The sequence below is a fragment of the Anarhichas minor genome, unplaced genomic scaffold, assembly GCF_050575085.1.
Source record: "Anarhichas minor isolate MPS153535 unplaced genomic scaffold, ASM5057508v1 ptg000073l, whole genome shotgun sequence".
NCBI lineage: Eukaryota > Metazoa > Chordata > Actinopteri > Perciformes > Anarhichadidae > Anarhichas > Anarhichas minor.
Genome location: NW_027466519.1, coordinates 8,130,371 through 8,235,413, shown reverse-complemented (window position 1 = coordinate 8,235,413; position 105,043 = coordinate 8,130,371). Strand labels below are relative to the sequence as shown.

General features: G+C 41.0%; 4 protein-coding genes and 1 long non-coding RNA gene across 8 annotated transcripts; 4 read left to right on the top strand and 1 right to left on the bottom strand.

The window, feature by feature from the left end:
• Positions 1-26,264: 26,264 nt before the first annotated feature.
• Positions 26,265-34,580, top strand: nr5a1b (nuclear receptor subfamily 5, group A, member 1b). Its single transcript, XM_076079741.1, has 6 exons — positions 26,265-26,366; positions 26,476-26,617; positions 29,662-30,281; positions 31,884-32,003; positions 33,432-33,579; positions 34,327-34,580. The coding sequence occupies exons 1-6, from the start codon at positions 26,265-26,267 to the stop codon at positions 34,578-34,580; spliced, it is 1,386 nt and encodes a 461-aa protein (XP_075935856.1).
• Positions 34,581-37,579: 2,999 nt separating this feature from the next.
• LOC142935403 (uncharacterized) lies at positions 37,580-40,086 on the top strand. Of its 2 annotated transcripts, XR_012947854.1 has the most exons (5): positions 37,580-37,888; positions 38,053-38,137; positions 38,754-38,834; positions 39,362-39,562; positions 39,839-40,086. It is a non-coding gene; the product is annotated as an uncharacterized LOC142935403 (long non-coding RNA). The 2 variants fall into 2 exon arrangements; XR_012947853.1 differs by lacking the exon at positions 37,580-37,888 and having other exon boundaries at positions 37,899-38,137.
• A 4,030-nt stretch (positions 40,087-44,116) lies between these two features.
• On the top strand, positions 44,117-52,372 carry psmb7 (proteasome 20S subunit beta 7). Of its 2 annotated transcripts, XM_076079444.1 has the most exons (9): positions 44,182-44,265; positions 44,978-45,029; positions 45,428-45,521; positions 47,594-47,691; positions 48,394-48,534; positions 48,950-49,065; positions 49,334-49,392; positions 49,514-49,665; positions 52,173-52,372. In XM_076079444.1, the coding sequence occupies exons 2-9, from the start codon at positions 45,013-45,015 to the stop codon at positions 52,276-52,278; spliced, it is 783 nt and encodes a 260-aa protein (XP_075935559.1). In that variant the 5' UTR covers positions 44,182-44,265; positions 44,978-45,012; the 3' UTR covers positions 52,279-52,372. The 2 variants fall into 2 exon arrangements, with proteins under 2 accessions (XP_075935558.1, XP_075935559.1); XM_076079443.1 differs by lacking the exon at positions 44,978-45,029 and having other exon boundaries at positions 44,117-44,265.
• Positions 52,373-53,753: 1,381 nt separating this feature from the next.
• nek6 (NIMA-related kinase 6) lies at positions 53,754-74,779 on the bottom strand. Its single transcript, XM_076079442.1, has 11 exons — positions 74,672-74,779; positions 67,654-67,790; positions 65,418-65,518; positions 63,788-63,928; positions 61,678-61,740; positions 61,361-61,471; positions 60,188-60,296; positions 59,754-59,861; positions 59,410-59,504; positions 55,620-55,733; positions 53,754-55,255 (listed from the first exon to the last, which is right to left on the bottom strand). The coding sequence occupies exons 3-11, from the start codon at positions 65,493-65,495 to the stop codon at positions 55,145-55,147; spliced, it is 930 nt and encodes a 309-aa protein (XP_075935557.1). The 5' UTR covers positions 65,496-65,518; positions 67,654-67,790; positions 74,672-74,779; the 3' UTR covers positions 53,754-55,144.
• A 3,977-nt stretch (positions 74,780-78,756) lies between these two features.
• On the top strand, positions 78,757-104,460 carry dennd1a (DENN/MADD domain containing 1A). Of its 2 annotated transcripts, XM_076079413.1 has the most exons (24): positions 78,757-78,912; positions 82,150-82,214; positions 83,883-83,926; positions 84,321-84,370; positions 86,551-86,670; positions 86,932-87,001; positions 88,051-88,131; positions 88,429-88,482; positions 89,433-89,543; positions 91,153-91,253; positions 91,760-91,805; positions 91,903-92,004; positions 92,105-92,230; positions 93,871-93,972; positions 94,050-94,137; positions 94,560-94,600; positions 95,861-95,932; positions 96,025-96,081; positions 96,355-96,504; positions 97,522-97,586; positions 99,017-99,154; positions 100,744-100,990; positions 101,394-102,439; positions 103,731-104,460. In XM_076079413.1, the coding sequence occupies exons 1-24, from the start codon at positions 78,896-78,898 to the stop codon at positions 103,759-103,761; spliced, it is 3,024 nt and encodes a 1,007-aa protein (XP_075935528.1). In that variant the 5' UTR covers positions 78,757-78,895; the 3' UTR covers positions 103,762-104,460. The 2 variants fall into 2 exon arrangements, with proteins under 2 accessions (XP_075935528.1, XP_075935529.1); XM_076079414.1 differs by lacking the exon at positions 99,017-99,154.
• Positions 104,461-105,043: the final 583 nt, after the last annotated feature.

Genomic DNA, 105,043 nt, shown 5'->3' with positions numbered 1-105,043 from the left:
TTGCATTGTTTAGTGATTGTGTAAATTACTATTGCTTTGCTATTTATTTTTCCATTGAGATCATGTGGACATTGTCAAGAGGGCATTTTAGATTTGCTAACTTATCAAAAGTGTTGGTTCTTAAAATTAAAATAAAAAATGCATTCTCTTGAATTCTTGTCGTCTTTTGTTGAATTACATGGGAAACGGTCAATGAACAATGGCAGGACAATTCTAAGATCGGCGGTTCGATCCCCAGCTCTTTCAGTCCGCATGTCCTTGGGCAATATACTGAAACCCAAATTGCTCCCAAAGGCCTCGGCATCGGTGTGTGAGTGTGCGTGAATTGGCATTAGTTTAGATCCTGATGGGCAGGTGGCACCTTGTAGGGCAGCCTCTGCGTGTGAATGTGTGAATGTTGACATATAGTCCATCTATTTAGAAAGGTACGTACAAGAAAGAAGAATTTAAATCAAAAGAAGAATTTAGGTAAAAATGTTGCATATTCCATGCTACAATGTATCCTCAAATGATGATATACAACATCTTACAAAGAGTTATTATATTCAACTGCATAGTATGTGAATTGTGTGTATGCCAGAAATGCCCGGATGTATCGTAGATTAGCAAGAACTTCTGAGTGTGCTTACTGGGCATAAAACAGGCCCAAAAAAGCATTCTGGCACTTCAGACTGTTCAATGGAGGACAATAATTGTGTGTACATATATAATATATATATATATATACACACAATTATTGTCTTGTACAATGATAGTGAATAAACGTGGAGCTACTCAGGACCCAGGGCGTTACGGTACAGTTAAGAGGAAAAACACAGGAGATCACATATGTAACGTACTCTAGAGACAATATTTAACACTGAAATACTTAATAATTCAGAAGCACTATAAAAAAGTTAATAATGCTTTATAATCTCATTGTAGCACTGTTTAGTTATAAAAACTTATAAATGTTTATCATGCTTTATAACAATAATCAAAACAAAGGCATGAATATTATTATTTGCAACTATAATAGTGTACTATAGTTGTAATACAACTATAGTACACTATTATAGTTGTAATACAACTATAGTAGACATCGTTGTAATACATTATAATCTATAGTAATGCATTATAATCACAGTAATAATACAAGTGCTAATTGTTTGCTTTAATTAAAGAAAAAAATATTCCAATTACTATAGTAATTCATTAATATTATTAATATTATTGCAACAACACACAAAACATTGTAAAATACATTTATACTTTATTGAAAACAATGACCGCTTACACTAACTTATAAACAAATTATAATGCAATATAACAGTAATAATAATTAAATATAAAAATATTATAATGTATTATAACTATGGGAATTATAATACACTGTGATACTTGCAAAAAAAGTCAGTGAGTGACCAGCAATTATAAAGTATTATATAATACCTCATAAGTCATTATGAGCTGCTTTATAAGGTGTTATGATTATTGTTATAAAGCATCATGAATATTTATGAGTGCTTATAACTATAATTATAAGCAGATTATAACGCATTATAACTATGTTTATGATGCGTCATAGACAAGGGCGTCATATAAAGTGTTACCAATAATTAAAATTTTCCTTTAAAGAAATACTAATAAACATACTGAGGGTAAGAGGTATTGCTGATTTAATTTGTTATAAACAATTTTCATTCAACGGCAGCGCCGACCGGTGACGTCGGGATCGATACGGTGATGTGATGCAGACGTATCGTTTGAGTGTATTTCAGTGTGCTGCTAATGCCATACTTTTTGTTCATTTAGTATGCATCACATGCTAATTGAGTATGCACTAGTGCGCAGAACGTTAGTATACGAGTTTGAACGCACTATGACAAGTCTGCATTAGCTTCACCACTCACATGTTGTGGTTACTACTTGGGGTAGACCAACAATAGAATCCTCAAGCCAAATAATCCTGATGTCATAATGTAATTTGAGGGAAGCTTCCCACGAGCTGGATGTAATGGAACGCGTAGTAAGCAGAAAAGGTAGATGAGACGGAGAATGGCAGAGATAAACGACAAGGAGGGAGAGACTCAAAGAGTGGAAAGAGGGAGGAGAAAAAAAGAGGTGAAGAATTCACAGGATTCAGTAGGTGAGAGTTTTTGCCCGAGGTGTGCAACACTGTGTGAGGCAACACCTGGCTGGCTCTTCAATCATCCTGACAGCAGATCAGCTCGACATTTGCGCTTCGCCTCGTTTCTCCCAAACCTACGCCGAGATCTATCTTGATAAGCAGCTGCTTTTTCTCAGAACTGGTTGTTCTTTTCTTATTTGTTCCCCTCCCATATACTGCACCCTGAAGGAGGAGTGCTCTCCATTACTCATCAGTCCCTTCTCCTTTCTCTTGCTCTCCTTTCTCTCCCCTGAGGCAGCAAATAGATTATTATGCTGACCCTAACTAACCCTACGGATGCCGTAACGCTCAAAGGCCTTTACACATCGGGTGCGTTTTTTCCGTGCTCTTCGCACGCCAATATATTTTTTGTCATGAGTACTTTCACACAGGAAGTAAATATGACGCGACAGAAAAATGAAGATGATTTATTTGACCTTACACCCATAAATAAAGGCCTATGCATTGTTGTTATTGTATGATGTTTAGATAAGAAATATGTATTATTTAGTTATGTTACTATTCTAACTGATTGTACCCCAAAATAACTCACAGAAGGCCCCCGAAGAAATTAAAAATATGCAACTCTTGTATATGGCTTACTAACATAATTTGAGTTGCAATGGAAGAGTGGCGCTGTTCCTGTGTGTCTGTTCAAAGTTTGTTAATATCAAACGCGTTGCGTTTCAAAATTTCACCAAATTCCACAAAGCACTCCCTTAGATCCCCAGTAGTATGACCGCCAAGTCTAAAGTAGATCAGATGAGATGCGAAGAACACACAGACAGACTCACAGACATATTCCCTGCTTTATAGTTAGCTTATCATTTTAAAAGTAAAAGTTATAATTTTAGGATTAGAACTTTTTAAGTGTCTAATATTTTGTCCATCTTTGATGCACATTTATATGGAAAAGAAACAACATCAGAAGCACCTTTCAATGAATTGCAGTTCAATATAACACCACAATAAGTGAATAATCACCTTTCTGTCAACAAGGATCTCAGAGTTTTATTAAAGGACTTTTGTATTGTATTACAATGTAAGTAAGTCTCATATTTCCGGTTACATTAGCATGCAGTGCAAAGTTATTGGGACCATGTGACCTCCATATATATATAGAGGAGAAGGGGTTCTAAATGACACTAAGGGCTGTAAAAATAACTGGTGCAAATTGGGGTTGTGGAATGAGAACAATGTCTTGAAATGCAAATATGTGGTCTTTGCATTTTTCACATTTCCCCATCAGGACATGGTTTAGAGAGGAGAAACAACTGACATCCAGCAGTAGTTGTGGAAAGTCTGTGTGGAGGTTGAAGGTTTGGATAACATTTAACAATACTATTTAAACAATCTGTAATTGCTGTTTTACTCTTTTCCACTTGAAGTTCATTGTTTGGGGACGTTATGGGGTACAAGATCTAATGGTCTATAAGATTTAAACGCTGGTGTTTTGTTTGTAAATCTGTGAAAAAACCTCCATGAGATATTCAAGTTTGTGTACAACTACAAGCTTTAGAATCATTTCTAAATATCATTTTACAAGTGCAACATCTTATTGATTATTTATTTGACCTCATAACTAACACATCAACCCTTGTTGACCAAAGTTATAGCTGCATCGACCTAACTTTACACTAAATCTAAATCTTATTGTCTAAACTCTGACCCTCGGCCTAATCCTTTGGTTTCCTCCCTTATGGACCCTGGAGACATTTGATCCCTAAACTAATAGTATACACACGCACACCCGCAGGTACGCACTACTTCCATCAGCCCAGACAGGTTCTGCAAACCGTCACACCTCAGATTTGAATCCAGTAATCCCTGCAGTGGGATTTCCCTTCTGGAGTTCATACCTGGCAAGTGCACATGCACTATCGTCACTAAAAAAGTACATGTAGTTCTCCTACCTCTCGACCTGGTTTCATGACTGACAGACGGCAACAATATTTACCCACCGCGCAACAAATCCCTTCCTCCTCTGTATGAGCTGTGAGTGAGCATGAGTGGAATAACTCCCATTTGTTCCGCTCCGACAAGCTGCTGGATGAAAGACAAACAGCTGCCTCTTTGCCAAACAATTGATCATAAAAAAATGATGCATATACACGGCAGCACACAAAGACAGCTCATGGTTTGAGTTCAGTCAGGTGGAAGGTACAGAGGGAGACAGATGTCAGTGGCTTTCTGCACGATGAAACCTGCCGCCCAACAACGTTTGGCCTCGGTGTTACTGGCAAACATTTCTCAGGTGACTCAGAGGCCAAGGTGACAAAACGTGCTCACAGCACTCCTTTCATCAGACAGATCATAGGAGGAAGTAACATGTATCTTAAGTAACGTATCTTAAGTATTTCTCAAAACAAACTGAAAATGTCATAATTCTATTATGTTTTACATGGTTTTTCACCTTATGGGCTCTGACTGGGGCTCTTTTGATTTTGTATTTTTGTTGCTTATTCTTCTGAACAAACATTTTTATTGCCTGAACCTAACCATTTCACACCGTTAATCAAGCGTCAGTTTGTGTTTCTGCAAGTGTTACTATGTTAATATAAAACATTAATAACACTTATTTGGTTCAGGAACGTCGATGTGGAACATTTCCTGTGATTTACAGAAACGTACAATAGCAACATCCTTTTTTCTTATAACTGGGTTGCAAAATCACAACAGCAGTTTTCTCATGACACTTTTCATTAACAGCAGGCCAACGCCACAATCTTTAATTAACAGAGACCCAACATTTCCCCATGAGCAAACATTAAGGCGACGGCGGCATGGAAGAACTCCTCTTTAACAGGAAGAAACCTCAAACAGAACCAGACTCTGAGTGGGCGGCCATCTGCTTTGACCTTGGGTTTCATAGAAATGATAATAACAACTTCAAAAATAATACAAATATGACTAATAATAATATTATTAGTAGCAGTGGGTGTCAAGAAGAACCACGGCAACAAGGCAGTCATGATCCATGATCCAGGCGCAACCATGTTCAACCATAATCCATGGAAACCTGCAAGATGAGAAAGCACAAAAACTCAAGGGAAGATGCCAAGTTAGTAACATGCATTAATGGAACATAAATGCATATAGATGGAGAGGAGCTCAGTGTAAGGCCACAATCACGCTGAGATGTGCCGCTAGATAGGAGTTGCCAGAAAAAACATTGTTTTCATATGGTACTGGTATACTTGGCGTGCATCGCGCATTGCGTTTTTCTCAATGTCACACTTGGCCAGAAAACCAATCAAATCAAGCAAGAGGCAGGCTGTGCTACTTTGCTACTTCCTTTCTGTTTTGATGCCGGCAGATTTAACAGTGGGACAATGGCAAGTGAAGATGAGAGGTTGATATCAGCAGTGTGATGAGCTAGGGGCTGGTCCAAGTGTTGTCAAAAGAGGAAAGACTACTCTTAAAAGTGGAGAGGGTGTCTGCCACCCTGACTAAATATGGGAACTGGTTCCACAGGAGACGTGCTTAATAGCTGAAGGCCCTGGCTCCCATTATACTTTTGGAGACTCTAGGAAACACAAGTAAACCTGCATTCTGGGAGCACAGTGTTCCAGTTGGATAAAAGGGTACCATGAGCTCTTTAGGATAGGATGGAGCCTTACCATTAAGGTCTTTGTAGATGAGAAGGAGGATTTTAAATTCTACTCTGGATTTATAGGTTAAGGTCATTAGCCAGTGCTGAAAAGCAAATATGGGAGAAATATGATCCTATTTCCTTGTCAGTACATGTGCTGCAGCATTCTGGATCAACTGGAGATTATTTAGAGACTTATTGGAGCAGTCTGATAATAAGGAGTTGCAATAGACCAGCCTGGAGGTGACAAATGCATGGACTAGTTTTTCTGCATGTTTTTGAGACAGGATGTGCCTGATTTTTGAAATGTTGTGTAATTGAAAGAAGGCAGTCCTTGAAGTGTGTTTCATGTGGGACACAAAGGATACATCCTGATCACAGAGCACTCAGACATTCCTTACAGTGGTGATGGAGGTTAGGGCAATGCAATACAAGGTAAATATATCTTATAGATAGTGTTTGGGGCCTAGTACAATACCTTCCATTTTGTCTGGGTTTAGCATAACAAACAACAAAATTGCTGGTCATCCAGTTTTGTTTTTTTTGTCTTTAAGGCATGCTAGTTTAGCTAAATGTTTCATCTGGCTTGATCGATAGATATAATTGGGTGTCATCTGCAAAACAATGATAGTTTATGGCATGTTTCCTAATAAAATGGCTTTATAGAGGCATGTATATGGTGAGTGGAATTGGTCCAAGCACAAAAAAAACTTTGTGGAACTCTGTGACTAACTTTGATGTGTGTGGAGGATTCATGTACAAACAAAGATCCATCTGATAAAAAATACTTAAACCAGCTTTGTTAGGTTCCTTTAATGCCAATTACATGTTCCAATCTGTGATGTGATGGTAAACTCTGTCAAATGCAGCATTAAGATCTAACACGACAAGTACAGAGTACAGAGACAAGTCCTTTGTCTGATCCAATGAGAAGGTCATTCATGACTCTGTGCTATGATGCACTCTAAACCCTGACTGAAAAACCTAAAAGAAACAAATCTTATGTAGAAAGTTATACAACTGATTTCTCAAGGATCTTAGCGAGGAAGGGAATGTAAGAAATAGATATATAGTTGGCTAAAACATCTGGATCATAAACAAAACCTTTATTACCTTGATGTAACATTTTAGATTTTCTTAAATTATTTTTTGATTGATAGACAATGTTTCTTTCAGTGTACGGTCCTTCATTCTATCCTAAGTGTCAACATATAAAACTATAATATTCAGTTGTTGGAGCACATAAAAAAAGTTCATCTTAGTTGGATGTCAGGCTGAGATATAGATCAAGTGAATGTTGGAGAGTTTTTAAAAACAAACATACGGCTGCATGTTGCAGTGAAGAATCAGGTGAGATTTGATTGTTAAACATGAGTGAAGGCTGCTTTGCCTCTTCCACGTCTGTAGAGTTGATCTCACTTACAGGAATTCTAATCTTCACACATGCCACATTCTTGGCGCTCTGCTTTAAATATGAGATAAATAGTGAGTGTCTGTTGCTAGAGGCCCCCTGGGCTCCGCTCTGGGTCCGCTGCACTGAGCTGTGAGACAGCCTCTGACAATGCACCGTTTCTCCGAGTCTTATCCGAGGGCAATCTGACATCACAGGTGTGAGCGAACAGAGCAGTTAAACGCAGGTACGATACAACTCTCCACCCTGGGGACAAGTGGGCTGTCTAAAGCAGACCTGCTATTGGCTGGCCTTGAGACAGTGGCCTTGGTCTCCGCAGATCTGGAAACACACTCACTTTCTGCTCAGCTCTGTAACCTGTTGCCCTCAGTCACATTACCGCACCTTGGAGAAATACACTGATTGAGTCTGTGTCTCAGACAGATGAATAGCAGCCAGAGGGCAGGTAGTTGTGCACACTCTTCATGTTTGATGGTTTTCACCCCCTCTTTTAAACCAGTGCTGCACTTGAAATTTCTTGTTGGACTCCTTTTACCTTTCTGTTTAGCAGTGTTCACAAAATGGTAGACTTCAAAAATAGCCCGACTGCATTCTCTATTACTGTGTGTAAATCTCACTTGTCCTATTCTTTCCCCACATTTTAGTTAACATTTCAGCCACTCATTCATGCTGGACAGCGCCCACTGCTTTAGTTGAAAACATAAAAAATAAACTAATATGATCAACAGAATGCAAAGAGGTTACAGTGTTGGCATTATATCAAAGACGTCTATGTATTGTGTTGCAGAGATAACTACTGAAATTAGCATGCTAATTAGCTAGCACTGGCCCGTCCTGTCTTGTAATATCACTTGTACCTGGAGTGACGATAGTGAGTCACCATAAAATCCAGTCTGTCCTCAGTCCAACATAAGGGGACGAAGAAGTAGAGCTGCACAGAGGGCCTGTCAACAATGAAATCCCTCGTCCGTGTGCGTTTTGATAATTTGTTTATTGGTTTGAATTCAAAGTGGCAGAAATTAGAAAACTCCTACTACTACCACCACGCCTCGTCCTCGACCCCGTCAGGCGGCTGCTTTGCCGGGAGTAGAGCGTGTGTCAGCTCTGGAAGGCGGACGGCTCTTTGGTATAAATTCAGTCAGAGCAAAACCAAGCACCAAGGCTCTGATTCCAGGAGCTGCTGCCCCGGCTGCTGTTACACAACTTAGACCGGGCGCTCCACCAGCCCGCTTTGAATCCCGGCGCTGGAGTTTTTTGACGGCCAAATCTGAGTCACCACAGCCGCTAACAGAAGCTCGTCTCCAGGAGCCGCAGCACACTTTCATCCCGGCGAGGCTGTGATGCTCACGTTCTCCTTGAGGGGACACCTCTCAAACCATAATAACTTCAAGTCATACAAACAGAAATCTGAAGAAATCAGTTTTATTTTTGAATGACTTTAATGGCTGTGTATCAGAACGTTATTTTGTAAAGCATACATTTCTGAAGCAATACAAAGTACTATATGAACCTAATATTTGAGTATAGTGCGGTCATGGCCCCATTCTACAGTCTGTCATTGCATGAGGCCCCTGTGGCCCTCTTGTGGCCTGTAACATGAGTTGTTTCCCTGACTTATGACGCTGATTTGTTTATTTTTTTACTAAGAGCTCCTTCTCTGCTGAGATTATTTGAAGCTATGGACTCATTTTAGGCCTGAACTTGCACTGAAACCTAAGCTCCCGCTGCCAGACATTATTCATTAATAACAGCAGGCTCCTGATGACATCAGCAGCACACAGGGAAAAAGAGCCCTGTCATAAACATTAAAGATGGCTGACACCTGTCTGCAGCTACATAAGCAGCGTGCTCGAGTACCAGGAGTATATATGAAAGGCTTGTCCTTCTGTCACCTATGGGCTTCAGGTGAGTCTGAAAGACGTTTGTCACCAGCCGGCACCGAGACGCAGACTGGTGGTTTATACCATGTAAATTGACATTATTTTTTTCATGTATTCCTTAGCAACCAGGTCCACATTTAGAGCCCCAACTAATGCTGAAATACTAAAGCACTCATAATGAGGTATGGGTGCAGTTGAAAAAGGTTTAGGTATAAAAAAAGCATACAAAACTTCAAGAATGTTCGACAATAAAGTGTTCTCTTGATGCAATGCCCTTGGTCTGCAGGCCTGGTGAAGACAGGGGGCATAAGCCTGCCATTGGCTGCCTATTTCAGCTGGAATTCTCCTCCTTTTCCGCTATCTGCGCTACATATTTTGCAAGGGCCCTGTCGCTGCATCACAGGCTCAGTGCTGCCCAACAGGATTGTGATTAGTTAAAAAAAATACAGCAAGCCAGAGAGTTTTTTTTCTCCTTTACCCAGAATGCTAATGTATGGAGACCGACCTTTCTGTAGCGCTGACACGGGTAGGTAGGGCTATGGGAGATTACACCGCCACCAACCTGCTTTCTAGTTTCAAAACAGTGACACTCAAGTCCTCAGGGCAGGTACGTGAATGTATTACAAACAATAGTATAATAGGTGTCAGCCATGTCTGTGTCTCTGTTCGTTTCTGACACAATGCCATTGATAGTTCCCTTCCCAAGGATGGATGGACGGCCTTTTAAATTGTATATCACCAATATATCAAATTATTGTGTGCAATATGAAAGGTGTCACGCATAGTGAGGAAGCCAAAGATAATTATCACCCACTCTGCAGTTGGGGGGGGGGGGGCAGGGTTTGGTACAGTCTCAATCTCTGTTCACATCAACCTCCTGCAGCAGCATACAGCTATTTTCAGTGGAAAAGCTCTGATGAACCCACTGTACACTACCTGTCCAGAAGAGAGAGACCAAAACAGAGGTACAAGGAGAGTAAATATTAGACTTACATTTATCAGATGGACGGACACAAACACCACCCCTAATACTCTGTCCACTCTTTGCTAACACATTCTCAATGATACTATTTCAGTGTTGTCAGCTTGTTCTGCATTTTGTGATGATTCATTTGATGCTGCTAAAGGTACCAAACCTTTTTCTTCTCTGCTCCACAGCACCCACAAGTATCACAAGTAACATTTCTGTCTTCAACACATTTCTTGTAAATAACATAACACCTGTATATTTTCTTTTTTTTTTAATTGTTTTGCATTGACCATTCATGGTTACGAGGTTTGACCACATTTTAAAGTGATTGTTATTTATAAAGGGAGAAGTGAGGGCAAGTGATTGATGATAAACAACGTTTTTGACAGTCAAACAACCCTAACTGTAATTTGGTTTCCAAACAATTTATTATATTATTAACAGAATATCCAATTACAGAAAATTGGTAGTGAACATATTTAAGAAATGTTTAATATGAATATTCTCTCTAATGTGTGGATGGAAAATGCAAACTACCCCATGTTGTTCATATTCAATCTTACTTTCTTGCAGTCGTGTAACACGGTTGACAGCAGTTCAGTAAGCTTCAGCATTTACTGTTCATTCAATCGCTGCTCATGTGAGGAGGTACTTAAAGCTTTTTAATGATACAGTTATGTGTCATGCTGCTTTATGAAAGCTTTCTCAAAGACCAACGTGATTTCTCTCTTCTCATAAGAAGGTTGAATCCCCGGGCGGTCCCGCGGCTCCAGCGTTAAATTTGCTGTATTGATTGGTTTGTTATTAGTTGGGGAATAAGTACGGAGCTCTCGAGGAGGAAAGGTTTTCTTATCAACATGAAAGCTTAGTAGACTGAAACATGTTCCCTGTAAAAAGATGGTACTTGTAACTGATGAAGTCAACATTGATATTCTTACAAAACTTGAATTAACAGACTTTTGTTAAAAATCGTTTTTAGGATTTTATCATGATTGATGATGGAATGTAAATTTGAACAATTACTTTTTCATCATCAGCAAATTATTATGCTACTAGCCGTGTTTGTCAGTCCAAACAACACTTCATTGTCACTGCCATTACCATGACATTTATGGGACGTATGGATATTCATATCTAAGGATTATTGTCACCCTGTGACCTTTATTCTAGCATCACCATTATCCCCAAATGCCCTGAGTGTTGGGATATTCAGTGAAAAATTACAATGATTTTTCCAAACAAAAGACTGATTGTTGCATCCAAACAGGCCTCCTGATTCAAGAAAAACATGGCCGCTGCAGTTTCTGCAAGTTCTTTATGCTTAATCAAAGCTCAGAAAATGCTTCAAGTAATAAGAGAAGAAAAACACTGTGTGAGAAAAATTAAATGATCTGCTGATTATTCCTCAATATCTGTACCAAAAAAAAAAAAAAAAAACGGTCAAAACTACAAACTATATTTTTTAAATCAACTCTTTACCGGGATTTCTGTGTCGTTTAAATTGTATCCATTTTTCAAAAATTCAATAAATTAAAATACCAGAAACTGATTGACTGAATAAAGCTTGCATGTTCAACCCTATCACCAGCCAATAACATTAGCATCAGGATTACATTCAATGGCAAAACGTAAGACATTAAATCAACATTTCTAAAGCTCTTTCTTTCTATATAGATAGATTGTGATCATGGCAAAAAAAAAAAGAATGGTTATAAATGAACGTTTAGGGTTAGGGTAGAGCTAAGTGCTCTAGCTGCCTACTGGTACTGGTCATGGTATAAAATCTTCTAATATGAACTTGCAAGATAGAGATAAATGGTCTTTTGGTACTGATTAAAGGCAGGTGAAAACATATTTGATCCAAAAATGTTACTGTGATCGCTTCATCCTTTTCCAATTTTGTCTTTGGCTGAAACATTAAAGTGGATCAGGAGGTTACTGTCATGGTTGTCAATTCTCTACAAATCAATCCTGTACCCATGGTACCCGTTGTATGACAGAAAATCTACTTTTTGAGCCATCAGCTTTGGCTTTCACGTTGTCTTGTATGAATGTGATGAGTATCTGACACTATATAATGCCTGAACTATCACAGATCATCCAAGGTACTCTGACTCCAAACAAAAAGACACAACCCAGAGGATATTTAAACATAGGAACAAATGGTGAAAGTTGGATTGCACTGTGCTCCTCAGTCTAAATACACATGGTTCATATTTTCTCCTCTAAAACCAACTTAGGTGCTTCTCAAACAGAGTGCTTCAGTGCGGAAATCCCAAGTTAGATACACAGGGAGATAAATGGGACCTTGTCCCCCAGACAAACTCAGCTTCTTATTAAAGCATTATGGACGTGTTCGCAGTGGATGCTTACGCAGGCTGCTCGGGGCAAACATTTTGCCTTTGAAATGAAAATATTACAAAACAGAGCTGAGGGAACATGCCACCTGTTCATTCAGAGAGGTAAAGAAAATGGGGATTGATTTGTGTTACAACAATTAAAAACACAGTTATTTTTGTATGTGTCCCATTGTACAGTCTTAACCAACCAATGCAATTTGCTTATGAACCTGTTAAAATGTATTAGTTGGATAAGGAATGACAGCCCATCCATCTTTCCAACAGTTTGGCTCAGTCCAGGAGATCTTGAAAACTAGTTTGCTATTAAATTGGATATGTACATATTCATGATCCCCAGAGGACAATTCGTAATGATTTTTGTATTTTCTTTTTTCATTCTTGACCTTCCTTCGCTGTCTGGCAAAAGTAACTTTTTGAACAGGACTTGGTCCATAACAATGTAATGTATGTTAATAAACTAAAAGACATGAAATTTGCTGTGGTGACACACAGGTCAGCTTTAGCCCTAGCTGCAGGCGCACATGTACACAATAAATAGTCCAATATATCCAACAACTTATCATGACATTTATTGAGGACTTTCATTCTCCCCAGAGGATGAGCCCTTTTCATTTTAGAAAAATTCAAGTTAGCTATATTCATCTTGCCAATAATTGGAAAAGGCAAAGCTAAGGTTGATATTGACTGAAGGCTAAGACAAGAGGTTTATTATTATAAAGGTGGTGATCCTCTTGATCTTTATGACCATAGACACTTTTTCAGGTGTTAAAGTTGGATCTGGTAGGTGGAGGAACCCTAACGGCCAACAGGGTTGGCGACACGCTGGGGCCACATGCGATTTTTATACCAAATATATAGCTGTTACACACCACCACTCCAAAGGTTTGGTTCTACAAAATACTATTAATAGATATAATAATAAACACAGGAATACTCATTCAGTGTTAACGTATGTTTTATTTATCACTGCCCACAAATACTTACAATGTTTTCCTCCCCAGACTTAATATTACAGGTCACTCAGTAATACAGTAATATCCCCCCATGGTCAGAAGGGAAAAAGGCCGTGGTGTGACGTTACTTTCTGATTTCTTTAATGACTATCTCAATGGCATCAGCTGGTAGGAAGTGTTGGGAATAACATAGCCTCAAAAAGGGGGCACCATTATGTTGGGAACGTAAAGGAGCGTGTTTGGGTTATCAGCATCTAAGAAACTAAATTCTTGACATCAATAGAATTATTAATATCAGTAACAATTATTAATGATTATTAATAATAACGGGGCACCACCCTGCGAACAGGGACCAATAACCAAACGATAAAACTAAGTCTCATAATTAGTGTTCACTCGCAATGTCAATAGTCTGAGTACTATTACACATTCAGAGTGAAAGTGAAGGTTTAAGTTCGAGCACAGACCACATATACAGCTATTATCACAATACACATGCACAAAGTAATCACAGACAGCTGCTCTTTAAAATATAACAGAGTTTATTACGTTCTAATACTAATGATCTAGTCAACTAATATCTAAACTAACAACTATACATTCATGAGCACGCTATCTAAAATCAACAGACGATTGAAAAGAGGGGGGGGAGTGTGTGTGTGTGTGTGTGTGTGTGTGTGTGTGTGTGTGTGTGTGTGTGTGTGTGTGCGTAAGGGGGAGGAGCGAGGGAACAGCTCAGCGACGTATGACGTAGTTGGGACGTGGTGACGTCTCTCATGCGTGAGACTCAAAAATGGCGGATAGCCAACAGGAGACCTGGCGTCTATACGTGCCGGTAGCCGTTTAGCACGTAGCTACATTAGCTCAAAGCTATATATGTGTGTGTGTGTGTGGATTAGTAAAAGAGAAGGGAAAGGAACAAAACAAAATGAAATAAAACAAAAGATTAAGATCCTCTGCGCCGCGCGGGAGTACGGAAGATTGCTCTCTCAGCCAGGGGAGCAAGAACCGCGACTCTTTGTCTCAGCCGGCGGTTTTGACCTCCTGAACTGATGAGAAGCAACTTCGACCTCACGAGGCAGCTATCTCAACACAGATCACGGCAGCATGAAATACACTAGCTTCTCCACAACCCCAACGATCTCAGCGACCGTTAGTGCCGGCGATTATTAAGCATACACCACGTTATAAAAATGAACAGTACTTTAAGCACACAAACAAGATAAAATAAACACAAATTAACTTTCTCTAACTCTGCCCAGACTCTATTTTTGATATGGTTGATCACTATCTCCTCCTTGACAAACTTTGTGCGACTGATCTTTTAAAACATTCCCTACTTTGTTTCATATCTTCACCACAGACGTCAGTGTGTGAGGGGAGTCAGTAAGACTTTATGATCATAGAAAAGGGTGTACCTAAAGGTTCTCTAGGGTCGCTGTTTTCTATATTTATAAATTATCTCCCACAAATCTGTTCTGATTGTCATATTAACTATATGCAGATGATACAGTGATTTGTTCTTCCAAGCCTGACATCTCACAAATTCATTATACATTACAGCCTGATCTTGAAGCCTCTCAAAAATAGTTTTCTTCTAACAAACTTCTAGTGAATCAGAAGAAATCTTACAGCACCATATATTCTAACTCCCAACTCCTCTTTGGCATCGGAGATCGACAAACTACCCCCTGAACGAAACTGGGTGACATGCCTTTAATTTTAGAACCCCCTATATCTATCTATCTATCTATCTGTCTGTCTGTCTCTCTCTCTCTCTCTCTCTCTCTCTCTCTCTCTCTCTCTGTCTGTCTGTCTATTAGAGCTATTTCCTCGTCCCTGAGGCTTTTGTGTAAACTTCAGTGTAAATGAATAAACCCAGACCAGACCCAGAGGCAGATCTTTTTGAACGTTATCAACCCAACATATAACTGTCTCTGGATTACAACAAGGAGAACATACATTTTTTAGATCTTAAAATCTTAAAAAAAGATAAAGGGACTTAACATACATCTATATTTAGACAGAAACACCAGACTACATGCCAGAAGCTTCCATCCCAAGTGGCTCAGAGAGAATGTGTGCCTTATGGCCAGTTCCAATGACTGTAGAGAATTTGAGTTTGAGGCCAAATCCAAGGAAATGGTGACATGCTTTTAGGAATGGGGATATAGAAAGACTTCTCTACAGAAAAAAATACACCAGAGCTAAACATCTGATCAGACGAAGTACAAATGAATACAAAGAAATGCCCCCAAACAAACAAAAGATAGTTACGATATACAGTAGAAAAGCAGAGAACATCAAACAGATTAGAAAAAGGAATTGGTGTATTATTGAGAGTGATGATATACTCAGTCAGATCCTCCCTAAACCACCATTAAACAGTTTTAGGAGTTGCCTGACTACAAGACAAACTATTACACAGCCATCAACAACCTAACACCCAACGAACTTGGTTGGGTCCAAAACCCAGCGTAACCATTGTAACCAGTGCACAAATGTAAACCAGACCAAAATATTTATGGATTTTACATCCCAGAAGGAGTTCACAATTAATCATTTCATTACTTGTAAAACCTCTTTTGTGATCTCTAGGCTAGAATGTACACGTTGCCATGTTTTCAAATAAAGGCATTTACTGGACAGGCTGGCAGAACACAAATATGCTATTCGCACAGGGAGTGTAAACTACCCTATGGCTATACACCATCTGGACTTCCAGAACAGTAACCCATCCACAATACACTACAAGCCTTGGGCATTGACCATATACAGACGGCTGACGGACTGAGGGATTTTGAAAGCAGCTATAGCAGCCGGACACGTTAAAATACAGGACAATAAAACAAGCACAGACTCAAATATATTTAAAATAGTATGTTGGTCAACAACAACAAAATTACAGTGTGCTCCCCAACTGATTCAAGTGTTCTGCATGTGCAATAAGTAGAGTTGTAAAGTCTGAAAGCACCGTGCGTGAATTATCTCCTGTATCGCTCCTTTACACAGCGGGGATGAATAATCATCCCATCTTCCATATGATGACAAATGATCTACAAATTAAAACACAGGCCTTTTGTGAACATTTACTTGTATATGTATATCTATTGGCTTTTGTGTTGTGTTACCATAGCCATTGTTCGTATTTACTATGTTGCTCTTTTATTCATAATTATGAATATTGTATATATGCACAGACACACACACACACGCCTTTTTTTACAGACAAAAGCACCTGCATAAATAATCACAACCCTTCCTCAATATACAGTACATGTCCTTTATAAGTGTATATAAACTTTGACCTCAACTGCATGTATCCTAAGATAACACAACAGGCCTCATCCTTTATACTGTAGAACCTTTATACGTACGTACAGTGACTGTGCATGGGCTGAAGCAACAAGCTGAGATTCCTCCTGTCTTTGCACATGGATCACACACATACACTAAGGGATCTGATGAGTGAGACAGGAATACAGATGAAAAGATGTGGTCATTCCAAACAGGTGGGAATACTTTCTTGTTTAATAAAAAGATGATTAGTTTGGGTTGTCTGTTCTGTATCTCTGTTACCCTCTGTTAAGTCATATGTGACAGAACAGTATTACTCCGACTGTACGGCACCCATTCCATAACTTTAAATCTAGCCATAACGGTGGCTAAACAACTGGGAGACATTGAAAAGGCCATGGTTAAATATTAGATTAGTACCATGCTGGTTGCAGCAGCATACTTTCTGCTTACATTCCGTGGTCAAACAGATGGAGGAGAGCGTTCACCTCTGTCTGTAGCCACTGCCAGTAAAGAAAGCTTGGATACACTTTCTGCAGGAACCCTGAGCAGCCTGGCTACCTCAGCTTCTGCCAGAAGTGCCTGCAGTCACCTTGAGCTCCTGGATCATGCAAAGCTGCCCCATATCCCAGCAGATGCTCCGGCCGCCTGTGAACTGCATCCAGATGCTCAAGCTCTCAGCTTTCCTATCAGGATCCACACTGGAAGGACCAAAAGTTCAAACATCTACTGCTGCCTGATCTTCTTGGTATCCTCACTATTCCTGCTTTTATGAACCTCTTAGAAGTCTGACTATGGGGTTAACACCACATAAGAGTTTTGGAACAACAAGTAAATAGTAACTGTTACAAGTAACAAATGCGTACTTGTAACGGTTATCATAAGAGTTCACGTAGTGCTGCTATGTCTTTAAATCGTGTTTGTTTGGCACGGCTGTAACGGGGTGTTTAGAATTTAGTCAAAGTAAAAGTACGTAAATCATTTGGAGTTGGAAAAGCAAACATTTGGACATCGCAAGGGGGTCTACGACACTGTCGTCGCCAACGAAATGACAGATTTGTTTAAATGCTTAAAACCACCTATGTTTACCTTTTTCTGACAAGTAACTTGCAAATTATGACAGCTGTCTCTTGGAATCAGAAGTAGAAGCAGCTTGATTTTGTTTTAGCACCGCAACACTTTTTAGAGATAGTGTTCATTTTGTCTATAAAATTGTGAAAGAAAGTATTCATCAACAACCTTTGAACCAGATGTTGACAAAACAAAACTGACTTTGTTGAAAATGACAAACGTGACTTTATCTCCATGAAATATCTGAAAGATAGAGGTGATTGGAATTTAAAGAAAACAGTCATGTCATGTCATCCAAATCTCCTTCTTGTCATTGGACGGCTGCATATTTCTCTTCACAGCTAAATAAATTGGATAACCTCGTGCTTAAGACAAGCTTGCTTAATATGGAGTGTTAGACATGCTATTCATGCTAAAGTGTGCACAGTATAATTGTTTAATTGTCAGATCTTGTTGAATTTGAATTGCTCCGTGCAGAAAATATTACAAATATTCTCTTTCCAAATCTGTGTAATAGCAGTGTAAAAACTTATCATAATGATACATATTCTCATATACTCCTTCTCAAAACCAGTTAATTCTACGCCCTGTTATGAATTCATACCAAAAAACCAACAACATAACCTAGCGGCAGCTTTACACGAATACAACTGGGCCAAATTACTCTCATATATGAACCCTGAGAGTGGTGGTGATCTGTTTAACAGGTCAGTCAAAGAGATTATGGCCCCTTTCATCAGTGGAGGGAGAAATAAGGTGAAGAAGGGTAACTCTCTACCATGGGTGAATGAGGAATGTAGAGTGCTCATGTCTGCTAGAGACATACTGTTGAAACAGTCGCTGAAGACCGGCCTGGGTACCGACAGATTACAATTTACAACGAGCAGAAATAAAGTTACTCAGACGTTACGCAAGGCTAAAGCCAACTTTTTCCTGGAAATCATCGCAAATGCACAAGGTAACGGTAAAATTATCTGGCAAAACATTAACAAATTGGTTGGCCGTCAATGCAAACAGGACAAGGAACTAGAGCTCTCTATAAATAACTTTCTAGTGAGGGATCCCATCACTCTGGCTACTAGTCTAAACCACTTTTTTTTGGAGTCAGTGGATGAGATAGCCAAGCTCTTCTCCTCTCCTGAATGTAATGAGAGCCCGGTCAACTCTATCCAATCTGTCTTCAAGATCACTGAAATAACTGACTCAGAGGTAGCCAAGCTCATTAGTGGTATGAGAAGCTTTAAAGCCAAGGATGTCTTTGGCTTTAACGCCAACTTCTTTAAAGAACATAAGGACTCCTTGGTCCAACCCGTAACTCATCTGGTTAACCTATCCCTTAAACATGCAGTGGTCCCCTCAGCCTGGAAGGTGACGGTGGTAACCCCAATCTTCAAGTCTGGGAAAAAATCTGACATGTCTAACTACAGACCAATCTGCATCTTACCGATAATATCAAAAATAGCAGAGAAATTGGTTGCCCAACTTCTTGTAGAGCATCTAAACAAAGACCATCCCCTGTTGCATCCTATGCAGTTTGGTTTTCGTGCCCACCACTCGACTGAGACGGCCCTGTGTGTCCTTATTGAAAAGATCAAGGGTCTGTTGGACAAGAATGCATGTGTCGGTGCTATCTTTTTAGATCTCAAGAGAGCTTTCGACACTGTAGATCACCAAATCCTACTGTCCAGGTTAACCCATTTCAACTTTTCCACCCATGCTCTGAACTGGTTCAAATCATACTTATCCAACAGGAAACAATCTGTTACTGTAGATGGTGTTAGGTCTCCCTGTCTTGAATGTCCTGTAGGTGTTCCTCAAGGATCGGTCCTTGGGCCGCTTTTATTTTCCCTGTTTATTAACACACTACCCAACTCCTGTCAGAATATACTTACACAGATGTACGCGGATGATGCTGTAATCTTTGCATCAGCTAAAAACAACCAAGACGCTTTACGCATCCTCTCATCCGCTATGTCTGATGTCCAAGCTTGGCTCACTAAATCCTGCCTCCTGTTGAAAAAAACTGTATGTATGATTTTCTCCAAACGTGCCCAAAAAATAACACACTCGAATATATTTGTAAAGGGAACAGAGCTAGACTTAGTAACCGAGTTCAAGTACCTAGGGGTAACTCTAGACTCCACCCTGACCTTTAAGAGCCATGTCAAAAAGGTAGCGACTCACATCAAATTCAACCTAAATTTCAGGCACATCAGAAACAGCTTGACAGAAAACGCAGCCAGGACATTCCTACATTCCATGATCGTCGCACATTTAGTGTACTGTCTGACCAGCTGGTCACTCACATGCACAGCAACACTCAAACCCATAGAATCTCTGTATAAGAGAGCACTCAAAGTCTTTGACAAGAAACCGCGAACCTATCATCACTGCCACATCCTGAACAAACATAACTTTTTAAGTTTTAACAACCTTATCAGCCTTAAACAAGCCAGCATCATTTACAAAGTCCTAAATGGTCTGGCACCTCCTCCGCTGAACGAGTACATCAAACAGAGACCTGTCTGAGGCCCTGTGACTAGAGTCACCAGAGCCTCCGACAGAGACTGTGTCATCCCACACAGGCGTACCACCTTTGGTCAGACGGTTCTGTCTGTCAAAGGCGGCACCCTCTGGAACACTTTACCATCCTCCGTTAGGGAGTGCCCAAACTTCAGCACTTTTAAAAAGCACATGAAGGGATGGCTGTTGTCCACCCAAACTTGTGCACATAGATAGTTTAACCTGGGTTAGCAGTATTAGTGTCATGGATATGTGATGTACTAATGTTATATGAATGAATGAAACCTTAAATGTGCAAATTAATTAATGCCCTTATGTGCAATATATCTGGGTGCAATACGATGAATATGAAATGTCTTCCTTACACTGTGATATTTTTTTCTAGTTTCTTTTATATATATATGCAATTCCTTTTTTATCCATTGTTAACTTTTTATTATCGAACTATTGTGTATTGTCAGCTACAGACTGTAATTGATTTTAGTTTATTACTATTGCATTTTGGCATGACCTTTTCCTTTAGGACACTCAGCCTGTACATTCTGGCAGGGGGACAGACAATGGAAATCAGCCTTGTGGCTGTAATTGGGTGCATTTACATTTTAATTTAAAGTGTTCATCAATGTACATTGTCCCTCTCGAACAAATAAAAACTAAACTAAACTAAATATGAATACAACACATCTATGACAAAGTCTAGTGCACTGCTACCACAAAACCTAAAGAACGACACTCATCAACAATGTTGATTGTCATTTTCACAAACCATTATGGAAGTTACATGGATATAGTTACTGTTGTTCAGTTGTCCATCTGGTTCTGAGATGAGCTATCACAATTGATACTCACAGAATGTATCTCTGGTATTTATGACTTTGTCATCTGTCTAACTGTAGTTTTCAGGTGGTTATCAAGAATGTCTACAGTTCAGTTCACCCAAATCACCCCAAAAAAATGTCTTCCCCCATTTCACAACCTCATATCTGAAAGTATGCAGGATAGAAAACCAAAGATGTTGGAAAGTTGGGGGGATTTAGGTGAACTGACACTTTAAACCTTCTGTTTGCACTCAGCCAAAGTTTCCAGATTGCTCCATCCATGTATTCTTATGTCAATAAATGTCTATATCATGTATTCAATAAAGGATTACATCAATAGATGGAGTAACACCATGCAAGTTTCCTGAAATCATTCTGTGGTTCCTATTACAGTGACTTTGAACTTCTCCTTCTCCACAGGAAGACATGATGTCAGTATGGACGTGACAGGGTTGAAATATTTTGAAGAACGGGACAGAAAATTAAAAGCAGAATATCAAATAGAGAAGACGAGTAAAGAAAACATGTCCATTGTCCGTGAGAAGGTGGATAAGATAAAGACAATTTAAAAATAAAGAGGCAAGTTATTGGGGTGTATTGGTCTAAGAGCAGTTAGTTACCGATTCTATTTGAGCTGCGAAATGAGTGTAGTTGTGTTTGTGTGTGTGTGAATGTGAGTGTGTGTGTGTTTCTAAGGTTTTGGACAAAGAAATAAACAAGCTAACAATAATAATAATGATTTTTTAAAAAGTATAAATATTTAAAAAAAGGAATAAAACAGGAACGTGTCTAGTGTAGTTGTCTAGGGTGAATATGTATTCACAACAACCCCTGGTTTCATTCCGACTGTGTTGCATATAATTAATCTGTCCCCATGTTTCCTGTTGGTCTGTCTACTGTCATGGATCAAATGAAGACAATAATGCCTCATAAGCTATGTTTAAAACTGCAATCATATCAGCCTCTGGGATAATACTATATAAATAAATAAATAATACTACAACTGGACCGTTGTGGGCATGTTTATCGTTTAATACAACAGCTCCATCTACTGGATATAGAAATACTGAACTGAACGGCCTGTTTTTCCCATTGGATGTGGGTAGACTGTTTCGGTGTAGAATGGTTTTTGGTTACATGTTTTAATGTTGCAGCTACAGAAGAGAGAACCAACGGTGGTTTCTGTTTGAGTAGTGTTGAGTTCAGTGGACCCAAGATTAAGAAAGACTGTCAAAGCTGACAGATTCTGAAGATTAGAGTCTTGCCAAAGGTGAGGTTACTACATTTTTCATGAAGGTGGCACTAGAATAAGATTGCAGGATCAATAAAACAAATGGCTTCATCATCTGAGGACCATAAATGTGTTCAGCATATTTTATGGCAACCTGTCCATTAAATCTGTAATTCACAACCAGGGGTTTGTGTACCTCAGGTGGTATTTCATGTGAACAGATGAAGTAGCTCAGCTAAAAAAAGAAATTGAAATTACAATTTTATTAAAAGTATATGTCCACATACTTATGTTTAAGATTACAAATTATTGCACAATAACCAATAAACTACAGGACATGCCTCGCACCAACATGACTCCGTTGTAACACTTCAGAGATAAAGATCATGAAAAGTAGTTAGAAAGTGAGCAAAGTTTAAATGGAGGATATTTAATTGAAATATTCTGCAACTCCAAGTGGCAGTGATAGGAATGCAAACCTGATGCTACTTAAGAAACCAAGCCTCCATCCATGATCACTGTGTCTTAAACAAATACTGTGCCACTGTCCACTTTGATATCATTTAGAGTGTTAAATAACATACAGTTAAAAAGCAATACAAAAACACACCTGGAACATGACAGATGCTGTCGCTGAAGAGTTATTGGAGTTCATCTGATAGGACTGCGACATCCTCTGGGGACCATGACTACACTCTAGAAACATGTGCCTGTGTTTATAGAAGGTAGTATATGTGTCCTGTAGCCACAACCACTTAAGTGGTGAATATTCCCAAAGAAATGTGCTACAATCTGATAACCACAAACTAATTGTAACATAGTGAACCTGGAAGTGTGCGGGGCCCCTGAGGATCAGGAACACCAAGGCTCGGTAAGTGAATAGTAAATGGCTGCATTTCTGAAGCCAAGAAATTAAAGTGTGATTTCTTACATGTCATACCACATTTTATAGCCAATTCACAAAAGATGTTATCGTACAGTCATGTTTTAACACTATGGTCTTCCCTGCAAGCCAATATACTGACTGAACTAAATACATTTCTGATCTTTGTTTTCCAATATAATGGTGAGTTCTTACATTTAATGATCTCACTATAAAGGCCAAGTAACAAAAACAGCACTGCAGGTCGCCTGGAGAAACTCAAACTGGAGGATAAAATATCCTGCTCGAGTGTCATGGTTATAAGCAGCTTTTCAAGGCTATCAGTGAAGAAATTGCTGTAATCTGATTGAATTTAATGGGACAGGTTATCATCAGTGGGGCTTAACTGGTGAATGTCTTTACTGAATGAGCCCCCATTTGCCTGCGTGCACGTAGCTCGAGCAGTGGCGGAACATCCTCTTGGATGATATACAGTGAGATAACCATGTGTATGGCTGTCCCTCTAGGTGGCACTGCATCTTGACCACATCAAAACAGTTGTGATTGTGCTGCCTCCTTATGCTACAAGCTTTGTGGCTATAGGCTATTATTTGTTCCTCGTTCTTTACTTGCTCAAATGTCGTTTTTGACACGTCAACTTGCGCAGTGACAAAAGCTTCATTATTTTCTCCTTTCTGTGCGTCAGTTGAATCAACAGTCATTTGCTATGTCAAGCCGTCAACATAGAATGTTTCTTCTGTATCAGCTTGGTCACGTTCTAGCTGGTGAACTCCTCCTAGGACTCTGCAGCCCTTTTTTAAATGATTCCATTTTTTGCACTGTTGACCAAAAGCTGGGCATGTGTCTCTCTTAGCTGAATGATTACCTTTACAGTTGTTTTAGCTGGCAATACACTGTGTCCCAGTATTTATCTGTCGGTATGCTTTTGTTTTGTCATGAACCTCGCATGGACTGCAACATTTGTGACAGAGTGCTGTGGAGAAGCCAGTGTTTTCTCGTGATCATGTCATGAGTTGGACAGGTAGAGACAGCCTTAGCTAATGTCAGATTACTATCTGGCAGTAGCACTTGTCGAATTGTCATTATCAATGCCACAGACGAGTCTGTCTCTAATAAGCTCCTCACAGAGATCTAGAATCCCCAAAGTGCAGCCTTTTGCTTCGACACTTCAATGACATTTGGTTCAATCGTCTCACCAGCCTTCTAATTGTTTGTTGAACATGTGTCTTTCCATAGTAACATTGGTTTGAGGGTTGCATACCTCTCTGAATTTTCTCTTAAGGCGTTCAGGATTGTCTTCAGATTCCATGAGAACAAGGACGTTTCCTTCCCTCGCTGGGCTCCCTCACTTCCTCCACTTACACAAAAGACTGTTCACGTTCAATGGCCTCCGGTCCCGCTAGATTCAATAGAATGTATGCTTGGGTACAGGCTAGGCTGTCAGAGTGCATAGTGACCAAAATGTTATTTTGTTGTTGAAAGATTAGAGATGCACAAAAACCTGATGCTGATGGATATCAGCCTACTGATACTGATTCAGATAGCTGGATCGTGAAAATAGGCCGACCTGGTATCGGATACTATTATTTTAATAAATAACAATGGTACATTTCTGCTATTTGTTCTGATAGCCCAGTTTGTCCTGAAAAGAGGTGTTAATAATTTTAACAGGATTGTGCATTACGGTGTTAAGGTTATACGTGCAAACCAAAATTGAGATATAAATAAAGGTGTGTAAGTTGGAATGGTGTTTGTATCTTATTCAATTTTATTTGTATTTATTTATTCATGTATTTATTATACTGCTTATCTTGAAAGTTATAGAACATTACACAGAGAATGATTGGAGAGTATGGAACTAAAAATAAACTTAAAAACTAAAAAGAATTTCAAAAATCTGTATAAAAAGTTGTAACACTATAATAGTGGATCTAACACTACATTGCGAGATGCATTTTTAAATCCTGAGCTAGAGGTATAATGGAGTTCAAATTTCATTTTTGATATCTCTCAGACCTGAACTGTGCCCACATACCATCATATTTATATATGTAAGTATCTTATCTAATAAATACACATTTGAATATTCATATTGCTTTGAGGTCCCCTCATCACTTTTTGCTGTATTTGTATTTAAATATATTTGCATCATCATTGAAATGATGTAAAAACATGGCCCTGTTTTGTTGTACCTCCGGTAATACCTGAAGAACTAAAGCCCTCTTCGTGATTTGTACCCACCAACTTTAAAATCAAATTGGACTTGTCTGCTCTTTATTTTATTTATTTTTATATTTGTATTCATTTATTTATTTCGCTTTGAATGGTCTGTAGTAATACAGTACCCTGGCTTATTGTCTGACCACCTTATATATGAGCAGGATTGTAGAATGGAGCTGCAACTAAAAACCAGTCCATCCCAGTGTCTCAAAGTGTAACGTGATGTCTATAAATAACGTGCGTTGTCAGGCCAAATCCCAAAGCTATTCAGATTAATATGACATAAAAACTGTGAAAAGCAGGAAATCTTCATATTCGAGAGGCTGGAAAACAGATTTTTCTGCTATTACTGCATGAAAAACTACTTTGAAGGAATTATAATGATTTTCTGTTAATCATCTGATCGACTGGTCGACGAATCGTTGCAGCTTCAGTCCGTTTATCTGTCTGTCTGTCGTTTTGTTTATGTATTGCTGTCCTTTAAATTACATTATGGAATGTCTGTTTTGTGCAATCTCAGAAAACGCACAATAAAACTCTTAATCTAAAAAAAAGAAGCTATGAAGGCATGTTGTATAAACACACAAACAGGTGAGTCAATGATGAGACGTGCTCATTGGCTACATGAGCCAGCCGCGGGATCAGGACCATGGAGAGTCCCTCCCGTGACGATCACATCACTCCACTTCACATCTGCAAGTACGCAGCTGGAAGAATATCCCCACCAGCTTTGATTTCAGTCTACTAACAGTTACAGTACTGAACCAGGCCGAACACTGAGTCAACAGGTAGGTCAGTCAGGAGACGATGGATTCCATATGATCAGATGTTTGTTTTATGTCTCACTACAGTTGCAAACACTCTTCATGTTGTAATCCGTGTGATGAGCGGTCGCTGTTTTTCAGGATGGAGTTCAGACATGGTGTGGGTCTGGAGGAGCTGTGTCCAGTGTGTGGAGACAAAGTCTCTGGTTACCACTACGGTCTGCTCACCTGTGAGAGCTGCAAGGTACATTTACTTCTGCTGGAGTTGTGTTGTTGTAAATGCCTATCAGTTGTCGTTATGAACAGAACCGCCTTCCTCAAGTGGACCCCTTCCTCTTCTTCAACCCTCGCAGGGTTTTTTCAAAAGAACGGTCCAGAACAACAAGAAGTACATCTGCGCAGAGAACCGGGAGTGCAGGATCGATGTAAGTCAACGGAAGCGATGTCCGTTCTGCAGATTCCAAAAGTGTCTTCATGTCGGCATGAGGCTGGAAGGTAAGGAGGGCGGTCTTCATCCACCTGTGTTAGGAGATAAATGAAGGGGAATCCTTGTATTGTACATAACCTTTCATAATGCCACAGGCATATTCCAAATACCTGACTGTGACCTGCTTCCCGCGGCCTAGAATGACGACATGGGAATATATTCAGAAAGAAAAGTATAACCCACTATCACATAACAGAGGATTTATTTCTACGCTCTTCTTGTTGCCCATATTGGTCCAAGAAAATGTCTTCAAATTATTACTATTTAAAAAAAAAGATTTTATAGTAATTTAAAGTATTATCGCATCCCAACTATACATTTAATGGATGTGCGGTGACTTCGATGTCAATTATCTGTAACAACAACACCAATAATAATGGTGGTAATAATTATAATTTAAAGTAGAGTTTAATATATTTAACTTAATACACCATCGACCTGTACATCTAACAAGCTCACGGGTCAGACGCAATGCTACCGAGCAAACGGGGCGATTCACGTGCTTCTACAACAAGGAACGAGTCAGTCTTTTAGTGTAACAGACCCGCAAGTTTAAAGCCCCTGTGGATTCATGCATTATTATTATTATTATTATTATTATTATCATCACAGTTGTAGTTTGATCCTGCGTTTAGCTGCGATGTTCTGTGTTGGCAATAGTTAATAAAGGCGAGACACTACGGGCAAAATACACTGGTCACTGTAGTGTCTTCAACGTGTAAGGACTTTTACTAAACATATGTTTAAAGGCAGTTTTCTCTAAAACAGTTTTTCTCACTTCAGTAGCTCTTACATGCACCAAACTTTCCACTTTCATTCCTTTCTACATTCTGATAGTTTCTCACAGAGCGGTTTGTTCATAAATAATTTATAGTGAGATGAACATTGTATTCCTAAAAACATGGAGAAGATAGATTTTTCATGGCTGTTGATAGTATTTTCTGATTTATAGTGATCTTTCCAAAATCTCTTTTGTAAAAACCTTTGATTCTAATATATAAACGAAATGAAACAAGAATTTCGAACCTGGCTTTATCCAATGTTCAGATTTCTGTTCTGGAAATTTAAGCAAATTAGTACATTTAATAAAGCAATGACTCTTTTGCATATTCTGACATACATTTACAGAAAACTTGTAATACAAAAAATAATTGTCTTAATGTAGGTAATCAACTGGGGAAGTGTCATGGTGATATATATCAGTTAAATTATATCCAGTGAGAATATATATATATATATTTGTTGACAATAGGACAAATATAAAGTTTCACATTTTAAGGTCTATTTTTATGTTTCCCTGAGTGGAAAGATGGTTGAATAACAGGAGCTTTATTGATTTGCTATGAATCATGTTTTACTCGCTCTCTCCTACATGACTAGAAACAGACTTAGAGGGTAATTGTGTATAAACCTGCAGTAACATTTAAGATTAAAACCCACAAATTACAGAATGAATACTTTGCATATTGGAGCTACCAATAAAATAACACATTTTAATTTATGAGGGACCTAGAAATAAATGACACGGTAAATATTTTTGTACAAGTGTTAAGTGTTTTGCCTGTTAATTGTTTATGATCTGATGAAATGACATATCGTCAGATGGATCCTACACTTTTACCAGGAAACACACAAGTAACTATGCTATAGATATTTGGTGCACCCTTGCTCCCCATCAGCAATAATAATTCATCCTTTATTAATAAATAATAATACTACAAATATTCACCACATATCTAAACAACTTTACAACGTAATTTCCCAAAGTGTTTTCTTTTCATTTTTGCAGTAACACCAGTTTTTCACGTTTCCTATAACAACATTACAGTACCCTGTAATTATTTACAGGTACTCTCATCCCTTTCCATCCCTCTCAAACTAAATGTTGTTAGCCCCTTACTCCTTTTGTCTTCTTCACCTGAACTTACACATTTGTCCTATAAAGGTACCCAGTATTGTATTACACTGTAATTTTTGGGCTGTATTCTAAAGTGCTACCTTGCCATTCCAGTTTTAAAAGGACCCAATAAGGTGCCAGTAAGCTCCAGGTTATGACCAAAATATCTACTTAAATGTAAAGTTAAGTTAGACACGATATCGCCTTTCACACTGCAACCCTTATCTAGACATCATCAGAAGGAGCTGTATGTGATAGCCCAGTTTGTCCTGAAAAAAGGTGTTAATAACAAGATTGTGCATTGCGGTGTTGAGGGTATACGTGCATTAATGCAAATTAATCAGTTGAACCAGACGTTAAACAGACTTTACCCTGCCTGCTCCCTAGTACAAAGTCTATGTAATTTGATGTGTGAGGGCCGGGGCACTTTCATTTTATGCTGAGTCACGTCTTAGTCACGCTCACAGGAGATGCTCGAGGAGAAGGCCAGAAAGAGACGCAAGGAGAGAGGAGACGAGGCCACATGCATTTAATACAATGAGTCATTCTTGCCTTGGAGCCGTCATTCTAAAGCATCAGCTGTCCATTGTTCTGTTATACCGCTGTATCTCATAATCAGATGAGCATAACAGTGTTCATGACAACTTCTATATTTACTATTAATTCAATTCACACCGTGGCATAATGTGACAAGAAAGTGCAGGTGTGATGCATTCATTTAACACACAAGCACACATAAGTTTGACCGGTGTATCCTCGCTCTCAGCCCCTTCCGGAAGCCTCCTCTCTCCTCGTCTCCCTTCAAGGTTCATTTAAGGGATTAGAAGATTGTCTATGATGACGGAAAGGGAACAATTTCTGGGTCAAGTGAGAAGAGAGGAAGCATAAGTTAGCGCAATGCAGAGCATCCCCAGTTATTGTGTAAGGAATTCACAGTGGTTTTAGTTTTATGTTGACTTGCTGAGAAGTCCAATTACATTCTTGTTTTTTTTCCAGTTGGTCCTAAAGATGAGGAATATGAAGAATGTCAATCATAGTGTTGTTTCACCCTCATGAATGAGCAATATAAGGGGTAGTCTGACAATTTGCATAGTTTGTGAACATCATAGTGAAAATCATCAATCAAACTGCTCTAAACAAATCTCATCTCATCAGCTGTTCGTGCAGATCGAATACGAGGTGGCAGGAACAAGTTCGGCCCCATGTACAAGCGTGATCGTGCCCTCAAGCAGCAGAGAAAGGCTCTGATTCAAGCTAGCGGATTCAGAATAGACAGCAGTCCACCCCTGGGCTCCTCGACCCAGCAAAGAGACTTGACCTTTACTGGTGGCCTTCATCCAGTTCCCATCCTTCACTGCACCCCACTACCCACCGCACAGAACGACCGTATCAGCTACCAGCCTCCATCACTGTGTTCACTCCTGCCATCCGACTCACCCGGTGTAAACCAGTACCAGTGTTCCTCCTCAAACTGGACCATCAAGTCAGAGCACGTCAACAACTCTGCTGCAGGAATCGACTCAGACGAGCTGTACTCAAGACCTCTCTCTCCACGCGGTCCAAGGATGCCACAGCTAGTGATGGAGTTCATGCGTTGTGATCCAGACGAGCTCCAGCTGCAGAATAAGATCACTGCTCGTCTCCTGCAGGAGCACACGGACTGGGAGAAACACGGGAACCCCAGCACCTTCGGCCTGATGTGCCTCATGGCCGACCAGACGCTGTTCGCCATCGTGGAGTGGGCTCGCACATCCATCTTCTTCAAACAACTTAAGGTGAGATCTTCTGACAGCTCATGTTTGTTGCCGCGATGAATATCTTTCTAGCATTGTAGCTGCACGAAGCGATCTCAGCAAGCACAATGATATATCATCTGATAGAAATAATAGTCCAAATATGTTGGCACAATAGTGGCATACTTTCATATTACATATTACATTTCCTGTTGAATTATACCCAACTTGTAACTCTGATGGACATGTGCTGTGGTATGTGTCTTGAGCAGGTTGAGTTAAAGGTCCCCCCCCCTGCATCCGCTTCTGTCCTTGTTCTGAATGAAGTTAATGGGTCGACAGTTAAAGGGGCCCAAGAGAGTTTTGTTCTGCTCACATTCAATGCTTACAACCAAAACTCATTGTATTTATCCTTGAGGTCTAACAAACGTCTTAAATTACATCTTCAGAAAACTTTTGCATGATTCCTTACTTGCAGTCGTTTTCCAGTCTTTGTTGGAACATTGCTGTTTGTTGAAGAATTATTGCCTCCTGCAGATTAGTTCACTAGCCTGAAACCATTGGCAGGACTGCGTCTTATCTTTTTACAAACCAATTTCAGATGAAACCACGCCCACTTCAAAAGACTGAAGCAGCGTCGACCGTGCTGTGTTTGGCTAGTAGTCGTTGTCTCGATGCATCCTTGTGATTGGATGCTATTTGGGATCATCATCTTTCCTACGCTGTGAGAAGAGCTTATGGACAAAGCATTAAGCTGTTACATTTTACTCAATTAGCGGCTATCTAACTTGCTAATTCCTCTATGCTTTCATGCTATAGTGGCTATAGAAAATGAGCTAACAGCGGGCTGGGGGCCAGTGGAGGCGCTGGGTCTAACAGTCCCTCTCCCTCACTCCTCGCTGCTCGGAGACTAGCCCGCTTAATTTGAGTTTCTACAGCCGGTCCGTCTCTGGAATGGCCTTCTGCTCTGTTCATGGCTTTGAAAAACTATGGATGCGGCCGGATGGTGTATTACGCTACCCGCTTGCTTGTGCATGCGTGTGCTCATGAAGGTGTACAATACAACCAAAACTGTGAAAACATTCCTCCATGGCGCTACTAGAGATCAAGAACTCCAAACGATTACTTTAAAGCACATCCGCTTACTGTCATAGGAGAGACAGAGAGAGAGAGTATGGTACATTAGTTGTAATATGGGCTGAAAATCAGTCTCAATAAATTGCCAGATGGCATGGTGGAAAACAACTTCTGTGTGTGTGTGTGTTGTGAACCCTAACCCTAAATCACTCAGGTTTATATCAACTGCTTAAAATAAAAAACACAGAGCACCTGGACCAACACATTCTGACTCCCAAAATTGTCAAATACCGACGCTTGGTCAGTGGCCCTAAACTTTAAACGATGTCTCTTGTCTCGTCCGTGAATTCCCTGTGTTCCTGTAAGTTTCCTGTTCTGGTTTAAGTTTTCATTAAATTCCACTTCACTCTACTTCTGGTCTGGTCTGCGTTTGAGTCCTCCATCATGCCCCGTGACAGAAAATGTCTCTGACAGGGGGACAACAACAGAAATGGATACTGTTCTTTTGAAGATGAGCTAGATAAAACCTGTACTTGAATGGTTTTAACGCCTTCTTCATGCTCCAAGGTGAATGACCAGATGAAGTTGCTGCACAGCTGCTGGAGTGACCTGTTGCTCCTGGACATCATCTCCAGACAGGTCATGTATGGCAAAGAAGGCAGCCTGCTCCTGGTCACTGGGCAGGAGGTAAATGGCATTTTTATTTGTAACAATAGATATTTTACAAACAAGTAAAGGGAGTAAACACATAGCTACAAAGCACTGAGGCCATGTGGGGTATACATTTCTCCTGTCTACTGTCTTTACGTACATCATTTATCAATGGATTCAAAATTTCTCCCGTAATTGCTTGTGTATGAATGAGTGTGAATGGTTAGATTGTTCTGATGAGCAGGTGACACCTTGCATGGTAGGCCTGTCATCAGTGTATGAATGAGTGTGAATGGGTGAATGATGACATGTAGTGTTAAAGTGCTTTGAGTGGTCGTAGGACTAGAAAAGCGCTATACAAGTACAAGTCCGTTTACCATTTACCACATTTATGTTAAGTTAGGAGGCGACCTCTATCGGATGTAGTAATTATGACGGGAGCAAACCCGGAAGTCAGGGGACCTAGAATAGTATAGAGTAGAACAACAAACAAACACAGGGCTTTCTCCCAATTCCTGGAAGGAAGTCTTCTTTTGTTTCTCAGGGAAACCATCTCATCTCCACCCCTACTGTATCCATTCATTGTTTTTAAGTTCTCGAGGTTTTGTTTTATACCACTTTTTAGTTATTTGCTTATATGACTTATTTTTTGCCAAGACACCAAATCTTACTCTTTTTACAGATCTCATAGCCTAAAATCTGTCTTAAGGTTAAACATGTAAAAACCTTAAATTCACCCAAAATAGGTTTAGGCTGGCCCACACTAGAAGATTTTCCAAATAAGATGGAACAGATGTTGAAAATGTGAGAGAACCCACAACGACAGGTAATGATAAATGTAACTGTTTTGATCCTATTGTGTGTGGAGAGCAACGATTTGCTATTGTGCATTCCCCCCTCACAATAGGATATCGGATTGTGAATTCAGTGACTTGATATTGGTACAGCCATGATGGACTACCGAGCAGATCGGGGGATGCAAAAAGTACTCTTAATTTACCTAACACCACATGAAAATCTGGCAAGATAATCTCTACAACCTCTGGGCTTTGCTGACCATTGGCGGAAGGGCGCAATCAGGCCCAAAACCGGTTTGATTCTCGTGTAGTGCGTACCTCGCATTGATCTTTCTACATGACCAGAAGATTTGGGAATGATTAGCATTCATGGGACCACACATTTTCCAACACACATAACATAATCATTCCTGACTTGTCCTGTGTTTTGTCAAAATCAAGAAACAGGGCCAATACTTTGTGGGCAGATTTGAGCTTTGGAGTCTAAATTGGTGTGTAAATTTGAGAGTCGCAAAACAAAGCCTTAAACATTTACTTGCCAGCCCCCCCCCCCAAAAAAACAAAAACAATGTGTTAGAAAGGAGGTATGACACATGAAAATAAAAGTTGTGCAGTACAGAGAGACATCCATTCCTGATGATTCCTGTACGTGTGCTCTTTGGGCCAGATGGAGCTGTCCGATTTAGCCTCCCATGCTGGTCTCACTGTGGCCAACCTAGTCCAGAAAGGACAGGAGCTGGTTGAGAAGCTCCACATCATAAAGGTGGACCGCCAAGAGTTTGCCTGCATCAAGTTCATCATCCTCTTTAACCCAGGTTAGTGACAGCAGTTGCTTTTTATCTATAAAGCTTAATACGGGCTAAAAAGTCCTGAAGTGCCACACTGATTTGACGGATTCTTGGTGAATTATTTCATAAGTGTGTTTTTAACCGAGGTACCTTTCCAGCCCAGTCACTTTTAAAGAATGTCGTCATTGTGAATTTCTGAAAAACCACAGCATACGTTGACTGTAAACGCCTTTGCATTCGGTCTGAGCAAGTGACGTAGTATATTGAGCAACCGTGAAAATGATGTGTTATAATAACGAGTAACAAACTAGGAAGTCCAGTAAGACCGGAATCATTTAAGGAACTGTACCTGCATTTCGACGAGTGGAATCAAGGTCTAAATGTTGTTCCTCAGCCAGAGCTCCTGGTGTCTAAAAAGTCCCTCCTCTAGGGGTATTCCCTTCTGATGTCCCAGGAACCATGGAGAGGGAATTTGCTGTACTAAACTTGTGCACAGAGTCACTGACAATGTGATACCAAGTGGTAACAACATGCTATATGTTTCAACAAATAGCTAAAAGAAAAAACAGCTATCTTGAGAACTCGAAGGGAACTTGATGTGGTTCCAGGGGTTTTATTATCAAGTTAACTGTCTATGATCCCAGTTAGAGAAAGAAGAAGAATTATTAACCAAGTGTGGTGCTTCTACAGTTCTCTCCACTCCATGATGTTTGACAAGCTTTGCTCTATGCACATTCATTGGCTGTTGCTTTCCCTTCCCGCCCCACTGACCAGATGTAAAGCAGCTTGAGGACCATCAGTTCATAGAGAGCGTGCAGGAGCAGGCTGAAGGAGCCCTGCTGGAGTACACGCTGTGCACCTCTTCTCACCTTCTCGGACGCTTTGCTCATCTGCTGCTTTGTCTGTCCGAGCTACGCTCTCTCAGCGCCCTCGCTGAAGACTACCTGTACGGCAAACACCTGAGTGGTGAGGTGCTGTGCAATAACCTGCTCATTGAGATGCTCCGTGCCAAGCGCAGCTGGTCATGAAGGCTCAGGGACTCGGTGAATGTCTGCACACGTTAGCGTACGGAGGCATTAAGCTGTGCTCAATGTCTAATACAATGAAATTATCCCTGATGTTGTTCTCTGCTTTAAAACTGAATTTCCGCATTTATATATACAATGAAATAATATTGTAAATGAGACTTTTATCCAGTGAAATGTCTAATGAGCTTGAAGGAGCAATCTGACAGTTTGGCAAATGGGCCTGCTTGAAGTAAGATTGATAAAAACTTAATGTCATCTTGTACAGAGATAGGCTGGGAATGTGTCTAACTTGGTGAAGCACCAAGACTTGAGGACTGCTAGTCTTCAGCATAAGAGAAATACAAAGCCAAAGCACTGCATTAGTTTCAGCCCATTCTTCTCTGTGTCGCTGGGTCAGATCTGGGGGCGGAACCGAGCACTGTGCATAATTACACAGTGACTTTCCTAATACTATCACCAGCTGGTATCAATGTATGTACAGTAATATTTAGAGACCAGCCTATTCAATTACATCTGGAACCAAAAGTTGTGTCTTAAAAGTCTTTGACTCGCTATAACATCCCTCTTAGCCAAAACTGACATATCGTCACCACTTATGTTGGTATGGTAAACTTGTAAGCAAACAGTTTCCTATTTAGACATTAAGCAGACACAGAGCAACATTATCATTCATTGGGGCCCGAGTACCGACGGCAGCAATGTAATGTCCGATATTCCTGAAAATTCACAGCCATGTGAGCTGACGTCATACAACAGCACCACGGCTGCCACTCCCCACAAATCACGCGGGTGTGCGAGGGCCGGATCATCACTGCTTGCAGCTTTAATTTGGATTTGTGTGTGTTTCTGGCCACCACTCATGGGATCCATTGTTGATATAAAGATATTAATTATAAGTGTGCCATTATAAAGTGCCCTCTGTTTCTGCTTTTTCCAACCCATGATAAAATTCTGCTTATATTGAATTGATATTATTGACATAACAAAATGTTGTTTTCATGAGGGCACAATTACATTGCATTACATGTCTACATGTAAAACTTTAGCCTGACATGTGTTGTATTATTAAAACCTTCGGTGTCTAGAATAGAACTTTAAATGGGGGACAATGCCTGGCTACACAACTTGAGTTCTGCAGCGATGAAGAGGTCCCTCATGCTAAGGTCGATATGTGCAGCATAAACACAAACTTTAGTCATCACAACACATAACACGTTCCTTAGGAATATACATACTGTGATACATGAAGCCAGTTATTTAGGCCTATTTAGGATAATGTACTGGAACATGATGGGAGTGTATGATGAGAAAACAGACACACACTTTCTGCTGGTTAAAGTCAGGGCACATTAAACCTTTGTTATCGGTCGCTGAGATCCCACCGATTACACCTTCAACCACCTGTTTTGGCCACTCTGCTTTAATAAAAGGCTTAATCAACATAATGCACTCATCTTATTGTGGAGGCGCACTATCTGATCCTGTCCACCTCATGGGATCCCATTTCCTGCTCGACCTTGACATCCAGCTGGCATCAAGTTGGCATCCGTCCTGTTCAAGGACAAAACATGGCAGCATGATTAAAAATACACAGTGTTACAGGCCAAGAAGAGACCTTCTGTTGGGACGAAACACAATCTGATTTATCAGGACAGACTAACTTCTTACAATAAATAAAAAATAAAATTAGCTAAAAAAGTAGTCCCACACTTATTGAAGTAAATTAAGTAAGGGAATTTACTGCATAAATATACTTTTTTAAATGTCTGACTATGCTTATCTGTGACTTGTAGGAAACTGAGTAGAGGGTACAGGTAATCAGTGAATTATAGTTAGTTAATAGAGTTTATTGCCTCAATACAGCCAAGTTCATATTTATCTAATACTTCAAGAAAATGTAATTGATGGCTTGGTTCATTTAAATTTCTTTGCTTTTGATTTGTGGTTACATTTTAACATCATCCTTGTGCTATGCTGGTGAATTCATGTATTTATGTTATTACATAATAATAATATAATAAAAAGAAGGTTGCTTCTAAATGCTTAAAGAATAGAACAAAACACAAACTGTCTTTTAGAAGAGCTCCAGCTTTATTGAAGAGTTGGTTCAGACAAATTACAACCAAATCAAAATGTTCTCACTTTCCTGTAGCAGCTCTCCATGCAGATACGTTGTTAGTTGTTGCATATTGTGCATGTCTGTATATACTTTACAAATTACTTTATATGATTTCAAGTCTTACTGTTCTCTTGTTGCACTACAAAAGAACTACGGAACTACTTCTTTCTGTTATAGCATTGATGAAAGTAATATTATATTTATCATCCATACTTTTATATTTTCACATTCAATACAAAGGGGCATATGAAATATTTTTTTGTAAAACGAGGAAAAATACATTTCTGTAATTGTTTTTAGTTGATAAGTATTCTGCATATTTGCACACTGTCTTAAATGAATGTCCTCTGTTCGGGCTTGTTAATTCTCACTACACCACTCATATCACATATGCTCAATGGATTTCAAATCCAACACCTTTTGATCTCAGCTTCATGGGTGTTTTTGAGGCTTAATGATGCTCGGCGCTGCATGTGTCACTGTTGAAACAAATTTAATCAGAATTTCGATGATGGATTTTTTCCAAAGAATAGAAACATATTTTCTTCATAAATAATCATGAGATTGGGTAATGGTTTATTTAAACCAATGACTCTTTTTCTACATTCCGTTCTCCCTCTTGCCTTTGCCTCTATGGTCCATTCAGAGCAACAAAGAGGCGAACAAGATGGCAAAGGAAGCTGTTCAAGATAGATATATAGAGGTAAACATCTATCTAAATCAGAAGGAAAGAACAAAAAATGATTCTAGAATATGGAAAATGAATAAAATGGCAGTTTGACTTGTCGAGAGACGCTGGTCGAGTAGAAAAGGATCCAGGTCCGTGTACGTTTTAGTCATCTGTTTTACCGTTAATTCGGAAAAACCAAAATACGGAAATACCATGGTATTCTCGTTTTTCGTTTCAAACCAAGAACGGGAAAACGGAAATGGGCGGTCGTATTTCCGTTTTTGGTTCTGAATTCAAAAACGGAAAAACCAAGAACCAAAGTCAAATAAGGTCCGTGTACGTTTTAGTCATCTGTTTTACCGTTAATTCGGAAAAACCAAAATACGGAAACACCATGGTATTCTCGTTTTTCGTTTCAAACCAAAAACGGAAAAACCAAAGTCAAATAACGAGCCGTATTTCGTTTTTGCAAATCCCTTTTTTGTTTTTTCCTTTAAAACGAGACGCAGAGCACAACAGGTAACCCGGAAAGAAGAATATTTCAAAATAAAAGTGAAGGCGATATAATGACCGTATGCAAGAAAGGAATACATTAATTAATTAATTAATCTGGGCCGATGGGAGTGCGTTAGCATCAGTAGTTGACTACATGCTGTTTAATATTCATTTATCTATGTACACAGCAATAATTAAGTTTTCGATTAATCGGTGCATTGATGTTTGATGCAATACAGTTCGTGCACTGCTGTCCACAGGTCTCAGTTTTCGGTAAGTAAGCAATTTATAACCATATGTGTGTTGTATTTGTTCTAAAACAGAGTTTTCTTTACACTTTAAAACAGTGTTTGATAGAAAAAAATCATTTAGCTGACTATCAATTGTGTGTTTGCTACTTTAGCTAACGTCACAACAGCTAGCTTAGTTGTGTAGTAACATAATGTGAAGGTGATATGTATGTTAACATTAAGCTAACATGGTATTGCTCGGTTAATGTTACCGTCCCTCATAATGTAAACTGAACGGCGTGACACCGTAACGTTAACGTTGTATTTCAGCAGCAAGCTGCCGTTCAGTCAACACAATGACGCTGGGTCATTACAGAGCAACAGCAGCTCACTTTGTGTAAGTCTAGTCTGAGTTCACCAGAAGCAGGCTTCAGTAAAGTGAAAGTAATCACCAGGTTGTGCTTTATGAGAATAACTATAAGTAAAGGTAGTAGGGTCATGTAAGCAGAACTAAGATAATTCATTATTCCATTAAGAGAATGTATAATGAAGTCAGTGTATATTTTAAGGTCACCATAGGTCCTATATATATTCTCAAAATTTTTTGTAATTATTGATGTTTTGAGGGATATTTCAACAACTGTAATCCTTTTATACAGGCGACAAGTGCTTTCAAGGGCGGCCATCCTCTAGGCATCCAACTTGAAGAAGATGATGGGCATCTCATTCTGAAGTATATGGTAAGTCAATGTAACCAGCCACATGTACTGTTTTGTATTACAGAAAATGTTTTAAGATCCCAATATCACTAATAGTTATAACAAGTCATTGCGACAGCACAAAGAACTCAGTTCACACCTGTTGAATAGGTAGAGAACATGTCTGTGATTTTGAGAAACGAAAACAATGCTGAACTTTTTGCTTTAACTTGTCATTGTGAAGTAAATGTTGATTGCTCAGTGTAAGGGCTATAGAAAAATGACACCACGTTCCTTTTGTCTTCCCCAGCATCGTCTGCTGTTCAAGTTCAAATGTGTCAGAAATAAAGTGATGGGATTTACTAGGTTACATGTGTCACACATCAGTCATGTGAATTAGTAGAGAGTGGGAACCTCCACACCATAGAGGGATGTACAGACTACTAGCAGTGTTTTAAATAATGAAGCACATTGTATTCATATGTGAATAAGGTCTATTAATTCCTAATAGGTAGGGAGAGATCTTCCAACTGTATATTAATGTGTTCCATTGATTCTCTCATATACAGCACGCCTTGGCTGGCAGCACAGTGATGGTTTCAAAGAGGGCCTTCCTGCGGCTTAATCGATCATGACCCTTTTTTGCCAGGAGCTGGCTGCTCTGGTGTTCACAAAGGAGGTCCTTGTACTGTCCACCCTGACTGGGAAGTCTGGGAAAGTGGGACCTCCTAAAAGACAACTGGACGTTGCCAAAGTGCAGGCCATAACAGGTAGGTAATTGTCTTGAGTCGTATGTAGACAATTTAAAGCTTCTGTGATTTATAAAGCAGCAGGATCACATGTTCAACACACCACCCGTGATGAAATATATGTTTGACCTGCACTGGTAGGAATATTGGCATATCATATTGATATAGTTCCTCAATATTAATCCTGATTTACTGTTCAAAAAATAATATTGGTTCAACAGGATTTCCTGTGTGGTCAAAATAGAAGAAACTGTTGTATGAATATGTTGTGTGACATCATTTCTCGTCTCTTAACAGATGCTGTTATTCAAGAGTTTCCGCAGACGAGTGCCTCGGACGTGCGAGCGGTCATCAGACGGAAGTGTAACAACGAGCAGTTCAACCAAAAGAAAGGAACATAATGTGGAGCATGTTTGTGTTTCTATTTAGTGAGCGAGAGTCTGCAGCGGTGCAATTTGTTTTGATGGTTCTGTGTTGTTTTAATTTGAAACATGGTCATTCTGTTTTGTTTAGTAATACATGTACCATATAAACTTAAATCAGAATTTTTTTGCTCTCTGTTAAGTATATTTTTGTTATATTTCTTGAAAATGCACTATATTACATTTATTTGAAAGTGTGTTTAAAGATTTAATTTGCAAATTGTTAGACGTACAATGTTAGTATATTTTATATATTTGCAAATAGTACAATTATTGGCAATGTATTTGCAATGTACTATTATATATAATATATTAAGAATATATTTGAAATTCAATAAATGTTTTTGAACTTTTTATTATTGTTAAATCTTATTGTTCAAAACAAGATCAATTACACCAGATATTGTTAATATTTGTGGTTACACTTATCACAATGTGTTTTCTGTGCATGCATTACACTAGCAAACTTAGTTTTTCCTTTACTACTTTGACTTGAAAGCGAAATAAGTACCACATAAAATTCCAAACTTTTTATTTAAAGGAGACGCGTCATACTGCCTGTATAGAATCACAAGCACCTGCTACCTGGAAGGGGATCTGATCATTTAAACCACTATGAAGGCCAACACACAGTGTACTCAGGCAAAATGTGACCTTTGACCTTCGTGATGATAGAGCAAATTAATCCAATTTACAACGAAAGAGGAAACTAATATTGTATCTCACTAGAAACATTCCTTTTTCCTACAAAATTACATTCCAATATCATTAAACTGCAATTTCAATTACATTTCGAGGGACATGTTTTTCTCTCATATTACGGTCGCAGTTTTCAACAGTTTTCAACAGCCCTCCTCCCACAGCAGTCTTCTGCAGACCAGTGTTATTGAATGGGAACTTAATTTTACGAGACAGTGTCATGCTGGTGTGTCCAACATGCTAAATAGCTGGTAGTCTGTTGCACTGGTTCCCAACTCAATTCATCCTGACGGTCTGCATCCGCCTACAGCTCCAGAGATCAATCTGAGGGATCACGAGACCGGTAACATGGCAGCAAAGAAGAAAAGAGAACCAATTAATCTGGTTTTTGCTCTTGTCTTTTCAGATTAGGGAACACAAATGAAAACATTCTAGAGTCAAACTTTCTGTAACTCAATGGCATTAAAACTGAAGTCATTTTATTTGGACTACAGCATTTAACCCACATATGGGTCCAACCTGAAAGCTCTTCTTAACAAGAAGAAAGCAGCTTTCAGGTCTGGGGACAGGGACGAGCTCAGGAGAGTCCAGCGCGACCTGAAGTTGATGATCAGAGAGTGCAAGGACTCCTACAGGAGGAAGCTGGAGGCCAAACTCCAGCAGAACAACGGGAAGGATGTGTAGATGGGGATGAAGCAGATTACCGGCTTCAAGGTTGGAGGCAGACAACCAGGGGGCTCCCTGGAGAGGGCCAACGAGCTAAACTCTTTCTTCAATAGGTTTAGCTCAGAGCCCTCATCTATGTCCTCCACACACCACACCTCCCAAACACCCCCACCTCCCCCTCTGTCCCCCCAGGTGAGCTGCATGGACTCAGAGCCCTCCACTTCAAAGGGCTCTGCCACCACCGACACTATGACCCCCCCTCTCTGAGACGACTGGCCAGGTTAGGAGACAGCTGGAGAGACTCCACCAAGGCAAGGCTGCTGGACCTGATGGCATCAGCCCCAGGGTCCTGAAGACCTGCGCCAGCCAGCTGTCTGTTGTCCTGCAACACCTCTTCAACCTGAGCCTGAAGCAGGAGGAAGTCCCGGTGCTGTGGAAGACGTCATGCCTGGTTCCTGTACCAAAGAAGACGAAACCATCTGGCCTCAATGACTACCGACCAGTTGCCCTCACATCTCATGTGATGAAGGTGCTGGAGAGGCTGGTCTTGGCCCACCTCCGACCGCAGGTGAAATCCTCACTGGACCCTCTGCAATTTGCATACCAGCCTCATGTGGGAGTGGACGACGCCATCATCTACCTGCTGCAACGAGCTCAGTCGCACCTGGATGGATCCGGTGGCTCTGTGAGAATCACTTTCTTTGATTTCTCCAGTGCATTCAACACCATCCAACCAGTGCTTCTGAGTGAGAAGCTGCGGGTGGTGGGGGTTAACGCGTCCACTGTCTCCTGGATCACTGACTACCTCACGGGCAGACCAAAGTTTGTCCGACTGGGCAGTGTGCTTTTTGATGGGGTGGTCAGTGATACTGGAGCCTCACAGGGAACTGTTCTGTCTCCCTTCCTGCTCACCTTGTACACCACTGACTTCCAGTACAACTCTGTGTCATGCCATCTGCAGAAGTTCTCTGATGGCTCTGCAGTGGTCGGGTGTATAAGGGACGGACGGGAGGAGGAGTACAGGGCAGTAGTGGATGACTTTGTGGAGTGGGCCGGTAGAAATCACCTGCGTCTGAACGTGGCCAAGACCAGAGAGATGGTGGTCGACTTCAGGAGGAAGACGACGGCTCCACAACCGCTGAGAGTTCTGGGAGAGGACGTGGACATGGTGGAGGAGTACAAGTACCTGGGTGTCTCCATCGACAGCAGACTGAACTGGCAGACCAACATCAACGCTGTGTACAAGAAGGGGATGAGTCGACTCTTTTTCTTGAGGAAACTTCCTCAATCCTTCAACGTGTGCCAGATGTTGGAGATGTTCTACCAGTCTGTTGTGGCCAGTGCACTGTACTTCGCCGTAGTCTGCTGGGGGAGCAGCATTGGAGCCGGAGACACCAACAGACTTAACAAACTAGTTAAGAAGGCCGATTCCATCATTGGCTGCAAACAAGACTATCTGGAAGAGGTGGTGGAGAAGAGGACACTGAAGAAACTATTATCCATATTGGATAACCCGGATCACCCTCTCCACCACCTACTGCAGGGACAGAGGAGCACTTTCTCCAACAGACTGATCCAGCTCCGCTGTCACAAGGACAGATACAGGAGAGCATTCCTGCCCACCGCAATAACACTTTACAATAGATCACCTATGGCCAGATCATCCTCCACATAACTACACACTGCTTCACTGTTGTTTGCTGGGGTTGATTTTTGCACTACTGTTATTCACCTAGTTAGTTCATTTAACACTATTCTATTTCATTGTATATACTGTGCATTTTTTAATACTTAATATTTTTGGTTACTCTGTTACTTGGTGTGTCTTGCTGCTATGTTGAGTTCTTAAATGACACAAATATAACATGTAAATACATGATGTATACAACTAATGCAAATTAACCATAAACATCAAATATCAGATGAAATAATCAGCATTAAATACATCTGTATCAATAACCTAAAGGCACAGGTAAATATGACTAAATCTATGGTTTAAATACACTTATACTGTCATCTACTGGTAAAAATGGCAAACACTTTGACTTTGCATCTACTTCACGTTCACTAAATCAACAGCACAATACGGTGGAAAAATAAATATCAGTGCTCTGTGAACACGAAAATGACTTTGATTAAACTATATCACGAACTGTATTGCATCAAACAATGCACCGATTAATCGAAAACTTAATTATTGCTGTGTACATAGGTAAATGAATATTAAACAGCATGTAGTCAACTACTGATGCTAACGCACTCCCATCGGCCCAGATTAATTCATTAATGTATTAATTTCTTGCATACGGTGATTATATCGCCTTCACTTTTATTTTGAAATATTCTTCTTTCCGGGTTACCTGTTGTGCTCTGCGTCTCGTTTTAAAGGAAAAAACAAAAAAGGGATTTGCAAAAACGAAATACGGCTCGTTATTTGACTTTGGTTTTTCCGTTTTTGGTTTGAAACGAAAAACGAGAATACCATGGTGTTTCCGTATTTTCGACTAAACGGTAAAACAGATGACTAAAACGTACACGGACCTTATTTGACTTTGGTTCTTGGTTTTTCCATTTTTGAATTCAGAACCAAAAACGGAAATACGACCGCCCATTTCCGTTTTCCCGTTCTTGGTTTGAAACGAAAAACGAGAATACCATGGTATTTCCGTATTTTGGTTTTTCCGAATTAACGGTAAAACAGATGGCTAAAACGTACACGGACCGATCCACAATCTAGATGTCACTCGAGTTCCAGAGGGGGCCAGTAATGCAACATAAAGGATGACAGCTGCCGGTAAACCCCCGAAGAAGAGAAGAAGAAGACCAGAGAGCCACTTCCTCTACTTCCGGGAAACACAATCCTCAATTCACCAAGATGGCGACATTAGTAGTAAGCCAGTCACCGGTCGGGGGTTTCAGTTTCGAAAACTGCAAGAGGTAAGCGCTTTTCAATGGATGGAAATCAGATCAGAATAACTACATTACTGCGTTTAATAAGCTGTTACCCCTTTTATTAAGACGTCGAGTAGAATAGACGTGTTTTTGATGCGGGTTTCTCAGTGATGCTAGCTCATGTTAACTTGGCTTCCATACAATGACTCAGGCATTTCCCACACGCTAGTTTTAACGTTAATTTTCACCTATCAAGCTAACGTTACACGTGTTATGGTTGCTCAAGTATATAACCTGGGTCTTACAAGAAATACAAATATCATGGTGGAATGTTTCTTAACCACGATATTCAGCCCGATATCTACGTAGATAACGTTAGCCGAGTACGGCAACTTTAAACTGACGTTAGCTAACGTCCGTTTATAAAGCAAATACTGGAGACTTAACGCTACTGGAGCTAACGTTACTGTGTGTCTGTGTATGTAATGTTAATGCTGTCCATGTTAGTGCAATGCTCAGGTTATAAAGGTGTGTTTGTACTGAACAACGGTGCTGTTAGTGAACCCCAGATGGAGAAATGATGAAAGTCGTTATAATCCCACTATAGTTCCAGTAAAATAATCTAACCGTATTCATTGATGTATATAGATTTTATTTCGACATGTCAGAAGCTAACCCTGAGATTTTTCCATAGTGACGGATCTGTTGTTGACATCCTGTTTATGTGACTTGTCATTGTGTTTTGGCCTGATTGTAGTCAGAGCCTGTATCACAACCACACGACATGGAACAATGATGCTCTCTATGCAGTAAGAAACAATAATAGACACTTCAAGGGTTCAGGCAGAAATATAGCGAAACATGTTCAGCACCCCAGACAGTCATACAATTAACATATTTATTTAAGACTTGCTGAATAGTTTTTATCTACTGTGTACTGAAAGTTGTATTTGTGAATGTGAAATTTAGATAGAATGCTAAGATTTATAATATAATTCTGTTGTGCTGTGAACTGCAGACATCATAAAACCAAACGACACATTTTGTGTATGTGAAACAAAAATGTCACAACAAATATATTGGAAAAATTTGTTGCCAAAAATATGAGTAAGGACGGCTCCAAAATTGTAGCCTCGGGTTATTCAAATTTATTATTAGGCTGCCAGCGTTTGCTTTACACTGACACACATATTACATTTATTTTCAGAAATGCAGTTTTGGAAAGTGAAGCGAACAAAGTGGGATGCAGCTTGCCTGCTGCTCGGAAAACAGGGACTACCATCTGTGGTGTTGTCTTCAAGGTGAGTGACAGATAGCAGGTCGCTTCAAAAATCAGAATGAATGAGAATTCAAACCTACAATATTCTAGCACACTGAAGTAAATCAAGTTAACACACAGGGTTATCACCCTGTGTGTTAACTTGATTTACTATAAGACAGGGGTATTCAATTAAAATTCCAAAAGGTCCAGATTGAGAAAATGTCTATCTATATATACATATACACACACACATACAGTGTGTTCTCATTTCAAGTAAAATAATGGCTGGAGTAAAGAATAAGCTGACATAACAGAAAGCTTTTCAAAAATGTGCATCTTAAAATAAAGTAATTCATTTTAGAAAAATTAATTTCACTGAATTGTCCTGCAGCTTTAAATTCAGTTCATTCAGGTGTGAAGTGATGTAAATAAAAACAGCCACATTATTATATTTTTCTCATCTTCTAAAAAGAGAAATCAGTGAGCGTGATCTTTATCTGTGGTTATTAACACTTGTTTCAGCTCTATTCTCTCTGAACATCATTGTTGGTCAGTGAATTCATGTGTTAGGATTCTGATCATTTTGGGCTCTTAGGTTTATTTTCTGTGACTTCATTTAGATGTGAGTGGGTACGTTTGCTCAAAAGAGTTGTGCTTTGTCTCGTAGTGTTGCTTCATATTACCGCTTTTAATAATCGTCACGGTCTCTGAACATATGAGACACACTGGTTATAAACTGTCCGTGTGAAGAATAAACCTATAAGAGTCTGTTCATTCTTGGTTAAAGACTCTGGTCTCTTTGACCACTTTTCTCTCTTTGGAGAACGTCATGTGAACTTCTCTGACTCACGTATTATTCTCCTGCTCTTCCTTCTCTTTCCTCGTCTTTCCCCCGGTGTGTGTACATCTCACTCGAGTCAGGAAACTTGTCAGAATACCCATATTTGATTGGCTGAGCTGCATCACGTGATGTGATTTACAACGCATTGGTCGGTGTGTTTCCTGCACCGCTGAACAAGTGCCGTACAGGCTGAAAAAGCTGCGCCGGTTAAAATAGAAGCGCCCTGTCAAAATAAAATCTATTTTAGGTCCTGGGTCCGGATACAACGGCGTCTGGGTCCGGACCGCCAACCCCTGCTATAAGAGGAGGAGGTGATTTAATTTGACACGCATCCAGAAAACACTTTTCGAAGTCTGTCACAATAATCCACATGACACGAACTGAGAGGCACAGTCTGTGCAGCAAATATCATCCACAATGACTGCATCTGATGAAGGTGCTGCAGTGCCGTTTGTTGATGTTAACTTCACCCGAGCTTGTCATGCCCTAGCAAGTCCAAATGTGTGCGGTGGAAAAGGTCATTCTTCTTTTACAGAATAACTGGATGTATCTCCTACAGTTCTTACAGCAGCATGCCCAGATAAACCAGCCACTTTAATAATGATGTCCCATTTCTATCATAACGTGGAGCCATACACAGCAACGGGCAGAACACACCGTCTCATGTCCAAATGAGCTCAGCATCATCAGCCCTTCACCAGTGGCTTCAAAATATAAGTAAAGCTCTTCACACCTTCACTTGACTCTTCTCTACAAATTTTGGATTTTTCATTCTGTTCTCTAAGTCGTTTGATGATCAACAAATGAGAAAAGTGACGTTATATTTGAGGAAAAACTCATGGGCAACGTTGAGGATTCATGTGTTAGACTTACCTACTCGCAGGAGTCGAAGGTGCTAGATTTACTAACCGACGTGACATTTTACTGTTAAGCCTCGGGCCAACCACATCCTTGAGCCCTGTTAGCTTTCAGATAATCAGAAAAACATTCTGTTATTTTTGAAGACGTTGTCTTTAGGTCGGGTTGGCGTCTAATATTGGTTGGCCATTCTGGTTAATCAAACCACGTTCTAACGCACCCTTGCATAGGTTAAATGTGTGAGGTGAAGGAAGCAAGGGATTGAATTCTGACGGAATGCCCCAAGAGAAACAAACCAGAAGGTGTCAGCTGATTGGCTGATTGTTAGACGGAGTATTGTTTGACTTTGCTGAAAAGCACTAAAGCAAACGGCATCGCTGAGACTAAGTGATGATCTGTGTTTCCCTGTTTAGGATGGTGTCATCCTCGGAGCCGACACCAGAGCCACTGAGGGCATGATCGTGGCAGACAAGAACTGCTCCAAGATCCACTACATCTCGCCCAACATTTAGTAAGTGAACTCTGACAGAGTTTGGGAGTCGTGTTCGTTCATTATTGTCCATGCACTGTTTCACACGCAACCGTTTTCAAATGGAAAGATGAACTTTGGTGATGTGTGCTTAGGGTTAGAGTCTTCATGGGCTGCAGGCACCATCCTGGGAGGACAAACAAACGTTCTAATGCTAAACATAGTTTGTCACAAAAACTGCTTTTGTTGGATGATCCGTTATCAACATATTGTAACTTTAAGACCATTTTATGCCACTGACTTAATGATACTATACTAGCATGATAATGCAAGTAAACCCTTTGAAAAAGCAATGAACTTTTGATTCTTAAAAATATTCAGACATTGGAATTGGAATGATATTAAAATATTCTAAAACCAAACGATAAAGACTCTCTGGCTCTATTAACAAAGATGTGCAATGTGTGCACAGCGCCCAGGAAAACCCTGCTGTTTATTCTGCCACCATGTTGCTTAGTGACATCCTAATGTAAACAAACACACATGAAATATATGGAGGTCAGCAAAAATGATCACGGTCATGTCCACTGGTTAGTGGATAACGTAGTTCTAGTGACAGGCATACACACAGTGGCTTTAAGAATCAAATCCGACTTTGTATAGTTTTTCTTCTTCTCGAGCTTCATGCGGTGAAGCCCAGGTTGTTGTCTAACTGACCGGTTGCTGTGTCGTTGTGTTGCCCAGCTGTTGTGGGGCAGGAACAGCTGCAGACACGGAGATGACCACTCAGATCATCTCCTCCAACCTGGAGCTGCACGCCCTCTCCACAGGCCGGCTGCCACGCGTGGCCACCGCCAACCGCATGCTGAAGCAAATGCTCTTCAGGTACACTCAACACACAGTGCATCTTCACACCGTGTCTGTCGTCACACCGTGTCTGTCTTGTATCTTCTCCTACTACTATTGAAAAACTGTAACTACATCCAATAACCGCATAGAAATAAACACAAATGAAGTTAGTTACTCACAGTGATGTAGAAATTGGTATTGCCATTTATTTTCCCAAAATCAGTCTCATGTTTTCTACTTGCTTTGAACGTGTGTGTGTGTGTGTGTGTGTGTGTGTGTGTGTGTGTGTGTGTGTGTGTGTGTGTGTGTGTGTGTGTGTGTGTGTGTGTGTGTGTGTGTGTGTGTGTGTGTGTGTGTGTGTGTGTGTGTGTGTGTGTGTGTGTGTGTGTGTGTGTGTGTGTGTGTGTGTGTGTGTGTGTGTGTGTGTGTGTGTGTGTGTGTGTGTGTTCAGGTATCAGGGCTACATCGGCGCTGCTCTGGTCCTGGGTGGAGTGGACTGTAACGGCCCTCACCTCTACAGCATCTACCCTCACGGCTCCACTGACAAGCTGCCCTACGTCACCATGGGTCAGTCTGCAGCACCACACACACCGCTGTTTCTACACGCACACTTTCACCTCCACGTGGTTCTTTCAATGGATCTAAAACCTCTTTACATGTTTATGAAGTAATGTAAATAACCCCGGATGTCAGGTTTTTAACCAAATGAAAGTTCCATCAAGTAGCTTTAATATTCCTGCTTATTAATCTCACAAAGTGTATAATAGTTGAGGTTTTCCATAAAGCCCTCCAGGTCATCAGTGTTCTGTATCTGAACACGATTTCTTTTCTGAAGGCTCTGGGTCTCTGGCTGCCATGGCGGTGTTTGAGGACCGGTACAAGCCTGACATGGAGGTGAGTACTGCACACCGCTCACACACACACACACGCACAACAACCCTCTCATACGGAGGTTGATGCTTCCTGTGACGGCGTGCTGGTTGTCATTTGAGCATCGCTTTCTGTTTCTCTAAAGGAGGAGGACGCCAAGCGGCTGGTGCGAGACGCCATCGCTGCGGGCATCTTTAACGACCTGGGCTCTGGCAGCAACATTGACCTGTGCGTCATCACCAAGGGCATGCTGGACTACATCCGGCCCCACGATGAGGCCAACAAGAAGGGGGTCAGGTGAGAACTGAACCAGCGACGCAACGGAAACGGTTTCCTCCTGGATCTGTTCGCCCACTTCATTTTGTTTTTGATTCCCAGCATGTTGAACAACCCGGGGGTCACTTCTGTTGGGTCGAACATTTCATTGACTTTAAAGGTGCTCAATACGCAACTCCTAGCAAATCATGAATCTAGCGATACCATACGTATGCTATACTGTGATCGTAGTGGAGAGAACACACCACCATATACATACAAAAAGTTTCCTTTTTTCATGCTATCAGAACAGCGGGATCTGTATTTAAATAAATCACAGTCCCTGCAACGTCCCACAATCAGAGCAAACTAATCATAGTCTGCAAATATACCGTTAATTAAGAATCAAGTGTTTACAATTGACAACAGCATAATATATACAGTTGTGTGAAAAAGTGTTTGCCCCCTTCCTGATTTCTTATTTTTTTGCACGTTTGTCACACTTAAATGTTTCAGATCATCAAACAAATTTAAATATTAGACAAAGATAACACAAGTAAACACAAAATGCAGTTTTTAAATGAAGGTTTTTATTATTAAGGGGGAAAAAAAATCCAAACATCATACCAACAGTAAAATATGGTGGTGTAGTGTGATGGTCTGGGGCTGTTTTGCTGCTTCAGGACCTGGAAGACTTGCTGTGGTAAATGGAACCATGAATTCTGCTGTCTACCAAAAAAATCCTGAAGGAGAATGTCCGGCCATCTGTTCGTGACCTCAAGCTGAAGTGCACTTGGGTTCTGCAGCAGGACAATGATCCAAAGTGTTTTCTTAGATTTTTTTTGAACAAAAAACAAACATAAATCAGACAATCATATTCAATTTATTCTTATTTATTTGTGGTTATTTATTCTTATTATTACATTTTTTTTAAACAACTATTAACAATTATTAAGTCAACGATGCCTTGATTACATATACATCAGTCATTGTATGGAATTATTGAGAAAGATATTTTTGTAGCACCTCAAATATTGTAATATTACCCATTTTTGTCCTGAACATATGCATTAGTCATTGTGTGGAATTTTTGAGAAAAACATTTTTATAGCACCTTAAAATTTAAAAAAAATGTGCCATTTGAAGGTACAAATTCAGTTCAGAGTTTTTGCTTAGTAAAATATCTTAATTGACTGTCAGTCAGGTATTATTCATTAGCGACACTTTACGCACAATTTAGGTGTATTTTCCCTTTAACTCACGAGATGCAGGTAGCATGTTTTATACTTAATGTGAATATAATTAATTTAATCTAATTTCCATTATCCAATATGTATACTTTGTTGGCATCTTATTCTGAAAACCGGATGTTCATCTGAAGAAACCGGATGTTGTCTCACGTTAATCTTTCAGCTAACTTTGCAAAGTCCTTCGCTCGCTCCCGATCTGTGCCGTTTGAATGCGTTTACCGTGAATTTCAACATATAGGTGCACTAACATGTAAGTGTCTGCTGAGTTGACCACAGTCTCGCAGTCACAGGTCTGATTAAGAAGCGCACATTTATTTATTTGTTTAGAACATTCGGTTCTACACACATCAGTCAAGGCGAAAATCAAAAACATTATATGGCAACTGGACCGGGTCATATAGGCTACGATGTTTTTGACAAGTTCATTAAATTATCATTATTATTAGAGGAAATTATGGGGGCATTTTTTGCCCCTCCTAGAGATATCAGGGGCAAAATTATATTTCTTAGGGCCAGTTTTGCCCTTTGCCCTCGTGTATTTACGATGCTGATATATATACATCATGGCTAAACCATGGCATCGATATTTACATTTAAGTTACTTCTTTTTTTACAAGAAACATTTAAAATTCAAGTTCTGTTAAAATCCACAAAAAAAAACACGTGTGTGTGTATATATATATATATATATATATACACACACACACACATTCCATAGTGAGCACACGACTTCAGATAGTAATGTAGATGAAAATGAAACGAGCAGTTATACCAAAACAGCATCAATGTTTCCATTGCCATGTTTCTCTCGCTCACACACACACACATACACACACACACACACACACAGAGGGAAAGTTTGTTGAGACGATGACATCAGGGATCCAGGATGAACAGCAGTGTAACAGAATGCACCGCGTCACCACTGAGCATGTAGAGACATCTTAGTTGTGATCTGAATTAATTAACTTCCCGTTACTCGATGACTCTGTGGATGACTTGTCTCATTGCTTGTTCTGCTAGAAGAGTGAATGAGCTTGAAGGCGATCAGCTGTGAGTACAGACGCAGAGTGTTGTGCTAGAGTGCAAAACATAACATCTCAATCTGCTACTAACCAGCTTTTTTTTTTTTGGTAACTCTACCTGCTCACTTTGACTTTGCATCACTAACGTGCATGGCCGTATCTGTTGGAGGGTTGTCTGAAGTGCATGCTGTGATGAACGTGTTTAATGCAACAGTTCAGCTCTAGCTAGAAATGAAACGTCGTCATTCCATGTACGTCTTCTCCCCCGATGTAGAACTGGCGACTACAAGTACAAAAGAGGAACCACCGGTGTGTTGTCCAAGACCACGCTGAACCTGGAGGTCGTGGAGGAAACTGTACAGACCATGGACACCTCCTAAAATACTCACCATGTGTCCCTTGATGTACCCCTCAGAATGCCTCACACAATGGCATGTTTTTTTCCATGATTTACAATAAAAGTGTTTGAGTTGATTCATGTTTTTGTTCACTTTTCTTAAAGTTGTTTGAGGGACCCCTTAGATAAAAGACGCCTGCTGTCTGAATTATGTTTCATCCATGGAATGAGTTTATGAAATAGTTTGTACAAAATAATTGGGTTAAACTACAAACAGTCTAAAGTTGTGTAGGCTGACTGTCTACAGGCTGGTATAACATACATGGTCCAGTATGAGTGGGAGTCAGCATTAAAAAAAAAAGAACTACTGGTTTCAGTTTTTCCTGATATGACAATAAAAACAAGTATTTTAGCTATTAAAGGTAAGCTTCACAGTTTAAGTTAAATCAGCAGTCAGGTAATCATATGAACATTGACAGTTTAATAATTTATATTGTTCACACTGGTAAGTAAAAGATCCTTTTCTAATGCGCAGACAAAATTCACAGTAATTCTGTGTAAACTGGATTGTCTCATCACTTTGGTTGGGAGCACTATGAAAGGATCTTCTAAAGACCAGCAGGAGCTGGAGGAGCCATTGCAGCAAGCACAACCTGTTTCAGTGCACCTTCACACCTGTTTTCAGACTTGAAAAATTGTGGCCTTATTAATAAATTAAAAACGTTTGTTATTCCATAATAACAGAAGTGAGGGAGATGTCAAATCAAACAAACTGTCTTGAAAGTGTCCATTCTAACGTTTCCAAACAAGAAATCCTGACTTAAGTCTTCATGGAGATTAAAGACGTGTTTTCTATAGTTATTAATATCGCTGGATGTTTCTCCACATTCCTTCAGTTTTTTTCTCTAACTTGTCGCTCATCTATCAGAATCGTCACGTCACATGTATCAGAAATACACGTCGTCGTGGCTGCAGTTTTGTGTTCCTCCACCAGGGGGCGCAGCATGTCCACACGATGGATGAAGATATTTCACCCCATTACTACAATTAAGAGGCCTTTTACTGAATGAGGAAATGGCGGTTAACTTCAAAATAAAAGCCCTGTGGATAGACCTCTGCTGAGCTTCTCTCGACGTGTTGAAAAGCACGTGTCACTGAGCATGTTGGATCCACAAACACCGTCACGGTGCACAGAAAAGTACAATTAATAAAAACATTGCACAACACTTGAGTGGAAAGTAACAATTCAACAAAGGATGGAAGATTATACTACATATAAACCTTCCCCCATCCTGGGTTTGTGATATATTATATTAGCATAGTATACAAGTTGTCATTTACAAATGAATAAAAATAATGTTCAGTGAATCTGTATGATTAGCACTGTTCACTAGATATGCTCCTGAGGACATTAGGGATGCACCGATACTGACTCAAATAAATCGGGTCTCAGTGACAATGTGTTTACATACATTATACATTATACAGTGGGATTTTAACAATATCAATTCAACGAACTTATATAAATGTATTTATTGGTTACATTTTGTTACAGAGTTAGGAAAGCAATGTTTAAGTGAAGCCTGATGTTGAATCACACAAAAGAATGAATCCGAGTCACTTCCACACAGTGAGGCATACAGCGTATTAATAAACAGCCCAGGTGTCGTATCATATCGGGAATGAAAGCGTCGGATTGGCGAATCCACATATTTAAACAGATTTCTCATTTGGTACCATCTATCAAAATGACGTTCACAGCATCTCGTTTTTTTGACAGTTTCAAAGTAACAATAATCTTTATTTACACACAACACTGAAAATGATATGCACAAGTATTAAGGATACATAAAGATCATTACAAATTCTAAACATAGCGGGTTAAGTATTACATCCAGGAGCAGGGACAGTTACTTCACACAGACTGGGCAACCAGGAAAAGACAACAGGAAGCTGCTCATCTCAGGCCCGTCAGCTACAGATCTCTCTTCACTGTCTCGGTATACAGAGGCGACTTCAAATGTTACTTCAGAGACTTAGTGCTGCACTTCTAGAACGTACGGGGAGTTGCGAGACAGATTAGAAAAAGGGATGGTCAAACACTGAGATACCAGAGAGGCACTTGATCCCACATTTCCCATAATGCAACACAATACAATCTTTTGTTAAAGACTCTCGCTGCCTTAAAAAAATCAGGCTTTGTGTTATAAGTCTGTAGTCTGCACGGCCGCACTGAGATCATTTGATTTGAGCAGACATGGCTAAGTTCCTCCAGGGACACTGTAAAATCATCAGTCGACACACAAGTAGGCCCTTTGGTATTGGGAGACACCCAAACCTACGGAGACTAGCTGGTGAACATAGTGGAGTATTTAGCATCTAAAGGGACCAAACACAGAGCTAAAAGCAGAGTGAATATCAGACTTCCAGTCATCAGGTGACACAAACACGACTCCAAATGAATGCTAATGTTGCTCAGTTTCTGCCGCTTGAGTCAATGGAACAAATATTGCAAATATGTCAAAGTTGTGTTTTAAGCATCAAGCTATTGACAAAAATTGACCAAATCATTTTTTTATTTTATTACAATGACAGGAATATTTGAATTCCCAATATCTACTGCCCCTCGCTTTACCTGACACACAGGGTATGAACTTGGAATGCAACCTCTGTGGAGTTTTCGAAAAAAAGCTTTGGGAGACGCGGCTCTCTATCCTCAGCTAAAGGAAAGGCCATGAACGCAGCCACTACACCACTAATGCACCTCTTCATATCCCCCATGACAGAAAATAAGCGGAAGTCTTTCCATGGTCTTCCTCCTGTCGAGATGAAAGTAAGACAAACACCTTTCTGCCAACGCCAAGTGGTTCGAGGTCCTCAGACTGGGGGGGTTGAAGTGGAAATGCTGCTCAGGTGCTGGAAGTCCACATGCACATCTGTTTGGCGATCTGCAGCACAAAGACGATGTCCGGCCGCTGGTCTGGTTCTGGGTTGATGCACATGCTAACCAGGTCCCGCAGCTGTGGAGAGTTTGTCTTACTGTTAACACATCCCATCACAAGTCCCTCTGTAATATTATTCTTAAACTACAATTACCGCCTCAAGGTTGTATGCCTCCACCAACCAGTAATGTTGCACTTTACATCCATGTCCGTCCAAAATATTATTTATGATAGTGATTCATTATAGAGAGAATGAAAATATAGACAAAAAGAACTGGATTCGTCCTTATTGATGCTGTTGGTGTTAGTTTGTGACTACATTGACCTTAAAAGTAGATGTCTGTGTTCAAGGTACTTTTTTTTGTTGTCCCGGAGAAAGATGTGAATCATTGGTGGGGTTCAGTGTGACTGAGGCCTAACAGTCGGGTGTGTGTTGCTCTACCTTCTCAGAGTAATGTTCAGACGGGAGGGGAGGGTAATTGCACTGCTCAATCTTCTGGCAGAGGGAGAGGAGGTTCATCTTGTCCCCGTAAAACGGACTCTGCAGCGCTGCCATCTGGAGACAGAGGAAGACGGGATGGATGAGGGAAATTCTTAGAAGTAGTGGTGTGTGTGTGTGTAGACAGTGAACACTGGAAACAAAAACAATGCAAAAGACCAACTCGGACTACCCCGTCCAATAACACCCTATAACACTGCTCTTGAATAACTTCCAATACATTAATGCCCTAAGTAACAAGGGAAAATGACCATCTCTCCATTCATACACTTTACACATACCCAGATATGACACCTGCAGTCTGAGGTGTAGATAGTTCCCTGAGGTGCACCAGTGCCCCTTATCACCATCTCAGGGGCACAGCCACTCTGACACACCATGGCTGGCCAATGGGGTAGTCCATGATCCAGTTCACTGTGTATGACTTTAACCCTGATTCTCCACTTGGCGGCAGTTTTTGTCTCGCCTTTGCAAATCGGAGCCCAAGCACTGTGTGTGAACTGTTCATAGATGCTAGCCAAAGAGGCTCCCTGATGCATCACAGAAGCATTCCATGTTTAAATCAAATATCTGGACCTGTTGGGGACTTACAGCCAATGAGAGCACAAGACAGCGGTTGAGGGGTAACCTGGAGGAGGGGTCGCCTGTAACAATAGGAACTTTACTGTATGTGTTGCATTTGCAGCACGGACCAAAGTTGTTGCACTCGGAGGATATAGGGTATACATAGTAAAGACGTGTGGAAACAGGCTATTTTTGTGAACTCCTGCCAACGACAACATCAACAAGCATGACTACAAGGAAAGTTCAGCAGATTGCTTGAACAAAAAAAATCCTACATGGTATAACGTCATTTCCTGTGTCACTTCTTGTGTGCGTTTCCATGACAAAGCATAGTCTGGAGATCAGAAAAGCAGTTTGCAGGGTCCTTAGGTGCAGCAGAAGCCTTTTAAGGGTCCTCATAACATGTGACGTATAGGTGCCACAGGTGTGTAGTCTTTTGAGAGTGCTGGGACATCCTTTCTTTGGCACCGGAAACCATGCAGGAGGTCTTCCATAGTGTAGAAAGATTTAAGAAGGGCTGGACCTAAAGCTTCCAGGCACAGTAGATTTATTTATTGTGAGCCTGGAGAACTCCCTTTCCACCTGGCTTAAGGTTAGGGTTGGGACAGGGGGAGGCAGGCGTGAGGTGCAGTGAGTTGTGATCCGGCAGCGGTTGATATGTCGTGGAGGGTCGTGTGCTGCAGGGCCATTCCGGTAGCCATGTTGATGGTCCTTCCTTTGGGGGGGGGGGAAAGCCCACTCAATTGCTGGCTTGAATATGTAAGAAGAAAGAGAAGTAGTAGGAATAGTTGAAACAAAGGAATGGGTATAATTTGTATGAATGTCATTGAATAGTTGAATAATACCAATAGTGTATAAAAGAAGCTAAACTGAATTGCTGGCTGTAAATGGTGAATAATACCAATAATGTGTGAGAGATGTGGAACATTATAAGGTTTGAATGGGGTTTCTCTCTAAAAGTAGAGAAACGTCTGTGTGTGTGTGTGTGTGTGTGTGTGTGTGTGTGTGTGTGTGTGTGATGTCAAACTGCACTATTTAGCTCATCTCAATCAGCTGTGTGTCTCCTGCTGCACTCAAAGTTTGCCATGGTGATAGCAACTGATACTGTACGTCACTGCTGATAGTGACCCTAAGGACACTCAGATTAATCTGAGGCCTCTAACTGAGAGGAGCTTTCAATATTTCCAATGACATTCATATAAATGAATCCTTTTCCCACTTCGCCCACTATTCCTACTACTTCACCTTCTTCCTACACATAAAGCCAGTGATTCGTTGTAGCGTCTGCTTCTCAGCATCCAGCTTTCACACCGCAATCCAATCTTCAGAAATTGCCTCCTGTAGTACTTCCATGTAATTGTTCCTCCTCTGACCCAGGAGATCCCATCCTCAAAGGTTGACTGCAGTAATCTTGTATTATAGGGAGTATGAGATTTGTGGTGCTGTATTATGTGCTGCTAGCAGGGCTTAAGACGCTAACTACGTCTAAACGTCAGCTATTTCAAAATGAAAAGTAAAGAAACTACATAACACATTTTATGAACAAATGTACTTTTGGGGCAGTAAGTTGTGCAATTTAAAAAATGAAGAAGTAAAAACTAGTAAAAGCAAAAGAAGCAGTAAAAAGGGAAACGATGTTAAAAAGGAGAGGGAGGTATGAAGAAAGTGTCTGGTGTCTCATGTGGTGATGCAGCCAGAGAAGAAATGAGACACATAATGCTGCTCATTCAGTCTCGGTTGGCCTGTCAAAACATCCTGACATGCACAGAGAATATCCAGAGCACAGAGGACTGTGACACCATTGTCTCTGTCTCAACAATGCATTCCAATGAAACACATGGAAATGTGACAAAGAATAGGAGTTATTATGTCCACAATGATGGCCAGCATCTGGCTGGACAGATGCTGTGAAAGCAGCTATCTAGCCTGCAGACTAGAGCTAGCTACACTCTTTAAAAGTTGAAAATCAGAAAAGCTAATCAAATAATTAACTCTTATTCTAAACTAAATGAGCAGTCAAAGTGAAGTTAGACACAACTTTTTTTCTATTCTCTTTTCTGGTAAAGGACACCCAGTGTGAACGCACAAGGCCCATCACAACACCCTCGCGTACTGTTTCCCTTATAAACAGACACACAGAGCATACAGGACTGATGCAATGACTCTACCGCTCTCTTGATTTATGGGCGACCGTGGCTAAGTGGAGAGCAGGGCCGTCCTTCAATCAGAGGATCCGCGGTTCGATCCCCAGCTCTGGGTAGTCGCATGTCGATGTGTCCTTGAGCAAGACACTTAACCCCAATATTGCTCCCATAGCTGTGCCTACGGTGTGTGAATGTGATAGAATCTGAATTGTAAGTCACTTTGGATAAAAGCTAAATGCTAAATGACTGTAAAGTAATTTATTCCCTCAGTAAACACTGTAAGTTTCAAGTCTTCTTCAATACAGCATGATGTTCATTTGGTAAATTATGGTCCATTTAGAGTCAAACATCACTCCTCTGCATTCCAAATATGGCAACTTCTGTTCATCGGTTGCGAAAAAACAAGATGGTGACGGCCGTAATCCAAGATGGCGACGGCGAAAACATCGAACTCAAGACTTCAAAACATCAGTCCACAAACCAATGTGTGATGTCACGATGACTACGTCCACTTCTTATATACAGTCTGTGACTCAGGCAGAAGAGCAGGAGACGGACACCTGAAAAAACGCAGCCAATGTGTTTTTTCCGGCCACGGTGGTCCCCAAGTGTAGGTGGAAACCTACTGGTGATGACCAGCAGTAGATCCAACGGTGCAGACGCACCATTGGATCTACTGCTGGTCATCACCAGTAGGTTTCCACCAACACTTGGGGACCACCGTGGCCGGAGCCATTATGTTTTCCAGTTGTCTTTCAGTCCGTCCCTTCCTCGTGAACGCAATATCTCGCCTTCAGGGAATTTTTTCATAATTGGCACAAACCTCCACTCGGACTCAAGGATGAACTGATCGGCGGGGGCATACAGACGCGAGGCAGTAGTTCTAGTCGTTAGTATCTTGGGATGTAATAAACTTTGCAGTCTCCAGGGGCCATAGCAGGGCTTTTACTCTTTGCAGGGCAAGAAAGTTATCATTTATCTGAATAATTGACTTTCAATAAGGGTCAAAGTGTATGTGATCTTACCTCGTACAGAAGACATCCCAGGGACCAGATGTCAGACTTAAAATTGTATCCGATCTCGTGAATCCTCTCCGGTGACATGTAGTAAGGTGTCCCCACTGAGACGGAGAGGGCAGTAAACAAATGATCATTTTGTTCAAAAGTGATAACTTCTTCATTGCCTTCACAATCTAGCACATAAAATGAACGCCTATCATAGTATTGATCAGATTTGATTTAAAATTAGTTTCAAATAGGTCTGTCATTTGTTGAATCAGCACTAAAATATTATACAACTGTATCTTGTTGTTTTTGCATGAATGTGTGCTCTGTATATACATGCGGAGTATGTGTTGCAGGTGCTTTACCTAAGGAGTGTGCTGCCGTGGTTTTAGAGCTGAAGAAGCGGCCTAATCCCAGGTCACCCAGCTTTACCTCCCCTGTGGCTGTTATGAACACGTTGGCTGGCTTGATATCTGGTTCACACACACACACGCACATTTAAACCAATCAATGCACATCAATAAAAAATAAAGCTTATCAGAACATAGTAAGCTGTAGAGAAAGATGAGCTATGTTAAGTATTGTATTGAATATTGACTGTAGAGTAACAATTGAAGTAAGAAAGAGTCAGCGTAAGAAAACAAAACTATGAAAGCAAAACAGAGCTGAGAGGACGGTTTGGGTAGAGCAGAGAAATGGTGAAACATATCCGTAGAAACTAAATATGGAGATGATGAAGTGTGCATGGTGTGGATGAGGACTGAGAGGAGGGCGAGTAAAGCAGTGAGTAGCGGTTTACCACGGTGCATTACTCTGCGTGAATGCATGTGCTCCAGAGCGCTGCAGAGCTGCACGAAATATTTCCATATGGTCCTCTCTGGGATGAGGCGCCTCTTCTTTTTGAAGTACTGAACAGATAGAAGGCAGGATTGTTAGTCCATAAAAAGTTACAATGTTTAACTGAAAGATGCTACGTGTAGCATACTGTATTTACTGCAGTGTGAGCAGCGCGTGTGTATATTGTAACCTCTTGCTTTTTCTTTTGGCGCCCACGTTAACAGATTAGAGCGGCCAAACCGCCCGCATAAGCCATGCAAAATATAGTGAAAATATCATCATACCAACATTACTACAATTTCAAAATCTATATCTGTAGAACAAGTCACAGACATGAAAAGGGCGATATGTATTTAGCTAAACACTTCCCGTTCCCATTTCTATATTTAAGCCCTTTAGCATCTTTCTGTGGACAGAATCTCTTCATTTGCTAACAAGGCTTTTATTATGAAATATTTCCAGGACAGTGTTGTGGAAAATGCAGTGGCTGTCACATCTTTTAATTGTGGATTGGTATTATTTACAAATGAGCACACGGTTCTTAATCTTTTTCGGTGTAAAATGAATATAAATGACATTTATAATGAAACGAAATGAAACTCTATGCAGAAAGAAGCCAGGCTGTCGGTGTGGACAGCACATGTGTGAGAGAGGCAGCCGCTCAGCGAGGCAGCCGGCACACGTTGCTCATGCAGGCAGTGTGACCCGAGAGTTATGGGAACCAGTTCAATACAAAGGTTATCTAAAATATGAATGTTGGTAAAGGGGAGTACATTTTGGAGAGAACTGACTCTGCTAAGTCAGACTGGCCAATAGCGTAGCATCGGCCAGCTCCTACCATGGCCGGACAACTAACACTTCTGCTCCAGACTTTAGATTGCACTAGACTTTGATGCAATGGATTTATATATCTTTCATTTTCAGGCTGGTTTTGTGGATTTGGAGCTTGTCATGGTTAAATTTAGTTGGATAATATTTCTTCAGGGAGTGCAGTTAGTGACAGTGTGGGCTCCATGGTAGCTCTGAGAGCTTGATGGAGTAGCAGCTGGGGGTGGGGCTTAGCAAAGGGTCAATTCACAGGGTAACACAGGGATCTCATTTTCAAACCCATGCAGAATATCTGGTGATTTCCGACCTGTATCATCTGGGACAGATCTCCAGCATCCGCCAGCTCCAGAACAATGTTGAGCTCATTGTCTTCAATGAAGGAGTCGAGGTATTTGATCACATTGGGGTGATTCAGTTGCTGCAATGAATGGAAAAACAGAAGGAAGATTGTTCTTGGTGGGCACTAATCTGTTATATGTTCATGTTAACACAACATACAGCTGAGCTCAAAGTGATCTTGCTCTTATCCTCATATTTCCCTCTAAACAATGCTGGAAAACCTTTCAATAAGTTATGTGTCTCACTGACCCACTGAACACAACGGAAATGTTTGCTCATCTTTACCTTTAGTAGATCTATCTCTTTGATGCAGTCCTGACGGGCCTTGGCATCCATCATCTCAAAGATCTGCAGTGACAAAGATAGAAGTTAACATGAATTCATGAGTTCTGGTAATGGACCCAGACTCTTCGACCAATTCTATTATCTTGCGCAATATTGACCAATTAGGGAATCACTAAAATACTGAAATTTGAGACATAAAACAATGGCAATCGGAAGTGTCTTTCAAAAATACGGAAGTTTAAGCCTGATTACTTTTTAAACGGAACAAGTCCGCCAGAAATCAGACAAGCTAAGTTTAGGATGGACGTGGTTCATGCTAGCGGGACCTACCTAGCTAGCTCGGCCAAAGCCAAATCAAATGACAACAGCTAAATATTAGCAGCAATCGACTCCCTGGAAGCAGACGTTCACATCCAAAATGACGAACTTCTGGCTGCCATCTCTGAAATCAAAACTAATCTCAGCTCCGACTCATGAAGACTGACGTAGGCCAAGGGTCTCTTGGTGACACAGAAGACAATGTGGTGGTGCTTCAAAAAAAGGTGGATGAATTGGTCACAGCAGTCACAGAGAAGATGGACAACCTTAAAAATCATCATAGGAGGTCCAATCTATGTGGCTCCAGTCTCCCGGAAAACGCTGACGGCAGAGACATGGAATCTTTTTTGGAGAAATTGATACCAGTGGTGCTGGGTTCCAAAAACCTCACGACACCGGTGATAATGGAGCGAGCTAAACCAATTCCAAGTTGCAGGCCACAACACAACGCTCCTTCTGTTCCCAATGCCTCTAATCTTTAGGCTTTTAAACTTTAAGGACAATGTACGGTTGATGAGGGCTGCACGGATAAGTGATGTCCGGGACACATCATGTAATGTAATGTCCCTTTTCAGCAGCGGGGATGAAGCATGGCGAAGTGAAGCCACGACTCCAGGCACAGGGAGTAGAAATAGGCTTACTCTTCCCTACTAAGATAAACAAGCTGCACAACGGGAGAACGGACGCGTGTTTGAAGCGCTTGAGGAGGTTGAAGAATTTCTCCATTAAAGAAAAAGACATCTATGACGGCTACACAAGGCTCGTTAACATATTTAAATCATTCAGTGGAGCCTCACACTTTCCCACTTTGACTGACCTACACAGGACTTTCTACAGTTTTGTTGGGGTTGGTGCTTCGTTTTGTTCTCAGTTTGTTTGGGACTGAACAAGGACGACCTATCGTAGCCTAAATAAGATGCAGACTACTATTATGTTTTTCCTTTAAATAGATATTATTAGCTTTCCTCCTTTTGTGGATTATTTTGCATCGCTGTTGATGTTAATTGCAACGCAGTTCACGTACATCCAGCTTATGTTCAAGGCTGTTCTTCAGTTCCAGCTGTGGTAGCCTCTTGACATGGGCCTAGTGAGTGCTGAAATGTAGTTCATGAAGTTTAAGATCCCGAAGGAATATGAACAAAACTAGAATGAATATTTTATTTCATCTATCAAACTAGAATGCAACAATCTCAACTGGAAACGTTCTGTTTTGTCTCCCCTCAAGTATCTGGATTGGTCAATTGTATGTTTTAACTCCTTTTACAGGATCGGTTGAAGAACGGCCTAGGAGCTGCTAAATGTAAAGGGTTGGAAGGACTGCACAGGTTGACAAGGCAGCTGTGTTTCTAGTATGTCTAGACATATGGTTTTATGGTCTGTTTGACTCTAAATGGACCATCATTTACTAAATGAACATCATGCTGTATTGAAGAAGACTTGAAACTAGAGATTGAGACCATAAACTCATGTTTACAATGTTTACTGAGGTAATAAATCAAGAGAGAAGTAGAGTAATCTTCTCATAGACTTCTATACAACCAGAGGAGTCGCCCCCTGCTGGTCAGTAGAGGGAATGCAAGTTTTAAGACACTTCAGCATCGGCTTCACTCGGCGGAACCAAAGAAATGCCGCCTGGTTTTGCCCCTTTTGGCAATCTTGATGATCCATAAAATATTAACACTATCAAATTGACCAGTTGATAAAATCACATGCACTGTGCTAACAATCTTGACATAAGTATGAATTTAGAATTGAGAATAAGGTCCTCAGCAGTATCTGCTGAGTGCTGTACCTGGACTTTCTTGAGGGCAACCAGCTGTCCCTCAAGCAGGTACGTGGCTTTGTAGACCTCACTGAACTGGCCCCGACCAATCTTCTTCTCAATCCGGAAGTTTGCCAGAGTGCAGAAGTACTTACAGCTTGGCACGTTTTTCTGTACATGAAAACACCACATTAAAAGGTCGAACAATGTAGTGCATTAAAGTGCATCAGGAAACTTAGTTGCATCAAATAAATCTCACTCTCTGGAAAATGTCTAAATGCTTAACTGTGGCTTTTAAATGATGATGATGGAACCGAAGAGCAAATACAGTCCTGCCAACAAACAGCAATTACTGTACTTTTGGGGTGTAAGATAATATCGATACAGTGGAGTATGAAGATGTTATGTTTTGTGATACTGTTGTCGATTTTCAAAAACACTATCGATTAACATAATTCATAGTTTACATGCAATGATTGGTGGCAGACTGTGGCTCAGATTGTACAAAAAGTAGTGCTATGATGTTGGATGTTACAGGAACTGTGACAAATGTCAATGCAGATCCCACTGATCTGGTTGCATAAAAGAAATAAACTATTTTTTCCTAAAATTATAATAATAAAAAAGAAATCGCAATATATCGAATTTACAATATTACAGATTTTTTCCAATACACAACCCTAATAACTTCATCACTGAGTAGCCATCGATGTCCCCCCTTCTACTTATTATTATTATTGTACAGTTCAAACATGTTGCTCTGTCTGTTTGGAACTTAACAGAGTCTGAGAGGGCTTTTCTAAATATTGGGGAACACATTGCATTGTCCGAATGTCCAAAGCAGACAATAAAGACAAATCAATTTATAGAGCTATAACATTAATCATTTGACAATTTTGGGAGATCTGCGTGTCTTCTTTCTTGTCTCAGCATAAAGGCTGAAAACAGGGGCACACAGTTAGCCTGGCTCTGTCTACAAGTGAAAACCTGACAACGCTCTACCAGCACCTCTAAAGCTCACTGATGAACAAGTTCTATCTCTTGTGGTTGAACGGGGTGTAATGTACCAGAATATCTCTGTGCTGGGTAGTGACTTCCTGGACGTTCTGCTGGTTGTCTTGCAAACTCACGGTAAACGATGAGGTTATGATACCAAGAAATGACTGCACCAGGCCCAGAAATAGTCCAGCGCCCAGTGAAAACGTGTCTTTCTTTCTAAGATTAGATGTAATGGAGTAAATGAGTGAGCTTTTAGATGTGCTGGTAGGTGGATTTTACTGCATTTAATCAGAGTTAAGCTAGTTGTTTCCAGTTTTCATGCTAAGCTAAAATAACATGCTGCTGGTAGAGCTTTATATGTAGGGCACGAACATGAGAGTGGTCTCAATCTGAACGTCTAACCCTCAGCAAGAAAGAGAAGAAGCATATTTCCAAAAATGTCAAACTATTCCTTTTTATGTTCATCAGTGTAAACAAAACAAAATGTACACAGTACGTGAAAAGTAGAAGCAAATTTTTTTTTTGGGGAGCTAACTGCAAGTATCAATTGTGTTGACATACACGTCATGGAACTTAATATGATAGACAGGTTTTAGAATATTTTCTAAAACCTGTCTAAAATTTTCTTAAACGTGTCTAATAATTTGGTTGAAGGCCCTACCTGATCCTCCTGACCGGGTATTTTGTAGAGATGGTTGTGGTTGTCTAAGGTGAGCTGGTTGTTGTTCTGCGCCTCCATGGTAGCATCACAACCACCAACTCCTGTAACAGAGAAGACAAATGATCAAATCTTCAATTATTCAGCACATTTAGAGTCTCAGAGCATTTTAACATAAGATAATACATTTTGCATGAAAGCAAGGTGACCTGATTGCCGGCTGCACGTGGCCCACATGAGTTTAACTGATTTACAGCAGGAAACGCCAGTGATACCACATCTCTGTGACACTGTGTGTGTGTGTGTGTGTGTGTGTTAACTAATAAGCTAAAGGAATATGCACATGCTGACATTTGCAATATTGCAAATCAGTAATGAGAGCATTGAGACTGGTACGTACTTTAAGAACTTCTTCTGACAAGCGGAGCTCAATAGGAAAATCGCCCAAATCACTGTATTATCTTATGGAATTGGTAACACTGAAAGGTTAACGGTTGTACCAAATTTCATTGAAATCTGCTATGTCACAAACAGAACTGAATCTTCTGAATATCTTCCCTTTCTACTGTACTGCCTGTAAACTAACAGAGTAGACAGACTGACTACAGTGAAAGGCATTCTGCTGTAAAAGAGGCAACTAGAGCAGTGGTTCCTTTAGGACATGGAGGTGAAGGATGGCAATGTCTGTTGGATAGTAATTCTGTGCGCATGTCCAGCACTTTGGTCCATGGCAGATAACTACTGGCTTATTATTGACCCGACATGTGATGTAGATAATCATGATGTCTGAACAGATTAGTTCTTAAGTGGCTTGTACGAGTGATTTAGGAGAACCTATTTAGAATTTCCTCTTGGGTACAAACAGAACTTACGAGTGGTCGAGACCTGTCCTAAGAGTCATGTTGTTGAGTCTGTTGTTTTCAAATAATAAGTTTCTTACTCATGGATTGTATAAATAATTACTTTGAAGGCATTTTGAGATTGAAAACTCATATAATTACACTTCACAGTTGTCTTGACATTATCCTGTTTGACTCTGCAATGTGAATTATAGACCCATAGAATTGTAAAAGTATCCACATAGCTTAATGATATCAGCGTTTTCATCGTCTATTGATGCTATAGTATAACACTGCACTATTAATATGTTATCTTAAATGATTTGACTACTCCCGTTGCAGTCAGCTATCGTCTTGTGTTATTTCAGTGACAGTTTGACCCTCAGGTGACGGGTCCTCTACAGTACTCATCATTGGTCTCCATTACTGGTCTTCAGCAGGTCCCTTAATTCCTTAAAAGTGAAAGACTTTCCTCTTTGGACCTCCAACAGCAGGGCTTCAATATATGACACTCCTTATATGGTGTTATTGGGGCATTTATTATGCTAATGTACTACTCCTGAACATGCGCTCACGTATGCACAGCTGGCCTTCATCATGTTTACGCTGCTCATTTACACAGTTATCTGAAGTTGGGAGCGTTTACTGAATCTGACGTGGAAACACTCGTACAAGGCCACCATAGGAAAAAAAGTAGGAGGAAGTTCAGATAAGAACACCGAAATGTTCTTGCATGAGGTCAAATGTTTCTAAATCACCTAAATGCACATCTGTGATTTGTCTGTACAAACATGTCTTGTATTTCTGCTGCGCCTGCCTATGAACTACCACTATAGACTCACTTTCATATGTGTGGAAAGTGGATTCTGAGGTCAAACCATTCATTTTTATATAAGGACAAGGTCCTGGTGATAGCTAAAATACATATAGTTTTAGCTTAAATGCATTAATTGTTACCAAAATATGTAACAATGATTAATAAGTCTCAAGACGCTCCAAAAATATACATGGTAAAGATATGAATTTGTATAAAAGAGGACAGTGATGGCACTTGTCTTTGGCAATCAGAAATAATCATAATACATATTAAATAAACAGAATTTAACTTGTGTTAAATCCACGCCAGGGGAACACAGAAGAGGAAGAGAGCTTTAACATTGACCAATCACATCGCATTAATGCACCATTCAGCAGCTGAGAGTTTGGGAAGCACAACGGAACGCGTGAAGCAATTCAGTAGCTGTATTTTGTATTTTGCTTGGGAGACCCTACTTATGAACGCTTCTTAATTAGTTCATTAGCATTGATCCCAAAGTGACCGAAAAACATAAAATTGAATCTGCCGGTTCCAACAGCCAGGGGAAAAGTTGTGCTGGAGGTAATGGCCAGCAGATTCTTACCTCATATTCTGGTCTGCTCAGCCGTATGTGGCGGCAGAGATGCTGGCAGCGTTTGCCAGATACGGTGGAGTTCAGTTTCTTTCTTCTAAAGATGGCTGGATGTGGGCCTTTGGGCCGTATTGGGGTTCCTTCAGAGGCTGAAGAGAAGAAAGAGATGGTCACCGGTGCTCCTTTCAACACTCACCACTGCAGCCTGTACTCTCTATTCTACTGACCATCACTCCATACCTAGAGATTAATCCACTGGTATCAGTTCATCTACAAAACTATCATTGGTAAAAAAAACAACTCATATCTCCACTTACTACTCATCACCTCCAACAGTAACCGCAATTTACGCTCTAGCTACTTCATCAACATGGTCATTCCAAAAGTGTGCAGTCTGCTGCTCCAAGCGACTGGAACGAGTTACAAAAGAAGCTAAATCTCTATGATCACTGCACCTGGTTCTGTTTGCTTCTCCAGGAACACCGTTTGTTTTTCTATATTGAACATATTATGATGTTGTAATTTTTGGATGAGATTGTTTGAGATGTTTCGATGTTTTACTTTGTTTTGTAACGACTTGCCTCCTGTTGCTGCCTTTTTGGCCAGGGGGTCATTGTAAATGTGAACTGGTTCTTGACTTATCTGGTATAAAATATTTGAAAGCTGGCCCTCCTCAGTTGCTGAATGATACTCGAACATCTGATATCACCCACAAAATAAAACCGGCTCATAGATGCCAATCATGTTATACCATCTCTACCATATACGTATGTATGTCTATATGCATGCAGAGCAGATGAATGGGTGAAATCAACTCAATATATGTCAGTATCAAAGCAAGTCCACTAGCAAGTAAGTTAGTTAAGCATAACTAACTTACATTTCATTTTGCATTGGAAAGTCAGCCTCTGTGTCCTCTGTTCCCAGAGTTGACAGTATGTGTGTGTGTGTGTGTGTGTGTGTGTGTGTGTGTACGACACATCCTGGAATGCAGGATATTGGCCCTAAAAGAGGGTCTGCAGGAACGTTTCCTGACTCAGGGATCACAGTTCTCTATGAGAAGTAAAGTCACCAATATTCGCTAGTAAATAGAAAATAAATAACAATTCTATATCCATACATGACTGCTAACGGGGCTTACAGAGCAAAAAGAAAATGAGCTTTAATCTACCTTAGTTTGAGCTGGACTACATATGCTGTGAACTAACTGCTAAATCACAGTGCTCATCGCTCTTTTCTGACAGTGGAGTTGAGGCTCGCTGGGTGTCTGTGGTGATGACTCATGATGATAGAGGCCTTGCTCCAGTTTGAACTGGAAATGAGATGGCCATTGCCGAACGAGCGGATCACTGAGAGCAAGCCACAGAGTGAGCTAGTGAGTGACGAGCGGAGGCGTCCGAGCGTGACCTCGTGCCTTCCTCTCTCCAAACCAACATGTTGAAATCCGTAGCGTTCACATTTTCTGATTCCCTGGAGGTACTATTCCCAAGTACTGATGTATTAATAACTTTTAACCACAAATAGCTTCTAAAATGTGTCATGTTGAAACTACCCCCCTTTAAGCATTTAGCTGAGTGTACATGTGCTAACTTGTGTTCACCTTAACATACTCAGCTCCGCTAGCCATTCAAATGTTGGCAATGCCTCATGCCATGACTTAGGTTACAGCCCACATGTCGGGCTGCTGTTAATGAGGACTATGCTGTTGTTGGCATGCAAGGCTCGAAAATCTCTCGCACGCCAAAATGCCGAAGATTTTATGATTTCTTTCAACGGTCGACTGTTACACATCGCCTCAGCCAGAAAACTGTTGAATATATTTTAGAACAGCGCTGTGTTTAGGGGTGTCAAACAATTACCTAGGGCTGTACTCAACAATCACACACACACACACACACACACACACACACACACACACACACACACACACACACACACACACACACACACACACACACACACACACACACACACACACACACACACACACACACACACACACACACACACACACACACACACACACACACACACACACACACGTCAGGAAGCGAACGTTAATAAACTTTACAAGAATGTCGGTCCTTGATCCTAGTGACATCATGTGAGCTGGTGCGTCAGATTCATACAGTCGGCTCCTGTGTGATCCATGGTGAAGTTGAGGGTATAATGCTGTAGTATTGTAGTATAATCATGAACAAATATGACAGGTGTCATCGAGCAGATCCACTGCATTCGGAGGCAGTCTGAGCAACATCGGTGTTTCCGACACATGGACTTTACTTTGGCGGGCTGCCTAGGTATATTAAAGGCCGCCCAATCTATTTTTGGGAACCCATATTAGCTTATTTTTTTTTTTAAATCCGTCCAAGAGAATGAAGCCATCCACTATTAGTAAATGAGTGGACTATGGCGACAGGATGCCGCTGAGGAGCAGATAGAGCTCGGCTGCCCGGGCTGGACCCACGGTGGGACTACCACAGTGTGCTGTGCGGAGCCTCTGGCTAACGACACTACACCAGAGAGGTAAGCTATAGTAAAGTGAACCCCAAAAAACAAATCATGCACAAGCAAGGACCTCACTTCAACCCACTTGTGATTGGATCACCAAAGAAGCGGAGGTTTTTCATTTTCCCATTTGTTTTCCCTGTTGTTTTCTTTCCAAATTCAGAATAATACCAGGAAAGAACAGTGACTGCAACCAGACCCCGAGAGGGGCTTTCCTTGGGACGTTTTTATATTTCTGTTCACATGTTCAACATGAACCCACACATCTGTTTCCTCTTCCTGTCCCAATGAAAATCTGCCCTCACATGAATGCTACAGAAACGTCTGTGAATACATTTGTTTATATGGGTGTTCACACTGTGATAGACTGGCAGCCAGAGCAGGGTGTACCCTGCCTCCTGCCCAAAGCATGCTGGGATAGACTCTAGCCCCCTTCAGTGGAGTTAGTCACGAGTCCACTGCAGTTAGAGAGATAACACCCGCAAACAACATTCCAGTACTTCAAAGGAACTTTAAGCAGACATTTCACTGGGAAGCTATCAGCCAATGCAAAGCGTTCCCAGGTGTTTCTGTGGGTGCAACATGCATCACAGACAGGACTGCCAGGTGACACAACAATAAGGTCAACTGTAAGACAAATTAACTGGACTTAGAAGAATTCTATTAAAATCAAAATAACAAGAAAATGTGCCAAATTAACAGTTAGGGGTTATGTCACCCAGCTTATTACACACACATTATCCACCCACCAGACAGAACTTTAGCTTCCTGAGTCCTGTATTTGCCTACAAAATAAACGCAATGTTCTCTGCTCGGCTATGTCAGGACTAGTGGGCTGTATACCGGTTCATCCAGGTTAGGGTTCATATTGATCCTGGAGTAATTCCTGGTTTTGTGAATGAAGTTTGACCAGTCAATGATGGCGGGGGCTGCAACCTCTGCCTCAAAACTTCCTGAACCATCAGAGAGCACTAACCCCACAGCAGGTGCTTCTTTTACACCTGGACCTATTGTACAGGAACTAAATTTAGTCTCTGGTTTCACCGGTCGAAGCACAGGTTTAGGTTTGGTTCCTCAGTTCTTCAAAAGGTTCTCGTTTCCCTGGTTAATATTTAACCGTTAACCAACAATACAAATTTTAAATAATTCTATCAGTTAACTCTTTACCACCTGTAGTTATGAAGGTCCGCCTGGTCTTTTTGTCTTTTTTCTTCATAAATGTGTTAGACAATGTCCTTTTTGAAAATTATTTTGCTCCTTTTTTTCAGGAGAAATGTAACTTTCAAAACCAGGCAAGTATTTGTCATTATTATATGTTATAAATGCTTAAACAGTTAAAAGAAATATTTTTTAAAAATGTAAAAGCAGAGCAAAACTGAGAGGCGTCACTTATTAGCTGAAAGGTCAGCCCACTTTATGTGAGCCTGGGCGCTCTCTCTCTGAAGAGAATAAATTCAACATCAATTTAAATAAAAATTCAATTTCACACTAAAATCACAATAAAAAAGGGACACTTGTCAGGATTGCAACATTGATTCAAACCTGGTCTACTACACTTTGCTCACATCTCACCTTTCTGCCCTCGTCAGTTACTTCAACCACCTGATGGTCACTCTTGGTTTCCCCCCTCTCATTCACTGAATACCTGACATTCCATAAGGGCATCTAATGATGTCAGCTGCTTTTGAGGCATCACTGACCGGCCAAACAAGAAAGTGATCTGTTGAGTTTAGAGGTCCCGTCATCGTGGCGTAACTCCTGAGTCTGCAAAGTTTGTTTCCTACCGAATGGTATTATCTTACTGTCCCTTTAAATTAGGTTGATTGTTGTTCTTCTTTCCATATACCACAGTGCACCATAGACATACTTGCCAACGTTGGAGGGGGGCGGGGGGGGGGGGGGGGGGAATATGAGACAATTGTGACCCTGGTAGGAAACCTTAAAGTCAAAACTTAAACAAGAAGTGAAACTCAAGTATATAACGTATGTAATATGTCAGATCAGAATCAAAATAAGAACCAGAAACAGTGTATGGCCAAGTATGTTACGCATACAAGGATTTGGGCTTGGTGATTGGTGCGTGACAATAAACACAGTGCAATAGTAAAATACATAAACAAACAAACAAAGAGTATGTTGAGACATGTATGGTATTAAAGTGCCAAGTGTGTATTTACAGAGTAGAGTTGTGCAAGGACGTTGAATTGACTTGATCAGTCCTATTGTCATTGATACACGATCAGTATCGGCCCGGTATCCTGACTCAAGTGAGTAATTAACAGAATCTTTGCATCAAAATAGGAATAAGAATCTTCTTAAAAACTAAAACAACTCCGCCCGCACCTGTTTCCCAGAATGAGGGAATAAATTACTCCATAAAATGCTTCTTTATAAAAGAAAGGGCACAAGCTGCATGCAAAAAGTTAATAAAACAAAAATAAAAATAAATTTGTTGAACATAAATCACTGATCAACAGTCCCTTGTACACCATCCGACCAACAGTTTCTTTGCTTTACAAAGTTGTCTTTTTGGATTCTACTGAAGAGCCACCTCTTCAAGTTCAGTATATTTAAACACAACTAAGTTCCTTGTTCTCAGCACCAAAATACTCGAATGTTAGTCATCTCTCAGTCTTTCCACTTCCTTTCTGATGCTTTCAGATCAGTTTTATTTTTCAACAGCACCCTCCCTTTACTTCATGAATGAAATTTAGCGCCATTTATTGTGGAATGTTGATTCATTTATAGTACATTATCCTCCTTCCAGCTCAGGAAATTATCAGAACTTTTGATCATCTGACACAATATATTGACTTCAAGTATTTTTTATGTTGTCTATGAAAGCATTGCTGTATCTAGAGAGTTTTGCCTTGTTTTTGGCACAAAACACGTAACCTTGCAGACTACGCATTAACAGTATTCTCGCAAGAACAACTGGCGCGCCTACGCAAGCGTGAGACTTTTTTAGCTTAAGATGCATGTTTTTGGTAAGAAGCGAGCATACGACCGGATAAAAGAGACTTGAAATATACTGCATAAGTTGTGTGAGCGTTTGTCAACTGATATTTTGATTTATTTTCGCGGTTGTTAAACGTGGCCCCCATTTACTTTAATTCATCAATACCTTTCTCAATGTTTGGTTTATTTGTTCACCATGGAAGCGTTTGAGAAGAACGTTTTCTTTACGAACACGAGGTAACACGGGACAAGTAATTGCCTCGCAAATGATAATTTGGGGGAAAGGGCTGGGCAAAGTAGAGAAAATCCTATATCACAATTTTTTGACCAAATACCTCGATCAGAAATATTGCAATTAATAAAAACCGTAATCCAATATTCATCCATACTACCAAATCTAACTGCATTCGTCTTTTTCAAACTTTAGAGATATTTCTTCCAAACCTCAAATAGCCATAAGGACGGAGAATAACGGTCGAGCTGCATGTCAGCAAGGACGTGTGAAGACATGGCTTCCCGCTTGGTTGATACAAACCAGCTCAGTCACCCGGGACACCGGCTCCACTGTCACAGCTGACACATGAGTCATTTTAGCCCATTACAGGCATCCTCATAACTACACCGCCACCCACCCCACACCCCACACCCGGCCCCCTTTCCAGCCTGCAGCCAGTGTTCACCCCTGCTGTTACTACAGTATTCCACGTAATGTTCCTTTATACCCACAGACATCCACAAACCACACACACCATAAACACAGATATGAGGCTCTGCTTTCAGACTGCATGTAAAATGTATCATGTTAACAGGCTGTTCTCCTCGCTTGGAGAAATAAGAGTCTGTGTTGCAATAAGCCAGCACACTTGGTCCCTAAACGTAGTCACTGTATAGTATCACATTTTATACCAGAAGCCATACTCAATAGCTTTTTAACTAACTTGAAAGGAAAGGAAAAGGTGACATTGTTGCATTGTAATGTAATTGTATGTATGAAGTTTCAAATGAGTTTTATTGAAGACTCGGCTATAATTTTTCTAAATGCCATTTTCCGAAAATTAACCTCCAGAAGTTAGCAATGAATTGCATAACTTAATTTAAGTAAGTTAGGCTGACAGGGAGTCAAGCTTTAAACTGACTTAATTGTCAGTGATCATGTGCCAAGGCAAAATGTGACCAGGTGAAATTGAATATGAAATTCATTCTCAATAGTCCAAGCTATTGGATATCTGTCCTGCCCTGAGATTGCACTGGTGCTGCATATAATTGAGTTATTAGTTTAAAGCAGATAGCTGGCTGCAGCCTCGTTTCCGTCCAGGGTAACGGGTAAATATCATTTCCATATGGTCGTAAAGAGCCGCGGGCTAACTTGGTTGCTAGCTAGATGTGCGCCCACGAGCTTTTCTGCCACTTTCCAAACAGAGTAAACGGACTGTAACGTTGCCCCCTGGTTCGTAAAGGCGTCTCATGCGACAATACCACACGAGTCAATGTCAACAGTTCGCTCGTGCATGACTTAAGCCAGCTAGCGGTTTACAGAAGTGTCCCAGAAGGAAATGAGTCTTACCTGAAGAGGAGTCAGTAATGTCCTACTCACTTGAAACAGTTTCTACTAGTTACATTGGTCCGCGGTGTTGTGCAACTCTTCACCGACAGACAGACTCCCTCCCCCGAGTCTCCCTCTCTCTCCCTCTCTCTCTCTCTCTCTCATGCGCGCGCTGTTTCTCTGTGGTTAGTGCCGCTGCTGCCACGCAGGCTGCTCAACGGAGACTGCTTAAGAAGTTTACCGAATAAGACAGGGGGGATACATAACCCATGGATGTGCAAAGATAACCCAAAGTGGTGGCGAGGTTGTTGTTGCAAGTGTTTGTTGAAAAGTAGGTCAAACGTCACAGCTCCCTCTCTCTTCACTCGGCCCCTTGCACGTGGGATAGGGCCATTGTTTGACGGTATATGATATGTGTATTTACGCACGTGACAAGTATAAGAAAAGCATTAGGTAGCCATATGAGTATTAAAGTCTCATCTAATTCTTCGATTCTTTCTATTTTTGGCCTTGTTCAGACTGCCAGCTCAAATCCGTATTTGGCATATCTAGATTTTAGCCTATTTATGTGGAAAGTATTTACTCAAGTCAGAGCTGAAGCCAAGACTTTAGACTTGCAGAGGTCATGAGCCCAAGTAGCCAGCCCTCCCTTTCCTAATATAGGGGAGAGCGGGACATCTTGTCACACTTTTTGCTTTCAATTAAATTTCTCGATCTCAGTTATAGACTATATAAGAAGTGAACCTAGTCATCGTGATGTCACCCATTGGTTTGTGGACTGCCGCTATGAAGCCTCTAGTTCGGCGATTTGGCCATCGCCACCTTGGATTACGGCTGTCGCCATCTTTACTCTTTTGCAACCAGTGAACAGAAGTTACCATATTTGGAATACGGAGGAGTGTTGTATAGACGTGGTATACGTCTCTGGTAGCAGCAGCGACCTGTCAATCACAGTAAGCCCGCCCTAACGCATACCTTGCTTTATGGTCTATTTGACTCTAAATGGACCATAATTTACTAAATGAACATCATGCTGTATTGAAGAAGACTTGAAACTAGAGTTTGAGACTATAAACATATGTTTACAATGTTTACTGAGGTAATAAATCAAGTGAGAAGTAGAGTCATTTTCCCATAGACTTCTATACAATCTGACTTCATTTTGCATCTGGAGAAGTCGCCCCCTGCTGGTCAGTAGAGAGAATGCAAGTTTTAAGACACTTCCGCATTGGCTTCACTCGGCAGAAACGGAGGTTGCCACCTGGTATCAGTACATCACAGTCACTCATTTTCCACATTAGACTAAATTATAAATTCTATTGCACAAAAGTATAATCTTTAGATGTTTACTTCTTACTTTAATATAGATTTGTAATTGGTAAGGTACAGAATGTGCATTTGTGACAAGTTGCCCCATCACCACACTATGCGGGGTAAATTGTCACATTATATTTTTCAACAAATAAGAACATGCATACAAATAGAGGCTTTCCAAACTTATTCATACAGTTGAAAGTATAATTTATGAATAATAATGAATAACACATTATAAAAAAACCTAATAATTCATCCTGAGCTATGACGTTTTCAGATCCAATTCAAAACCAAATGCAACAATAGTTGCAAACTGACTAGCTCAACATAATTTAAATGCTGTCGCTGAATAGGCTACATAGCCTAATCTGAGTTTTCGGCAGAGTCACAGTTCTGACACAATTAAACGGTGAACCCTGCAGTACAAGCCCCATGTGCCTGATTTGCTGCATTGGATACACTTCACCCATTTCACCCATATTGTCATGTGACGATATGCCCCGAAAAGCACTGAGACAACTTGCCCCGGACCCCACTTTGAACACCAAAGGAATCTATGCATGTACAGTACCAGTAAGTATAATATCTGTTTTTTTGCATCCATGCATATTATCTGGAACATTTACAGAAATATGAAATATTACACATTGGCTAGCATTAGCCCATTTCTTAGTCATTATTCTAAACAAATCAGACAACAGCAAGAAACACTTCCTTTACATAAAAGTCACATCCAGGACCTCCATGTTCAGACTCTATATTATATACTAGAATATAAAGTTTCAACCTTGAGTAGTATATTATTAGTCTAATTGTTATTATGCCTGCATTTCATGCAATAATTGTAATCGATCAATATTCATCCCAAGTTATTATTATTTGTTTAACCCTAGCAATAAAAAAATTTTTTTTAAAGAAAGAACGCTTCATATATCCTTTAGTATTGTGCCAACTATTGTAGGCTTCAAGTCAAGTAAATAAAGCAACTATAACTATATAATATATATATAACTAATTATATACCAAAGCGGCCAATATACAGGTGCTGGTCATATAATTAGAATATCATCAAAAAGTTGATTTATTTCACTAATTCCATTCAAAAAGTGAAACTTGTCTATTATATTCATTCATTACACACAGACTGATATATTTCAAATGTTTATTTCTTTTAATTTTGATGATTATAACTGACAACTAAGGAAAATCCCAAATTCAGTATCTCAGAAAATTAGAATATTACTTAAGACCAATACAAAGAAAGGATTTTTAGAAATCTTGGCAAACTGAAAAGTATGAACATGAAAAGTATGAGCATGTACAGCACTCAATACTTAGTTGGGGCTCCTTTTGCCTGGATTACTGCAGCAATGCGGCGTGGCATGGAGTCGATCAGTCTGTGGCACTGCTCAGGTGTTATGAGAGCCCAGGTTGTTCTGATAGTGGCCTTCAGCTCTTCTGCATTGTTGGGTCTGGCATCTCGCATCATCCTCTTCACAATACCCAATAGATTTTCTATGGGGTTAAGGTCAGGCGAGTTTACTGGCCAATTAAGAACAGGGATACCATGGTCCTTAAACCAGGTACTGGTTGCTTTGGCACTGTGTGCAGGTGCCAAGTCCTGTTGGAAAATGAAATCTGCATCTCCATCAAGTTGGTCAGCAGCAGGAAGCATGAAGCGCTCTAAAACTTCCTGGTATACGGCTGCGTTGACCTTGGACCTCAGAAAACACAGTGGACCAACACCAGCAGATGACATGGCACCCCAAACCATCACTGACTGTGGAAACTTTACACTGGACCTCAAGCAACGTGGATTGTGTGTCTCTCCTCTCTTCCTCCAGACTCTGGGACCCTGATTTCCAAAAGAAATGCAAAATTTACTTTCATCAGAGAACATAACTTTGGACCACTCAGCAGCAGTCCAGTCCTTTTTGTCTTTAGCCCAGGTGAGACGCTTCTGACGCTGTCTGTTGTTTAAGAGTGGCTTGACACAAGGAATGCGACAGCTGAAACCCATGTCTTGCATACGTCTGTGCGTAGTGGTTCTTGAAGCACTGACTCCAGCTGCAGTCCACTCTTTCTGAATCTCCCCCACATTTTTGAATCGGTTTTGTTTCACAATCCTCTCCAGGGTGCGGTTATCCCGATTGCTTGTACACTTTTTTCTACCACATCTTTTCCTTCCCTTCGCCTCTCTATTAATGTGCTTGGACACAGAGCTCTGTGAACAGCCAGCCTCTTTTGCAATGACCTTTTGTGTCTTGCCCTCCTTGTGCAAGGTGTCAATGGTCGTCTTTTGGACAACTGTCAAGTCAGCAGTCTTCCCCATGATTGTGTAGCCTACAGAACTAGACTGAGAGACCATTTAAAGGCCTTTGCAGGTGTTTTGAGTTAATTAGCTGATTAGAGTGTGGCACCAGGTGTCTTCAATATTGAACCTTTTCACAATATTCTAATATTCTGAGATACTGAATTTGGGATTTTCCTTAGTTGTCAGTTATAATCATCAAAATTAAAAGAAATAAACATTTGAAATATATCAGTCTGTGTGTAATGAATGAATATAATAGACAAGTTTCACTTTTTGAATGGAATTAGTGAAATAAATCAACTTTTTGATGATATTCTAATTATATGACCAGCACCTGTATCTTATCACATGATACCGTCGTCTACGACGCGTATTGTGGAAGGTGCTGCTTCTAGCACGAGATTGCTCCGCATGACAGACCTACCGATCTTCTACAATACAACTACAAGCCCCACAGTTCAGCGCGAGTCAGAGCGTGATCTACGCGTGTGTCGTAGACAGACCATGGCGTTATACAGCTCTGTGTGACAGGTTAGCTTCTGAAAAACACCTCCGGACCAGACGCGTCTGTGCACCGGGAGCCGCTGCCGACAACGACGGCGGTGTGAGAAACGAGGATGGGGTCCCGAATCAAGTAAGCATGTTTATCCGCCGGTCTAACGGGAGAGTGTTAGCGCTCCGCTGCTGTGTTAGCTTTGTTACAGCGAGTCATTGGGGAAGATACATTACAGTACGAGGCCCTGACTTGTTGCGACACGGGCTAAAAACACTGGTGCTACTCCACTTAACGGAGCAGACAAACAAAGCAATGCCAAGTCTCTGAAGGGTTTCAAGGCGGCTAGTCATTCACAAGATGTTAGCTAAATGCTAATACGAAGCTTTCTGGTCAAAGATGTAGCAGCGAGAGAGGAACGTGTTTCTGTGTGTTGGCTACAATGTTTACAGTGTGCCTGTGTCAGACTGTCCCCTAAACTGGATGCTTGTTGTCAGGACTAAAGTGAAGAACAGAAATGCTGTGGTTTGTGCTGTCCTCTATCTTAATGTCACTTAGGGCTACGATACCGTTAGCTTTTGGACGTTTTAGTCCGTCCTTTGTGAGGGTGTGTTTATCAGGGTGACCAGGATTCTGAAGTGACAACTCTGAGACGATTCCAGTTATATCCACACAGTGTTATTATCTATGTAATAAAAAATATGGAAAATTTCGGTTTCGTGAATCTTCAACATGGTTACTGTTTGTACTGTAATACACTAATCTTCAGTTTACAGTACCATGACCCACTACAGGACACACGGTAAAGAAAATGGTCAAACTACTATTGTTCAAACAGTGTATTTACATTTGTATACGTACAAGAAAGAAAGACAGACAAGCAACCCTTCCAGACCGACACACCAACAGAGAGACAACACTATCAGACATCAACCAGTGGACTCTGCTGCCTGGTCTTTCTTGCTACTTAAAAAATATAGTTTCATTTTTTTAACAAGCCACCAAAATGTGGGACTGTCCCCCGGAACACGGGAACGTCTGGTCACCCTAGTATTTAATGGGAAATGAGCTTATGAGTTATTATGACTGTGGGTAAATGAGTGTCACGTCTTTACCGTCACAATAGCCCTGAATACAATCCAGTAAAGACCTTTTGATTTTTATGAGTCTGTCGACACGGCTTCCTCATTCAGCAGCAAAGAGGACAGTTCGAGCCATCTGACACACTGCAGACAATGACACGTTCTCAGAATGGGCTTGTCAGCAGGGTGATGTCCCAACCCCGTGTGGGAACAGATGTGTCTCATCACATCTGTTTTATTGATGGTCAAGCAACAAGCAAACGTCTTATTCTTAAACATCAGCATATAGATTATTGGATGCATCTGAGACGTCCTCAGATCAAGCGCCACCTCGTATGCAGCCGGCTTTTGTTGAGTAAGCGCTAACATTGAGGACCCAGAGGTCATGTCTTCTGTGTTGTTTCTGGTTATTTTAACGACACGGGGAGCAGTTTCTGTTTGATAATGACACATAGTGGGAGATGAAGGCTAATTGTTTAGACAAAAGATATTTATTTATTTATTTATTTATTATTTAATTAAATATATTCTGGAGTGTGTTAGAGTGAAATGATTATTCTTACAGTATTGTTATTATAAAATGTATATGTCTAAAATCCTGGCTACAGCAACTTTTGTTACATTACATTACAGTCATTTAGCAGACGCTTTTATCCAAAGCCACTTACAATTCAGATTCTATCACATTTCTACACCGTAGGCACAGCTACGGGAGCAATTTTGGGGTTAAGTGTCTTGCTCAAGGACACATCGACATGCGACTAGCAGAGCCGGAGCCGGGGATCGAACCACCGACCCTCTGATTGAAGGACGGCTATCCACTTAGCCAAAGTCGCCTCCTTGTTGTCCTCTGTAGTTCATTAGATGAGTTACTAAATCTAGTGGGACGTGTTTCCTAAATTCAACTTCCGTCCCTCACTGATGGTCACTGTTAGATGAAGCCACTAGTGTCTTATTAAAAGAGAGCTTGGCCTGTTTCACTTCACCGTACGTCGGCTAGCAGTCAATCTGGTGTAGACGGCTGAGCAGAGCTGTGGTGCTGAAAGGACAGCGGCAGGCTAGTCCCATACAGTACTGGAACTAAGTGTTTGTAAAATAAATTCAAAATGAATGTAGCTTGTTGACTTCAGAAGAAGAAAAAAAAGCGTTGACACTTTATGGAAAGATGACTGATACACTTGAACTACAAAAACACAAGGTAGACAACATCTGGATGAAATTTAATTGTTTCCAACTCCCAGGACCTTTAATTCTTGCGTCTAAATATGGCTGAAAAAGGCATTGTGTCAGTGAATGTGTAGCTGATGTTTGAGACGGTGCAGATTGGATGGATGGTCGCTGGCACAGAAATCAATCCTGTCCATCTTGGTTATGAATTTGATTTATCGACTGTGTAAAGTAACATCACTGGTGATATTGATTGACTGAAATGCCTTTATTTCACATCATACACCTCTCCAAGTTACCATTAGGATGTATTGGTCTCCTTACTTCTGGTCCTTTCCCCAGCAGTGCGCTGCCATCAGACCGGCAATACGTCTCACATGGTAGACTCTCATCACCAGTCCCACGTCTCTCGTAGACAGCAACACCGTAGACACAGGAAGTTGAAAACATTGTCTCCAAACTTCGACTTTAAACAAAACGCTTCAATTAAATACACTTTTCCGACGAGTCGCTGTGTAGTTGGCTGCATCAACAAATATGTGTTCCCCTGCCATGTCCTAAAAAAGTTATAACAAAGGGGCTCTAGACCAGACCAGCATCGCATCATCGCCAAGGCTGCACTCCCTTTTGGGGGACAGAAACTCGCTGTGTGCAGGTTAACACGTTTGTTCTTTACAGATGGATGAGATAAATGCATACAAACTTGTCAGAGTTACGATCCAAACACACGTCAAATTGAATCGACATCTATTGGATCTTTGGTTTTCCATCCCCCTAAAAGGGGCGCGGCCCTGATGTTTTGCGAAGTACCCGTATGATGGAGCTTGGCTGGCATGTATTAGGACACCTGCATCACAAGCAGTCATCAGTTAACTGCCGTTCTTAACAAACACAACTTAACGTTAAACTTAAAACAAATTTCATCAAATGAATGACAAATTAAACACTTTTCTGTCACAGTAAATATCTCAAGATATTAGCATTGTTTGTTTTGAAGATGACACTAACGGCTTATTTTATTCCTATTTGTGAATGCTGAAATAAACTTTTTTTTTTTTTTACTATAAATATGCTTACTTTGTCCATAATAACAAAGAGCACAATGTTAAGTGTTCCTTCTCTGTTCCAGGGAGAGCCCCGAGTCCACTTTTGAGGTGTATCTGGAGGTAGCCCATCCAGGCTCACACAGCTCTGGTAAGTTCTTGAAGGCTGGAGGTACAGCTGAAACTGGACCACACATGCAGCTTTTCTTTGCCGCTGACGTTAAGTAAAGAGGAGAGACATCGAGGCACACGTGTGGTGCTGTGTTCACCGGGGTTGGGCAGCGAGCCAAAAGCGGTCGCAAGTGTGGTTACACTTTTCAAAACCTCGCTTGCTCAAAAAAATGCTGGCTGCACTATTTGTAATGCAGAAATGCAAAGCTGGCCAGGCCCAACAGGTTTCACACGTGTTTCCTCCGAGACATTTTAGCGCAAAATACTCCTGCATGAGGCGCATTGTCCTGCTACTCAAATTAGAATAGATTCAACTTTAATTATTTCGCTTTTTTTTGTGAGTATAAGTTGACCTCAGACAAGAATTCAATCGAAACAGTTAAAAGGGAAAAAAACACTCTTTGGTGGATTTGTTTATAATTCCAAGACACATTCAAACTGTTCACTGATTGTTATGGGTTAGGGTCATAAGTCAAAAAAGGTTGTGAACAGCTGGTTTAGAGCTAAATGATAAATGATGGCTTTTATAAAATGTTGATGGATCTTGTCTTCTTTTATTTTTTAATCTGCAATATGTGACCGATTTCCTGGATACTGAGGAAAGACGTCGGCTGTATTTCTAAGAATCTCTTCCTGTTGGAGTCTTGTGCTTCTCATCATTTCCTGTTCAGTATTTAAGAAGCCATATCCATCTCTGTGACAAACAAAGCTTCTGTCTGACTTCCTCTGCTGTTTTTAAATGCAGAACCTTTTCAGCCTTGATTGCAATTTGTTTTAGTTGGGCTTCACAGAACAGCTTTACACATTCACTCAGATGTTACAGTTTTATATATTCTCTCCAAAACATGCCGTTTCTCTCAAAAACACGAGGATTACGATCAAGTTTTGTCGTGCAGAGTCGTTCCTTACATTTCTAAAAACTTTCTGCAGCCCTTCTCATGTTTGAGTCCACCTGCTGGAGAGAACATGCAACAGCGTTTTCGTTTCATTTTAGTGGATAAACTTAAATGGAAAATAGATGATGATGTTTATCGGAATTGACTACAGAATTTGCTGAAATCTCCATAGAGATGAATTGCATCCATGATATTCTATATGTATTCAGCCTTCTATAATTAGAAGCAGGACATACCCAGAATGCATACTGAGAAACTACAGGGTCCAAAATATGAGGACATTACACCCAGAATATGTGATACGTGTTTTTCGTTCCTGTTGTGTCGATTTCTCCATCGTTACTGTTTTCGCAACGGGTTCAATTTTCTGCTTTTGTTTGAGGACGTCATTATCCACAATGAGAGATTAGACAGTAGTGACTGTGCTTTAGGCAGCTAATAGATACAGCAGCTTCTTGCTGAAGTCATTCATCAACATTAGCATTTCGAAACGAATGTATTCCTCTGGAAGACTTTTTAACCAGATGTTGGAAACTGTTTCCCGTTCAGCCACAAGAGCATCAGTGAGGTCCAACACTGATGTTTCTTCATGAATTCATGTTGAAACAAACTCAGATGTCAGCTGATCATTTCTCCAAAGAAGAAGAGTCACCACACTGTTTTTTTTGTTTTTAACTGCCTGGCTGGATATATATTTTGACTCATTGTGTTCACTTATCCACGGTCCTTTCATGTCTGTCCATTTCTAACAGGGCCGGAGGTGCGGAGACAGTTCCCTGAAGACTACACGGACCAGGTTTGGAAGACATCATATACTGTGCTTCCTGTCTCATGTTGTTGTTCCTTGGTTTCTTTTTCACCCGTACTTCTTTTTCTTGTTCTCATATGTTGTGCACAGGCTGAACTTTAATCAATGCACGTACCACTGTTGTTTACCGGTTTTTATTCATGTCAGATTGGAATCTTGGGTGACCTGGAAATGCAAGCGATGACATTTTTCGTTGGTCTCTTTGGCCATGTGTGCTTTGCTCTTTCCCTACTCAATCACAGATCAGTTCCTCCACACTGCATCCTTCCCATCAGCCCCTCGATCGCCTCTCACTTTAACACAGTAGAAAGTTATTATTACATATTGATGATGATGATCCATGTAACTCGACTCTCTATTATCTGTCATCTGGGTCTTACAGGAGACTCTTCAGACTGTGCCCAAGTTCTGCTTCCCCTTCAACATGGACAGGTACACACACACACACACACACACACACACACACACACACACACACACACGCGCGTTTTAACATACAGTACTTTTAAAGACGCGTTACAGTTATAATCCCGTGTCTATGTTCATTTATCCCTTACATAAATATGTGTCAAACAGAACAGAAAAAGTATTTCCGATGACTCATCTAGAACTCGGGGGCGGTGACATAAATGTATACAATCAAATGTGATTTGGGGCTGCTAGCTAACCCTGCCTATCACCCCCACGGTGGGTATGAACTAGCAGAGCAATATGTTAGTAGGTGTAATAAATTCATCGACTTGTATCCTCCTCCCGGTCTACCAACCAGCAGTCCTCTGCAGCTCCTGAACTCCTCTTATCATGTTGCGCTATTCACTAAGCCACGCCCCTTTTGAGCGACCCAATCACATCTAAAGGATTTTATTTAATCCATCCATGCAGAAATTTGTCACATTACTGAAGACCAAGACGCTCTACCTTCAGTTTCACTGTCCCTTTAAGGACAATGCACTGACTTCCAAAGTACGCCATCATTTTTTACATTGATGCTGCAACCCGCAGTGAATTATTAGGAAATGATAACGACAGCACCGCAGTTAGGTTTGATTGTGGAGGTTTTAACCCTCATCTTTCACCATACTCGTGTATCAGTTTGTTTTGCAATGTTAGCAGAAGACGACTGGGACTCTAGTACGTTCATGCGCAGCATAGCCCGACCAATACTGGATTTCTGAAGCAGGTTCCGATATCGATATTCTGGAGTTAAAAAAAAAAAATTTAAAAAATCTGATAACTCATCTACGGCAAAGGTGTTTGGCAGGAAAGAAGGCACCAGGGCATTTATTTTCCCCAGAAGGCTGCTGTCGGTCCCTGTGCAAGCAGATAGACCATGGGGCGATAGCTAAGTACAAACAGACATAGGGAGGGATGTCAGTGGAGGAAGAAACGGTGGTGCACCTGTTCCTTAAACGTTCCAGGCTCAGTGGTTGTTTCATCTTTTGGAGCAATGGTATCTGGGTAAATACTTTTCCTCTGAGATATTTGTTATTGGACCAAGGTATGCGTCAAGAGGAGGATTACGAGTACATTGATCAACTTTTTGACAGGGGTGGCCTGGTCATTTGGTTGACCAAGATACACCAGATCCAGGGGGTTGGGTTTGTGGTTTTGGTGCATGTCCCCTTAAAATGGAGCATGCCTACTACAGCATGGTAGTGAGACCGGAGGCTTTCAGCTCTAATCGGGCTGTAGGACGGGTCCTCTGGGATGATGGAGCTTTGTCTCTTTTCTTTCTAGTACAATTTGGTTTTGTGGTTGTTTAGTTGTTGTTGTTCGTTTTTTGAGTTACCAAGTATATTTATGCCTCAGCTTCGGCTACAGCCGTGGCCGGAGGCATTATGTTCTAGGGTTGTCCATCCATATGTCCTCTCCATTCTCGTGAATGTGACGTCTCAGGAACAACTGGAGGGAATTTCATTACATCTGGCACAAACGTCCACTTGGACTCAAGGGTGACCTGTATAGAATGTTGGGGTCAAAGGTCACTGTGACCTCACCCTTTTGGCCATAACCAGGCGGCAACCTCAGGTTCTGACGAGTGAAGCCAATGTGGAAGTGCCTTAAACTTGCATTATCTCTACTGACCAGCAGCGGGGCGACTCCTCTAGTTGTATAGAAGTCTGTGAGAAAGTGACTCTACTTCTCTCTTGATTTATTACCTCAGTAAACATTGTAATCATGAGTTTATGGTCTCAATCTCTAGTTTCAAGTCTTCCTCAATACAGCATGATGTTAATTTAGTAAATGATCGTCCAATTTAGCAGAAAGCCAATATGGCGACGGCCAAATTGCTGAACTTGAGGCTTCAAAACGTCAAAATAGCTACGTGCACTTCTTATATACAGTTAAAACGCTGTTAAACAATGTCACACAAATGTCTGATAGGATAAAGTGATGAAGTGACGACATATTGGACAGACATGGATGTAAACTGCTACATGACTGGCTGGTTGAGGCAGTAATGCTAGTGTATTTGATTTGACTTTTAATCTATAGGTGAGGATTGATTTAACAGATGTACTCTGTGTTCTTTTGTTTAGTAACATATTTTTTTGAATTGTAATTCTCTGTCTCACTCTCTGTCTGCCGTCCGAACCTCTCTCGCCCTCCAGTCTGACAGTCAACCAAGTCGGCCAGAACTTCACATTTGTGTTGACCGACATCGAGAGCAAACAGAGATTCGGCTTCTGTCGCCTCTCCTCAGGTGCCCACACCTGCTACTGCATTCTCAGGTGAGTGTGTGTGTGTGTGTGTGTGTGTGTGTGTGTGTGTGTGAGTGTGTGTGTGTGTGTGTGTGTAGGTGTGACTTTTGTTTTAATCTGGCCATCACCTTTGTAAATGTATTGGTATATAATTTAATTATTTGAAACGGGTACAAATTAATTAAAACAATCATTTAAAAAGCAGGATGTTGATTGAATTCTAAAAAGGATTTACTGCACCATCATTTCTTCACTCAAACGGTGAGACTGACCCTGTTCTCGTCCTCTCAGCTACCTGCCCTGGTTCGAAGTCTTCTACAAGCTGCTTAATATCCTCGCTGATTACACCATCAAAGGCCAGGTGAGTCCTGACGGCCGACTCATCTTGTTATGGAGACGTTGTGTTATATCTTCTGGACTTCCTGCATTAAAAGTGTCAGCTTTCATCAGTATTTAGCTTTTGAGCGCATTTATAAAAAAAAAAGTGTCTTTTTAACTCCAGTTTTCACCTGGAAAAATGTCAACTGAAATATACACTTCGATATGTATAGAAAAACATTAAAAAGAAGACTATCAGGCGGTATTCATCTTTAACTCCATTTAGTGTGTGTTTAAAATGAAGTAAATACAAGTGTAAGGTAAGGATAAAGAGAGAGATTCTGTAACCATAACTGTATGTATAATTAAACAATAGCTCACGACAGGACGTGGTATGTTGTCATCATATCACAGCTAAGGGGCGTTGTTCGGCCCAACGCAAACTGGAGGCACGACTACCCTCTGAGCTGTGATATAATGACTACATACCACAGTCTGAAGTGAGCTGTCGCTTTTGTAAAACGGTCACCAAGTATGGCAACGTGAAAGTTCTAGACACATTCCAAGTCAAAAAGTTTTTTATTGACATTAATAACAATGTTCACAATAAAGTAGGCCCTCCTGGGCATTTCCCATTGCACGATAACGTTACATTGATAATATTATTTGGCTATTTATTTATATTATTTGTATTTTTTCATTTATAGAGTGACATTGAAAGAGTTCATAGCAGTGGGATGTGGGTAATATATCACGGCTAGGAACCAATCAGATTGCTTGATTTGAGCTACCTGTTTTATAAGATGATTTAAGAGCCGCTGGGTTATTTTCAAAATATGTGTATTATTATTATTATTATTATAACTATGATATCAATATTTTATTTTTAAATGGCACGGGTATCGCCAACACTGGTATATCGTGACACCCCAAACAAATCCAGATTCCTCACATGACTGCAGTGATTATCCTGTGTCAGTTTGCCTCCCCACTAACTCGTTTGACTTAGGCGCTGTGTATGTGTTGCTTGCATGAGATCATGTGTTTCCTCAATGGCCTTTGTGCGGATTTAGAATCTTCTGAATGTTTCAGGAAAGCCAATGGCAAGAGTTCCTGGTGTCTCTACACACGCTCCCCATCCCTGAGCCCGGGGTCCCCGTTCATCTCGGTGTGGTGAGTCCCACTTCACCACATCACGTCCCACCGAGCTCACTTCTATCTGTGTTCCTCCCAAAGAACTATAATCTCACTGATGGTTGAATCACTCTGTTGACATATGAAACGTCAGTGTCAACTACCATACAGGATTACAACGCTAAATGCATGGATCACCATACATGACTATTTCATAGGAAGACGGGGGAAAGAATGAGTTGACTGCGTTTTCTTTTTCTCAGTCTTGTGCATTGTTTTCATTTCCACACTGATGGATTCAAACTAGCACTGACTCATGTCTTCTGTTTTCTCCAGCATTCCTTCTTCACTGTGCCTGACACAAGGGAACTCCCCAGCATACCTGAGAATGTGAGTGCTGTCATTTCCCCCATCCCAGTCAAACCGTCTGTTACATTTGGCCAATTAGAAACTCACTGTTAATGCTATTGATTTGTATCTGTGAGCAGTTGCACGTCCCGGTTAGCTCAGCTCAATTATCTGTGAAACACTCGTTTAATAGTCAGACCGTTCATAATTACTGCGTGTTCATGGCTGTTAAATGAAATGGCTCTGAGATCAATACTGCCGTGACACATTATTTCGAGTGCAGTGCAGCCAAACACATCTGGCATATATCGTTGGTCTGGTTCATTTTGCTGAAACAGCAAACATATCATACTTGCTTCTGTTGCCAATATAATATCCAGAATCGAAGTTTGTGCAATATGGACTCGTGACATCAATATTGATAAACTTTGAATAAACAAGTGCTCTCTTTTTAAAAGGGGCGTCTGTGGTGGCGAAGACAACACGTAGTTGGTGTTACGCTAACGTTAGCCCACAGCTGCTGATTGGAGCCTCAATACTTTCTAACGTTAAGGTTCAGCGCTGAGCGACTGCCTAGCTGTTAGCTAACATCCTCCTTACCCTGTGTTATCAGACCAGGGATGCAGAGGCTAAGGCCAGGTGATATGGTGGGTGTGGGTCGCCTTGCGTAGTGCAGCCTGCAAATACAGAAAATGAATACAAACAGAATTAGAATAGATGGATAACAATGAGTTTGTAAAAATAAGTCATGTGTTTGATCAAGAAATTTAATGTAGCTATGAGGGATGAGAACTGTCATTTTATTCTTCTTCTAACTTGCAGCCTGTACTCGCCCAGATTTCATGTATTGCTGTTTAGGTTGTCAGTTGAAATAGCTCCTGGATGCTAAAGTTTAATGACGTGAACCATAGTTGATAACACCACTGGTCTTTACCCTCACAACTAACTCTTCCCATTTGTTTTTTTTCTCTTGTTGTGTTTGACCCTTGCAGAGAAACCTAACAGAGTACTTTGTAGCAGTAGATGTCAATAACATGCTTCACCTGTACGCTAGTATGCTTTATGAACGCCGAGTCCTCATCTGCTGTAGCAAGCTAAGCACTGTAAGTAGAGTCCACTCTCTGTTCCTTCTCTCTTCCACAGCTCTGCCCTTTGTGCTCTCTGTTAAATCTCTCACATCTCACATCAGCACATCTGTTCTAGAACATCTCTTCTCTATAATGTCATTTTGACACATTTAAAATGAATGGTTGCTATTGGAGGTTTCGCAGTGTGTGAGCTGTTTATTGTTGTCACATTGAATGTACAATATGAATCACTGCAAGTGAAACACTCAATTGGAAATTACATTCATGCAAAACAAAGTAATGATTGTGGGTTTTAATACCAGACGGTACATCTATTGATATTCGGGCCAAAATATCCAAAGAAAATGAGGTTTTCATTAGAAATGTGAAAATAGTTACTTTATGTTGTCCACCTGGTCATAGTCAAAAACAATTAGGTCTCCTCCTGCATATTAGTTCATGACAATCATCTCTGTTGTTTACTGTGATGGCAAACTGTCATGGAGAGAGAGAGAAAATAACTTGTAAACAGGACATATTAACGCATTCACACAAATTATGTTTTTCATGCTCTCATATTAGAATGTGCAATTTGATAACACAGCGTGATCCAAAGTACATCCACAAATCTCTGCTTTAAAGGGGAACTTCGCTCTAGTTATTCCCATGGTCTAAGACAGTCTGAAAAAATTGGTAAACATAAACAACTCTCTCCCAAATCCAAAAAAGTGACGTGAAGTATCATCTGCTCCATAGACAATGAATTGGATTTGGAAGATGTTAAATGACACTGAAAGCACCAGCTGTTTCACAACTGGCGCACTACAATAGAATAAAGCTCATTCTGGGTAGAAAACAAAGAAAACTAAATCAGTCTCATTTATTTGATATTACTTGATATTACTTGATATCACACGCTTTAGACTTACTTCTCTGGTTTCTGGCTTTGAGAGAGTGTAGATCAAACGTTCCTAAATTGGAATTTTTTATTTAAGTGTTTCCCCTTTAAAGCAGATTTTTTAGAGAAACCCTACACAGTGGTCATGGGGCAGCCCTATCTTTTAGTTTTTGCATGGTCCAGTGTGTAGACAAGCGCACACAAGGAAGTACTCTGGGTCCTCACTTCCCACATCCTTCACAGAACTTAGTTTTTCTCTCGTGCCTCCACGGTGAACGAAGAATCCAAAAATGGAGAAAAGTAAATTTTTCATGAATTAAAGTAAATGGAGCCCGTGTTTAACAGCAAAGCTATATCAAAACATCTGTTTAGTAAATGGATGTTTTGATATTGTTTTCTTTAAGAATAGAAGGTAACACTAGACTAGTAATTGATATACAAATGATCATTATTGGGGTGAAGTGTTCTTTAAAATAGTTTTATGTTGTATTTTGCTAATTGAGCACTAACTAAGAAAAATCTCCACGACACATGCTGGGCTCCATAGTTTGCCATCATTATGTTTGATATCACTGGAATGAATTCTATATCCTATAACCAATAACTTACAACCTTGTGTATTTTATGAGCACATTTCATAGGTTTTGTTTTAGTCCTGCATTGCATTTGAATCTTTAAATAGCTGCACATAGAGAGCAGTGATGTGATATATAGTATCATGTGTTTGACATTTGTCTTTGTCCCCAGTTAACAGCTTGTGTCCATGGGTCTACGGCCATGTTGTATCCAATGCACTGGCAACACGTTTACATTCCTGTCCTGCCTCAACATCTACTGGAATACTGCTGGTGAGTCTGCAGGCCGTCAGTCACACTGCAAACCCTTTCAGTCCATGTTCTGTCTGCATGGTATGATGATGGTGGCTTTATATTCAAGTGCTGGAGGAAAACATAAACAACAACAGTAACTCTCAAAAGATGCCCTTTATTTACCTCCACTGCCGAGAGAAGCCAGACTTTATTTCTATTTTTCTGTGTTGTAAGTTGACTTCATCATATTTCAGTAATTTAATGCAAACTCAACACATCCTCCGTGCTTACCTGTGCTACGAAGCAGGATTTGGGGTTAGCGAGGTAACTTCAGGGTTTTCAGTCCTACGACAGAATTTCACTTCTTACCGGGTTAAATCACCATGGTTACATAACCTGCTCTAGAGCAGGTTATGAAACCATGTAGGTTATGCAGCTGAGTTTGTTAGCATGAGGTTGTCACCAACATGTAAACTAGTATTGCTAGTTCCATAACCCAGTTATTATCTCAGACAATGTTGAATAAAACTGGCTAATTTTTTCAGTGCCCCAATGCCGTACCTCATCGGAGTGCATTCCAGTCTGATGGAGGTACGTGTTTATAACTTTATAACTTTAAATTGTAGCGTATCCACCTGTCTGACCAGCCTTTGTGCTTTCAGTTGACTCTTGTTTCTGTTGCTTGTAGAAAGTTCGAGGGATGGCTCTGGATGATGTGGTGGTCCTGAACGTGGACACGAACACCCTGGAAACACCCTTCGATGACCTCCAAAGCCTGCCCAACGATGTGGTGAGGAGCTACTGCAAACGACACCGTGCATCTTTAAATGTGGATGTCAGTGTTTACGGTTAAAATTGTGTTGTAATGACCGTGGCTTCACGTCCCGCAGGTCTCATCTCTAAAGAGTCGTTTGAGGAAGGTTTCAACAACGACCGGGGACGGTGTGGCCCGAGCCTTCCTCAGGAGTCAGGCGGCTCTGTTCGGCAGCTACAGAAACGCTCTGCAGATTGAGTCGGTGAGTGCATACGGCAGACCACAGACATGAGGGATGAGCGGGGAAGTTGATCACATGGGTATGCCCGTGTTGATGACAACAACATTCTCTCAAACTAGAGGGGTGTGCTACGAAGTGACATTGGTGGGTCAGCAAAGTATGTGTAGGCTGAAGTCAGAGTTTCGATGTCACTGATGATACCCTGGCTAGATCGCCATGGTAACTTATGCTGAGCTTCCGATTGAAATTGGCAAAAAAATGTTTTTCACCAATCAAGTCTTTTGGAAATGGCATCGCCATTCTTTCTAAATCCTGTTGACCTCGGTGACAGAACCGCGGTTGACGGCCGCCTGTTAAAGTGTCTTTTAGCGAGACACTGAACCCCAAGTTACTCCCCGGACGCGTTACAGCAGCCTGTATGTATGCAATGTTGAAACCCTGACTTCAGATAAGGGGCTATGTTTCTGGGGTTCCGGTGTAGCCAACCATCGACTGTATATAAGAAGTGGACGTAATGCTCTTCTCATTGTTTACAGTCTGATTAGTAATTGTTTCACAAGCTGCCAGTTAACAAGCTAATTTTGAACCAATAAAAAGTAATTGGCAGACGATAGTGACTGTTTATTTCTAACGTGGCGACACTGTCACGCTAGAAATTAGCGGTTGGCTTTGAGTGGTAAAATAAATATATTCACTTGGAAATTTACACCATGAGCCGTTCCTGCCAGCATTCCTCCTTCTTGCTTTGTTCACAGCAACAGTGTTAATTTTTCCTGAAATAATTTGTTATACATTATTCTAGTAATATAACGACTTCTTCCCAGGTGGCAACCTCCTGTTCTGCCGAGTGAAGCCAATGCGGAAGTGTCTTAAACCTGCATTCTCTCTACTGACCAGCAGGGGGCGACTCCTCCAGAAGCAAAAATAAGTCTGATTGTATAGAAGTCTATGAGAAAATGACTCTACTTCTCTCTTGATTTATTACCTCAGTAAACATTGAAAACATGAGTTTATGGTCTCAATCTCTAGTTTCAAGTCTTCTTCAATACAGCATGATGTTCATTTACTAAATTATGGTCCATTTAGAGTCAAACAGACCATAAAGCAGGGTATGCTTTAGGGCGGGGCTACCTTGTGATTGACAGGTCGCTGACGCTACCAGAGCCATATAAGGCGTCTCTACATCACTACTCCGCATTCCAAATATGGTAAATTCCGTTCACCGGTTGCTAAAACCTAAGATGGCGACGGCCAAATCACTGAACTCGAAGCTTCATAACGGCAGTCCAGAAACCAATGGGTGACGTCACGATGACTACGTCCACTCCTTATATCCACTCTATGTTTGTTCCTCTTGACTGAAGGAGGCGGCAGGCGGTCGAACTATTTACTGAATTAAAAGAGTCGAATGTGGCCAAATGCCCACTTTTATGGGAATCTGCACAGAGCCTGAGGAAGAAACCCTGGGTTAACAAAGACAGTTGATAATCACGGTTGTGGTACCCGATATCTCTCACCGGGGCTAACGCTAAGAAAGCTTGTCTTTGTCCAACTTGCTTTATACCACTCCCTTCTGGGCTACTGGACACGGAACATAAAATGTTGATTGTGATAGAGTTGTACGGTACTGTGACAGCTGGCCTGTTCCTCTGCCTTTTTAGGGAGAGCCAATAACATTTAATGAGGAAACCTTCGTGACTCATCGTTCCAGTGCCATGAGGCAGTTCCTCCAGAACGCCATCCAGCTGCAGCTCTTCAAACAGGTACGCATACACACACACCTCTCTAATTCACCCCCCTCATCTTACACTCTTAATACATGTTGGGGTTCTACTTGCAGTTCATTGACGGCAGATTGGACTTGTTGAACTCAGGAGAGGGTTTCAGTGACATCTTTGAGGAGGAGATCAACATGGGCGAATATGCAGGTGAATCAGACGGGATGTGTTTGTGTGTCACTTTTCAACCAGGTCTATTGACATGGGAGCAGAGCGCACCTATCAGTGAGGAGACATGAGGAAAAACAGACCATGAAAAGGAAATCCACTTTTTCTAAAATAACGTTATTTTATTAAAAAATTAACTTATTTTGTAACAAAACACAAACTCAAAGGCAAACTACAAAAGTTAAAGAAAGGGCCGGTGGGTGCTGCTAAAATCAAATCAATATAACCAAGAGAGAGCTAAGATAAGAGCTATAATAATTTATCAAAAGTAAACTAAAGTACAACTAAATCTCACTATTTGAGCCTTGTTTTTTGGAAGTGTAGATTTCCAAGACCTTCTTTGCAATTACCCAGCATGCCTACTACTTGTTGTTGACCTTTTTATTGTTGTGATCCCAACACAGGCAGTGACAAGACCTACCATCAGTGGCTGTTCACTGTGAAGGTGAGCTGGTCTGAACGCTTCTACCCACACCGACAAAACTTTGCTCAAAAGAATACATTGCGTGTTTCTTTTTGTATTTCTCATCATCATTTGTGTTTGCTTTGCTAACAGAGTGGTGCCAATGCACACTGTATCAATCCATCCAACCACTCAACAGCTACTGGCCAGATTAGAGTCTTAAGGCCTTAGTGTTTGTATGTGTCATCCGCTAAAAATCGTTATGCACAGAAACCTTGCCCACTTAGTCCACTGCCTTTTATTACTCTTTGCTTTCTGCCGGGAGACAAATGAATGAAGTCAATCAGCTTATCAGATGCCATTTCTGATGATACCTGTTCTTTTAGAGATGTCTCTGTATAAACGTGAATGACACAATATGAGGTGGTATTTAATTTTTTAATGTGCAACAATTTCGGGGTTCTAGGCAACTTTGCAAGTAGGTGCAAAGTACCAAGAGTTTTTGACCATATTCATGCCTCTGCTGGGTCTGACAGACAGATGTTCTGAGGGTTGTACATGATGTCTCCGTCACTAACCGATGTTCTGAGGGCGGTACAGTAATGTGTCCGTCACTAACAGATGTTCTGAGGGCGGTACAGTAATGTGTCCGTCACTAACAGATGTTCTGAGGGCGGTACAGTAATGTGTCCGTCACTAACCGATGTTCTGAGGGCGGTACAGTAATGTGTCCGTCACTAACCGATGTTCTCAGGGTGGTAGAGTAATGTCTCCGTCACTAACCGATGTTCTGAGGGCGGTACAGTAATGTGTCCGTCACTAACAGATGTTCTGAGGGCGGTACAGTAATGTGTCCGTCACTAACCGATGTTCTGAGGGCGGTACAGTAATGTGTCCGTCACTAACGGATGTTCTGAGGGCGGTACAGTAATGTGTCCGTCACTAACGGATGTTCTGAGGGCGGTAGAGTAATGTGTCCGTCACTAACGGATGTTCTGAGGGCGGTACAGTAATGTGTCCGTCACTAACGGATGTTCTGAGGGCGGTACAGTAATGTGTCCGTCACTAACGGATGTTCTGAGGGCGGTACAGTAATGTGTCCGTCACTAACGGATGTTCTGAGGGCGGTACAGTAATGTGTCCGTCACTAACTGATGTTCTGAGGGCGGTACAGTAATGTGTCCGTCACTAACGGATGTTCTGAGGGCGGTACAGTAATGTGTCCGTCACTAACGGATGTTCTGAGGGCGGTACAGTAATGTGTCCGTCACTAACGGATGCTGTGTCAATGTTTTCTGACAGAAAGGAGGAGGGGCTATCTTCAACACAGTGAAGACCAAGGCAAACCCAGCCATGAAGACCGTCTACAAGTTTGTAAGCACGTCTCCGGTTTCTGTTATAGATTAGAAAATATACTGTTGGCTAGAACCGAGAATGGAAATGGTCTGGCTTTGTTTGTTTGACAGGCGAAGGACCATGCAAAAATGCGCATCAAGGAAGTCAAGAGCAGGCTTAAGCAGAAGGTATGTAGCTCTATACTGCTGACAAAGCATTCTGGATTATTCTTTGCTGTTCTTGTAAACATTGTTACACTGGTGTGTAAATTTGAGAGTTTGAGTCTTGAGCTCAAGTAACAAAGGAGGTGACAGTTATTAGTCTTTCCCCCACAACCTTAACTGAACCCCACCGCCGCAGCGTGCAACCTCCCTCCCCATGCCCCTCCCTCTGCAGTACCATCACTCCTTTCTCACGTGTCAACCTCCACCTCCCTGTGTCCCCCCCCCCCCCCTCTGCAGGAGCAGGCAGAAAATGGCTTCTCCACAGCAGGGTCAGTGGTCATCGATGATGACAACCCAGCAGGGTTCACCTCCTCCACCAGTGCAGTCAGGAGGGAGGGGCCACTGCGAACCTTGGACGACAGGCCAATCACTGTGCATTTTGGACAGGTGGGCAGAATTGTGGCGGGCTGGTTACTTGGTGTGCAGAGAAAGAGTTTATCAAGAATTTCACAGAGCTGTAATGTATGAACGCACTGGTGGAACACCGGTTGGATGATATAAATTCTTCAGATTATTCTATACTATTTTTGCCGATCCGTTCCCATATATTGCTTTGGGTATGTAAAAAGGTAGTATCGTGCTAATTTGGAGTCGGTGCGTTAGCTGTGGTCTACAACTTGAGCCCTGTTTTTTTAGCCTGTATTTGTTTACATTCGAACAAACTGGCAGCATTAAAACTAAGATGATTTAGCTTTAAAACGTGATGACAGTCACAAATTCTGGATAGTAAAAAATGTATAAAGAGTGTCTTTTTATATCATTTCTAAGTGGATGTATGGACATCTATTTGAGATAAAATATCATTGGCCGTGTTTCTATTCAAGGGTTCCAGCTGATTTTAAACAAACTTCTGTAATGGATGGACAGAGGATGTCGCATGTGTACGGATTGTAAAGCCCTCTGAGGCAAATTTGTGATTTTGGGCTATACAAAATAAATTAAATTGAATTAATGTCGCAGAAAGAGAGAAAAAGTTTCCATCAACTGGTGTGTGAATGGGAATCAATAAGCAAGCTTTTTGGGGCTTCTGTAGCTCAGTGGGTAGAGCGGGTCGGCCTTTATCTGGAAGGCTTGTATGTTTATGGCTATTAACATTTAAGTAAAGTTTTGGCAATACTGTAAATTTATATAATATAATATATTTTTGAAGTACTTTGATTTGTCAAGTTTTTATTTACAGGATCTGTTTGACTTTATTTCTGTGTTCACTCTTTGCACTGCACCAATTGAACAGTTTCACTTTGTTAATTGCAAGTTTTACCCCAATGTTATTTTTCTGTTGCCATAAAATGTCCCCAAATGTTGTTGCAGTACATATATTCCTGTGGGTCTCTGTGGTGAGGAGGTAGGTATGCTAAACCAGCTGTGTTCCCTTTCATCATGTCGTTTTTTCCACTTCCACAGGCTCGGCCACCAGTGCTGTTGAAGAGACCGAGCAGCAACGTGAGTCTGGAAAGCAGCATTGACCAGTAAGCCTACCTCCATTATATACAGTATATTCCACTGTCCATCATGCAATTACATTTGAATATTTAGATAGCCAATGCATGGAATTTGAGATGGAGGGGTAAACAACTGAAGATAGGATTCCTTGAGTTAGTAGAGGTCAGCAACATTACAAGCCCATATTGACCTTCTGAACGTAATAGTCCTAAATACGTCACCAGTTAACGAGATCTTCTCTCCAGACTTCCTGTTCTTGCTTAATTAGTTACCTAATTACTGTTGATGTTCAACACTTCCTTCAGCTGCTTCCCAGTAGAAGCCTCAGTGTTGCTTATCAGCTTCACTTTACTACTCTCTCTGTGATATTTTGAGCACTCAAAATGTGTTTTATCAAATAGAACACAGTAAATACAGCTCTATTAAAGTAAGGCAATAGTAAATATGATAGACAATATGTATGAGACAATACTATTATACACAACATAGAAACGTTTTGAACCCATACCAATCGAATGTCTTCAGTTTGATGAGAAAAAAGAATGTATGTCAATAACCTCTGATATCAGGTTTAGCTGTAGAGGGCCAGCGAACCGTCTGTCTCGAGGGCTGAGAAAGGTCAATAAACGGCAGTAATGGGGATTGAAGTCTTCTATGACAACATATAAAGATATTTTATAAACTTTACCTCCACATCATCTTGATGAAAATGTTATTTTCTCTCATTCCAAGTGCTTAATTACTTGAGGCTGTTGCTCACTGACAGTGACAGACATTGTGATATTTGGCTCTGAAGAAGTGTTCACTATATTAGATTACCTGTGATGTTTTGGTTCCAAACATTCTACATGCAAACATTCTATGGGGAACATTCATTTGTGCCACTTGTTTGTTTTACCAAGACCACCCTGAGTGCATGTCTATGGTAAGAATTGAGTTGCTTCATGCAAATGATTAAACTTGATTGATTTAGATCATTTGATAACTGATGAGCAAACCTTAAATGAAATCTCACGTTCTCACTTATGAGAAGAGAGTTGCGCAAGTCTGAAATGCAGCTTGTATGAGAAGTAGCCAACATTTGAGTAACAATCTTCATCCCTGTTGAAAGATATCGGTTAATAAGCAGTGTTAACTGTGTACTGTTACAGGGGAGCAGACAGAATCCGACTCCCTTCAGTTCCCAAATAAAGTCACACAGACATTCAAAGTTTGTGGATTTCTTTCAGCAAGTACACTGATTTAGTCCGTTGTGGTCTGATTTCCTTTCCAACTAGCTGCACAGCTTCCTTTAGGCTCATTCAAATGAAGTGGAACATGCTGCTCCTAATGCACTGTATGCACTGTCCTTTTTCTTGATTTTCCTCCTCTTTCCTGATCCTGATTTTAATGCTCCTCACTAACATATATGTAACGAGCTGTGAACTTCCTGTTGTCTTCCTTCTCCTCACCGTAGCTCTATCCGTCCTACTCGTCACTACACCGTCTTTCTCTCTGAGGATTCGTCCGGAGATGAGCTCCAGTACGACGATGACTCCATCTCTGGGTTTCCTGACAGCTTTCTCTTCTCTGTCCCTTTCGAGTGGTCTCCTCTGTACGCATCTCTCTGATTGGCTTTGCACCTTTGACTAATTAATAAGCTTTTCTTAACTCCTCTCTTTGCTTTCTAATGAAATGTGTGTACATGTGTTTTTAAAGCTTCACTTGCAGGACATTACGGTCATCGCAAAGGAAAGGCAAAATAGCTTTTGATCAGAGGGCTGGCAGTAGAATTATGATTTACATAAGACCCTGGTGAATTAGCTATGGCTCGAGTTGATCAGGCATTTGTGTTTGTGATAGAGGTCATTAGGCAAAAACCAAACCTGACTCCAATCTCTCAATTTTATAAAAAGACAGTAGAGTTGTGTGATATAATGAAGATTTGTCAAGCGTTAAGGATTATTCAATACTATTTCACCACGGTAGCTATACCTTTTAAAGGTTGTATTCGGCCTTTGCGAGCAAAGTTGTAAATCAATGAGCAGGACTGCTTTATGGGATGACGTTTCCTAATCTGTCAAATACTCACTTCACTGGATTTGACTAAACAGCCATTCCCATCATCAGTGCGAATGGTTTCTCAATAGATTTTCCGTACCAATTTGCTTTATCATGTTTGACAGAAGATTATATCCATATCGCCCAGCCCTACCCAAGAACAAAGCCTACTGTATCGTAGTTCATCTACATGCAAATGACTGAAAGCACGACATCAACTATCAGTATGAATTAGCACAGATGGATCGGGTTCCTCCCATAACCTGTTCAAACCATAGACTTTCGGTCCATCTCCATGGTTCACCGTTTACTTAGACATTGAAAGGCAATTTTTACTATAGATACCAATCAACACAATACCCTAAATAGATTAATTTTAATAGACACCGTCTCTGTGGCCATTCTTAAAGTTGACTGCTGTGAAAACGATGAGCGGGCCGAATTACAGTGTAGGAAGTTTGCTATCATTGACCTGACGCCATCTGGCTTCATTGGTTTTTCATTCTGAGCTAGATAGTAACCTTTTCTAACTTAGAAAGAATAGAAGTGTCTGCATGGGGTATTACAAAAACGTTTTTTTCTACACTTGCTGTCAACTAATCCCATGACAAGACTAAAACCAACAATGCAATACTTTCCCACTTCCCTACCCTATGCTTACTACTCAGCCCCAAGCCCATTGATTCTTACTGAAGCTGCAAACTGGTCACAAAAATATACTTGTATTTAAAAATCAAGCATAATTTCCTCAAACAGCTGGACACTGTAGTATTATAGCAAGCATTTCTCAAACAGAAGTAGTAGTGCATTTTTTGTAGACTATTGTCATAGTCCACAAAATGGATTCAATTGGATTAATACATATTTAGTGTGGTAGTTATTCGGCTCCAAATAAACCACAGTGCCCAGGCTCACCATAATGACAAAATGATGGATTTCATGGAATTTGTTGACAGTAAGAGAGACAATAAGTAGGAGGGGGTGCAGGGATAAGCACAGCATTCATCATAGACTCTGAAGAGTGAAAGTGTAGGTGCATCTTTATTTTGGGAAAAAGTTCAATGGTCCTTTTATGGGTTGGGTAAAGTTTAGCCATGGAAAGAAGAGAGATGAATAACCATAAGTCAAACGCTGTCCCTGCAGGCCACAGCCGTACCGCTCCCTGAAGGAGGCCGCGTTGATAGAAGGGATCGATCCTGGTTTCGGGGCAGAGAGTCACACTGCCCCTCCCAGCCCGGTAAACGAGAAGTTCTCCAATGTCAACCTGCTGGGCGATATCTTCGGCTGCCAGGACGAGCCTGACAGCCAACCAATCACCTTGGCTAAAAGTCTCGAGGACCTGAGGACTCCCAAAGACACTGAGGGTCTACAAGCCAAGTTCACCTACCAGGTCAGAGGTCCAAATGCTCTGCAGCCAAAAGTTCTTTAATACTGTCTTAATAGTGTTTCCGAAAAGACATTAGGTCCAGATTCTGATTTTGGTCCAGATGTCCACATCGACTAAAACCACTTTGTTTGGGTCCAGAGCAAAAAAAGCTTGCCAACAAATGCCCAGATGGCCATGCAATATGTTGAGGCTCATTCCTAGGGATTGTTGTTGACCACCTAAACCTTCATCTAGCACCACTGTCATGTGAAATTCGGTACGTAAGGACTTGTAGGAAAAGACACATGAATTAGGAACTGGTTGTCAGTAATATAAATTGGAACATGAACATGATATTTACTGGGCTGATTTTGAAAACCACTGGCGTGGTCCTTTTAAAAGTCTGAATTACTTCTTGTGTTTGCAGCGGATGGACCTGAGTCTCGGTGAACACTCGCGAACGCTTCCAGGCCTCAAGCTCCCCAACCCGTACAACAAGCTGTGGAGTGTAGGGCAGGATGACGCGGCCTTACCCGTTTGTGTGCCTCCCGCCTGCGACAGACCTCCGCCCGTCCAACCTCCCGCGCCGATAGAAGCCCACTCTCCGAGCCGCGAGAGCTCCATCCCGGGCGGCGACACTTTGGACCCTTCCGCCCACGGTTACATCACCATTCCACGCCCCCACGGAAGGAAGACGCCCGAGCTCGGTACTGTGCTAGCACCCCCCGCCGCCCAGCTGCGTTCTAAACCGGCAGGAGCTGGCGAAGGAGGCACTACATCAGGGGGACAAGAGTTTAGACAAGCCCTCAGCATGACCACAGATGGAGACCTGCTGAAGCCCACCAAGGCCGCTGAGGACAGTATAGATCTGATAAGCCTTCTCGACCCCCTTAACAGCTCAGCACCCTCCAGTTCGTTAAGCGAAGGGGTAGACATTGGCGCGTCGTCATCTTCCTGCAAACCAACTCTACCACCCAGGTCCTACCCACAGGGCTTGCCTCCTTTCCCACTGCATCCTCACATATCACTCAACCCTTTTGCCCAGTCTCTGCAGCACACCTCCCCTCACATGCGTTACTCACCGACTGTAAGTGGGAATCCCTTCGGTGTGGTCTACGGGCCTCCAGCCGGCTCTTACTCACACGCTCCAGCCCAGCCACAGTCCTTTTGTACACTACCGGGGCTCTACAGACAACATTCGCCCGGCAGCTCGACTCTGCCGCCCAGCTATGGACTGCTTCCGTCAGCCTTCCCTTCCTCCGTCACCTCCCTGTCTCACTTCTCCGCCAGCAATCATGCCCTTTCCAGTCACGCGGACTCCACGTCTGTCCCCAGCACAGCCCAGAACGCACTGGCAAAGCCGCTCCGTGCTGAGGTAGACAGCCAGAAGACTCAGGATCTTTTTGGGGATCTGCTGACTATGGCCAAGCCAGCTACACCCCCAAAAAAGAAGGTGGAGGACCTTCGGAGAAGGTGGGAAACATTTGACTAAAACCTGTGACTATGTTCTGAGGTGCTCCTTTCTGTCACTACCCAAACTCCCCTCACGACTGTGTCAGGACCTTCTATTGCATTTAATGGCACATTAGCTCTAATTCATGCTACTCTGCTTATGCAACTCATAATCGTAGAAGAATAAAAGCTTTACCTTAAAATTTGTGAGTAAACATTAGCTTATTAGGCTTCCAGTATTCCTCCTACACATTAAAGTTAATACAAGGAACTTTTAAGTGGTTATGAAACGGTCTCAATGTAATACTGATGCCTTTATATGACCTTCATAAGTAAACAAGGCCATCAGTGTGAAGATAAGCGATTTCTGTATAGTTAGTCTTGATGCCTTAATGTCATTGGGTCTGATTCCCCGCGACATCAGTCGAAACGTTGTGCAGCATGCAGGTTCACTAGTAACTCCTTCAGCTCAGGCTCCAGCAGAGCTTCTCCTCGCTGCTCTGCCAGCCTTTGCTGATCCAGATGGATGCGGCCAATGAAGATGAGGTTGTGGTTGGGAGGATATATTGCGTGGTAGGGTGACCTGTACATCAACTCCAGCTGGAATTTCCACTGCATCCGTCTGCGGCTGCAGGACCTGGACCTCCCCGCCCAATTGCTGGGAGCCAACACTGACACCGACACCACGCTGCTGAAGGCCCAGGTTGGACCCGCTGGAGTGAAGGGAGGCACGGGGGAACCAGATACAGGACTGAGCGTGGCAGACCCTGCTGCGGTAAAATGAGAAGTTTTCTAAAGAGTCTGGTAGCGCTCATGGAAACGCTACCGCTTTTGTCCACTGGGGGCGCCAACATCAACACAAAATGAAAGTTCCTTGTAGTAACATTAAAGGTGCTTTGTTGACTGACTTCTTTATTGAAACAATAATGAATCCTCTCAGCCCACAGTTTGCATGGCTGCGCTGTTAGTTGCTCAAGGTATTTACTGACCCCAGTGGTTGATACAGTTGTCATTCTTACTTGCCATTACCACGAGTGACCACAAATCAACCAGGACAAAACCACTTTGTAAGTGCTCCGTTCATGTTTTCTTCTACTTTAGTGTGTTGCGCATGTGGAGTACAGCTGAGCAAACGCTTCAGAGATGATGTATCATTCACTGCGACAGAAGGTCCTGATGCAGTATGTAGGAATGTTAATGTAACTCCCTACACACACACACACACACACACACACACACACACCTGCCCTCCCCACTATGATCAGCTGTGATGCTGACCAATCACAAACAGGAGTGTGTGTTTCTTGAACAGATGGACTGTCTTGTCAGCACCCAACACTTGAACTCACCCGTACTTCTCTAAGGATCGCCTGAATTTTTTTCGTTTGGCTGGAAAACAACAAAAAAAATCATTCTACACTGGAAGTCGCACTCGAACGTTGGCCTTGCTTTGAGATGTTCAGATGCCAACAGCCAATCGCCACTCATTCACAAATTGCTCACAAGATTCTTTGCACCGCAGCCTCTCGCGTTACCTGTTTTTGATGCTGCCATGTTAGCGTAGTGCTGCTCAGCATAGATCGCTGTGGATTTGTGACTCTAAAAATAGTCACAGCTGTTTCCTGATAGAGGATGTGTGTTTTAATGATGTCCACTTCTAGAATAAGCTAGTAGCTATAGATGAAGAACATCCTAATGGTGCCCTATCTACAGAGTGTGGTGCCTCTCCATTATGCAGTCAGTTCAGCTGTTGATGTTTTTGGTAGCTTCATGCAGTTTTTTGGTTTTGTTTTGGCCTTTATGATGAATCCCTGTGAACATGTGTTGCTGCCTACTGTGTTTTTTTTTTTTTTTTTTTCAAGAAACCTTTTAAGAGAACCTGCCAGGCTGTAATATCCCTGTGTGTAATAACACTGCATTATGTAATAACTAAACAAAATGTAATACATTTGCCCTTCACTATGTAATACCCGCATTTTGTAATAATCTGTTACATTTGGAATAAACGGCTTGAATGCATTATTGCATTTTGCAAGAAATGATTACATATCTCAATGTTTTTTTCAAAATGCTTAGTTTGCAATTTTTTGATGAAATGTAATAACACATGCATTATTTAATCACCAATGAAAAAAGATGGCCAATGAAAGATAATCTACTGAATTAATTGTATCTTTTAAATTGCCTTGAGTGATTTATGCTTAAAAGCATAAAATAACAGTTATAATGATTTTTTCATAATGCATGTATTATTACATATTTTCAGGCTGTGATGTGGGTGTTATTACATAATATATGTAAGTATATAATAATAAATAGTGAAAATATATTGCATTTTGTTTAGTTATTACATAATGTGTTGTTACAGTCCCTAACATTTTCAACATGTATGTCTTATTAAATATAAATGTGGACTTTTAAACCCCTAATTGTATATTCTGTTGTTTTAAAGGGTTCTTCTGCTGATATTTGCACTCGAATGATTTCCTTCTGTTGCTTTTTGCCTTAGTCCCATTTTACTTTGTGTTTGATGACAGCGATGGAGCGACTGAGTGACGGGCTGCTCACACATTGTGATGTCCAGAACAGAGGTACTGGCTCTCACAGTTTTGTGACCGGTTTCTG

Excerpts from the sequence above, each read along its gene's own strand:
- nr5a1b (XM_076079741.1), top strand. The coding sequence starts at position 26,265 with ATGGAGTTCAGACATGGTGTGGGTCTGGAGGAGCTGTGTCCAGTGTGT. Across the intron at positions 26,367-26,475 it reads TCACCTGTGAGAGCTGCAAG|GGTTTTTTCAAAAGAACGGT; the intron begins GTACATTTACTT and ends CAACCCTCGCAG. Across the intron at positions 30,282-31,883 it reads TCTTCTTCAAACAACTTAAG|GTGAATGACCAGATGAAGTT; the intron begins GTGAGATCTTCT and ends TCATGCTCCAAG.
- dennd1a (XM_076079413.1), top strand. Across the intron at positions 96,505-97,521 it reads TCACTGTGCATTTTGGACAG|GCTCGGCCACCAGTGCTGTT; the intron begins GTGGGCAGAATT and ends CCACTTCCACAG. Across the intron at positions 99,155-100,743 it reads CCTTTCGAGTGGTCTCCTCT|GCCACAGCCGTACCGCTCCC; the intron begins GTACGCATCTCT and ends CTGTCCCTGCAG.
- psmb7 (XM_076079443.1), top strand. The coding sequence starts at position 44,204 with ATGGCGACATTAGTAGTAAGCCAGTCACCGGTCGGGGGTTTCAGTTTC. Across the intron at positions 44,266-45,427 it reads AGTTTCGAAAACTGCAAGAG|AAATGCAGTTTTGGAAAGTG; the intron begins GTAAGCGCTTTT and ends ATTTATTTTCAG. Across the intron at positions 49,066-49,333 it reads GCTGCCCTACGTCACCATGG|GCTCTGGGTCTCTGGCTGCC; the intron begins GTCAGTCTGCAG and ends TCTTTTCTGAAG.
- nek6 (XM_076079442.1), bottom strand. The coding sequence starts at position 65,495 with ATGGAGGCGCAGAACAACAACCAGCTCACCTTAGACAACCACAACCAT. Across the intron at positions 63,929-65,417 it reads TACCCGGTCAGGAGGATCAG|AAAAACGTGCCAAGCTGTAA; the intron begins GTAGGGCCTTCA and ends TTTCATGTACAG. Across the intron at positions 59,862-60,187 it reads ACGCAGAGTAATGCACCGTG|ATATCAAGCCAGCCAACGTG; the intron begins GTAAACCGCTAC and ends TGTGTGAACCAG.